This window comes from Coturnix japonica, chromosome 6 (genome assembly GCF_054131305.1).
Source record: "Coturnix japonica strain WE chromosome 6, WE-NBRP24, whole genome shotgun sequence".
Classification (NCBI taxonomy): domain Eukaryota; kingdom Metazoa; phylum Chordata; class Aves; order Galliformes; family Phasianidae; genus Coturnix; species Coturnix japonica.
The window spans coordinates 26,754,251-26,898,429 of NC_140668.1; the positions used below are offsets into that span (position 1 = coordinate 26,754,251).

Below are 144,179 nucleotides of genomic sequence, written 5' to 3' on the forward strand. Positions count from 1 at the left end.
CAGACAATGAAGAGCAAAATGGGGAATAGTTTTTTAAAAAAATCATCTAACACTTTATCCTTTGGAATCAATATTCTATCTGTATAATGAACAGAGCGCAACAAAATGCAAACGTGTAATAGCTGCTAGCTTATAGGACTATTTTTTTCCCCCAATATTTCATCAATAAGATAGATTGCTTATGTTCACAGAATTTTACTGGGTGAGATATCCATTTGCAAATATTTCTTTTCAGAAGCTAAGAAAATGCATACTGGAAAATGAGTCTGCAATTTAAAGTTTATCTCCATTGATATTTTGCTTAGTGAAAATATTTTTAATTGCATTTGCCTTCTGAATAGGCAGTTCTTATCATATCAAATTATCATGTAATCTTCCAGGGTCTGTAACACAACATATGTGTTTAATAGCTTGTGATATCTGATGTGGCAGTTTTAACTTTACATGGAGTTCATCAGCTACCTTTAGGATCTGCATAGATGATGGATTTGAGAACTGATGTTCCTCTCCCTTTTGTTTTTAAATGCACACAGACGTCCTCAGCAGTGTTCACACTTCAGTGCAGGGTTTTTTTTGTAACTCTAAATCAAATTAAATGTCAAATTACATATTGTAATCACATGGTGTACATTTTATACCACAGCAAGTTTTAATGATAGGTTTTTCTTCTTAAGGAAGTACCTTTGATGCAGTCTCATCAAACAAAAGAGTCTGCCTTAAAAAAAAAAAGAAAAGAAAAAAAAAAAAGAAAAGAAAAAGGGAAAAAAAAAAAAAAAGCTGTTTCATTTTATATTGGAAAAATACAATGTGACATCTGGAGAATAAATTGTTCAGTCAGCCAGAAATACGCCTTGTAAAAATTGCTTAGGTTTCTGTAACAAGATTATTTACTGCGACTGTTCACCTATAATACAGCACACTTCTGAAATGGACCTTTTATGAAACACATCAAGCACTGTGGAAATGTATTCAGTGCATTAATCTACAACACTATACACTTTACAATACTTTTAGAACAGATTTCGAAACTCACACCATCTAATGAGACAAATCTTTTTCTTTATATTCATTCTAGCCACATTTTATGCTAAACCTTCACGTTGTTTAACATAATGCAGTAGGGTTTGGTTTTGTTTGTTTGCTTTTATAAAATGCAAACAAACACAAGGTATTACTCTTCAGTTGACTACTGAGCACAGGCTGTTCTCTGCTTGTTTCCATTGCCTTTACATAAGACAAAAGCCATGTGTACCTTCTGCTCTAGAGCTTTATAAACATTGAGGCCCTTCAAAATGTGTCAGTTTCTAATAATAGATGTGTAATTAGTGGCAAGAACCAATTATGACTATTTAAAGCCAAAGTAGGCCTAATTTGGAGAGAGTAGAATTGCTAAGAGTCTAGGTGTCTCAAGTGAAGAATCAGGAAAAAACTGAAGCACTGAAAGGGATATGTTTTTGCCTTGTTCTTAGCACTGGATCTGCAAAGAGCTAAATGTTTTCTGTAACAAAATGGTTTCTGGGTCTGAGTGAAACCACAACTACAGACAGGATGAAAGCTGACTCAGGAATTATGCAGTTCTAATATGTGTGAATACTTAATGTCTAAATCCTAAGCAAGGCAGCCTTATTTTTTTCTTGTAATGTGTCATAATGAAGTAGCAAGGGTGATTCGTAGTATGGGATTCATAATCACTGCATTCAAACTGTTAGATGGTCAGTGAGTTAGGCTGCTAATGCAACAGAAAAGGTGATTGTCACAAAAGAGGTGTATTTTACAATTTCTAAACACAGAAGGCAGTCTTTAATTGCTTTCTTGATTGAAAATAGAAAGAATATTCACGACAGGCAATAAAATTGCATGAATCACATGTTGGAATGCTTGATTCAGATATTGGGTCTGGCATATTTTGGCAAGTCAGAGTGTCCCAAAACAACATATTTTCTCAAGAAGTCCATTACAAAAATGAGAATCAAGGTCATAAAATTCCTGAACTGTCAATTGTCATTAGGGGTGTAGGTTGTAAGAGAAACCAGATGGAACATAGGAATGCAGCACACAAGTGAAAAATATATAAAAATGCACTTATTTCTCAGTTTAGCTTTCCCCTTGTTTCAGCAGTGTGGTTTATAAGAGGATCTCAGCACAGGTAAGTTAAGGTCTACCTCCAGCCTTTCGTGTATGCATTCAAACCTGCCCAGATCTCCTGCTTATTTAAATTTTATCTTTATGGATAGTAATCCAAATTGCTTGTGAGTTTATGGCATGGGATCTCAACCTCAAGGCTGGAAACTGTGGGTGATGATTAAGTTAAAAGAAAATATCATTTTGCTGTTATTTTAAGATGATATGAGGGCAGTGAGGCGCTGGAGCATGTTGCCCAGAGAAGCTATGGATGCCTCCATCCCTGGAAGTGCTCAAGACCATGCTGGATGGGCTCTGGGAAATGTGGTGTAGTGGAGTGAGATGCCATGGGTTGAAATTACTGTGTAGTCATAAGAGAAACAGCATTATATTTATTGATAAGAAGTAGTGATTTAACAAATAGTTTCAAATGGCTGGATACTTTTGTTTATTGACTGCATAGTGGATAGGGTTAAACACGCATGTCCAATAGACCCTCCTATTCAGTCCCTAGGTTCAGAGTGGACACCCTTGCTTTCTGAATTCCTTGAATCACAGAGGGAAGGTGCCTAGGTGCAGCTGAATCCACTTCTAGTCCCAGGCTTGGTTAACAGTTTATGTCTAAGGGACTGTATGAAAAAGGCAATCTAAGATATAATCTTAGTGAAGCAAACAAAGCTTAAAGATACTGCTAGTCACTGAGGATCTCTATCAGCGAGGCATCTTGATGTCAAGATGTGAGGGACCTTTGCATAGAGGTAACCTTGAGAGATGTCCCTATTCAAGAGGTGATGTTGTCAGTACACTGCCATGAAGGGGCTCTTGGGCTGTTCACTATTTAAGAGATGAGAGAAGTTTATTGTTTTTTCTTTGATGCATGCTGAACTGCCCCTTGGTTATTGTACCAGGTGTCTGCTGTTAGTTCTTTCAGCATTCAGTCTGTGACAGATCTTTAGTTGTTATCCATCTGCAAGACAACCCAAACCATTCTATGATGTTACCATATGGAGAAAGCTAAAATTCATCAACTGGAGGAAACAGACTATCATTTCTTGAACTTTTAGCTTCTATTACTGACTCTGCGATTGGGAACTCTCCCCTGTCAGTGACTGGTAACTCCCATATCGTCTTGCTAATCTAATACTTGTCTTTCTTATTTGTAGATTAAATTGTGTTTTGAATATCAACTATTATTAAATGGGTTTTATTTTATTTATATTTTAAAGAACCTTTATTAGGAAACAGGAGTAATTTTTGGCAGCCTATGTTAATAGATGACATTTTCAGCCAGAAATTGTCACCTGTCTTTTTTCTCTCAAAGATCTTGCTAATATTTCTTCTGTGTCTTCCCACTTAAAATTAAATCATCCAAAGATTGTGAAGTATTTTTCTTCAGATGCCTTCTGATGTTGTCATTTTTGTCAGTCTTCAGATGTTCAGTTCTTGCTGGGCTCCTGATTTCCTGCAGATTTTATTCTTTTTTCCCCAGAATGATTCATGTTGTTTTCTACAAGCATTGTCTACTGTATGTTTACTTCTTTTGTCATGAGAATACCCATGCCATTGGAAGTAATACTGCTTCCGCTAATAACCTCTTGTTTCTCATGCACTTAAAGATGTGACAATTTATCTCAACTATTGTTACGATATTCCTTTTATTCTCCATCTTTATTTGTGTGATTGCTTTTGTTCTGCACCCTATTTCATAGTATTGGTGCTGTATCTGTCTCATATGCTTTATTTTGGTTATGATTTTGTTTGATATCCTTGATTGCCCATATACACAGTAACTTAGCTTGTTAGCCAAGAAAATTAAGCACATGCTATCATATGCTGTATGTAATTTTAAGTGGAAATAAGCAATGTTATACTTCATACAATTCTTAAAAAATAATTGGAATTAAATGTGGAATAAAGCAATTACTTCACTCAATATGTACTTTTATTATTTATATAGCAAATAGAGCACTAAATCAAATCTACCTTTAGCTATTACTGATGTTTCCTTAAAAACTGAATTAAAACTAAAACAACTTGCTGCGTATGTGTATATGTGACAATCAGAAATAAGAATCAAAAGGAAGTTGAGCTAACTTCTCACACCACTGAAATTATCAAGGATTTTTGTATGTAAGAGCCACTGAAAGAACATTTTCCCTATACACATTCTGCAGACAAAGTGTAGCAAGATGAGTTTGCTTGTAGCTTCATGGCTATAGTGTCTGACAGCCCTTAAAACTTCCAGAGATTTTTCCTGTTCTATTTCTATCCTGCATTGAACTTATAATATTCTTCTCTGTGCTCAGTAAGCCTTGGTCAGCTACTTTGACTTACAAGGCCATTTTTATTTTTTAAACTAAATTCCTGTATTAGAATAAAAATTCCCAATAAAAGGACAAGAAATAAACAAGCTTCTTCTCTGTAGAGCTTTGTGTAAAACACAGTAAGGTAGTGCCTGTGATAGTAACTGCAACATAATCCTTACAGTAAATCAGTCACTATGCAGCAAAATGAACAGACTGCAAAAATGGAAAAAAGCTACGTGTAACACTTGAAATAGGAAAATATGTACATTCTGGAATTAGAATCCAAACTGCATGTAATCACCATTCCTCAAGACAGCACAACTGTTCTCCATGGCTCTTCCAGGAAGCCAGTCCTCAGTTCTGGAGTAATTTGCTCTTAAGTTCCAGTAAAAGCTGTCAGATGTTTAAATGCTTTGTAGCCACTGTGACCATTTTTTGTATCCCCTTCAATAGATTTGCCAAATAATTGTAGTTGCAAGTTGTCAAGAAAGGATGAAGATGATGCTAATCTTGTGTTCCCACGCTTTAACACTGCTATCTAACACAGTCCTTTGGTCCCTTTCTCTTGACAAGGCATGAGTCATCTCTTCCTGCCTCATACAGTATTTGCAAAGGGAGAAGATATGCTGCTGTGCAATAACTACGTTGTGTGTTTTCCCTGTTACAGACTTGAGCTGACACCTTTACTTCACTGTATGGGTGGACACAGAAGAATCATGCAGTATTGCCTTCAGCCTTCTCTCAAAGACATTCTCTCTTGGATTGGTGAGTGGAGACCTTTGTTTGTGGGGAAGGGGTTTAGGGAGGGGCTGGGACAACAGGAAGAAGTGTCCTTACTTAACCCAAATCACTGTGGTGTGGCTTCATGGGTTGAGTGGCAGATCCATGAAGCATCTTGTGGAAGCTCTGAACCAACTCAGACTGTGTGCTGGTGTAAATCATTCTAGGATGCCAATAAGGGAGAGATAACCCAACTGTTTGTTCCATTAAAGAATGTAGCTGGAGATATCACCCTTACACTAACAAAAGAAGGAAAAATACATAATATTTCTTTAAAACCTCATTCTAAGCATTAAGTATCAGTTCAGCCATACAGAAATGCATCTAGGTCATTATGAAGAAGCAAATTTTGGTACCAAATTCAAAACCTAAAGGGCTTAGGGAAACTCTACTGGCTGAAAAACTTAAACATAAATGCCTATAATTGTCTCTGCTAAAACTTCCATCTCCTTAAAATTTTGCAGTAAATGTACTGAAAAGGATTTCCCCCTATAAAGTGATCTTAACAATGATTTTTAGAATCGTCTCTGGATATTCCAGCACATACAAATATTTTTGCTCTTATAGAAGAAATGCTCATTAAATTTTCTCAGCTAGAAAGGAAGCTAAAAACTTGGGTAGGCGTTATCCATTTCCCTGATAAATATGGGGCAGATGTTCTAGTTTTTACAGCTTGGAGCACAACGTTTGACTGTGTAAGGCTTATTTGCCTGATCTGAATTAGATTACTTATTTTTGTTGAAACAACTGCAAATAATATAGGAAAAACAGGAAAAATTCAAGAATTAGTACTACAGCTTGCTTTGCACTCCTACATGAGGAGGTCCAGGCAGGAATTCTGCCTATGTCTACATTAAAATATATATATATATATAGTGAAATGGACTAAATGTATTTCGTATAATTGTGAAACAAATTAAATTGTTTCTGTACTCATACCAAGGTCTGCTGGCAGGAGTAAAAGTTGGAGAGGGATCTGGAAATCTGCAAATACTTCCAATTTTTGAAGTTAATTCCCATTGAAGTCATTATGAAAATCTTATTTCAGAATTCCATGAGATCTGTCTTTCAGCAGTGTAGCCCTTGCAGATATGTATCATTGACATACTTAGCAAGCTGGTATAAAATCATAAGTCACTTTCTCCTAACCTGCTCTCCTCCTCTTTGAGACAGTTGAAGTGAATTGAGTTGTTCTGTTTTTGTACGTATCATCTGTAGCATAATTTGCAGCATTATGTTACAGTTTAATATTCACTTCAAATAAAAAACACGACTCCAATCATCTATTGATTGACTAGTACTGCAATAGTATAGATCTCTGGCACAATGTAAATTACAGTTTTATATATGATGCCACATTTCAAAGTATTAGCATTCAGATTAAAAACAAATGCACTCTGCCAAGAAAAGCTAGATTTAGGGCCAAAGCAATTGCATTTCGAAATACATTTATGCTTATTTTTTAAAGCATTTCAATTTGGGGAAGATGAAATTGAGGGTAAGCTTTTTGCCTAGTATGGTATACGTCAGGGGCTTACCCAAGGGGATAGAAAACAAGCCATGAAGTTAATTTAGCTTCAGAACTAGACAAAAACCTCTTGACTCATATAGGCAGTGCTCAAGGTTGAGAACAGCTGCAGATCTCTTAAAATCATGCTTTTTCTGCAAAATCAGCTTTTATATTTCTGTATGTGCCATCTATTTATAAACATTTCTATGGCTATGTAGAATCCTCTTTATAAATGGGTTATTTTAGAAACTATTTGATCCACTCAGAATTTATTCTTTATTTCTTTGTTTTGTTTCAAGGTCAGAATTAAATTTAAAGGGAAAAATGCCTCTTGTAAGATTTTTCTTACACAATATCTGAAAAGGTGACTTATTTATTTATTTTTTTCATAGAAAAGCCTGTCTCTTCGTGTTTAAATAACTGTCTACATAACTCACTGTACTGAAAATACTTTTTCTTAAATAGTTTGAATTTTGATCTGAAACCACAGCTCACCATGCTGATTTCTCATTTGTTTTTTGAGGAAAAGCATCAGCCTTGACTGAAGCAGTTGCTTCAGGATGCATTTTTTGAGCCCTACCCAGCCAAATCACTTCTTATAGTAGGTTTTATATACTTAAATACTTCTTATATAGGATTATAACAGTATTTTTATAAACAGAAAAATAATACAGAGAAAAAAAGTTGCAAGCTCCCTCATCTACTTTTTCTTCTACTAAAAGAGACTAAAACTGATGTTCCTTTTCTATAAAAGAAGTTTTGCATAATGATTCTTCCTGATTAGAAATCTGAAACTTCTTTAAAATAGCACTATTATTATTTGAAAATGATCTCATGTATTGACTTTTCCAGGTAGATACAATTTAACAACTGGTGTTTATTTGTGCGTGCTGTACTGTTTGACTCATTAGTAGTTTTTGTAGTCCTTAAGAAAATGTCATCTGGTACATACACAGTGTCATGCAGGTGCTCGGGTTCTTTGTGCTGCTGAGTACAGGTCTCCTCTATGCACTACACAGATTCCTCAGGTACACTTGGAGGGAAAAAAAAGCAATTTATTTTAAGAGTATTTTTGTTAGCAGATCTTGGGTTGATAAATATCCAATGTGGTATGAGCATTCATGACTCCAGAATTATTGTATATTAAATTCTCTTCAGCTGGTAGTTAATAACCAACTTTTGATAAAATTTTTAACTAATCAAATAGAAATTTATTAGTGGAAATGTTTCACAAGACATGTTTTGCTCTAAATGCCAAATGTAAGACGCCATATTTTTCCACCCTAGTGCTTTCCATTGTCAAGGCTTAATTTTCTGAGCACTTCTCAGACTCGCTGTTTCACATTCAAAAGCCGCATTCTTTGAGAGCCTGAGTTACCAATTTTGTCCACATATTACAATGTGTATTTTAATTAAATGGTGTTTCAAGTGACAGAACTTGGGCCAAGCACATTAACTTTGTCCTGTTGTCCAGAAATCCCTTTGTGTTACATAACTACAATGAAAAGCTGGCTTGCAGTGTTAATATCAGCCATGACATGCCTGTCTGTGAACATGCATCTGCTCCTGCTTAAAAAAAATAAAAATAAAAAAATAAAAAAATAAAAATCTTGCATTATTTATAGATTCTACCATTCGCTGATGTTGGGTTTTGACAGTCTTCCCTGCGAACACCGTGAAGATAAAGGATTATATAGGTCAGAAATCTGGAGCCCCAGCACGTCCATGATCTGCTATAGTTAACCAGAATCACCAGCAGGTTATTGAAGGGACACGTTCAATCCAACACAAAGGGCACAGTTACGCTGACATTTTCCTGAGATCATTAGGGAGGTTTTGTGACCTACTGTTAATTAATTCAACGTTGTATTGAAAAATAACACATATGTTTTTTTAAGCTGAGTGATCTTATAATGATCCACAGTGTTTTGAGGTCAGAGAAACAGATAACGTTATTAAAAGCACTAAAAATACGTATAGAGCTTCCTTTCAGAAAAATCATAGTTTTACTTCAGAATTCCCATTTTGCAATAGAAGCTGTATGGCAGATAATCTTGGAATACTACAAGGAAGGTTTTGAAAGTATCCTAATAATGCTGAGGCAATGAGTGTGGAAAAGATATTTTCCAAACTCTGCCCATTTTTTAAAATTCCACAAAGAGCATCACTGTTAGAATGGAAAATGAGTATTTACCTTGGAAAATTGCTTGCTTTTTTGAATAAGTCGTTGCTCAAGCTGGAGTGGAATAACACACATCATAAATTAATGCTGTTAAAATGAATACTTGATATGAACCCTGGGAAATATTCTTTGCCATCAGAGTTTGAAAAAAGTAGGAGCTGTGCAGAAGCCAAACCAATTTGCATTGCTTGAAATCACGTAGGTTTCCCGCCACTGATGAATTAGCAAATGCTTTGGATCAGCTCCATCTTGTAGTGTTGTTAGTGTTTACCTAAAAAGCAATAGTGCAAGAAGGTACAGTATGTGATTTGGAAGTAAATCAATACTGAAGTTCAATAAGGAATTGTAAGTTAGAAGAGCAACAAGAAATGCAGTTCTGTTGACCTGAGCAGCTGATATCCATCTGATCACAGTGCATAGGCCAAAAAGGCCTGTCTGACACTCTGCTTCTGCGCACCTGTGAAGAGGTATTTATTCTTTTGTGTAAAACTTATGAAACCTCACAGGCCAAACTGTCAAAGCCTGGATCTCCTCTCAAGTTCTGGCTCTGTTTTTGCAATTGTTAACCTTTTCATTCTCCTGGTTCCAGTATACTTGTTTCTTGAGCTGTGCTAAGTCTGCTGCTCCCAGAAATGGATGACTTCTTCTCTGTTCCTCAAATATTGTGATCTAAACATTTGTGTTTGTGATACATTCATCAGCTGGCTGCCTTCTGTCTTTTCTGCACCAATTATTTTTATTTTTCTACTCAGGAAAGAGATGGTCTTAAGGTTAACCAATGTAAATCCTGCATATTGTTGGGTTAGGGTAGTCAAACACCATTCCTGATGCTCTACTGAAACACTTCATGGTCAGCACTAAAAAAAATCGATCTGATGGCAGTAAGTTCAGCTGGTAAAGATGGAAGCAAACTCTGCACGCATCTTCCACATGGAATCTCTCCTCAGCTATGGTGTCTGTGACCAGGAACCTCATACAAGAGCCATCCTCTGCCACTCAGTTCCCTGACCTGAGACTTGGTTTTAACCCTGGCTGGTACTGTAAAGCTGCTTCTCTATAGCCAAGAAGAGTAATGTTTGAGACTTAAGTATCTGGGCATTACTCTACTGAGGCTTAGTCCAGCATTCTGACTAATTGGGGTCATCTATGAAGCACTCGTTAAGTTGGTCTTAATATCTGAAACATTAAGATTTAAATCACTTGAAGTAATTCTTTGTCAACATTAAGTAAATTTCCTAGTTTCAACCACTGTATATCTCAAGAATTTATCTGCAAGGAATCTAATTCCTCTGTGAATCTTGTTAAATTTATGGCCTTAGCAAAATGCCATGACAAGGAGTTCCAAAATCTAATTATATGTTGTGTGAGAAAAATTATTTTCCTTTAATCAGTTCCTAATTTGCCCCATTTCAATTTAATAACTACCTCATTTTATTGTGTTATGGAAGAGGAGAAGAAAAGCTCCCAGTTGACCTTCTTTATAGCTTTCATTACTTCTTAATACACTTTTTGTCATGCCTGTTCCTATTTGTCTTGTTTTCAAGAAAATAAACAAAACATGAATTTAAAAAGCAATTTATCCTTATCTAAGAGCTATTCTTTGCTTTCATCATATTTATCTGCTTCTGTGAACCTTGTTTCTTCAATACCCCCTTTGAGATGCAGAAAATCTATAGTATTTTTATTCGCATTACTTCATTATTTTCCTTCTATATTAAAGTGCTTTTTTTTTTTTTTTTTCTTTTTTCTTTTTATGAGTGCTCATTCCCACTATAGGCCATCCTTCAGGTCTCTCCACAACACTGGTTAGGTGCCTTTTCTGTAATATATCAGCTTAGAACTTGCTATGATGAAGGACTAATTTCCATTATCTCCATAATGTACATTCGTTTTCATTTATCAATATTGAATTTTTTCTATGTTGGCTTCGACCTAGGTTGTTAAGCTGTTTGATAGATCCTTATTGTTATCTCAGGACTAAAGAAACCTTAATAACTTTAATTCTCTGTAAATTTAAGTATCTTATTTAATTGGAATTTATTAAACATATCAAGCATGAGATTTTGTCATCTTTGGACATCAGCACTGTTTTGTTAGACTAAAAAATCCAAACAAATTTGAAGATTTTAGAGTAGAATTATAAGAAAAATCTCAGTTCTTTCTTTTCTGTTTTACCAAAGTACAGAGTAAAATCTGCTGTGGCATTTGGATGAGCGCATTTGGGCACTGAGTGAATGGTCTTTTGCTGGCATTATACTTATGAGATCCTAAGATGGACTTTCCAGTCTGGTTCAGCTAATTTAGAGTGGTCTCATCAGCAGTCATCCACTGCCATGATTTTTCACCCCTGAACTGTAAGTAACATAAATGAGTCATGATAACAGAGATTTATTCCATGTTGTCTTGTATCTTTTTTTCCCAGACTGACTGAAAATTATTATTCAGAAACCCTAGGAAGCAGATCTGGACATTTTTTTTGTTGAGCTTTGAGTGGGTGCTGATTAAGGGCTCAGCCTGATCCCCACATTCTTTGCAGTTGCTTTTGAAATGCCAGGAAAAGGATGCCAGGGTGTCTTTGTCATCATGATAGTAGAAATTTGCTGTAGCTCAGCAAGAAAGTACTAAACTGCATCCAAAGAGTCCAAGAGAGCCTTTTCCTTGCTCATATTTCATGTGACACATAGACTATTGTCCTGACTTCTTATATTTCCTAACTCTAATGCTGCACTATTTGTCTGATGTGCATTTTAGTCAAGATTCAGCATAATTCTTATGAATTGATTTAACAATTTTTGTTCTCTGTTTATTGGTCTTCCAGGGATCTAAATCTGTCTGTCATTGAGCTATACTGTTACTTATCATTTAGTGCTACTTTGTCTTCACCTTACTCATCACTCTAGTGTGGCTGGTGCATTTTTGGCACTAAATCTGGCCCTGCTGCTCCCTCGACAGCCTCATTAACTTTTTCCTGAGGTGTGGAATTTTGTCAGTAGCCTTTTCTGAACCCAATCTTGTCAGTGGATCAATTGCAATTGTGCTCTGAAATGGTTTTGTTGCAATTATTAAAGCTAGTGTATTTATCCATTTGGTTTTTGAGACTTGGGTGCAAGTGGTACTTGTTCCTTCTGCTTTACAACCCCCCTGACATGAGCAGTTATTTTTAGGTTGCACAGCTTTGATTGTGAACCTCTGATGTACAAGAAAAGCTTACAGAGCAGTCATCTGTCATTGCAGAGTGTGTACCCACAATGTTTCTGTGTTCCCACAAATTCCTCATTTCATTCCTCACTGACACTCCACCTCCTTGGCTTCAAGGGCGTTTTGGAGGCTCAGTGGGGATGGGATCTAGAAGGCAGCTTGCTGCTGACAACTCTGGCATAAGCATTTTTTGTAACATATGTAATTTGGATACCAGGCTGAATTTTCGACAGTAATTAACAGGTTGAGTAACCTCAGCAGTTGCTTATAAAATACCTGCAGAAGTTGTTCTCTACAGGGTGGGAGTTTAAGTATCAAGCAATTTATACTCTGGCAGGCGTTCTGTAATCTGTGTTTTACCCAGAACCTAATTCACATTAAGTTAAACTAGAATTTGATCTTGGAATAAAACAGGAAATCTATGAAATAACTTTTTCTATTTCACACATGTACTTTTCTGGGAGAAAATACTGGTAAAAGTATTTTGAATTTCTTTTTCTTGTGTTGTTTTTTTCTTTCTTTTTTTTTTCTTTCTTTTTTTTTTTTTTTTTTTTTTTTAATTAATTTAGAATGCTTTTATATCTCAGCCAAAAGTCTATTGCAAAAAACATGTAAATAATGTTCTGAATACTTACATTTCAGTGTAAGTGCCATCAGTGTTTTCAGGCCGGAGTCTTAAATACAGTCCTAGTCAGTTTGTAAGTTCTACCTTTAGATGAAATGCTTGGTGTTCAGAGTCACCTCCTAACAAAGAGACCCAGGACTCACAAAATGTATGTGGTAGGCCCCAGCCTCCAAAATACTGTATTCAAAGAAGGTAAATAGGTGTGAGAACTGTAAGACCTGGCTCCTTCCTTGGGCTTGGAGGGGAACTCCATGCACCTTGGAGTAATTTAATGCAACTTAATTGTAATTTCCTCTCTGCCTCATGTAACTGTTTGAAAGATTGTGATCAGTAGCAGTGTCTTGCTGAAATAAAAAAGCAGAAACAAAACATAACAGTGACTGCATGCATTCCTGTTGGCACCTATCTCTGGCCTCTGTGGATAGTTTGCTTCAAATTAGAAGCTATAAGAGCTAAGCCAGCTGGTCAATACTGACAAGAGAGAAGCCAGCTATATACAACTGTATTTTGAAATGATAATAGCAACCTTTAATAAATTTCAGCTAAAAAATGGTATAATTTAGATACAGGACTGCTGCGGAGGTAACACCTGACCGAATCAGGCTCTGTGATGTGTTTCAAAGCATTTCCATCAAGACATCTATGTTCAAGCAGATATCACTATTGATTATCATTTATTCTACTGTGAGTACTAAAGGAGATAGCAAAATGCTCCAATACATACCAAAAAGGATCAAAGATTTTTCTCTTTCAGGTTTTTGTGAGTAGGAATAAAATGAGCTTCAATGTATTTGTGTGGGAACATGCATAAAAGAAAGGAAACGGATCAGGCTGGATTCTATTGTCAAGGGAAAAAAGCTGGGGAGGTGAAGCTTGATGATGTCTTTTAAGATATGTTGAGGTATAATAAAAGGGGGTTGAAAAAAGTCAGAGGCATTAAAACAAAGAGTTTTTGTATGCCTATGTTCAGCAGCACAAACTCAGTAAAGAGAGTATGCTGTGAGTCTTTAAATCCAATGCCATTACTGAAGGAAACACTACATTAGATTAAAACCTCAAAGTTTACATTTTCAATTTGATTTATTGTGTTGCTGTATCCTACAATGATGCTCTATTGACAAAGCAACATCCTTTCTGTAAAGATAAGTAATTATCACTGTGTTAAATATTTGTGCTGCGTGAGGTTGTTGAAGTTTTACTGACATAAAGTAGAAGCATGCAGACTTAAGGAGCAGTTTTCTGTTTCTTATGCTTGGGAATAAAGGAGATCATTGCTGTGTCCTTCCTTAGCTGTCTGGGGATACACCTGTTGAAAGCATTAGAATCTCCCATTAGGTATGGAAACAGATTATGATCGCATCCTTGCCTATGGCTGCTAATAAGGTTAAAAAAAAAGGCTCTGGTTAAGAGAGTATATAGCAATTGGTATATGTAAGGATACTTCTGTGCAGTTTTGTTGGTGTGTAGTGGACTGACAGGAGTGAAGGTGCTCTGTCTTCTGCTGAGATATATACTTTCTCAGGACTTATGTAACTCCTATTTCCCCGATTCTGTATTATTTTATATTTTGCTACTACTTTTATGGGCTTCATGGAGTATGTGTGCCACTGGGGACTAAAGAATGCGGTTTCATACTGAAGTACAACACAGCATTAATTGATGTGATTTGTTTTCTCCTGTGATTCAAGCCCAGTTAAAGATGATGTGCAATATTGCCAAGTCTGAATTGACTGAAATCACTCATGAATATTTATCATGCCAGTGATTCAGCTTCCTGCATTATATTCCATGTAACGTTGCACCTGACCAGACTAGCTATGGCTGTGATGGTGTTGGGAGGACAGATATACTAGGACCGAATTCTAGCTGAGAGGAGATTTCAGACCAAACTGTAAAAGTGTCAGCTGCTTTCTCACTTCTTGGGAAAGCTGCAAAAAGGGAGTATTTCTAACAACATAGGAACTGTGCTGTTATGCAGTGGCACTGATTAAGTGACACATTGAACAGAAATCAAGAGAAGTGCTCGCTCATTTGATGCTGAATAATTCACTCGCAGGACTCATTAATATGAGATATTGTGGAGGTCAAAAGTGCAGATGGAGTCACAATGATGTAACACAAATGTATAGATTTAAATTGAGCTGTTATTAAATTTGATGCTCTGTGTGGAAACACCAACTCAGAACAACACTGTCACTGAGTACGTGTGTCCTGGAGAGGCCCCTTAGTGCAACTCCTGATTCCTGCTCATCTGTTACCCCCACCTGGTCTGCCACGAGCAAGAATTTTGGTCTGATTCAGTGTAGCATTTCTAATCTTCCTACAGTATGATATACAGTAAACAGTGTCTCAGCTCGCAGATATGAAGATACTGACTTTGGGTTTCACATAACCCTTTTCCTTACACAGAGTTCTGCAGTCCTCCTGCAGTCACTGAATTGCTGTGCTTGCAGGTCCCTTCCTCTTCCTTCAGTGTGTTACCGATGCACCTGTTATGAAGGTACAGTGTGTACGTTATCTCCCTTAAACATAGGTGCAGGAGCTTATAAAGTGCCACTGTGATGTTCCTGACTGGGAAACTTGCCCTCCAATACACACATTTGGTACTCATACATTATCTTTTGGCTTCCTCTCCACATGCCCATCTGTTCTGATGGCATTGTGCCTGCTCACAAGATGGTGTGCCAGCTTCACTAGACAATGATGCCAATCAAATAAGAGTTGCTGCAAGTGCTTTCTGTTCTGAAAGTAGCCTCTGTCAAGCGAAAGCAGTGCTGTAATGGTGCTACTTGTCTCCTTTTTCTTGTTTACACCTGCTGACACTTATCCTGCAAGATAGTGTTGGGATAGTAAGGGAGAGCAGGAGATGCAACATGGGGTGGCTGGGTTGGCAGAAAATAAAGGCACAATCACAAGATCAACTTGTTTTAACCGTGAGGTGTGCAGGCAGTGTTGGTCAGGATGCAGATCCAAAAGAAGGCAGAAAAGGGTGTCTAACTGGGAAGAAATGTTTGAGAATAAGGGTATTACTGGCAAAAAATGTTTTGTATATGCATTACTTATATATTATGCAAATGCATTTGTACAGCATTGGAAAGGTAACCTTTAAAGCTGGAAGGTCTTGTGTGCAGGTGAGTCTCTCTGTTCCATTGCCTGCCAGTGAAAGGGTACCTGATCAACTTAGGAGAAATTGAGACCTGTATTGAGAGCAAAATGCAACACATAAGTCAAATGGTTTGACAGTTTGTTGGAAGATGTATAATCAGTTGAGATTGGAAAGAACCTGTGTTTTTCATTTTCATTTGTTATATAAGCAAGAACACAAGTTCAGTATTTCATATCTGAATGTTTTGTGCCACTTTCCATGTTTTCTGCTTTCTTTTGAAAGGAAACCAGCACTGTGAGCATAAGCTTAGACAGAATGCAGAGCGTTTCTGTTTAGTCTGCAAAGCTCTCGAAGAAGTTACTATCCAGAAATTCATCTAAGAACAAAGAAGTAACAAAACAAGGGCTGAGATTAGAAATCTCGTGCGCATTTTCGCACACTTAAGAATGTTTATGGGCTACAGGAACATAGGCTTTAAGGTAATTCTGATAACTGATCAAAGCAAGACCCTCTCAAGAATGTCACCTAATTGTTTCCTTCAGAAGGTTTGCTCACCTTGGTATTTTTCCCATCCATCAGTGCAGTTAGTAGTATCTTATTTTCGAATTCTGAAGTCAAGAGCTAATTATTGAATTTGTGTAGCATATGGTAAGAAGCCATGAAGCAATTCCTGAGGTGCACAAACCTTGCATTATTAATCCATGGAATTACTGGAGAAAAAAATTAATCTTACAGAGGAATAAAGAATGGCTCTCGGTTCTTACTTATGATGATCATCTTGCTACTTGAAAGCCCCTTAATAGCCCATTAGCAACCCATTACAGTGATCTTTCTGCTAAGGTGACCATCTCCTGTAACAGATGTGATTAAAGAAGAATACAGCTTCATAGCTTTCAGATTGGTTAGCTTTCATTACAAGATGTAGGTATTCAAATGGCAGAAGGAGAAGAAATTTGGAATTTCATTTCTTAGAATGAGCTGGAGAAAAAGAAAATAAAAGCTGACTAGTGGAGAACTAGCTTTTCACTTTTGGCATATAGTACAGTACACAGGAAAGTTGCATAAGTATAATACTACAATGGAACGATTGTCATTACCAGTAAGCAACAACTGAACATACCAGGCTTCTATAGAGTTCCTGTAACTTTTTGGATGAACTTTATTGCTAATTCTTTTCTACTGATGCAAAACAAAGCGAGAGAGATACCAAAGCAGAAAAAGTGTTTCAAATCTTAGAGTCAACAGTAGGAAAGTTGGAAGATAAATGGTCACGGAAAGTGAAGTAAACTGCCTCAAGTGACCAGCAAATGCAACATCAGATCTAGAAATATGATCTGGCTTCTGACTTCCAGTCTTGTGCCCAATCTGGGCCAAACCATTACCTCTCAGGGTGAGTTGGTCTGATGATATCTAATTAGCTAATATTTTGAAATAATAGGACATGGGTAATAAGTAGAATTGCCTACCGCCTATAAAGAGATTTTTAATAAGCCCCAAAAAGTAATAGTCCATGAGCTCTCACTTGCTCTGCAAGGAGAAATGCAAAGTTTTACCTTTGTATATGACACTGATCTAAGGGAGAATCTGACATTATATAAATACACAGTCTGTTCATGACTAAATTTATTTCACGATGTGAGAGTACTTTTTAGTCATAAAAAATGCATAAAATCTTTCTTATGTGAAAAAACGGGAAGCCAACTTTTAAATTTCTCTCTACAGAGAGAATAAAAGTCGATCATTGACCTAGAAAAGCTCAAATAAAGATTTACGTATAATTTATATCCAGCATTTTCTGAAGAAGGGAGATGTGAATGACTCGTTGAAGACTGTAATCTAGAATAACCCTTGACCTTCTGCTCTCTCATTCAGGCTGCTGCTACCATAGCTGTTCATTTAATGCACAAGCAGCTCCATTCTTCTAAGGCTTGAATCCATTGCTTACTGACATTATTTGGGACATGGGATTAGCACACTGTAAACAAGATTTATCTTATCGCAACTCGTAGCAAGAGACTGCTATGTAGAACCATAAATTGTCACAGAGCTGTCTCCTTAATCCTTTCTGCATTCATTTTTATTAGATTTCTTACTGCTTCCTTCAATCATGTTTGCTGATTATTAAAAAGCAAGAGTTTGGGAAAGTGCAGTCTTTTCAGCTGTCAGCTCTGACGCTGCTGCACAGACAGAATACATATAAGTAAAAAACCCTCCTAATATTTGCATTCCTATTTTCTGGTGTGGATTCATGTGTAATTGTACTGTTAGCTGCAAGTCTCCAAGTGAGTCTAGAAGTGATTTTGTTTCCCTTATAATACTAAAGCTTACTAAAGGATCACTCATTTATTAGAATGACAGAGTAGGAAAACAACTAAGCTGATACAGAACTAATTTGAATTCTCTAAATTCATATCTTCATTTCCATGTATACACTCTGAACTTAAAGAGTTTATCAGCCATAAAGCATCTTACGGTCCTAAACATAAATAAATATAAAGAATAAGGGAATTATGTTCAAGGTGAGAGAGGAACAAGAGGTTTGGTCAATCCATGCAGAGTAAGTAATAGAGGCAGGGGGTACTGAGGTGTGAGCAGGTTTTGTAACTTTAAAGAAGCTCTGGAAAATGGGGAAGTGGACCAGATGCTGCCTGGGCACAGCTGTACAGGATTCCCACTCCTGATTCACAGCTGACCTGCCTGCCCCAGGGCAAAGGCTGCCCATAGAAGTACCCCTCCTGCCTGACTATGCCTCTGTCACAGGGTGGGATTGCTCTAAGCCCCATCAAAAGGTTTGTATAAACCTCGTTATACTGTTATGTCAGTAGTTAGCATATCACTTATAGTAAGCCTTCAGGAATTGTACACTGCTGCTTCAAAACAATCTAATTAATCACAGACATGAGTACATGTGAGTAATTAAATGGAGATAAAAAGTATAATTCACACAAATGCATAATTATTGTGAGATTATTACAGTTTTTCAAATTGTCTTACGTATTGAAGTTGTTTTTGAAGGTGGGAATGCAGCTTCAATGTCGCTTTGATAGTCTGGGGAATGTTATATACCAGTTCTTGTTGTTTTTTTTTTTTATTTGAATCTATTTTATACAGTCACATTTTTTTTAAATGATAAAATCTGCTTCATGCTCCATGAGTTTTACCATAGTTAAAGGAGCAATGACGAAGGACCTAAAAAGAACAGTCTGAGGGGTTCAGGGATTTGTGGAACATAATTGCATAAAGCTCAGGAAAGCTACATTCACATTAAAAAAAAAAAAATTAAAAAAAATGGAGATAAATTGTGACTCTATTGATATACTAAAAATCCCAGAGAAACAAACAGAATTGATGTTTCAAGGCACTGTGTACTTCTGCTTAATAAAATTGACATGAACCAGTGCTGGAAAAAGGTCAGTGTGAAAGAGATATGGACTAATTTATTTATTTATAGTGCAAAAAAGAACAGAGGAATCTGACAATGCCAAAAGATGGACAGTACATGGAAGAGAACTTGGGAACACATGTAGGAGAAGAGATGCTGTGAGACATGGCTGTTTGACTGGGAAAAAGCTGAAGCCACTCTGGGTAAGGTGTTCTTGTTTCTTACAGTTTTATTTCTGACTCTGCAGTCCTCCAGGATGATTTGTGTTAGCATATTTCCCATACTTCAATGCTTTCCAAACTAGGCTGAAAGCTTTGAGTATAAAGTATTAGAGGCCAATCATATTTTAGCGTTATCCAGATCTGTCCCAGTTTCCTGGTAGACATATCTTCTGTTCTTTCATGTACACCAAGGAACAAGAAAAACTACTGGGCAGTTTTTCCTAATCCTTCACATAGTTCCTGCATACCTAAAGTGGTAACACAATGCTGTATGTTTACCTCTCTTACATTTATGTAGTTGTTATCTTGGCTTTCAGTAGAAGTGTATGTGAGTGCATATTGTGAAAATGAAGCCCATGTTTTCTGGTCACTCCCTTTTGCAATGTACACTTGCCCTTCTAGTGGACAATATATTTGTATTTTCCTTTCTGCAATTTGGAAGGAAGTCAAAACAGCATCTATTCATTCAAGTATTTTCTATAAAGTATTTGCTCACAGTTGGTCTTTTCTTAGTTTTTCTTAAGTGTAGCAATAGAACACTGACAAGAAAACCTGCCAAAAAATACCAACTATGATACAGTAATACTAACTTCATTTTCCATCCTTTGCCTGTATGAAAGAGTAGAGCTTCAATAGTTGTTTTTTCTTAATAACTGAAAGTGTTTTTTTGAAAAGAAAATTTTTGAACCTGCTTGTTTAAATCACTGATGCTGTTGTTGTGGTGAGGGCTTTGCTTCCAAAAAGCCTTTGTTCTCACTATGAGAGAAATTGTTGATAGCATTTTAAATGTGAACTGCAAACTAACAGTTTTTCCTTAGCAACTGCCGTCTCTGCCAGTGCAAGTGCTGTGTTCTGAGATTTGAATATGCAAAAGATGGGGTCAAACTGTCTTGAGGATATAAAAAAAAAATATATTGGATGAAGTAAAATTTTGTCTGAAATTGAATTTGGGGAAAATCAAATATCTGTTGGTTACTTCTCGGCAGATGTTGAAAGGGTTTTTCCTGGATTCCATCCTTATTGATAGTGTGTCTTTTGATCTGAAGCCAAATAAGAAATCTGGATTTGGAAATTTTCTTTGACTAAACATATTAGTTAAGTATGTAAATCTGCTTATCATTGCTTAAGGAACCCTGCCAGAGTAAGAAACATCTGGAGCTCAGTATCAGCTAAGTTATTAATGAACATTTTTACTATGTTTCATCTGGAATGTTGTAGAGTTGTTATCTTAATTGCTTAAGTCAGCTTTATCTAAAAGACAACTAGCTGTAAGTTCTGTTGTTTACATTTGGACTCCTATGAAATCCACAGAGTGCAGTTTTGTAGGCCCAGCTACTTAGTTTTCCAGACTTGTTCAGAAGTGGGCTAATATGTGTTGTAGCACAAGCAAGTCAGGTGGAATAATCACGGTTTTGAAACGGCAGCGCTTTCTTTCACAGGAGGCACATTCTGAAAATTAGTTGTTTCCATTTAGGATTATGAATTACATGGTCTGGTTTATTTATTTGAATTAATCACTGTGTAATTCCAAGAAAGGATTATTTGACTTGTCCTTGATAAGGATGTTAAGTACAGATATTGATATAGCTTTTGGCCATAAAGCCAGTCAGCTTATCTCCTTAGGGTTAGAAAGAGTTCTCAGTCTAGTTCAGCTTTTAAATGTACAGCAAACTGTTGTATAAGATGGGATTTTCAAAGCTGATAGATGCTGAATGTACTATGGGGTACTTTGCTAAAGCAAGTAATTGGTTTTATCAGCTGATGACAAGTATCCTGCTAACTGTTGAAGTGAGAACAGCTAATAGCTGAGCCTCTATACATGAAAAGCTTAGTAAAGTAAGGGAACATGTTGTTGAAGGAAATGTTATTTATCTGTAACAAAAATTTGAGTAGTCCTCTGCACAAAAAGAAACAATGCTGAAACTTGGTAAAGATATGTGTAACCCAGTACCTCTATTTTGAATAAATCAATTACACGTGATGTATTTGGAGGAAGGATTGCTTAGCCACTATTGGTACGAGTCTCTGTGTGAGTACTGATTCAGTGCTTGGTTTTCTTGGTGGATGCTGCCATAAAATATAAGCTCAATATCAATATTTATACTAATTTGAAAATATATGTCAGTTAGATGGTTGTTTTACTTTCTACAGATGGTTTTCTGTCTTGTTCTCATTGCTGTTCTCAACATGGAACATTACAGTAGGGGAAAAAGTTAACCAGTTTTCAGTGCGTAAGAAAGAAAATCTGAAATATGGTGAATATATGAAAGAATTCTAATATTAGCTTAGAAAATAAAGCTCATGGGAGAGCGTTTCTGCTATTGTATTAATGGTAATTATCATTCTGTCTTTAAATAAGTGCAAGTTGCTCCACAATGCACCTACTGCATGAGCTAAGCTGTTCCAGATCTTCCTGACTCAAATCAATTAGGAATGTGGTGTCAGTGATTATCATTGTTTGTACACTTATAAATGCAGTTGCAGTCTCCCTCTAGAGAGTGTCTACATTCAAAGAGAAATTTGCTCATGAGAATGGGAAAAATAGAACCAGAGGTCTGGAAAGTGCTAGCACAGAGTCGAAAAATTGTTTCCCACAGTAAACACAAAAAGTAATCCAGTAATTATATATTACATTACTGAGAATGGCATGTACCTTCTTGTTTTATTTTTTTTCTAATGGATTGTGCTTCTGTAATAATGGACAATAATTTTCTACCAGTCAAGCTGAAAAAGAGGGAGTGTGATAATATTTTAAAACAAATGTAATTTTTATTCATACGGAAACATAATCATTCATTTTTCAAAGGATTCTCGGTGTTGGAGTAAAAGAAGCCTATCTCATGTTGCTTTAAACCCTTGCACATGCATCTCAACGTGAGAGAGACCAGTGGGGTCAAAACAATCTTCATACTGGCTTACTTAAGTACAGACACAATATATTTAACAGGGGGCACTACTGCTGTTTTCTGTCATGATTTCCTTTCATTAGTGCTATCTCATCTGTGTGCAGATGACATTAGTTGGGTTCATAGTAGGTGTCAATTATTGTGAGTCCATTAACTTCAGGTGAGATAAAGCAGTATGCATGAGTGGAAAGCTGTTCTTTAATCCAAGTACATCCATGCATAAAATAATTTGTACTTACCTTAGTTTGGTCCCTCTCCTCTTTTACCTATTTTCTTTTTCCTAAAAAACAAAGATACCCTAATTCTGTATAAATAAACTTGGCTAGAAAGAAATCTGTGACATAGTTAATAGTTTTTCATCCATGCTGCGTGAAACACAAACTGGCTTTTCTTCTGGAAGGGGCATGATAGGAGAACGTGAGTCTTTACTGTTATAGGAAAAAAGCAGCTCAGCAGTGTGCTCTCTTTTAGAATCAGACTTACTGAAAAATGTACTGCTAGCAAAATACCATCACACAGGCAATGAAAGATCTGAGAATACTTTTCCAGCCCCTAAATGATCAATTGTGTGTGTGTTTAATTGGTCAGCGAGGTAGAGCTTTTAGCTTGAAAAGTTTTGACAGAGGTGTTCTAACAACTTCCATGGAGCACTGTAAAGATGAACATTCTTTCTAATGCCTTTGTGGGCTGCAGATTGCTACTTGCTGAATGAAAATGAAAACATTTTCACTCGCACAGAACAGAGAATTTCATCACATTCATATATCTTGAATAAGCTGCTGAAAAGGAAGTTATTTACTGGAATTCAGAAAGAAATTTCTCAAGTTCTTACGGCAATAATAGGCCCTCTCTCTTTGATGCATCACTCAGCAGGTGTCAGGGCGGTAAATGAGGGCCTAAAATTTTGTCATGGAGGTCTTACTGCTAAATTATTGTTTTTTTTAAGAGTTGTAACTAGTCATTTGTGTTGAATCAGAGAAAGAAATTTGTTGAGAGTGTAGAATGTGATTCTATAGAGGAAAAAAGTGAAGCAGTAAATAGCCAATACATCATACTTCCCAAACAAAAAGCAGCATATAAAAAAGATCAAGGTTTATTATGCCTCACTTACTATCAAAGAAAAATGTACTGGCAGATGTGGTGTTAGCAAATTCATGGTGCACTGTTCACTGTTCCACAGCAGATGAATGACTGTCATTGACAGACTGGTCAGATGAACTAGAACAGTATAGCATTTATCTTTTGCAGATCAAGGATTCACCTGCTTGTGTTTCCAAGACAAATTTGAATGCTGGAATAAAGTTTTACGGGAAATGGCACACCTTTATTGTCAATAGCAGGCAAATGAGGAGTGGAGCGGCAGAAGGCAAGCTGAAGTATTATCATACTTAATATTTTAGAGAAAAAACGCATGGAATTTTTATGAGTCACTCATACTTTTAAGAGCAAGATTGAGCAATTCTCATTGTTCTCTACCGAGCGATGAGGCCAAATGATTTTTCAAAACTTATTTAATGGAACAAAATCATTTCACTGCTCAGTGTATCCTGGGGTGTGTTCCATGGACTCAGCAATAGGACTGGAAAATTACCACAAATTCCTTCTTTACCATTTTTTCCATTTTCTTGCTGGATTAGTATGAGATATTTTTCTTTATAGTACAGCTCTGTATGTGCCTTTGGAGGACTTTTCTCAGTTTGAGAATGTTTTTGAAACCCACTGCTTGTTTTTGTACATTAGAGAAGAACCTACCCACACTGTTAGAAAGTATGTTGTGTTTTGGTTTTTTTTTCCCTTCTTGGATGAAACTGCACATTTTTAGTAGAGAAGGAATACCACAGCAAAGCATGAATGCAGCGGTGAGGCTTGTGTTTCATTTGCAAATCATTAAATTACTGATAATCCTGTTCAAATACTGATTCTAATTTGTACTTATCAGATATAGAAGGCCATGTCTTTTTAATATATGTTGTCATGTCTCTGATAAAATGGAGTTAAGAATAATGACAGAACCAGAAACATCTGGGGAATGGAAGCAAAAAAGCTAGGTGTCAGATAGCAATCAGTGGCTCACTTATGGCAATTATACTTCGGAAACGCAAGTAGTTCCTGTGATATAATTTGCAGATGATCAGGCTGGTGATGGGAGTCTGCTGCTTCCCTTAGGCAGCAGGGAGATGTCTGTGCAGATGTATGTCCCAGAAATGCAACACTTCCAGGAGAAGCTGTCAGATCCCTGAGGTCCCACCCACTTGGGATGAGATAGAGGAGGGCACATGCCCCGTGGCAATGCCATCCATTATTACGGTCCATGCTGCAGAGAAATGAGCAAGCTGGGACAGGATGCAGCAGGAACTGTGCATCATGGAGAAGTTCTCCTTCCAGTCAGTGTGAGTTTCCTGGCTCAGTCTTCAACACCTCTCCTATGATTTACTCTGTTTTGCCAGCTCTGTCCTTTCTCATTTGTACAAATTTACTTTTTTTGTCATTTCAACTTAGCCCATTTTCTTTCTATATGTTTTCTGGTATTGTCAATTTAGTGATTTTTGCTCTTCTTCCTTCCAGATCATGTCAGCTAATTACATTCCTGTATTTCTTCTGCCTCCATTGAGCTAACACTGCTTCTGTGCAGCAATTCATCTTTACCCATCCCCCTCCTCTCCATCCCTCCATTATTATTTATTAATGGATTGCACAAGTCTTCACCAAGAACCCTGACTTATCTTAAAGGCATTCAATAATTAAGCCTTGCAATGAGCCTATGATGGATTCAATTATATTGTCTATTTACCAGATGGCTAACCAAGAACAGACAGAAGTTAGGTAAATTGCCCTGGGTTAAAAGTTGGGGAAAGGCAGCACTGGGAATAGAACCCAGAGTTGATTGAGTTTTGTTGCCAAAAGCTTGTAGTACTACAAAGTACATCCACCAGCTGCTGGCAAATAATCGTGCTGGCCCAGAATTGTCCTGTTCTAGCTTAGAGTTTAAGATCTATTATTGAATAGGTTTTCAAACTCTGGCCTTGCCCTTTTCTTTCCTAAAGGGACCTTAAAGACTACTGAACTTTTAAAGACAAAATAAAAATCTGCCTGTACTTTCAGGTTAATTCCTGTGCTAGTGCTCTAGATTAATAAGGTCACTCCATACCTGGGTGTTTTATTCTAATGTGCATATTAAGAGGAGCACCATGTCAAGAAGAGAGGGTCCTTGTCTGTCTGTCTGTCAGCCTATCAATCTATCTACCTATCTCAGTGTGAGCCAGACAGCCTGTCCATTGCATCAAAAAGCCAGGCTAGATTTGTTAGCTGTGCTACCATCTGGACTACATACTGAATTCTCTGTCACCATTAAACAGATGAATCACACTTTGTAAATAGTGACTTTAGGGTTTTATGCTAGAGCTACTTGCTTTGTGAGGCTGGCACGCTCCTGAGAAGTCCTTGTAAGACTAGGGGTCTCCATGTCTGTGTACATCTCCTTATCACATCTGAACCAGTTCAGTATACAGAATATTGAAGAGAATATCATCCTTAGAATATTACAGATTATAGGTTGCCAGCAGGTTTATGGGAGCACTGGCACAGCTCCTTAACTATTTTTGTGAAACATTTTAGGGTTGTCTTTAGCCTTGTATGAGTGATGGTTGCACTGTAGACTCATGAACTTTTCATGATCAATTAATGCACTGTGATCTTTAAATCTCATTTTACTGTAGAAATTATTTGTACATTAATTCACAGCATCATTGCTAAGAATAATTCTGATGATGGACAAAAGTACTTGCCTTTCTGCTGCCAGAGCTGCAGGCCAAGGCGTGTTGTCCTCTACAAGGATGGTCCCATCTCCAGCCATCACATTCCCGCTCTTGTTCTAAGCTGAACCATGCCTGGGAGGGAGAGCTGGTGTGCAAACTTCTTTTATAGTTTAGTTATATTTAGTATTATAGTTATAATAATGGAGAAATGCTCTTTGGTTGTTGTGCCTTCTTATTTCATGTGCCTGCCCTGGAATGTCTGTGAGTTGTTTTCAGGTATGAACACTGAGAGCAGTAGTCAGCAGGTGTCTGGCAACCTTAGCATGTTTCCAAATACTCAGGAATTACTGCTTTCTGGCCCTCTTGCAGTGGCAATGGCTGTAGCATTTTGCATAAATTCAGTGGAGCTGTAGAAGACCTTTTGGGGCCATTTGAGGTTTTGGCTTGAGCAAGATAGAATGCTGTAATGTAGATTTCTATTTCGCGGAGAAAAAGAAAAGCCCATCCATGTGAAATTGTGCTCATTACAGAGGAAGATAAATTCCTGTCTGTCAAGCAAATGGCCAGCCTTTAGAACTGTTCAGGCTTCCACATCAATTAGCAGAGAAAAACAACACCTGTGTACACTAATTATTTCTTTAATTGAAGGTTTTCAGATACAGAGTCTACTTTTATCAATAGAACACCAGAAAAATTCCATTGTCATCAGTGGAATAAATCCTGATTTACACTGGTGTGTGATAGAGTAAATTAGGTGAACAGTGTGTTATGGAGCAAAGCAGCAGTGTTGTGACAGCTCTAACTTGTAAATATATACTTTATATACTTACATGATCAATGCCCCTTTAAACAGTGTTTGATTTAAATTGAGTGGTTTTGTTTCATGTCTTTGTCTCATGTTTGTTGACTTTTTACTATCCTTACATCTGTCAAAAGCATTTTGATGCTATAAATAAGAGCAGGGATTAAATACATTCTTTGTGACAAGCAATGTGCAGTGTATTCACTTCTTTCTTCTCAAAGATATATTATTCTTTTCATTATTTTGAATCTGCACTGTTCCATTATTCTGAAGATCAGTAGGAGTACATCTGAAAGTTATGAAAAAAATGGTCTGTCTGTGAATACACACACACACACATATATTCTACTTGTGACATATATGATTGGATCTAAAAATATCTACAGCCATACAGGCCGCAACTTCAAGGAAGCTGCAGACTGGTGTGTGTTTTTTTGAGCTTTTATTGTTATTTACTTGGTGGTCTCCATATAGAGCTGTGATAAAAAGCACTCTGTTATGATTGAACTGCATGTGTTTAATAGGATGACTCAGTCAGACTTGAAGCATTCCTTCTGGCAGAAGTGCTAGGTATCGGATGGTCACCATGCATTGGTTGTACCTCCTGTGCCCAAACACTTGAGGGGTTGTGTCCTAATTCCCAATGCAGCTACGCATTCTGCAGCAGGTCTGATGTTCTGGCAGGGTGTGCTTTGAGTTATGCAGATAATGGCTAAACCTTGCAGGTATGAGGTAACTTCAGTGAAACTGTGTCTGTTTGCATTAAAGAAAAGCTTCACCCATGATGTGCATTACACCCATCGATGCTTTCTGAAAATCTGACCTTGTCACTCAGTGGTGCACAGTACAGTAGGAATTCACTTTAAATCAAGTCAGGATTACACACAGGAGGAAAAATCACAGACAGTTAGGTATACATTTTAGTTGCATATAGCAGACATTATTATCTATTTTAAAGTTGTGTATTTTCATGGGGTACCATGTTAGCCCAGTGATTTGCAGGCAGGAGAATGTAGAAGATTCCTTCCCTGCTGCTTTGTGGCTTGTAGAAGCCCAGTGGCTGTGAGGTCTAGTCCAGCCTCAGCCAATTTTATTTTGCATTTGTCTTCATTACTGAGCATGCTTCACGTTCTCTTCTTCAGCTCAGCTTCATTTTTTTTCACTTTCTGTATCAGGAAACTGGACTAAGTCAGCTCAGCTGGCAGCGGGATTCAGACTTTTATTAAGCCAGAAATCATCTCACTCAGTAATCTGAAAAGATAGTGAGAATTTGTGCGTTTGGCAGGATAGTAGTTTTTAATTACTGTGGATTTCTCATCTTCTGTATTTCCCCACAGTTCAGTATCTGGTTGTGAACTTGCAACACGAGTGTCAAACTCCCCTCTAGTGGTTGCTCTACAAAGAGGACAGACATTAATTTAGCTTGATGACAAGTACTTAACTCCGGACTGAATAAGATGACAATTTGTGTGAGATTCTGATGATTGTACGTGGCAGATTTTTTATTTTTCCTTTTGCTTTCTCCCTCTTTTTAATGATTTAGTTGCTTCACATGTTGAAATGCTGTAATTAAAACATGAATCATTGTAAAAGCAAACAAATAAACAAAAACAAACAAGCAAAAAGAACTGTAGCACTTACGCTCTGCAAAATGCAAATGTGCCACCTATTGGCGATGGCTTTGCACTTCTTGATGCTCTTCCCAACAGGTCAGAGGCAATGTCACAACGAGCAATGCCATTTGTACTGCCCAACAGAGGGGCTCTGTATGTGGCTCTGCGCAGAGCTGTGTTAATGCAGTACGAGTGCTGTGATAATATAAAAGCAAGAACTGAGCAATAAGTGTGAAATACAGAACTGAGTGTTAAAAATGTGCAAAGAATAGAGTGATTCATTAAGTGTCATTAAGATTAAAGAGTTCCATTTCTTGTTAACAGAGTTCTCAGCAGCAGATTGTGAAACCAGAAATATACTCTGCAAGGCAGAAGTTTTTTGCTATGTGTGAAGAAGAAAGATATGGTGAACTTGTATGTTTCTCAGCCATCTGAGCTGCAAATTTGCACCTTTACAATCCTCTCTGAGAATCTGTTAATAACTTTTTGGAAGCTATTCTGCTGGAGTCTTATAAGACAGAAAGATTGGACCCTGCCTGCACTGGGTCTGCAGACGAAAGGAAAAAGCCTCGGGACGTTTGACTTTGCAAACTCCTTGTGAGGGTTTTATTTCCCAGCTCCCAGAAGGAGCCTCCATCCAGTCTTTGTGTGTGTTCAGAGCAGTATTTCTGGTTGTTGTTTTGCACAGGTACCTCTGGTCATCTCCAAGTTACATTTGTGCATGCAGAAGTGAAGGCTATATTTTAAAACTGTCATTCTTCTAATATAATTTTCTTATGTTTTATTGAGCACTTAATTTTGCCTGTTTGCCAGGATAATGTTAGGTCACTGCCTGTGGTACAGTATCGCATATACTTTTCTTATTTAGCCGAGAACATTTTAATGACAGTGTTGCTAATTTCCTCACTCTTTAAAAAAAAGAAAAGGCTATTTGGTAACGATTTTTGCAGCACGCTTTTGCTCATAATCTTGCTGTTTCCCCTGCGCTTAGCTTTGGTTGGTGTTTTATTGTTTGTTTTTCTTTTGCATGGCTCAGCTTAGTGAAAGGATGGAGTCAACCTTGCCTGGCTGCAATAAGCTAAGCACTGGTGTGTGACATTAAATGTACACACCAGAATGTAAGATGCCAATGAAAACAAACCCAGTTTTGTACAGATGAGGTAATGATGATAGCTAGCATACAGCAGGCGTGGTTAAAATACACCATCATCCAATACTCAGCTAATAAGACTAAAAATACTGTTTTTCTTCAAACTTGAAATTTGTCAGAATAACAAAACTGAGCAACTTAGATAGAACTTGGAAGGAAAAACTAGGAAAGGACATTTGAAAATATGAGGTGTGTTGTTAAAGCCATAGATTGTAAAGAGATAGCTGTGTCAGATCCTTTTAAAAATAATATGCCTTCATCTTATGTCTTAATGTAAGGCTGACTTTTGTAGCAGATGTTCTGGGAGCGCTCCCTCCCTTACGCAATGACAGAAGCCATACCAGTGCTCCTAGAGAGGTTTACCTTTCAGAATTGACAAGTGTTAAAAGAAAAGAGGGGTGAGAACAGGTTTATAATCTACATCGCAGATATGTGGGAAAGGGTTTTAAAATACACTGTGTAAGGGAGAGGAGAAAAATCAGACACATTAAATAAAATCTGTATAAATAGTAACAGTGAAGTCATACAATGATCTTCAGCAAAATAAACCCTACCAAAGCAGGCCGTAAGCACTGAGAGCCTATTTCTTATGGGATGCAGTGATAAAGAAATTACATACTTATTTGAGAGGAACATAAATAAAGATTAATAGGTTAATGAGTTATTTTCCTTTCATTACTATACTATTGTACTTTATTATAATTGCTTTGCACTCATTTAATTAAATTTGAACTAGGGCCAACACAAGATAATTTGTTTTCCCTGTACTAAACAATGAGTATGCAGATTGGAAGTACTGAAGCAGTAATCAGCCCTCTGTTTGCAACACTTTTCTACTCTGAGTAGACATTATAATTGATAATTTGATTGTTGCAGCACTCCGTGCAATATATTTTAAAGCAACATTAACATAATGGAAATTATGTTGTGTGCCTAATCCGAGCTTTTTACTGTGTAAGTATACGAATCCCATTCTGTAATGAATTAGGGCACTATCCACTAAACGTTGATACAACCTTTATGTGCATCGTTTTGGAATAGAGTTATCTGCTTCTAGTCTCCATTCAGTGCCTTCCCTATCAAGTTATATGGCTTAAATTATACACAAAAAGAGGAAGTCACAAGCTAAAACAGCTAAGCATTTCAGTAAAACTAGATTTATTTTGACATATTTCTTTCATTACAGTAAAACAGTCTTTGTGTAGTCCCTCTGTAATTCTTGCATTATTTTAAGGAAAGGTTTTTGTCCAGCTCATTAGAATTTCTTTCCATTCTCCCTTTTCAGCTGCTGAAACTTGGTAGCAATTGATATCAAAATAGTGAGAAGCGATGTGACTCAGCTATCAAGGCAGGACTTTTCAGTGCCCGTTATACAAACAAAATTTCTGCAGGCTCTTAGGTTTTCTTTATTGATATTTTAAAATACATTGGAGTCATTTAAGAAACAGCGACTATAATCTGTGCATGTTCCACGTGGAAAAAAAAGGGAAGGCTGGGATTTAGTTTGGCCTTCCCTTTATCCTAAGAACATGCCTAAGAGGCACCATGCACCATTTCCTGTTCCCACCAGCACTTGTAGTGGAGTTAGCTTCCACGTGTCATAGCCAAAGGAAATCCTGGGAGCTCAGGGACAGTCCTGAGCAGTTGTGTGTGCCCTTGGCAGTCACCAAGGTTACACTGCCCTTCAAGTTTTGGGCTGTGAAAAAAAGAAGTGGAAAAACAAAGTGAAGTGAGATGGCTTATAAAACTCTGTAAACAGTGAACTTTTGTTTTCTGACAGAATAAGAGTGGTTTTTGCTTGTGGAAATGTTTGAGTCACCTCACTTAATATTTGCCTATTTACTTTTATGGACTGAAGTGTCCTGTACTAAAAAGGTGAGCTGTGGTTTTGCAAAATAAATTCTGCTTGTTTGAAAAAAGCATTGTAGAGGAGAGCATTTTACTATCCTTTAGGACTGAGCTTGCGAAGCCTGCTCTGATCTTTCTTTGGAGAGGAATTTTACTGTAAAAGTATCACCATTAGTATTTGGGAGAAGTTGTACTGAGGTTAAAGGTGTGCCTTGGTTTGATTGGAGAACGCTTCCAGAGACCAAGGCTGCCTGCATGGGCAGGGAATATGGCTGACAGGCTTGGCTTTTCACATTTGTGTTTTGGTTCTAGTGTGGCACTCTTTTTCATTTTGCTGATGATTATTTAACATTATTAGAAAGCCCGTTGGGTGAGGAGAGATGCCAGTGGTCTCCTTGAGCAGAGAGGAAATTAGAAGCAGGGCAGAAGTCACCTGTGAGTTTCTCAGAGATGGAGAAAGGAGGCTGTGGGGTAGCTGGAAGATGGGTCATCCATCATTCAGTCTGCAGCCTGGGGAGTGGCAGGCTGTTCCCCACCACAGAAGAATTTGCTGCCATGGGTTATGCCTTCAGAAAAACTAGTTTCTATATCTTGAGTAGAAAGTGGTTCATAAGTGCTCTTTTTTTTAATCTAAAGCCACTGCTATCAGCCCACAAGGAAAATCTAGGGAGTTTTCTGTTTTCCATTTATCGTACTTTTCAATTGATTGGTCAGTGGTGTGTATCTTTTTTGTAGTTTCTTTATTCCCTCTCTTTCAGACTTGGAATATCACTGTCTGAAATCCCGAGGGTAACATTATAGATTTCTTTTTCTTTCACACAGAGACCTTTAAACACACAGTGTACCTGAATTGTCATTCCATCTAGCTTTAATTCAGTCTGGGTGTGTAGCCTAAATCACAGACTGAATACTGCAATATTGCTTCTTTACCCAATTTAAAAGAATAGACTAAAAGGAACAATCCTCTTCATAGGTGTGCATAAGAAACATAGTATGACTGGAGATGTAAGAACAGAAGAGTATCTTGATATGAAGTGTTATAACTGAGTTAGATTTATACTTACATCAAAAATTGCATGAAGAAAGAAAAGTACAAGGATCATGGAAGGGTATATATGGAAAAATTGAATTGGAGGTATTCAAAGCTGAAGTTTTGTAGCTGGAGAATTACACCTGCCATCCAGCAAAGATACTTATTTGGGAGAAATAAAAGAGCAGTTGAGACTGTTGAAGTCCATGTGTCAATCATCTCTAAGATAAAACTGGTGGGGAAGATTGAAAGATTAGAGAACAAAGTGAAGAGTGTAAGCAAAAGGTACAAAATAAGTTTGTGTAAAGGGCTAAGATAAAAGACTTTCTGAATACAAAAGAAATGAGGTTTCCGGATAAAGCAGTAGAGTTTTAGACATAGCAAAGGTAACCTACTCACAGAAATATATTTTTCAAGTGTTAAACATTCTGACTCAGTTTTCACAATGAAGATAAGGATAATACAAATAAAGGAGACACAGGAACAGAAAAAAGAATAAGGAATTAATATAGTTTCTGTATACTGACAAAATCCAGGACTTTAAAGATCAACAGAGATTTCTGGGAGAAGTTATAACACGTAGGGGGAAACAGAGATGCTGAACAGGTCATGGGAAACTGTGGCTGGCTGGAAAAGCCTGATGATTTGAAGTATGGTCAAAGACTTTTAATTCCTGGCTGATTTTAAGTCATGGCAGATGTTTCAGATAGTCTGTAGTTACAACGGAATAGTTACACCTCCTCAGTTTTGCACATAGCAGTTTCCATTGCCCTCATGTACTATGTGCTTTTTCCTTCTTTGCTGTGGAGGGAGAAGGGCACCACGTGGCAGCTGGGTTGAGGTAGGTGCAGAGGGGTACTGATGGAGAGGGCACACTCATTCCATAGCAGTGGAAATAGCTAATGGTAAGTTTAACACGTAGAGAAAAGAAGTAACCTGTCAAAGCAAGACCTTCCAGTGATATGCATTCCATCCCAAATTCTTCTATTGTAAATACAGAAAAATAGATCAGACATAGAGTTTCTGTACAGGAAATTTTTGGACTGTATGAACTGCTAACTAAGATTCATCATCATACTGTCCCATGGAGTCTTCTGCATAGTAGGTATGTGTAAATCCTCCTTAGAAGGAGAGAACACAAAGATATACAGTGATGTTTTTTTAGATGAGTGATTTTCAGAAGCTGACTTCAAAATCTGAAAAAAACACATAGAACAGCACTTAGAACAACAGAAACAACCATAAGCTCACAATCAACTAAAGAAAGTGTCAAATATGTTCTCGGAGACCATACAAAGTAATGGGCAGAAGGCTGAAGGGTTCTCAACTGCAGTGAAAACAAGGAGTGAAGAATCAGGGCAAATTGTGAAATGCAGATATAGAGGCTTCATAGAGGTCAGTGTCAGTGGGAGATGACAGTGCTGCAGTAATGCTCAAGAGACCAGTCTGTAGTTTTAAAGAGAAAAAGAAGCAAAGTTTTGTATGAACAGACAAGGTTCCAAGCGGAAACTAGTATGGTAAAAGGTCAGAGAGACCTTAGTTACTTGTTAATGTTAGAGGAAGCGGGTCTGTAGAAGAGAGAGATGAAAGGTCGTCTGGTAGAGTCAGAGATAATCCTGAAATGCTACTGGGCTAGTTAAACTCTTCTGAGATGCAAGAACAAGGGAGCATGAGCTAAGAAAGCCAGCTGTTATCTTTGGAAATAATTATGAACTTTTTTTTTTCTTAATTTATTTTGCTGCAGAGCCATATTTTAAGAATTAAAAAGAGAAAAGAAGAGGGAAAAACCTTGAAATAGAGATTTTAATTCAAAGGCATTCATAATTCTGGACATTGTCACTGGATGTTTCTGCATCAAATTCCCCAGTGTTGTGTGGTAAGAGAATATAACAATTGTTTAACTGAATATATTTGTGTGTCTACCGTTTACCCTGTTTGAAAACATTTGTAGTAGAAGGGATTATGTGACGTCTGGGTCATCAGAGTATTTATGTGTCCTTTTAAAATTATATTTTAAGTTACACATCTGTGCAGACAAATGCACAAATGCACGTGCCCACTAAAACACAGTGTAGGAATTTGTGCCTTTTGTGGCCCTGATGAAAAATTGTGAGAGTGCTTCAGAGCTGGGTGCTGCTCCCTGAGAGCTCCCTGCTGAAACAGCAGTTCCTCTTCCCTGCAGCCCTTGTTCTGTTTGGCAGCACAGCCCTTGGTGGAAAAGTGCTAACTGAGATGGGAAGCAGAAAGGGAGAAATGTTAATTTTATAAGAGGGAGGCAGACTGCAGTTAAAATGGTAAAATGGAGGATTCTATCTGTAGGTGCCACAGGCTGATGTACTTGAATGACTGAAGCTCAAGTATCATGCAAGACCACTTCTGCTCACCCAAAGATGACTGTCTGCATTGAAGCTGTCAGCAGAGGTCCCTGTGGTCTACCAAAACCTGGATCTTCCATTTTTCTTATCTTTGAGGATATGAAGACAGGCAAAACTGTAAGTTGATACCAAATGATTACACGCACTGAAAAGTGGAGAGTAGCATGTCATTGTAAGGGTGACTGACTGTTGAATTGCTTTACTGTGATCCAGCAGTTCTTGGAGCAAAGAACTGAAGCATTGGAAGTTCCATATGAACATGAGGGAGAACTTCTTTACTTTGAGGGTGACAGCACTAGAACACTCTGCCCAGGGAAGTTGTGGAGTCTCCTCTGGAGATATCCAAAACCTGCCTGGATGCTTTCCTGTGTAACCTGCTGCAGGGATCTGCTGCTTTAGCAAAAGGGTTGGGCTGGATGATCTCCAGAGGTCCCTTCCAACCCCTCCAGTTCTGTGATTTTGTGAATCCAGCCTGATGAACTAAATAACCTTGAAAGGATGCACTGCTTGCAGCGCTAACCCAGGGATGTGGCTTTTAGAGGCACATCCAGGACCACTTTAAATTGGGTTGCTCAGCCAGCGATGCAGCCACTGTAGCACAGAGCCAGCACAGGGCAAGCTGTTTACCCAGTTTTTCAGCCATGGAACAACATTCACATCAGTGAATGCAGTGAAGACATACTCAGAATAAGAATGTGATTTATTCTTTCAATGTGAGAAGCAGCTATATGTTCAACAAAGGCTTTCCTTAGACTAATGGCCAAAGTAGGCCCCAGTGCAGCTCCTCTATAGAATGAGAAGAAAGGATTGTTTGTTGAGGTCCAACTGTCCCCCAAAATAGACTGCTTAGTGGATTCTGTCATGTATGTGTTCTCTGCTCACTTCATTGTCAGGGGTGTTTCCGCAAGCCTGCCATGCACAGCAGAACTGGGGAATTTACTACAGCTGATAGAGCAAATAATTCAAAGTCCTGTCACATCTTGAAAAGAACAGATGAGAACTATAAACCGGTTTAATATATATAAGATATTGTTTACCAGTGGAATACTTGACACTGTGATTTTCTATAAAACCTCTCATTCTCAGGGAGTGGCAGAACATTTAGTGAAGGAGCGTAAGAGCTGTAGGTGCTCAGGTTAGAGCACTGCATTTCAGTGCAGAGTCCGTATATGCTTGTAGTGTTTCATGAAGCTGTGGCCAGCGTGGGCTGTCTCACTGAGCCAGGGGACAATGTCTCTGACACCTTTTTGTCTTTTTGAACCATATGTGTTCTTGTTTACCCTCTCCTTGGTTGAGAACCAAAGGAAGAAAGAAGGAAACTGCTAATTCTTAGCTTTTCCCTAATGCAAGTGATGGTAAGTTTGACACCCTCAAAATGCAAGGCCAGCAACTGGTTGAGCCTCAGTTAGTGCAGGAACTTTGTTCTCCAGAAACGTTTTCTCTGGCAGTGTGTGTCTGCTGTGTGCTTGTATACGAAATGTATGCTCTGCTGTTCCAATGCAGGATACTGCCTTCCTGAGAGCTAAAGAAACCAAGTATTAAAGTACACAATTTATTCTCCTGCGATACCTGACTTTGGGTGAATTTGAAAGGCATTGATGCATCTAATTTGTATAAATAATGCTCCTGAAAATTGCTTCTTTTTAAACTAAGTCTGTAATATCACTCATTTTGGACAATAATCATCTCCAAGCATTTGGAATACTTTTTTTGTTCGCACATCTCTGAGTGTGTGCTGATGACTAGCATTGGTTCTTGGATGTAACATCACTGTGTCTTTCACCTGCCTTAGTATCGTGGTTAGGTTACTGTTACAGAAAGGCCAGGCCACTTTGGTGCATCCCACCAATGCAGTGCAAGAGCATTCAAACGAGTGGGGCTAAAGGTTGAGCTTGCACAACCAGCTTGCACGTCTAAACTGCACATTTAACGTGGTTGTGATGTCTGCACAATTTGCAGTAAGCTTGTCAGAGGGCTTAAAATGTCAGTGATTGCTCTGAATTCAGATGATCAGCTGAAGGAGGCAGCATGAGTCTGGGAAGCTTGAAAGATAGGAAAAATGCCTGTATTCAGCTGTCTCAGGTGAAGCTTGGCTCTAAAGCACATGCTGGAGCACAGCCCAGTCCAGAAGGGGCCAGAATTGCTGAGCCAGATCACGTTGCTCATTTGTGGCATGGAAGAGGATTCTGCTCTTTTCTACTATCTGCCATTTCTAAAGAGGCTGTGCAAGTTTTCCTTTAGATGCAGAAATTTATTTAGGCAGGACCAATATTGTTATTCTTCTATCTGTAAATAATATCAAGATGGGACCAAAGTTATTGGATTTAACTTTAGGAGATCTACTTGGCATGATGAAAATAGCTTCTTATAGCTGCTGTGGTCTTGGAGAATTATTAATTAGCACAGTATCAGTTTTCTGGTAATTGCTTAAATGCAAATTAAATCAAAGTGGAATTGACACCTTTCCTTCTCTGTTGGTTTTATTCGGTTGTTTTTCTAATTTTTCTACTCATTGATTGTTCACGCAGCTCTCAGCTATCAGGGAGATCTTTCTTGAATAAATACATAACAATGTAGTACTTACAATATTATTTTTTTCTCATTTTAAGCCATCATATATTGAAAATGAAATAAAGAAAATGTGGGGGAGCTAACAGACCTTTCCTGTGAGCCCTGAGTTTGTTCTGCCCAGAATAAAATGCTTTTTAGGCTGAATTTCCCCATTTGCTTCAATGAGTAAATTTCGGAACAGATATTAAACACGTACATTTTTAGTTCCTTGCTAGAGAATGTTCATCCAGAGTTTATTCTGAATGGATATACATGAGATTTTATAAGAGATGATCAATTGTTTCTATTTATCCCTCACAAAGGTGACTGCTGATGTCATTAGAAACCAACAAAAAAACTCAGTTTTTCTCAATAGATACTCAAATAAATGCAACTTATAGCCAGCATGGCCTCCTACTATGGGGACTCCATGCCACAGAATTGGAATTTACTGGCTGGGTTCAGCTCAGCAGGCAGGCGTTCTGAGGGGCCTCATGGAGTGCAGTTCAGAAATGTGGGTGGTTTCAGTCTGTGTGGGAAGCTCCAGGTTTGCTGAGAAGACAGTATTCCTAGGGGTCCTACCAGAGGGCAGAGGGCATGGAACAGCTCCTGGGGCAGTGGGCACAGCCCTATGCTGCTGGAGCTCAGGCAGCATTGGGATGGTGCTCTCAGATGTTGGGGTGGGGTTTGGGTGCTCCCAATAAAGATTATGGAGGGTCCCTTCTCACTTGGAATGTTACGGAATGAAGTTGCTCCATGGTATGTAGACCCCCTGCTTTGTTACTCGCGGGAACAATGAGAGGGATGGGAGGAGATGAGATGCTCCTCACCCTGTGGGTGCTGCAGGAGGAGCTGCCCTGCTCAACTCCTGCCCCATCCAAAAGGACAGCCTGCAGAGCTGAGGGCTCTGAATGGCACCAAGGGCCTTGCAGCCTGCTGGTTGGGTGTCCTGGAAAGTGAGAGAAGAAAAAAAAAAAAAGAAGGAAAACAAGTTTTGGAAATATCCCTGTCAAACAATACCTGTCGTGGGCTTTGCTTTCAGTGAGATGCAAATGTGTTATCCTTTCATTTCTGCAGCAGTTCTGAGTTGCATCATTAATAACAGACTTGTTTTAGAGAGTGACAGGATGGGAACCAGCACTGTAATTACACACAGTTCTTTTTGCCACAAAAACAACTGTATGTTCTCATTACCTCCACAGACAAGCAGCGAAACAAATTTCTAACACCTTGCCCTCCATTACAGCTGGACACTGTTGTACAATGACATGAATCATTCAGAAGTGAAAATGTGCCCCTTAGAAACGTTATTCAGTAGACTTTGTACAAAAGGAGATATTTCTGCTTGCCTAATCAAAGGATAATGAAAAAAAAATTGTGGCTTTTTTTTTTTTTGGTAGTAGCTATGGAAGTGCATTGCTTTTTTCTTACAGATCAGACCATCATCGCACAAAGAATTTATGAAAGAAAAATGTTTCCTTGTCTTGGAGTTGGGTAATTAAAACTTTCTTCCTGATCAGTTCACTGAATACCAAAGCAGACATTTACCATCTCTCTTTAGTACCCGGAATTCCAATTTTTTTTCTAATGGAAAAGAAAAAAAACCTGTGTTTTAGGGAACTAACACACTCATGACTTACCTGTGCTCTTTGAAAAAAGCAGTGATAATCTTTAGCATTGCTCTCTTGACTTTGTTTCATCGTGCTTTTTAATGCAAATTTCCTAATCTAACTTGTAAAACATTTAATATTTAGAATATACTCCTTTAAGATCCATCAAAAGAAGCAAAGCTGCATAACAATGCCTGGTGCTGGCGCATTGTGAGCCTGCTACAAAGGAATGAGGTGATTCTTTCTTTCAGGTCACAAGGTCAGGCTTCACTGCATTAATTTTGCTGAGTCTCTTTGTTATTTATAACAAACAAGGTCATTTATTTTCATTTCCTTGTTTCTAATTGCATGCATCTCCTTTGGAGTATGAACTCAGTAAACAGGTGGCTGAAATGCTGGGGAAAATGCTTGAAGCTGTTCCAGAAAAAAGGGCATGTCCCACACTGGTAAAGCAATTTGATGAGTTAGAGATTTAGTCATAGCAGGATGTGCACCTGCTTGAAAGCAAACACGCTTCTCTTTGGCACACACAGATACATGCAAATTAAAAGAGATTATTTCACTCTGAATGGTGGGCTGATATTTGATCAAATTTAACATTTTCTATTTTAAATAAAGCCTTGGTGTATATTAGTGAAACACAATCTCTTTTCAGCTGCTTTTGATTTTTTTTTCCCCCACTTCTCTTTGATGAGTATTACAAATGGATGATATTTCTTCACTAGCTGAGCCTACAAAAAGAGTGTGTCTCCAGAGGAGAACTTTATCAGAGAATCTTTATGATGAGAACCAACTCCATGCTCTGAAAAATGGAATAATGAAAGCTGGGATGTCTGACTGACAAGGAATGAACCGGATCTTAAATTTTTGTTTCTAAAATGAATTCCCACAAATTAAAGATCATTCTGCTGGTGTCTTTTTAACCTAGGAACACCCATGTTTCCATGCAGCCCAGACAGAAACCCTAAATACATACATGGGCAGCTTTTGCATAGGTAGTTTTTGAATTTACATTAGAAAATACAGGCATGGTAAATTTATGGCTGCTTTGTCCTGAAAGATGAGCTATATTATGGCCTACCTTGATTTCAGTGGCAGCTGAGAATATAGCAGGAAGCAGTAATTGTCTGGCATGACTGAGCTTTTGTTGTTGGTAGTTGAAAATGGAACTGGAGCTGAATCCGCAAGGGAAACAGGGAGAGCTTTTTAAGCAAGATCTATTTCCCCAAAGACAGGGGGAGGAGGGGACACCATGCCAGTGTCCATAGGCTCTGCAGAGAGCTCTAGGGTTTATGAAACCCTCTGAGCAAGGAGAGAATGTAGGAGGAAAGCTGGAGAGGTGGACGTGCCATTCCACGGGACAATTGTTTTGTCCATTTTGCAGTACTGGGCATATGGGTGTGTTTGGAGGAGGCTGTGCAGGGTCACGAATCCCCCTGCTCTCCCTGTCATTTGTCTGCAGATTATTTCCGAAGAGTGGGGCAGGGAAGGCAAATTGGTTGTAAGGATTATGCTACAGCTTTCATTGTTTAGGATGCATACTGTAGCCTTTCTATGAGAAGATTACTGTCCTAGGCTTCTCTTTCCATGCATATGAAAATGCACTTTGTAATTTCAGGAAGAAAATACCTTTAGCTGGTGTGTTGGAGGAAGAAAAAAATATTCTATATAGCTAAAAGAAGATAAAAATCCAAAACCTCTCTTTGAGTAAAATATTTGTTTTTTGAATGTAATTATAAATGTCATTGTACATTCCTCCCGACTTCGATACTTATCTCGAAGAGTTCAGTGAAAATAAATTGTTTTCATGAAAGCAGAGAAGCCATTTGATAAACACACTGTCTCAGAAAATTGTTCCTGAAGGAGAGGTCGTTCTCTCACTTTAAAAGAAAGAGAATATGTTTTAGAAAACGAGCGAGGCAGCAGAAATAAACATTTTTGGTTTCAGTCAATTCATTTTAAAAAGCAATGTGTAAATCGCATGGAAAATTCCGCATTGATTATTCTGACTGCTGTAGAACCCTGAAATAAATGGAGTTGAAATGGACTTATATCAAAACATACTGTATTTAGCAGCAACTTGGAGTGTAATTTTACTGCTGCTTTTTAGATTTGGTTTTGTGATCAGATGTTTTATTAAATATTAGCTGTTTGTGGAAACGAGGGCTGATTCTACAAGAATAAGCATGGTATGGTACTATTTGTAAGCTTGGGGAAATAGTCCAGAGAATTGGATTAAATCTATCTTTAGCTTTTCAATGCTGAAAACCCACTGCATTGAAGCATCAGAAGAAAAGCTCAACTCTGTAAACTGAGCTTAAGTCTCCTGAATGAGAGCACAGCAGTTCTGTTTGGAGAAGTCGCAGTCCCTAGATCATACTTCTAGAAATCTGTCTGTTAATTTTTAATGTGATGAATTTATGTATGTGTGTATTACTAAATCCTCAAGTCTTTTGTACCAGTACTTACCAAAAAATGGCTTGTTTTCTGTTACTCAGGTAGAATCTTCCTGTTGTTAATACTGGATTTAATAATAGGCTTGCAGAGGACTGCATTAATTAGACACAAGGAATAACTAACAAGTCCTTTGAAAGATCATTTATTTTCAGTTATTGCACGGATCTGATCTATCCCAGTAAAGTTGTATGTTTACAGCCCTATCAAAGGTGGATAGATAATTTTTTGTTTATCTTCACATGTTCTCTAGCACTAATCACCTTATGGAATCATTAAGACTGGAAAAGACCTCCAAGATCATTTAGTTCAATTACCCACCTACCTGCAAAGTTTCCCCACTAAACCATATCCTGTACCTGTGCTGGTAGAGGGCGACGTTTGTACCATATTGGGGCACTGCCTCATTAGCAAGGAACATGAGAACAGCAGCTTTACATGTGTTGCTTCTTCCCATAGCACAGCAGCGGGGTGGGAAGTGGTAATTGGGAGAGGAAGATGAGAGCAGATGGCCATCCCTGCTAACAAAAGTCAGGGAGATATCCTACACAGGTCAGCTCTTTCTTTCCCAGCAGTGTTGGGGCCCAGCATCTCATTGCACCTCATTTTCACAAGGATGGCAGCCCCTCTATAGTATGTTACTGTATTTTTCAACTAATTGCCTGATAGAACATTGGGTGAAATGAAAACTGAAAAACATGTCTGAGTGAATCTGGTGCAGTGATGAGGATTAAATGTAACCTTTCTCATCAGGAAATACTGTGCACTGCATCTCACTAAGACCTTTCAGATAAGTTTCATTTAAATAATTCTTTAAGTAATTAGGTTTGATTCTACTGCAAGACAAAAGTTTCTTCCTGACAAGTTCCTTAAGACTAATGCAGAGATGTAGAGAAGAATTTGGGTTGCTTTTGATAAGCATTTTTCTTCTGAAAGGTTGCAGGCATTTTTTAAACAGTAGATGCCCCTCTTTTAATAAATCTCTTTGTTTAATATCTGTAAGTATATGAATGTGAAGAGGGCCAGAGGGGAAAATAAACCAAACCAACCATCCAAAAGAACATCCAAAACCACAGTGATGGTGTTATATCAACAGGTAACATAAAACATATCTATAGTCATCTCTAACCAGGCTGTTCCATCTTGCTTTAAAATGGCAGCCGCAGAAGAAAGGTATACCTTGCAATGTTCTCTTAGTTTCAGCCATAGCATTTATTCTGTGATGCTTCTTCTAGAAATGACAGCCTTCTAGTCATTGTTCTCTTAAAGAATTTAATTTTTATAGTACCAGACAGTTCCATTTCTGCTCTCAGTACTGCAGTCAGTTTGTTTTTCAACACGGTCTTTATCTCACAATAGCTGTATACTACTGTGTCAGGATACTGTAGCACTGCAGTCAATAGCAACAGGATATTCATGCTGTCAAAAAGTAATCCTATATTATCCATTACACACAGGTTATTTCGGAGTGTGGTGGAAGACTTTCTTTAAAGCGACAAAGACCCTTTTGCATTAAGACGGAAATAATGCTTCAACTTCGTGGCTGTCTGTGCTTTGTAAACAGCCAATAAATCTAAATGCTTTTTTTGAGGTTGTGAAACACTTAAGGTAAAATGAGATTTCAGTAATGCATAGAAGCGTCGAATCAGGTGCATGTAAATGTCTGAAAAGCTTCAGCATTTTGTTTTTCCGGTTGTCATAAAATCCTGCATTTCTCAACTTCAGCCCAGAAGAAACAGAATTTTAACAAGCCATTAACTTTCATTTTTGTTTATTCTCCCCCGCCCCCAAATCACTCTGTGTTTGTATATTTAAATAATGTCCTTTATTTTTAAGGAATGATTACAAAAATAATTTTTAATATATAATTTGATTTGTAGTTTTCCACACAAAGCAATGGAGACAGAGGAGGCAAAGGACCAGCTGACAGACAGGCAACAAACTCCAGGTCTCCAGGTGACATGGCTGCTCCCATCTCTCCTTTACTACAGGAAACATGGTTAGTGACTAAAAAGTATTTAGCAATCTCTGCCTGAGATACTTGCTGAGAAACAGAGGTATCAATGAATATTTGAGCTTAATTAACGCAAACAAAAGAGGTTTTTTGCTCTTTTGCCTTGTTTATGTAGAGTTCTCCTGCCTATAATATCAGTTGTGAATGCCAGCTGACCCTACACCCTGAGGAGAATGGAATGAATTAATATGCTGTTGTGCTTTTTCTCAGCCAAAAGTTACCACTGCACTTGTTGCTTTGAGAAACAAGTCAAAATATCATTGATTCTCTGCATCTGTACTTGATAAGTAGAATATAGGTCTAATTCACAACCTATTGCAATCACTTAAAGGGATTTCCTGTTGATTCTAAGAGAGATTCTAAGAGAGCTTTCTAAACCAAACCTGGTTGGTGCTATATCTTCTCTCCACCTGTTTTCCTTTCATTTTGTTTTATGTCCCTTCATTCTCTATAGCTGCTCTGATGGGAAGGGCCAGGTGCTGCTCCTTAGCATGTGACATGAGGATGCTGTGGTGTTCCCCCTCCTTTTGCTCCACCTAGTCCATGCAGGAGCTACCAGATGTGGACCAGTTACTTTTGACCTTGAAAGAAAGAGCCTGAACCTATAGCATGGGGTTTACATTACAGACTGGGAGCCTAATGCAGGGCTAATGATAATGCAGTTTGGGAGGTCCATAAAGGTAGCAGTGAGGATTGCTGGATAAAGCAAATAAGCTATAACCTCTGAATGTGTTGTGCTGTCTTGCTGTGTGCTTCTACAGAAAAAAGGGGCATACCAGGCTGGTGTGGAAATCAGTGGCACCTGGAACATTGGTATTTACCAGTGTAAGCAGGTGAGTGCTGCACTGGGCAGCAGTGAGAATTGGTACATATGTACTTTTAACTCTACACATAACTGATTCACTCAAGTCCAATTTCTGCTCTTGCATCAGAAAAGCAGTCTGAGTATCCTTAATGGCTTTTAAAATGGAGTTGTTGATGATGACTCAGAAGAAAGTATAGCTGAAGATGGAACAAAGTCACAGTTTGTGTGTGACTGCCTGAATCATCGTTGCTGGCATTAGGAGGCATACGGTCCACTTTTATTCAAGTTCACTCCAGCTCTATTTGAGTTCTCAGAAAGTCACTATGAAAGTGAGGCTGCCCAGTAACAGAGGAACTACTGGAGTGCCCTGCTTAGAGCAGGTAGATGCTTACTGTCATTCAATCAGCAGGAAACAAGGGCAATGCTTCAAGTTGCAAATACTTGATACTTCCAACTGCTCTGAAAGAAAATGTCGAATTCTAGAACTGGAGTTTCATTGAGGAATCTCAAATTGAATGATTTGAGAGAATTTGCTGGACTCCTTTCAAGTGATATGCACAGAAAGATAAACGTTCTCTGGCTCCTATTCTATCTTTAATGTACTCTAGAGATAAATGCTTCATTCCTAACAACCAGCTCCGACTTCATGTGTATGGATTTAAAGCCTAGCAGAGATTACTCAAGTTTTCTTATTTAATAAACTACATTGAAGAGGTGTCAAGCAAGGAAAACACACACTTGTTAATGTTTTAGATTGTAAAATTCCCTCTGGTGCATTATCACATAAAACATAATATTTTGTTTAAAGAGGAGAAACAAATTAGCACATCTATCCCAGTTTCTCTTCTGTTCTTCAAATCACCCATTAATTTTGCTGCAGTCTTACCAGTTCTGCAAAATGCTGAGTTTTGGCATTGGCAGAGATCCCAGTTTATCGTGGTCAGGAACTGGATTTCTTTTTTCTTCCAAAAATCACCGTATTTCTGTGTCTTAGTTTCCTAAGTGTAAGAACATGCAATATTTCAATGCCTTTCTCTAAGCAATATTTTTGGGGATAAGCATCTTACCTTGCTGGAATTAAAGACAAACTAAGATCTGACTGTTTTTTCCATTTCAATTTCATACTGACTCCCTTCCACATTGAGGAGGACCAGGTGGAGTATGCTGGGATTTTCCAATTTTACTTGTTCTTTTCAGAAGAAACAGGGTTGGAAGCAGCGTGCTTCATTGCAACACTGTCCCATCACTTGCTTCCAAGGCAGCAGCTGCTCTGTATCCTGCCCTGCAGGCCCTGCCCTGTGCTTGGAGCCAGGCTACCCTGGGTTGGGCATGTATATAGCAGGGCACCTCCGCCCTTGCTACCTGGGAGTTGCTTATTCCAGCATGTCCACTTGTTTTGCAGAAACATTTGCCACCTAATGAATAAAGCAAAGCAGAGATTGCTTTGTTAGCCCAAGCTCAACGCTGAAAAGAGTTTGTTGTGCCTATGTGTGACCACTTTTCTGCTGCTGGAGCAATGCTCCAATGCAGTGGTGCATTCTGAAACAGATTCAATACTTGGCTGTCTTTATTTCTAAACAATTGCTTTCTCTAAGGAGCATAAATAATTTTTGCCACAGGTATGGGGTCTGCCTGAGAGAACACTAAGATGTGTGTTCCTCAACCATTCCCCTTGTAGCAACAGCGCAGATTTTTTGCAGTTTTTTCCCTTTGGTTAGGAATGGTTGATGCTGAATGAATATGCAATTGGATTAAGTATTTGGCTGCATGTGCCTGCTTTCTTTTTTGCTTAGGCATTTACCAGTTCACGCACATTTTTCTATAAAGCTAGATTATAAATACTCCATGTAAATACAGAGATATGCCCATGCTATGTTTAATTTTGCTCTGAGAGCAAAACATCACTTTAGAGATCTTTCTTGACTCCAGATTATGACACTTCTGAATCCACACCCCAAAATAAGCATCCCCGATTCTCTGACCTGGTGCTCCCGACGCTAGCAGGAGCCTGCCACAATGTTGTGCTGCAATAAATCTTGCAAGCAACATTTATCTGATTTGAATCAGGAGGATGTTCCCTTACCCATGTTGCCCTTGTTGCCTGCTTTGCCATTTGTTCCCATTTATCTGCACAATGTAGACCTGGTTGTGGTCAGCATTGGGACAGCAGTGCTGCCCTGGACAGCCATCGTCTGCTGGAGCTGCAGCAGTGCAACTGTGCAGTCTTTAGGGGAGATGTTGGGTTGCTGTGCTGAACTTTGCACGGTGGTGGTGGCACATGGCAGATTTGGAGTAAACTGGACACAGCTGTGGGTACATTTTCAGCTGGGTTATAACTGCATGGGACCTGCCCTGGAGCCAAAGGGCCATTCTTTCCCCATCACTGAACTTTTGAAGCCTTGAGTGCAGGGCACGTTTCCATCCTTTTCCTCCTTGCACCAGGCTTGCAGGGCACAAGCTATGCTGCCTTTCTTACTGCTTCCACATTTCTTTCAAGAGTTCTGGAGCAAGATGTACCACACATTGCAGTGGGTACTGCTGCAGTGTGCACGAACAAACGTGGATTATTAGGGGATGTTTTTGGATAGACCTCCCCTGACTCTGGGAGGTCAGGAAGGTTTTTGCAGGGCAGCAGCGTTGAAGTCCCGCTCCCGGCAGCGCGTTAAGGAAAGCCTCCCCCTGCGACCGCCCCCTCCTCGCGAGGCAGCGGTACCGATCGATAAAGTGCAGGGCACGGAGACCAAACGAGGGCAGCGAGTCGGGCCGCGGGGAAAGTTCTTCACCTGCGCCCTCCGAGGAGCGGGGGCAGCCATGGGCCGCCCGAGCCCGGCGAGCAGCGGCGCGGCCCCACACCGGCCGCCGGGGGCGGCAGCGGGCGGGCGGCGGGAGGGGCGGCGGCGGGGAGGGGCGCGGGCCCGGCCGCTCCTCCCGGGGAGCGCTGCCAGCGCGGCGCCGGCTCCTTCGGCACTTCTCGCCCGGCCCGCTCAGCCCTGTTGCACCCACCGCCGCCCCCTCCCGCCCGGCGGGACCGCTGCCGCCCCGCGCCGTGTGCCCCCGCCCCGCACCCGCCCGGGAGGCTGCGGCGCTCCGTCGGTCCGTCCGCGCCGGGCGCGTGGCTCCTTTGTGTACAGCAGCTGCTCCTGAATGCGGAGGCGAAGCCCGTGGCTTGGCACCGAGCTTTTAAAAACCGGCAGCCCTCCTCCCGTCCTGCCTCCCCTCCTGCCGCCGGGCGGACGGTTCCCACCTGGGCTCCGCCGCTCCCCCCCTCCCGTGTACCTGCGCCCGTCGCATCCCCGCGCTGCCCCGACCCCGGGGAAGGCACCTGAAGGTGGATCTATCACAGCTCCCGGCCGGCTCTCCAAGTGCACTTCTGGGACCAAAGCACCGGCATGGATGTAAGATTTTACCCGTCCGCGGCGGGCGGCTCGCTTCCCGGAGACCCTTCCAACCTGGACTTTGCGCAGTGCTTGGGCTACTATAACTACAACAAGGTGATTACCCCCCGAGTTCGGTCGTTCCTCGGGCTGGGGCGGGGGTTGGGGGGGGAAGGTGCAAAGAGGGGCGGTTCGGGGCTCCGTGGAAGCTCCGGAGCTGCGCTCTCTGCTCCCCGGCGGGCGCAACGCCCGGCCCGGCGTGGAACAATGGGCGCTCGGCTGCGCCGCTCCGAAACACGCTCAACTTTTCACGCTGTGGCTCCGCGGGTCGGGGAGAGCCCCACGGGGCTGGAAGGGATGGGGTCGGCGCTGCTCCTCCGCGCGATGCCGGCTCCGTGCCTTTGGGATGGGAGAGAACGGGCATTAGCTGAAAGTACATCAGCGCTGAAGGTAACGGACGCCTGAATGTGACGGGGTTGTCAAAGAAGTTGCGGTACCACTTCTATTTATTCACACCTTCTTTGCGGCGCGTGTAGTTTGTTACGGTCGGAAGCAGCAGTGGTTCCCCAGCGGCTTACCTTCCTTGAGAAATACGCTTTAATAATACGGAGATGATTTGTTTCACAAATTACCCACATGTGGGAAAGGCGAAGTTAAGAACGGCGCTGTGACTCACGCTATTTTGCCAAAGACTTCGCTGTTTGCACTGCGATGTGTCAATAGCGCATTGAGCTATTAGCAGCGGGCCCTCACACATGCACATAAAGATCCCTTTCACGCCGTGTTTTCCTGGTGCTGTGTTTGTCCAACCTCTGGGGCCTTTTGTGAGGCGCCGGGCGAGATGCTGAGCGAAAGGGTGCCGCGCTGAGTCTGAACTCGCACGAAAAGCCGCTCGCTGCTTTAGAGCCCTCTCGCAATAGCTAGGCGAACTTTGGAGGAGCGCAAAGAGCGCTTTCAGAGGGAGAAATAACGCGGGTTCAAGTGGAGAGGATTCGCAGCTGAATAAAACTTTCTAGAGGAATTCCTTCTAACTAGATGTCGCGAGTGCCTTTCCCTGTTGCTCTTTATGACCCCGCTCTCGGCTGCTGCCCCGTTGGAACCCATTCGGTGCCGCTCACGGGCTGCTCCCCCCCCCCCCGAGGTGCGCGCACGTTCGGTGCGGGGATGCAGAGCGGCGTTCGCGCAGCAGCACTGCGCATGCACAGCGCCGGCCCCATTAGCATGCTGCTTTGTTAGTAGTTAATACAGAGAGACACGGGAGCATGAATTAAAGATGAAACGTCAACCTTAACCTCGAACGCTGCTAAGGACTTCAAGAGCTCTAAAAACACGGTGTAAATAGTCACTGTTGTCAGAGATACCGACTAATTTTGGGAACTTACAGTGCTTTCTGATGGATAGCTTTGCTTACTGTAAATCTGACTTGTTCAGGAGCTTGGTTGTTACACACGGTGTGTGCTTATCTCAGGAGCTGTTACAGTTTGCTGCGATGGTCCTTCCATTGTGACTTTTTTTAACGTCCAAAATGTTGAATGCTTTCAAAACCAGAAGTTTATTGTGCCTGTTAACTTGCAGCAAATGCAGAAGTATTTATAACCATTCTGCTGTGTTTCCCTTCCTCGTACAATGAGAACAGAGCACACATTCAGGATAAGTCAGAAGTAACCAACTTTTGACCTATCCGGTTTGGTTTCTGTACTCTTGAATAAAATCTTGGCACATCTCCTGCAGGCCAGGCTTCCAGTCCGTGGCAAAACGTATCTCAGTGAGCGGAGCACAGCTCCTATTGCCTATGTCCTGTGATGGTTATCTTGGCACAAGGCAGGACACACGGAGCAGGGCTGTGTTGCTGTGCTCTGGGTGCAGCTGCTCTGAGGACAGGCGAGGAATCTGAGTGAGTTCCTAGAAAGGAGGGCCTTAGCTGCGCTGAGCTAATCTCATCCACTCTGTTCTTTATAATCTGTACTCGGAGCAGATATGGTAAGGTTGGTTTGTTTGTTTTTTAAACAAGCAAATAAAAGGAGAGCGTTTGTTTGGCAGCTTTCCCCCCCTGCTTTGCTTTCCATCCATTCTTCCCTTTCTTTTCCCTGCTTTTCAAAGGAAAATAAATGATTCCTCTGGCTGGCACCGAGGTGATCAGAAAGCACAGGAGAGAGCTGGGATGCGTACTCCACTGAAGCAAATAGGAGAACTGTTATTGATTTCATTGGGGACGGTATTTCACCTAAAATCTTTCTGGAACTCACCTGAGCATCCTGCCTGCTTGTCTGTGCTGCCTGTGACAAGCACCGGACAGCAGGCAGCATGCAGGCAGAGGTGAGCATGTTGTGTGATTGGGTGTATCTGCTAAAGCCCAACTCTATTGCGAAAGCACACCCAGGATCACCAAGACACAGTGCTGATGGTGTATGGTGTACCTATGGCAAACTGTACCTTGTAGCATTGTCTGCGAACGTTGAGTGTGAGGCCTCTTACTGTAACCATGATGCAGGAGCAGGGCTGCTGCACAGGCAGCTGTCCCTTGGGCTGCACCTTGTTCCTCAGTGGGGGCAGCAGTGTGATAGCCAGGTACTACACCAGGCCTGGCCTCTGAGCTGCAGCGTGAGGGGTCCAGGCCTTGTGCCGGTACCATGGGGCTGGGTCCTGCCCCACAGCTCCCTTTTAAGCTCAGTGTTGTGCTTTTGAAACCTGCCGTCCGTACTGGATGGGCATTCTGAAGGCTAGGTGTTGTTGTATTGCTTTTTTGGGGTGAGCATTACTTTTAAGCACAAGATAGACCCTTTCTGAGTGCCTGAACAAAGCGTGGTAGGGACCACAAGTTGTGGTGCAGCTTTTACAAGTGTCCTGGTGGGGTTTGTTTTTGTCTGGATAGTGGGCAAGGTGGTAAACATGCAGAAGGGGTGAAAGAGGAAACAGGGAGATGGAAAGACAGCAATTTCTCCAAGGTTACACCATCGGTCACTGACATAATCAGGGCCACAACCAAGGTATTCTGAGACTCAGCCCAGTGGTTTATGCTGAATCTCATTTACTCTAATAGGATTACTTACATGTTTAAAGTAAAGCATGTGCTTAAGTGCTTTGCTGGATCAGGGCCATATTTGATAAGTTTTCAGTGCTGGTGTGAGAGTCCATAACTTGACCCTGCGTGTGTCTGGCTGCTGGTGGTTTGGGATAGCAGCGATGCACCTCTGTGCCGTGGAGTTGCCTGAGCACGGTCTGTTTCTAGAAGGCTCCTGCTGCTTTGTGTACAAAAAAATCACTGAAAAGTAGCTATAAAAAACTACAGAAAGTTGAAGGATGCCAGCTGTTGTAAAACATGCTGCTTCTGTTTTGAGCCCTTTTATGGCTCTGCTGATGGAGAGTAATTCTGGACATTCACTGTAGTTTTGTATTTCTTTTTTTTCTAAACAAACTTTTGCACTTATTGAGTAAATAACTTGTCTTGTACTAGAAATATTTCCTGGGCTACCATTCATCACCGCAAATATATATGTATGTATATTTTAGAGGAACCATAATTCTCATGATGCAATTTGAAAAGGAAAAAAGAAAACTCCAAACCTTAAACGCATACTGCTCAGCCCATGAGTTCTCATTGTATGAAATTCCAGAATCCTTACTTCATTATTTAGCTGTCTACATTTTATAATGTTTATCTCTCCTGTACAGATTGTCCTCAAAGGATACAAATTTCAAACACCCGTACCTTCATTTAGGCACCGGCATACATGCATGAATGGCAGAGCTTGATTTTTTTGGCTGAAATATTTTGCATTTTACAAAAGAAGCTCAGGAAGGTTATCTTGTTCTTCCAGAGGTAAAGCACAGATAGCAGTAGGTTAGTAGCATGCTCAGCTGGCCTATAAGCCATTCCTATTAGCACGCGTTGGTAGCAAAAATGGATTACAGTTATGCAAACGATTTGAAAATTACTCTTCTTGCAGATTTAGTGTGCCTATACACCCATAGGTTTTTCTTTCATACAGCAGATGGTGAGAGACAATGAGTGCATGTACGCTGTTGAGACAGAAAGCTCAGTGCTCACTCATCATCTGCTCTGCGTGTATGCTGGTTCACATCTGGGCTGTGCTGCGGTGCGGACGCGGCAGTTCCTTTCCTAGTGAGAGTGGTCTGTGAGCTGCCGTGTTCTGTGGGCATGTGTGTAGCCTTACTCTGCCCATGCTTAGGCTGGCCCTGGTAGGTACATACCCAGCTTTGGCTCGGGGCTTGAGAACTTTCTGTTGTTTTTGACTAGGAGCTCCGTAAATGCTGTTTTATCTTCGACATTTCCCATTGATCTTCCAGCACATGTGGCAAGTGTGCTGAATGGGTTCTTTCCCAGAACAGCTTTCCCCTGCCTCTCGTATCTCTAAACCTCAGGACTATGCAGGTAAATACTGCTGGGAAAGAAAAAAGATCCTGAAATATTTGGCTGCCCATGATGGATGTGTGATTCCTCGTGCTTGTAAGAAGTGTGAGGATCCTATGAGTATGTCCACAAGGACACAAACTGCCCTTTGTAACACCACCCCCACTTGCACTGCACTGTCCTATGGGTGCAGTCACCTCCAGATTTGGTGATGTGATTCTCTCAAAGAGCTTTGCAAGGAAACCCATGGATGCCAAGGGCAACAGCTGTGCCAGACCCTGCGTTGCTTGGAATGAGTTAATACAACGGGGGCACTAACTGGATTGGGCACTGCAACTTTTCTGCTCTAATGCTGCAGATCCTGTACTGAATGCACTCTCAGTTATCAAGTCATGAGGAGGAGCTGCTTGTATACAAAGTTTACTTAGGAGAGACGGTTTCTTCCTGATGATTAAAAAAAAAAACCAACACCTGCTGGTTGTTTTCATTACAGTGGATTGCAATTGTATCAATAAGACCCTTGTAATAATGCACAGCAATATACCAAGTGCTTGAGTAATCAGGAGTACTTTCACTGTGTGCAGAAAGGATAAGCAGGTGTGTTTTTAAAGTACTCATAGCTTAAAGTAGCAATAGCAGCTCTGCTGTATGTGTCAGGGACCCACTCACACCTATGCTTCTATGGTGAGGGACCACCGAGCAAAGTGAGGTCTACCACACTGTGTGCTGTGGGCTTCTATGACATGTCCACTTAACTCATACCTATGTATTTGTTGAGTTCTGACACCCCCGAAAAACCCAACTAATGCTACTGAGTGATGATAATCTAATTTAGGAGGAAATGAATTTGCGCAGCGCTAATCCTACCTTTTTATCTGTAATCACATTTCTTCTGCTGTAAAACTGCACCGTTACACAGACCTAATGGCAGGGCTGCATTTTCAGATGCTTCAAACTCTTATCTGATAGCTGTCTCCGTACTGTTACTTGTCTGTATGATGTGTTTATAGAGTGCCAGTCACTATAGTGTCTTTGCGATGATTGCTACCAAAATTGAGAACTCTGAGGTGAAAATCTAATCAAGACTTCAGATAACAATGTCACACAAGAGCCTTCTGGTCTTTGCCTCTGTGCTGCGCTCAGATGAAGGCTTTGATGAGATCAAGCTTGCTGCTGCCTTATTCATTGTTTGTTTCTGTAACAAGGTTACCATTTCATATCTTCTCCACTGTGTGTTAGCACCTGTCAGACCATTCCAAATTGTGTTTTGCATGTATTCCCAGTTTCAGTATATTGGAAGATGTGTTTGTGGCACTGCTAAACTGGCAAAAACCAAAGAGGAGGCTGCTGCTGCCCAATGGCTTCTGCAGCACACACCTTGGGGATCTGAACACAGATCTGCACCAACTTTCTCAGATGTGTGGTGGTAATGGGCAGGCAGGCTGAGAATACAGACTGCTTTCAGCACATTGAAAACACTGAGTTTTCCAGCAGGGTGCTGCAGATCCATCTGACCAGGACTGCAGACTCTATTCCATCTGTTAAGATGTGCAACTGAAGGTAGCATGGTTTAGTTTGTTATTGAAAATGAAGAGTGTTTTAAACAAACAGTTCTTGTTTTTTGGTTTGTTTACCTAGCTGACGTGCCAGCTGCTGGTGTCAATGTTCTGCATGTCTTCCTGCCCAGCAACCTGCATTTTGTTGAGAATCCCTATGTAAATATCAAGAGGGGAAAGAAAAAAATCTTTAGGAAGATGAAGAATCCTCCAAATTCTAATCTATACTTGAGGATATGCTGTCAAAACTAAATGTGTTTTCTGAAGCACTCTGTTCTAAAAAACCAGGCACTTGATCCTTTAAATATCCCTTTAAGCTTGATTAAAAAAATAAAATCTTTTCTATTTTCTTTTTTTTCTCCTTCATTTTCTTTCTTTTTTCTTTATCTATTTTTGTTTCTTTTCCTTTCTGGTAATTGTTTCTCAGTTTTGTTTATGCAATTTGTAGACTGACTCAATGTAGACATCTTTGATTTACTCACATGGACATGAGATCAGACCTGCCCTTGGCATTTCTTGGGAGAAACGTTTGCAATTCAATGCTTTATTTTTTCCTATTGCAAAGTTGCCATCTTTCTCACTGTCTGGGTCACTATGGCCATACATCATCACTCCTGGCCACAGGCTTGTACAAGCTGAGATTAAATCTCATGCAGATGAGTGGGTTGTGACATAGTGAAGGTAAAAATGAAGGGGAAGTTTGGTTGAAAGGTCAGCATTGGGACTGGCAATCTTTGAAATAAGGCATCTATTTGCCTTCTGTTTGTACTTTACATTTCTACTTCTTTGGGCATGACTTTATTTGCTACTGCTGGAGGTGGCAGCTGCAGAGGCATGGATATCTCTTCATTTGTCTCTTCCATTTCATGAAAGATTTCATCGGTGATGATGTAAAATCGTTATGCTAAACAGAATATTGCTTTTACATGCACATTTGGAACAGAATTTTCTCTTCTGTAGATTTAGTATTCTAAGAGTTTGGATCATCTGGGCAATTGAATAAGAGATTGCGAATATGCAGAATTACCAGTAGGTAGGACGTGTGCAAGAGGAAGTTCTGCATTCAGACTGTTTTGGTCACTGGAAGCTATTTGCTTTCATCTATATGTAAAAGACCAACCCCTCAATTTTTGGAATGACTACCTTCTAATTTTTCAAGAGTCCTCTGGCACTGAACCTTACTGGGGTTATTACAGTTCTTCAGTAGATTTGAGTTCCACAAACGCTATAGCAATCAAAGCAGGGTTCAGTTTTCAGTCTGAAAAAATCTTTTCCTTCGCTTCATTATGACACTGCCTTTTGAGAACTGATACAAAAATGACACGTCCCCATTTGGCTTTCTAAAGAAAACTTGTCAAGAGAAACTTTTCTGTGTTTAGCAGTGAAAATGACATATAATCTGCACTAGAATTATGTAAACAGAAAATTCGAGAGAAATTAGGGATTACAAATATTTAATAGTTTCTTAGATATTTAAATTAATGTAGTACTGAACTATTTTCATCTCGCCAGGAACCCACGCATGGAAACAACTTGAACTGTGAGAACCACCCTTACTGTCCCAATGGGGAAGCTCCTATATTTAAAGTGAATTACTTAAAGGTTTGCAGGTTCAGGGTGTATTTAAACACCTCAATATCGATTAGCTGTCTAATTTTGATATGAAAAAATGTGTTAAAAACATGCAAAAATCAATTGCTGCCTAGTGGAGTAGCTTATTTTTGGAGCAGGTCATATTTATTTCCTGTTCTGCTTTTTATATTACTCTCTTTAAAGTCAAAAGGCTTATACAAATAGTTGAATGGTTTAGGGGACTGTATTTCTGTATTACTGTGCTATTCATAAAAGTGTGTTTTTTTTAAACTACTTTTCTCAGTAAAGGGTTTTACTGATAGAGGGTTAGAAGACCTTTGCTTTTTAAAGGATTTGTTTCATTAAATAAATATGAATTGTATTAGGCACGGGAAAATAGCTATTGTGTTTGCTTTAGTGTAGGGTACTGCAGTTACTTTTGTGGTTCTTAGTAAACATGTGGATGAAATGATGATGATTATGGGTGCTCATGTAAATGTGAGGATATCATACTGTTGATTTGTTCCTGTGAAAAACTTGGTAGCTACAGTGTCTTACCATAGTTCATCCTGGCTCTTTTTTTCCCCTGTTTTTTGCTTATTATAGTTAGAAATACATTGACCTTACAGTTAAAAAAAAAAAAAAAAAAAAAAAAAGCTGTTTCCTGCTCTATACACGAAGCAAAAGAAATAAAATTTTACAATGAATTTTCTGCATGTTTTCCATGGCAGAACTGTAGGTAAAAAGAGACTGATTTCAAGGCTGTGCATGGGGCATACCACAAAGCTTAACATTCGAGGAGGTGCAGTTTTGAATGAGAGTTCAATTTAGATGCATGAGTGAAAGTGTTTGCTCTACAGAGTAATGACTTGAACTAAATAATGTGTTTATGTGTATGTGACTCCCTGTTTTTGGTTTTCTAATAGTGCACAATGACAAGTCGGTAGAATCTCCTTCATTTTATATTGTTTGACCAAGTATTTGGTCAAACATATTTTTATGGAAATGGATTTAATGGGTGCTTCTGTTCTGTCCTTCTAGCATCTTAAAAGCCTTCATTCCTTCTAACAATTTAAAAGCTCACCTGAAGTTGTCTTTGTGCTCACCTGGTGGTGCGACTGAGCCCATGGAGCACACATGGGAACTAAGTCAGGTGTTATATAATGCCAGGCAGTCTGGCTTTATAGGTGGTGACTTGCACCATTGCTTTCTTGGTACCTACTGGTTGTTTTGAAAGCAGCAGTAGTGCTGGTAAGGAAAAGCCTCCTTTTTTTTTCCTTCTCATACCTTTGTGCATTAGGGTCTAGTACCTGATACACCTTCTTTACTGAGTATTGTGCTGAGCTCTAAGTTGATGCCTGTAAGGTGCCTATGTGTAGTACAGCTGGTTGAAAATGCATTGTTGTATCTAGGATTTGATGAGCCATATGGACATATATCATCTGTGCTCTGCTTTTGTGATGTATTTATTTATTTATCTATTTTAACCTTGGTCTTTTTAAAATAATGTTTGACACAGTTGTGTGCATCAGTGGCTTCAGGGAAATACGCTACTTTGTACTTTCCCAGTAGTTGCACCTTGAGATGGGGATTTGCTGCTGAGATTTTGCCTTTGTGGAGTCAGCTTGGTGGGTGCCATTTCTGTGAGAGCATCCCTGGAGTTTGCTCTGAGACAGCAGGTTGCTGGAGCTGCTCTGGTGTCCCCTCAGCTCTGCTTTGGCTTGGGCTGGCTGGTGTCTCTGGGGGGCACAGCTGCTGGGACAGGCACTTGGTTGACATACAGCTCTGGCTTAGGAAGGCAAAAGGCAGATAGTGTGATCTAGGGCTAAGCACAACCTAGAAAGATATCACAAAATGCAAACATAAGTTATACTCATTGAGTAGGCAAAGTGATAGGTCTTCAGAATTCTGCATATAGGGACTTGTGGTATGTCCAGCATAGTGTTCAGCAACAGATCTTGCTCTTTTATCTGTAATACTGCTAAAATACTAAAGAAAGTATGGAATTGCATTCTAAGATTCTGTGTTTATTTACTGCAGCTACAGTTTATGCAGTTTAAGTAGAAAATTGTTTTTCTAAGTATAGTCAGCAAACAACTTGTGGTAGATTAGCATCCTTTCCTGTCTTCTCTGTTAGAAAGTACTTGAGAAAGGATGGCAAAGATTAGCTTAACTTCTGTCAGCACAAATGTATTACTGGTGATAACACGCTATGTTAGCTGTAGCAATGTTCCACTGCTGGGAAAGGTGGGGAGAGGCTATTTGTTGTCGTACAGGTTGCATACATTAGGATATGTGTATCTTTTGAGATCACAGGTCTCCTTATCATTGCTTGCACTCCCGCTAATTAACTGAATTTCACTGTGGCTATCTCTGCATGTTCCATGTTGTTTAACTGTGTGTTTATGCAAAACTGTCTCTAAATGGAAATTCTTAGTCTTAGTTGTCTCATTGTGAAAAGTGAGTGACAGTGATCAAGAGCTTGATTTGTATTATGGCAAGCTGCAGGTGAACGTTACACAGTTCTTCCTAACTCTGTTTCTATGTCTCTGAAAAGGATAACAAACTCCATTAAAATGTCATGACATCAGTAGTGAATATTTAAAATGCATAAGGAAGGATAAAGTCTTGGAATCACAAGACTTTAGAAGCTTTCTATATGATTTTAGACTCCATATTTACAGATCTTCTGAGTTTCATTTATTCTCAGCATGGGTAAGAACTGATACCAAGCATGCAGCTTGTCCTCCTCCCCACCTGGATGTAACCTTTTTCTTTCAAAATAAATGTGAATGTAAAAAAAAAAAGAAAGAAAAAAAAAAAAGAAAGGAACGATTTCCATGGAGGGAAATCAATCAATCAATCTTGTTCCTTCAGAATCATGAGCTCAGGCTGATATGTCGCAGCTGCGGTGAGTACAAGCAATGCACAGCACGGTCCTGGCACAGAGTTTCAACTGTGAGAAATCTCCTATCTTCTTTTCTAACTATCGTTCTTTAGTTTCTTCTTATTTTGTTGAATATTAGTGCTTTTACTTGGTTTTTCGCTCTGCTGTGGTAGGAAGCAGTCTTTGTATTCTCTGGTGCCCTAGGAAATGGCCATTTGTTAATTGAGAAAAAGAATGGGAAAGGGGCTGTGAAAACACCTTAATGAGAAAGAGGCAGTAGCATATAGAGAACACTGTTAAGCATTTAAAATTTGGGGATTCATTGTTTTCAGTCTGCTTGAGTTCTTGACTTTCTGTGGTTTTGATGCTGTCTGTTAGTTTGTTTGGAGAGAGGGAGGTGGGGAAGAAGGAAGAAATGCATTCTCTTTGCATTTTGAGATTTACATTAACTTTGGGGAAAGAGGGAGGTTTGTGAGTTCATCTTTTACTTTATTCCATGGACAACGTGTTATCCACGCAAAGGAGCTCCTGTCTTCAGCCTTCTCCTGTATCTCCTTTTTGCCTGGGATCTTTGCATACAGAAATAAGAAATAACAAGATTTCAGATGATGAATCTCAGTGTGAATGCTAGGAAAAGGGCAGTTGTTTTATTGATCCCAGCTGCTGAAGTTTTCCCTGTGAAGACGACTTATGTTTATAAAAAACATAATAAATCAATGAGACAAACAAACAAACTGAACTTCTGATAAGAACTGATTTGAAACACGTTCAACTTTTCCTTTCTCATCTTTACTTTTCAAATTCTTCTGAAGATGTGAGTACAGTCCTGCTCTTGTACATCGGAGTATTCTTTCTTTGAAGAAGAGAGATGTTTCTGCTTCTTAGTTGAGCCTCATAAACTTGCTGGAAAAAAATTCAGCTTGGCGGATGTGTTTTGAAGTGGTCGTTTCTTGGGCACTGAACCGTTCATTTTGTAAAAGCATAAAGCCACTTCTTCGTACCTGCTGACAAAACAAAAGAAGCAGTTCTAATCATACGTTATGTGTGGACAGGCTGTGATGTTGGTAAGCATTGCTCTGACTTCTAAAAAGCACCAGCTCTATCCAGCATCTCATCCACACATTTGCCTCTGTAGAAAGCATGAAGAAGATCCTGAGGTGGTTTTGTCTGTGTTTTTACTAAACAAGTGAATCATTCCGATGTTTTCTCCATCTTAGATACCAAACTAAAATGAAGCTACACTCAGCTGCTTTGAGTTGGGAAGGTGTAGGTTATCTTCATTTCTGAAGTGTGAAAGAACTGACACATAAAATTGCAGGTCTGGCAGCAAAGATTTTTCTTTTTCTTTTTTAAATAAGTACCTCGTAGTTGGAGAATTGATTTTTCTTAAGAAAAGATGACATAAGAAACCTGAAGTATCAATGCTTCAGCAGGAATATGAGAAATGTGGCAAGGCGAGGGAGGAGGCAGTGTTGATACAGACATGGCTGCACAAATGCTGGCTCTGGGCTTCTGCTGGGAATAAGAAACCTGTGTTCACACTTGATATTGGTGGATTTCCTTTTGACCATGAGTACAGTGTATGTCATTGTGTCTGTGGAAGAAGTTCCATCTGCCAGCACTGTTGTAAATGTTCCAGCCCTGCAAGAGCTGCTTACTGAACCAAGCAATTCTTTGTAACTTCCTTCTATCCCACCCTAAAAATTTGGACACTCAATTTCTTGCAGCCAGACCTCACTGTTGTGTACAACAAGGGCTGGGAAAACTCAGATTCCCTAATCTAGGCACTGTTTTTTACCATTGTACAATATAGCTTCTTTGGCTTTTAAATTTAAGCAAAACTGTTGACAGTACAGATGTTGCTATAGATATGATAAAAGCGGAATTACATACAGTAGAGTAAATTAAGGATTAGAGCTGAACTATGGATTACTGGTTAATATCCAAAGTACAGAGGAGCAGCTTAATTCCATTCTTTCAATCTTTCCTTGAACAGTCCAGTTCATAATCCTGTTTAGATAGGAAATCGGTGCATTTTGCATCACTCTTTTTATATCATTGTGTAGAGTATTTGTGATTGCAACCATAGTGAAGCAAATATATATATATATATTTATTTATTAATTTCTTTATATTTATAGAGAGAGAGAGAGTTTTTTAGAGAGTGGCATTCCCAGGAAATACACTTTATTTCATGATGTTCATTTGTACCTGTCTTTAGGCCACTGTACAAAAATAACAAGATATCTTTTTAGTTACCCATATAGGGAAATCCCTGCTGTTCTCTGTGATTATTTGTATGTCTTTCTAATAGCTATTATATAACTAATTATTATTATTTTTTTTAGGTACGTTTCTATTTCGTGGCTTACCAAAAAATAGGAAAATGTAGGTGGTGTGTTTGTTCATTTTAAACAAATGTCTGCCAGTTGAAGAGAACCAGTGGGTAGCAGTAGATAGTTGGCTAAATTGACTCTGGAGCAAGTTTGTAGAGGGACAGCACAACGGTGGGCCCCATACAGGGGAGAAACAGAGCTCTTGATTCACATTCAGGATAGCTATCTTGAATCTATTAAAATAACAGTTCAAAAGAAAGAACTGAAGGATGTGCTTGTGTTGTTGACAGCAAGTTGATGATTGTGACGTGGCTAAAGCATGTGGATTTAATGCAGCCTCCCGGAGACCTCTGTCTTTGTAGTTACATGTTAACTTATGGAATCCTAAAAGCAGTGATTTTTTGTTTAGCTCCATGTAATCTTGCAGTGAGGGACTGATATTTAGAGCCCATCAGTCTGAGCTGGCAGATGTAACAGGGTAGGAAATGACGCTACATGAAGCCTGAATCTGTCAGAAACTCTGGTCTGCAGAGTGTGCCTCTGGTACTGGCTAACTGTACATCTGATAGTTGCTTCTGTAATTAAGGGTTAGAGTTCCTTCTTTCTTCTTTGCATCATGTTTTAATTCAGTTTTTATTCTCTTTAAAAAAAAATAATTCAGAGGAATATAGTTCAAGCACCAGAATTTTCTGTAAGCCCCGTTACTGCTGACGCACTAAAATAGACATCACGTTGGTTGAACACAGATTTGGAGATGCAAAGTAGCTTTCCTTGAAAATACAACTGTTTGTAGTGCATGGTTGTGGAAGAAAATCTGTAAATCTGTTTAAGGAAGCTGAAAACTTAGGTGGACACTAATTACTGCAATCTTCAGTTCCCCTTCCTCTCTAGTTTGGTGTCTGCTCAAGTTGCACTGAGGCTCAGGTGTCAATGGGAGTGAAGAGTGGGGAATGTGGTGACCTTTGAAATTGACTAAATCGTTGTGGTGCACTATTGAGGTGTGGTACCCAAGGAGTTTACATGTGGTAGAGTATTTTGGAGTATGTGTTCATGACAGTGGACACTAATTTTTCAGAGGATGAATACTACATTTATAAAGGTAAAACACTAAAAAGTCACACTGTCCATGTCCAGCCCCCTACCCACAGTTACCTCCTGTATGTTAAGAAATTAAGCATTGACTACTTAGTGCAACCTGTGAAAAGGAGGTGGAAGTGGTTCTCATAGCTTACCATGAGGTCTGCTCTGAAAGCAGTGCCTCCTGTTTTATTCTGTTGGCCCACAACATTAAAGGTGAATGTTGGTGGTGTGGCAGTAGAGGTTGAACCTTCCCACCAGTATCCTGTTAAATTTTGTTGCTGTGCAACAGATGGCAGCAGAGTTTGACAGGACCTGTTGAACTAATACAAGGCTGAAGGAGACAAGTTTCCCAGATTGTGTCATTAACAGTGACTGGTTGTAGTGTCATCACTGCAAGCTGGAATAAAACTGCAGTTCATGGAGGGGTCACATGTGAATTCCCCATTGAAGAAAAGGTTAAAGATGTAGCCCTCAGTAGTTAAAGTGATGTGCACTGTTTTTGTTGGTTTTTTTGGTGGGGTGGGGAATAGGAAATGGGTGATTCTTCTGGATTTCCTGGATTCTGGACAAACCATTGACTTTGATGGCTACTTTGAGTCACTGACTAAGCTGAAGTCTTGAATGTCCAGAATAAGGCTAGAGGCAAAGACAACCATTGTATAGTCTAAATTTGGCACCTTCTGACTTCTGTCTGTCTGAGCTGATAAAAGATGGATTGTGTGGGCAAAATCTTCCTAGCAATTATGCCACCATAGCAGCTGTGAAACAGTGACCACCTCCACTGGTGCAAACTGTTGCAAGTGTGTCACGCAGGCTCTTGTTCATCACTGGCAACTAATGGTGGTGACTGTTGGAAAGTGGCATTTTGTATCTGAGAATTTATGCTATCAAATAGTGTTATTGTGGCCTTTGTATCAGTTACAGTTGTCATGGGAAAAAAGTAGGAGGCATTGCTTTGGGAGCAGCGAACATAGTCGCTTTGTTTGGGCAAACCTGAATGCTACAGTTGAAAAGAAATTGTGATTTGTCTTTCAATACCAAAGATTTAACTGTCATTGAAATCTGCTTTTAATGTTTAAATGAATAGTAGGCTCCACAGTAACTATTATCACTTCTACTTGTTAGTACATTTCAAAGCAGCTTCTTTCTTCTTCTTAAAGTATTTTACAGTCACATCCATTTATTAACGAGAAGTAGTGATCATTTCCAGACTTGCAGACTTTAGTTGCAGAGGTCTGAGAGAGTGTGTGCCAGGATTTCTTACATCTGGCAGAAACATGCCACTGCCTTGCTGGAAACTGAGCGTTCCTTATACTCTTTTGTATTAGTTAATAGAAACCCTCATTGAAAAAGGGTACCCATCAAAGAATGCTTTATGAAACAGAAAAGCAGTACTCGTAAACCCCATTGGATTCCTAGAGTTATTACATTTTACATCATATACAGTTTATTTTTCCAGATGCCACGGTTCAAAATAATGAATTTTTAATACTACTTGCAGAATTCTACAGATTCTATAATAGCATATGACATGTTAATATCCACTGTGACATCCTACTGGTCATATCCAACTGTGATAAACACTTGTATACGCTATAAAAATGACATCTATTATAAAAATAAAGATAATGCAGAAGGATACAAACAATCCTTTAAATTTAAAAAGACTGTTACAAATCTTGAATGTTAATTTGAAGGAAAAAAGTGCATACTAATGCTAAGTTTATGCCTTCAGTTAATAGTCCTTTATTCCTTCAGGAAAAGGAAAAAAAAATCAAGCAGCTATGCTTTAAATGAATTTAATGAACTGCAAAGACTGACATTTTCACTATAAAAGTCACACTTCATTTAATGAAGTAGTTAAATATTGATGTTATATTAAAATACAGGCTGAATAAAAATGGCAATATGGTTTTCAAAATGAGGATTTGAACTGTTTTTTTTTTTCCTTGTTATATTGAAAATTTCATGGACTGAGAAAAAGGAAATACAACAGAATATCTCCATAATAAACAAAGTACTGTTGAAATAACATAAAGCTGAAAGACAAAACCCTATAAAAGTGAAGAAATTAAGGTGCTGTACTCTTACCTCAGTGTTCTTTGTGCTTAAGATCGGAATTTCTGAATGGAACCAACATTATCATTGTTTGATGTGCAGTATTTTCTGAAGTTCTTGAAAGTAAAGACAGATTGTATCCCTGTACTTCAGGTGGCATGTGAAAGAGCTAGCCATGTGTTTACCCAGGGTGATTATTTAAATATGGTATTATTTGATATGAATTCAAGTAATTGTGTTTGAAGTGCTATGATTGCGCTGGCAACATTCTGGCAAGGCTGTATTGGCTCTTTGTGGTGTCCATCCGCTTCCATTGATATCATTTGAATTTTTAACTTCATTTTTATCTGCATTTTTACCATAACAACATAAGTTGCTTCAGATTTTTCTTGACTCCCAGCGCTTATATGATGATGAAGTGAAAAGAAAGCAAGAATCTTATAGATGTGAGTTGGAACAGTGACTGAGTATGACCAGGTTCACTGTCATGGGCTGAATTACTCTGGATTGTATTTGTAATGCTATACTAGTTCTGACATCAGGCCTCTACATACAGTAAAATACTGAAGATGACATCTTTGGCCTGTTGAAGTCAATGGCAAAACTCCCGTTAATTTCAGCAGTCTGTGATTTCATCCTCAGTGTCTGACTTGTAAAACAATGGTAAATTGATTTAGCATGTTTTTTTTTTCCCCTCGAGGAAGATCTCTACTCCACGTAAAATGACTTGTCTTTTAACTTTTATTCTCTTGCTCTGAGAGTGAGAATTTTAATTCAGGATAAATACAGTTGTGTTCCCCCCCCCCCCCTTCTCTCATACCTATCATTTAACCATCAAAGATGATGGCAGAAAATGAATCTGTTTTGAAAGCAGTAGGCTGTATGCACGGTTACATAAACAATTACTAACCGAAACCAACAATAAGGAATGCAGACTTCCTAACGAAGACTGATGAATCACTTCTGTAACTAGCAGCTGTCAGATACAGTCTCTACATGTACAGGTTGAAATGTATTTTCCGTATATGCAAAGAATGTTTATTTGAAACAACAACAGAAGAAAACACTGGTAACTGAAGAAATATATAAGTGCATGCGTATGTATTTAGAAGGCATGCACTGTGTTTATGATCATGGTCCTCATAATTCTTCATAAGATAGGTAGATCACCATCTTTTTGCACAGTCACGACTTTGCCACAGCAAGTCTGAAAATGTTCTCCTTGATAGAACATAAACATTTTGTGGGGTATTTTGGAGACTCACCAGCATTTATCTTGAGTTAATAGAGCATTGAATATTTTCTTCCTTTCCTAGATGACAGAAGAAAATGGATGCCAAATGTCTGTTAGTGTTGTTTGTGGTCCTGAGTGAGTTCTGGTTGTGCAATGGCTCTTAGTTGCTGATCTAGTCTGTGCTTAAGGCAGAGATCCTGCTGAACGTGACAGAACAGGCATAACCCAAGAGGAACCATTTGTAGTGTGCTTAGCAGCTTGTGCCCTTGAGTGAGTGTATCTTTAAACAAAGAATTACAAAATTGAAAAGGTATTTGTATACTGCTGACATTCAGAATGCTTACATTGAAACTGTAGTGCTGCTATCTTCAACAGTAGCATAGGGAAAAAAATGTTTTATTAAAGACTAATTTCACTTGTTATTTAAGAAGTAGCTAGCTTTGCACACATTAATCTCTTTTTCTTTTTAATTCAAGGTTGATGGTCTAGGTCTTACACATTGTATTTATGAATAGGGCACTCAATAACTATGCAAAATATCTATTTCTCCCATGGGAATTTGTGCTTTGATATATTCTGATCCTTATTAAATTTAAACAGGATCAAATTTATACAGCTTTGGCAGAGATTTATTAAAATACACTGAGTGGACAGCTTGTGGGAGTGCAGTGTGCTATAATAACATATGCCTCTTAACAGAGAATAGTAATTATTGAGAATCAAATAAATCTGTAGGAGGTTAAGTATATATGGAAAAGATATCAATTGTAGTTTTCTGCAGTCAGGCAGCAATACTGTCTGAAGATTTGTTGCTGTATAAAGAAATGAGGCACATCCTTTTAAATCCCTAAATATTCAACATGTCCTTTACCAACAAAGCTAATATTCATATGGACTTCAAAAATAAATAAATAAATAAATGACATTTGCTCAGTAGCATTTAATTAATTGTTTAATGCTATTCATCTGCATAAGCACTTATTTGCATTTATACCAAAGATTTATTAAAAGTAGATGAGTTTATTAAATGTAAATGAAAACTGTTTGCTTTAAAATTCTTTAAATTTCTTTTCTCAATCAGAGACATCCTGTCATTGGAAAGTAAAACTCAGATCATGACTATGGGTTAACCAAAACTCTTTTCCATAATTAAAAATAGATTGCATGACAGCCATCATTCATCCAAATTTCAGCAGTGATCTGTTTAAGATTAGACTCTTTTGCCTTTTAGTTGACTGAATGTGATAGTTTCACTAGGAAAAGAAGTGAAAAATGTCTAGGTGAGTCAGTGACAGCCGTGCCTTCTGGAATAGCTGTGGTTTGGATGAAGCCTCTGTGTTTTATGATAAAATTATTTGGAATATGTAAGCTTGGGACATGTAAGAATGGTAATTTTGTCACTGAGTGTAGAAAAAGGTCAAACAACATTGATGAGTGGGTGTGGGGAAGAGCAGCACATATTCTGTCCCTTTCCTTGGCACTCCTGGCAAAACAATTCAGGTACATTTTAAGACAGGAGGACATGGAGGAAAGCATTCAAGTCTGGGAGTCTTGAGGAGGTTGTCCTGTGTCTTTGGAGGACATATCAGACAGCTGAGTGGTTCTGGACCTTTCATGGTCTAGATCTTGCACACGTATTTTCTCTGGAAGGCCAAACAAGAGGTGTCTTCAGACACCATTTCTTTGGTTATGTTTGCATTTCATCACTTTGTTTTATATCTATCTTTATATCTATTACTATTACTATCTTCTGCAAATTCAATCTAGAACAGATTCTTTTTGAAGTCATAGCTGTAAACCCGTAATTTTGATACTGCAATAATCTGTAATAACCCTTTATTATGCTTTTTATGGGCTGGGAATAGTTGAAAGTTAGGACTAACCAAAAAGAGTGCCTGTTATGTATGAGCCCAAAGTAACATGACCTTGGGACTGTGGGCTTTGCAGGGGGCTTCAGAAAGAGGAGGATTTCATTCTGACTATGCAGCATGCGTTTATCCTTGTCTCATGAAAGAAGTTAAATAATTCCAGCAGCTATACATGTCCCTGGGCTTATTGTACTAATTTGATACGTGTGTGTATTTGTTATATATTAAAATATATGTGTATTTAAAGAAAATTCTTTTAGATTATGATTGTAGTGACTTTTAAAGCTAGCATCATCAAAATATTTCTGTGTTTTATTATGAACATCTAATGAAAGTTGCCTATTTTTGGTAAGAAAAGTAAAAGGTATTTATTTGGATGAAAGTTTATTCCTAAGCAGCTGCTTAAAAAAAACAAAAACAAAAAAGCAGAGACCCAAACCCACTGATTAACATTGATGTGGGTGCAATTCAAACCCAGTGTTTATCGATTTCATATTTGTTCTCTGATTAGTAACTTCAACTTTCTTTTAACTTACAGTTCCAAAATAGCTTATTTTGAAAGATCTGTAACTAATGTAACTTGATAACTTTAAGATAGCAAGACTGTCCGCTTAAAATAACAACCAGATGCTCTGTTTCTGTCCTTTATTCTAACAGAAGAAACACTTTGTTAAAATAAAAGTCAGGGTGTTTGGGTTGCAATCCCATTTCAGTTATTGCACTGCTATATGACCTTGGGCAAGGCATTTATTGTGCTTGTCCCTTGTTGACTTCTTCTATGAAAACAGAGATGATAATGTATAGAAACCCCTTGGTAATGCTCTGAAACATAATTCATTGCTGTTTGTGGAGGGCTGTGGGTGGCCTGTCTGAGGCACTACTTCAGACCTCTCTATACATACATGTATGATATGTTGTTAGATATGAAGTATGTACAAATATATAACGTGTATCATCATGTTTAACTACTCTCCTGTATAACTGCAGTTTGTATGAGTGAGTCATGCTGTGACATTACTGGTGATTCATCATTACAGCTGGATATAAATTTAAGAAGTAGGAGCAAATTCTTTCCTTTAAGTTCATGTGTTTTAACTCAGAATGCCTATTTCTGAGTTAATCTCTTTTGAAAATAGGTACGTTGTAATAAAGTACATGGATCTTAATTTATACACAGATGATAAAAACTCAGTAATTTTATGAAAAAGAAGAATGGCAAAGTTGATATTGTTAGAATAGTGGTCTACTTATGGCATGATATTATGTAGAAAGCAAAACAATGAGGTAGGCAGGTGTCCAATTATCCTACATATTTTGGATTCAGCAGAATAAAGTAACTGTGGAATGAAATTTGGAGTACAGTGTGCTGCTGTTCTAAGAAAATCTTCATCTCATCTACTAAATACTTCCAGGTCTTTCCGTTTTCTAAGGCAATTCAAGAAAATTTAGTGTTTCAAAATTGATCCCTATTGCTGCATTTTCTTAGGAATAAATTACTTTCCTTTGGTGTGATATAGATTAAGGAGTCCTTTGCTTATAAACTGGGGTAAAAGCGATTAAGTGCAGTAAGTTTATCATTAAAAAGACAGCCTTATTTGTTGATGGACATGACACACTAAGCTGCTTTGTGCTTACCTTTATTAACTCTGGTGTGTAATAGCAAAATTGGATATCTTTTCAAGAGCATTCCATAAAGACAATAATCTTTTAAAGTTATTTTCTCTTTTAACTTCTCATATCAAGTATTTTGACAAGCTGTTAGGCTGTGATTTTATTCATCCATCACAGCAAGTCAGGTTGGCACAATGGCTTCTAAAAGATCATCATCTATATTGTTATCTTCAGGGTCAAACAATCTCATCACTTCTTACTTTGAAGTGGTGCTACTGGCTATATGCTTTGCTACAGACCCTAATAGAGGAATATTCTTGACTCTTTTGAGACGGTTTTTAAGCATTTAAATATATTGTGTATATTTATTTACTGAAAAAAAATGGATATTTGGTGGAGGGCAACAAAAAAATTGGTTTTAGATGCAAAAGAATGTACATAATAATTGCCAAGTAATTTTTTTGTGCAGGGACGCTGCAAGCTGAAGGTAATAGCCATGTATTATCTGAAGACAGCTAAATAACTGCTCTGAAATGTCAGTGGCTGTGACATTCTGAAAACATTCACTTGTGAATGATGTCTGCTCCCTCTTAGAGCTGCATTGATTAATTAATATGGCTCAGACAGTAAAAGTTTTAATTTGAAGGTAACATATGAGGTACAAGATATTAATTGCACTGAAGATAACATGCTAATTAAAAGGTTCATATGATGTTGTCTAAAGTTAACAGTGTACATTGAAATACTTGGAATAGAAACCTAATTATACTGTAGTATTTGAATGCTGTATTTTTGCAGAGGTAACATCTTTTGTACATCCTAATCCTGTTTTCCCGGGAAGAGATCGTTGTGTGATGTTCCTTTTGTAGTGAAACCAGTTTGATACAAAACCAGACGTTTTAAACCAATGATTTAGAGCAATGTAAGGATTGAGTATTAGTTCAGCAAAGACTGCCTGTTAAAACAAATGTATTACATTTTAGAGGAGAAACAAAATGTAAGCTTCTCACTTCTTTAAAATAAGGAAGTTGTTTTTACTTAACAGATCCTTCATTTTTAGATAGGGGATAGTGCATGGTGCCAGCAAGGTAATTGATAAGAGCCTTAGACAGTAGTGCTTACGGTTTATGTGGCAATCTGGAATTGGTCTCCTGGGCCAAGCTCTATTGCATTCTCTTAGCAAAAATGGAAAGGGGAAAAATGCAGCTCCTGTGACTCTCCCATGATTTATTCTGTTACAGTGCAATTTTCCAGCACAGCAGTTTCTACAATTCCTTCCTCTGTCATCAGCAACCTTTTGGAAGTTTCAGTGTCCCCTTATCTAGTTTGCAGGAGTGAAGCAAAAGCTTCTTACTTTGGAAAGCATTGGCTTGTGTCTACAGGGAGGCTGCGTGTCACTGCTGGCTTCAGTGAGATCTGTCTGCCACTTGTGCCATGTGCAATTTAAACAAATAGCATATGTAATGCAAATGTCATAATTCAAGTTACAAAGTCTGTCTTACATTGAACATTCATGACTTTTTCTGTGTTCTGTACTCAAGGTAATGCAGGAAATTTATACCTTTATGTAATCTTTAGAGAGGAATAAAATCAAAACAGCTGAGGTACCAGAATAAAACCCATCAGTCACATTTTAGGAGTGATTGTTCCATTCTGTGTTTCTGCATTACCAAGAGCTAATTCACCAAGTAATATTTCTGTCCTTTGGAAATCAGAGTAGTTCAGGAGTCTATACCCTAGTGCATAGAACTAAGATCTAGGTAGAAAATATCTAAATTCAGAAGTGCAAGCTTTAGGAATAGCTGCTTTTGTGTTCTTTTACCTCAAGCCCTTATGAACCTGACGTTTTCTCAAAAGTGTTAAATATCTAGAGAAAAAAAACAAAAAACAAGACAAAACCCTTTGATTCTACGGGTAGCCAACAGTGTCAACATTCTGCAGAGAGCATGGAAAAAAGAAAACTGCAGCTTGATAATACCCTTAAGACTGTGAATGTTGGCTTCATTCAGGGCTGTAGTCCCAGTTCTGAAACTTGAATGCCTAAAAGTTATGTGCAGACAAGAATCATGCACAGGCCTTGCTGATCTAGCCCTGTGCCAATAAAAAGGGTCTTGGTATTTTTAATTTAGTACCGTTACACTTAAAGAGCTTACAAATGCCAGTGTCTCCAAAGAAAGACTACTATTTCTTGGCTTAGCCTATTGAGACAGTATGAATACTCTCGCTTTTTCTCCTCCTAAATTTGATACCCAACTGGATGTTAGCATGTGGTGATTAAATTCTGATGCCTGATAAAGCCTTTATCTCTGTAGACTTTACAGCTTTTGGCTTATTCTCTTTGCTTTCAGAGCAACAATCCTTCAATTTTTCTTTTTTCCTTATTAGTGTTACTTAAAAACCTGTGCCCTATGATATAACAAGTATTTTGCTGTCATTAGATACTCAGGACTAAGAGCTACAGAGAGGCTGAGAAGCTTGACCAAGGCCACACAAACTACAGTGCCAGAATTAAGTCCTATACACGTTACCTCTTCATTGTAATTCCATCATTTCTCTCCCAGTGTTTCTTAACATGATGCAGAAACTTATAGATAACTGCCTTGAGGCTGTTCCATGTATGTCAGTGGCTCCCAAGGAGAAACCAAAAAGCTGTATTGGACTGGAATCAGCAGCCCCCCATCTCCTGTCTGGTTTCAGTTCTCTTGTCTTGTGGGATGACATCGTGGCATCAAAACTATTCCCCCCTGCCCTGGCTGGCATAGGCTGAATGGGTTACCCCCATTTGTGTGACTGAGGCCTCTTTGGGGAATTATGCTTAAATAAATAAGAGAATCTGTCTTCTAAGAGTTGTGATTCCAAATCAGCTTTAGCAGATGTGAAGATAACTTCTCGTGCCAGGAAAATTAAACATTCCCAGTAATGCATTCCTGTTGGTTATTGCTCAGGGATGGACAGTTTCAGATTTGATCTTGGCTTAATTGACACATACCATTATTAAAAAAAATAAATAAATAAATGCTCAAAATGAAGATTTTTGCCTCTGCTTTTTATTTTCTTTCTTTTTTCTGCTTTCAAGAACAGACTTTGTCATCCACTAAGATGCAAATCAGTCCTGAACTGCAAGTTATTTACTGAAGTAGTAGGAAACAATCCTTTGAAATTTGATTTTCTGCTTGCATTTTATGTCGATTCCAAAATATATTAAATCCTATTAAAAAAGGTGATGTTTTTGAATGTTTTCCTGCAAAATACTGAGGTGTGTATTCTTTATCATGTTAAATCATTTTCTTAGCATGCCAAATACTGTTTTTTTCAAGGTAGTTTATGTGTAGTGCTGGGATTTTTGGAAGTATCCTTGTTTCATAGCCAGCCATATCTTGTGCCTAACTTGCAGCCTGTGGATGATGGGGTAACAGAAACCTGGGGAGGACCACACTTCACTTCTGCAGCTTTCAGAGTTCTTTGCTGCTCGTGATTTATTTATTTTTTTTTTAACATTTTGTCATTCCTTGTGGGAAAATGCTCTTCTGTAGACAGCACTTACCATCTTCTCTGCAGAAATGTGTTTAATGGTCTTCAAAAGAAAATCCTGAAAGAGCTTATTTGAGCAGAAGAGTCTGAATTGTCCTCTCATGTCTAGCAAGTGTTGGTCAGTATATTGCCTAATGGTGTGACAACATTAAGGCTCAGAAAATGCAGCCTTCAGGGCAGTTTGTGTAACTATGGTAACAGCAGCAGTTAGGATGGTTATCTGAAAGCTCCATCTTCTGATATTTCACAGAAGTTATTATTTTGGTGTCATTACTGTTATTTCAGAGATTATTATTTTGTTATAACAGGTTAAAAAAATAATTATATACATATGAAGAAAGGTGCTTCCGTCAGTGATGGTCATCAGTAGGTGCTTCAGTTCAAAGCTGGTGAGTGTGCAATGTGGACACCAGTCAGGTTCCATATTAAGAGACTATTCAAAAGGCAACAGAAAAAGGGCCATTTGTAGCACCTTTTCATCAGCCACCTCTAAAGAGAGGCATTTTACAAGTACTGCTAACAACGGTATGTCCTGGAAATGATCATCAGCAACTTCTAGGCAGCGAGCTATGTCAGAGGTTGCACAGCCAGTGTAACAGATATTAGGTATAAAAACTGTCTGTCTACCTGAGAACAGGTTAAACAAGCTGTAACAACAACTGAGGCAGATAGAGCCACTATGCTGAGTGGCAAAGAGGTGCTGAGTGAAATTACATCCTGAGTCAGGCACAAATAAATTACTGTTGGAAGATCAGGACTAGTTGCTTTTTCACAGTTGCTCCAAGCAGGCTGAATGTAACTTGGAAAGAATTCTTTCTTCTGCAGCAACTGGAAATGCAGCCCTTTGCTAGGTAGAGCTCTTAGGAGGGCTGTGTGTTTCTAGGCACGGTGCTGTGAAGCATGGACCTTCTGAACCTGTACGCTGAAGTCTTCTCTTCTCATCATACTTTCTTTATTGATGCACATTTTGTAACTGAATGGTTTCAGTATTACAACTCGGAATCACTGTATTTGATAAAAGAATCAGTCTGCAAAAGTCCAATTTTGAACAAGGGAAGGCTGTGGCTTGAAGTCCAAGCCTACATTGTATGAGCAGTCTGTTCTGATAGTGTTATTATTCATGAGGTGATTAGCTGGCATTTTACCTCAAATGTGCTGCTTATTCTTTTTAATGTTGTACTTGCTATTAAATGCACTTCTAATCACTATTTTTGATGCCCTGCTAGTATGACAGCAGTGTATTCAACTTAAAATATAGATATGTTTTATTTAATTTTTTCTGTTATACCAATAGTGTGTATCAGAATAGGGAAAGAAGGAAAGGAAATGCTACTACAATTTAACTATTCTACTATCTTGTGTTATACAATGCTTAAAACTTTAGCAGAAGGGACAAAAAACTTGCAAATCTCCATGAAAACACATTCCTTTGTATTTGTTTGTGTTTGATTTTCTGTTGGAATAGTTGCTGCAGGAGAGGAGAGCAAGGGTCTTAATTTTTAATATTTTTTCCAACAGTAAAAATAAGTATATTTTGTTATTTTGTGAAGTTACTGTAATTACTTCAGACTTTCCATTACATTTCAGACTTTTCCCATTGTTATAATCTCTGCTAATGAAAACGTCCATTAAAGTGCCACAAATATTTAAATACATATTCATGCTGAGTCTGAAATCTTGCACATCATTTTCTAAACTAAGCCATTAGCATCGAGATAGACACTGTTATTTTGCAAGTCCTCACTTCTGTAATTTGTATGTGTCAGATTTAACCACTGCACAATACCTACATAGAGTAATAAAAGCATTAGTGCTTAGAGTTTAGTGCTGTCTACACACACAGCTCTCGCTATCTCTTTTGATGGTTGATAACAATCATGCTGCTAGATGTTTTCCAGTGTATAATGCAGAACACGGGTCGCTCTTGGTAAACCTATTCTAATCATGGCTTCTCAGAACACAAATCCATTAACCTGCGGTGATAACCCCGCTGAAAAGATTTGATGCAGAAAATGCTGCACTATCAGTGATAGAGCTCATGGCTGTACTGCTTTTGAAAGAGCATTCTGAGTAAAGTTAAGTAAGTAGTGGTGAAGTTAGTGAAGTTTAAGGTGAATCATCATCTGCCAGGGCAGAACCGCTCACTGAAGTTTCTGCTCAGAAAAAGACTAATCCATATAGAATCTTGTACTCATGTATGCATAGCCCAATTCAAGCAATGCAGCTGTTTGGGTTGTTGTTGTTGTTTGTTTGTTTCTTTTATTTTTTGAAATTGTTTAGCAAATACTTTTACAGGTTTTTTCAGAGTCACTCAATCTTGAGGAGGTGAAGAGCCACTTTATCATCAAGAGCCACAGAATAGTTTGGGCATGACAGCTGATGGTGGTGGTAAAGCTGACATTATCAGAACAAATCATCATCACTTTTCATGAAACATTCTACAGCAAGCATCAGCTAGCTGAGGTGAAAATCTGTATTTCTTCTTCTTTGACTGTATTTCTTCTTGGAATATCAGTTGTTTGCTTGTTTATTTCCTCTAGCATAGGTTTTCTCCATATATGCATAAAAAATATGGTTTCTTTGGAAGCAGAGGAAATGATTGCTTCTTTCCTTTAATCAGGTCTCCTGAGACCTGAGGGTGCTTTCTTTGACACACTTCCTTGGACTTGTAACATTACATCTCTCACGATGCACAGGATCATTTCTGGAGCTGTGCTGAGATCTGTCACTTTATTTATTTATTTATAGCAAGTTTCTCAAAAACAGCCTCAGGCTTCTCTTTCTCATTGTTTGGCGTTTTGATTTTTCTAGCTTTCAGCATTGGCAAAATTCTGGTTTTCATCTTGTTGGAATCAGGTTTTGTTCAGGAGCCGAATTTGGTACAGTATTTTAAAGTCCTCTTGCAATGGGAGGTGCTCTTTAGAGTAGTTTGTTTCATTGAGAACTTGGATGGTAATTGTATGGAAGAAGTTACCTCAGACAGACAAATGGTAGATGATGGACTTGTGGCTAGTTTTGAGACCTACTGAATCCCAAAGCTGACCTTTCCAAGTCCTTGTTGAGAATTGTCTGTCTCCTGCAACTGTAGACTACCTGCACCCGAAAACCACGTGTGAGATTTTTAATCTTTCTGTCATCACAGAGGCATCCTCTCATTCTTGAGAAGAATCCTTTCATACAAAGAAAATGGGCCAAAGTCTGTGTTGTCATCAGAGAAGAAAACATGACAAAAATTGAGCTTGGAGTCAGTGCGGAGGGCCTGAAATCTTCAGCATCCCAGACAAGCAAATAAGAGAGAACCCATTTTGTTCACTTTAAAAGGCTCAGTATCTATTGGTAAAGTCATTTGCAGTCACAGATACTAAGGCAGATAATACTATTCCAGTTAATACCAGATTGACTCAGGTGAAAACTAATGCCACTAATGGCTTTTTGTGAATTGTTCATTGTCTTGTAAAAACCTGATGAAAATGTTGCCAGGGGTGATTGTGAGATTGCTTTAATGCAGATGTGAGAACATACAGTTATGATTAAAAAGAAGCTTGGGTCAACATCCAGGCTGAAGCTCGTAGACAAGCATTTCTTGTGTTGTGCAGGAAAGCGTGGTGTGTTATCAGTTATTACTTCCTTATTACCTACAACACTTGTGTAGTAAAGAAATTAAGTATGTACCATAAACGCACTTATAACAGATCTTAAGTTTTACATCGTGTTAATAAATTTTCTTGTCCATGCTTTTGGAAATGTACTCAGCATTTCAGTACAGTCTCTGATACTTGTAGAGCTCTGTGAAAAAATGGCAGGAAAGAAGATGCATTTAAAAAGAAAAGCAAAAATGTTGCTGTAATAAATCCAACTTAGAATGACTGAAATCTCCATGCATGAAAGAACTGGTTGGTTTGTGTAGAAGTCACGTCAGGTCATTTTCTGGTGATCACAGTGAAATCCATTTTGCCTCTCTTTATCATAATTTCATATTTTCTTTTTCACTGTGGTCTTTACTTACAGTCAGCAATTTCTTCCTGGGTGACTAAGTCTCTGGTGCGCTTAGCAGCTGTACGGAGCAACTTGTGTAAGACCCAATCAACCCGAGAAAGGGCTGAAGAACTTAAGGCATGAAAGAAATCTATTCTGGGTATATTTTAATTGCTGCATGGCCATGACAGTCTGCACTATTTATGATTCTAAAGACTTCTTTAAAAAAAAGAAAGATAAGAGGCTTGTGCACTGTAGAAAAAACATAGTTAATACTTCAGGTGTTTGCTGGATAAACATTGTAGATACCATAACCAAGGTTTTGCAGTTGCGTGAATGTTTGAGATAGTTTTAGTGTCATAAGCTTAATGCCTCTTGGTGCCTATACCCTTTCTGATTTCCCTAAGTGATCATAAACTCATAAACTGTCTTTCTAGGAGGTCTATAAGAATCCTGTTAGGAGCTTTTTATTATACTGGCAAATTCATATTGAACTGATGTTCCTTTTCAATATTACAGAATAATCAAATCAGTGCTGTTATTACTGTACTGTTGGAGAAGCAAATAATGGTAATGTAATGTAAAACTGCTAATGTAATGAAATACTCTTATTTTGTTTGGTTAAGGATGCTATGGCTGCTCCTTCCGGCTTGCTTCCAACAGTGACTGCGTGATGAAATAGAAGGTGTTCCATTTGTGGCAAGGGGTTATCTTTATTGTCATTTGAATTCGTAATTGTCCTTCAGTGGCCAAAGGGGAGGATTGCTTTTGCCTATTTGTGCTTTGTGCCAGGCTGTGTGTTGATGTTGGACTTGCAAGGACACCTCTGTGCATAGCGTCACATGTGCAGTGCTGTGATTTCCTTTTATAAACATGACTTACATCTGATGGTTCTCTCTACAGAAGAAATGCCTCTTGTGTTCTTTCATGTCCATCTGAGCTTCCCCACCCTCCTACCCCCCTTCTTTTTTTTTTTTTTTTTTTCTCCAAAAGGGAACAGAGTACATTGTTAGAAAGTACAGCCAGCCCCCTGAAGGTTCAAATTTGACAGGGATGTTAGGAGGCAGGTCAAGTGACTGCCTAATGAAGATGAATGGAGAAAATTGCTGGTACAATAATCACGTGGTGGGCGCTTAGCCCAGGTTGCTGAAAGTGTGATGGAATCTCACGGCTTCATTTATCAGTGTCATATTTGGGCTAAAAGTGAGCAGTATTGTTCTCATTTCTTCCAGATGGATAGGTCAACTTTAATATTTATTGCTCTTGTAGAACATTTGTTTGATGTATTTCCATTAGCTAGACAATAATAGAAAAGCAGTGGAGAGAAACATAAAACAGCTCCCTTCCTCTTCAATTGAAATATGGCAATCACCAACGTGTAAATATTTCTAAGACTGTCACAGATTTTTTATATTTTTACTTGATGACTTGATCATATATATTAAAGAGCTTTATAAATACAATGGAAAAAAAACATCATCAATGAAGCATAAAACACTTGAATTTTGATGTGTAATTTTTAATCTCATCAGGAGCTTTTTGTGCCTTTCAGGAGTGGCTTTTGCCTTTGTCAACTTTTTGTGTAATATAATGGGAAAACCATATTTGAATGGTTGTGAGAAGAGAAGCACATTTTAGCAATATCAACGTATCATTCTGGACTGCCTAAATGAAATATAAGGATAGTTGCTGTTTCTGTCATCTTTTTCCTTCAGTTCTGTTTTCACTGATTACTTCGACTGTAACGGGGAAAGGCCACTTAATAATGATGGGTGTTAAAATTTTAAATAAATGAAGAACCTAACCATTACAAAATGGTGGCTTTTAGCTAATAGTGGTAACCCCTGGTTACTGTTTATTAACTGATTTTTTTCTCATTTATGGGAATCAGGTTCAAGGTGTTTGACATGTATTATTTTATAGCCGTGGAAGGAAACGTAGCTGTTTGTGAAGCAGGTGTTGTGTTAAGTGCAGTGCAAACATCCTAGCCATATGTTTCTATAATTTAAATTAATTTGGTACAGTCATACTGTTAATCTTTAGTGACTTGTTGATTGGCATTTTGCAGACATATTTCTGGAAGGCACCCAATACCATTTTCTGTAGCCTTTCTGGCAGTAGCGGAGAGTAACATTTCCACAAATTGGAATCTTGTACAGCTCTGGGAAGTGAGCCAAGATTTAAATTAGACAATAACCTCTGCTCTGTATATAGCTTCTATTCTTCAGCTGTAGGGAAAGTGATTTGTTTAATACAGTCAGCTCTGTAGCATATAATAGACTGATATATGAGTCACTTCTTGGCAATGCGTGTTTCTTAAATTTATATAGATTGAACAACTAGTTGGTAATGTACTTAGTTACAGTTGTGCAAACAATAACTATTAGCAGAGCTGAACAGACAAAGAAAAGCTGCGTTTGGTTGGGGTTTGTTACAAATTCTGCAGTTTTAGAGCAGTTTTTCTTTTTGGGCGCAGAAGAAAATATCATAAATATGAGTATTCTTTGAGCTTTAGCAAATCAATAATAACACTTTCATATCACAGCTTATTATTTTTTACACTTTGCCCATGGGTGTAGATACGCGGTGCTCCTCAAAATTTAACCTTAGCGGCAGTCTGTGTTGTAGCTACATAATTAGGTAGCAGTTCTTTTTGTTTTGCCCTTGTATATTTTTTTCTTTCTTCATGTTAAAATGTGTTGCTGTCAATTGATATCTGTGAATGCGCAGAATTCTTTTCTTTCCAAACAACAAGGATCTTTTCTTAAAAGGAGAGCTCTTTACACCATTTGGTTCATGTTTATTTAAAAGCTTAAAATCATTAGACCAAATCTCACTTATTGTCCAACAGAAAATTGATTTTGCTAGCAAAAATGGAGTGGGCCTGAAAGAGAATATTCAGAAATATGCAAATTAGTAGAGATAGAAATCTGTTTGAGCAGCTGAACAAAGCAATCAAATTTTTCCCATTGAAAGTTTATTTAGCTCCACTGTGAACATTTTCGAACAGAATTATCAACTGCTGTTAGTGAAATACTTCTTTTTATGGGGAAAATGGCATTCGTTTTAAACAGGACTATTTTAATAGTCAACTTTTTTCTTTCTTTCTTTTTTTTTTTTTTTTTGCCAGGTCTTCTATTTACAAAATAAAGCACACTGTAAATATTGAACAAAGCACAGATATATTTCCTAACAGTTTATAGTATGCTGCATATTCTGGATGGGTTCCAAGCAGTAGTTAGTACGTATAAATGAAATGCCAATCAAAATTATTTTTGCAACTATAGCCTGCTATAACACAGTCTCTTATCTGAAGCGTCAACTTGATGGAAGCCAGATCCCTTTTCTTAAGCTTTAACTCTTACATGTATAATTTCCCTTGTCTTGAACTAATCCTGCTCCTGTCCTATAAGCCTCTCAGAAGTGCCTGATAGCAAAGCAAACTTTATCTACTGGTTACATAAAATTTAATCAACATTGCTTTCAGTAGACCGTATACATTTCTTTCCCTAGCAGGAGTCAATTGTGTATAGAATGTCTGATAAATTTTAATGAGTGAATAAGATTTTCAAGTGCCCAGCATCTCCTTTCCAGGCAAGTTTTCTTATAATTCAACTTCTGAGCAAATGCCTACTTTACCAAACAGCTCCCTGTATCCAAACAAGTTGCTACTAAAAGTTTGAGCATTTGTATGCGTGAATAAGTGCATGGTTTCATAATGTGCCCGGTTTGTCTTTGTAGCTAGCTTAAGGAATTCATTCCTCAGCTCCTCATTCATGTCCTATATTAAATTGCATTTGCCCCCAAATCTCAGTGAGTTCAGTGTGTGTCATCTGTGCAGTGTAACCTCAACAAAAATTGTGAGGGCATAAGCAAAGGATAGTGAATTATAGAGTGAATACCAAATGCACAAGTGGATGAATGTTTGAAGCATGATGCAACGTAAATGCTTCTTAGAACCTGATGTTACTTCACAACACTGCTGCAGGTGCCAGTGCTGATGCTGTGGCCTGTAGTCGCTGGAATGTCCTTTACTTTGGTCCCCACTGCTGTTGGTAGCTGCCATTGGACCCTGCATATAACTGTTTTATGGAAGCTGGAGATAGGTTGTAAATCTCTTTCATAGTTGTTGATATTGATGACTGTTTAGATGACTTAGGAACTTCTGCTGGTGTGAAAGGACTGTGTGAAATTGTTACTTTTCAGATCCTGATAATAAAGCATACCCATGTATGAGGTTGAAGTGCTATGAGATTAACAAGCTAAATGCCATTCTGTATCTCTGAAGGAGCCAGAGGTTCTGGAACCAGCAGCATGGATCACACTTGAGAGAGGATCGAGCGGAAAGAAAGGGACCTGTCTTCCCCAAATCTGTATTTATGGAACAGAACATAGGAAGACTGAGCACAAAAGAAAGACAATGAACATTTGAAAATGTTGGGAGGTTTATGTAGGGAATGTCAGACTTGCCTTATTACAGAGAATGAGTATTTTTTCAGTTTAGCCTTCGATACATAAAGCAATTAGGGATAGATCTCTATAAGGAATGTAATCGATAGATGCACCCTCATTCCTCTCCCTTTCACAAATGCGTGGTTAAATATTGCAATGTGGCAGAAATTTTTCCTTTTCCCAGAAGATGGCATATGTTAACATGGAAATTTATTTTTTTTTTTTTAATTAGCTTGTTAGCTATAGAGGATATTACTGGAATATAGTGGACAGCCACCACCACCAGATGAATTTAATGGTAACTCCTGATTCATATCAGCAAATAACCCTAGACCAATTTCCTGCCTGGTAAATACTGATGCAGATTTCTTGTTTTCTGATTGTTCCTTGTTTTCCTGGATGGCCCCCAAATGATTTTTGTTTGCATTTTTATTTTTCATTTTTTAAGGACATCACCATAATGTTCCACAGCAGATTTGCTGAGGATATTTGTATTAAATGGAGGCCTCTCCCTGTCCTTCTCATATAACGCAGGGGTTTGCAGCATAGAAGTGGAAGTGTTTCTTATAACCAGTCATTTGTATCTATGGTTGGATGAAGGTACAACACTGAATGACACTCTTGACTCCCTTGTCTTTTGTCTGGCCAGGTTTCAGTGGTAGTAAGGAAGGGTTGGAAGAGAGGGATGTGTGAAGTATCATCATGGGTATGTTAACCTGAATTTCCCCAGGATGTTCTTGAACAGCTGTCCCATGGTTTTGGAAAGGTGAAAATATAAGACAGTATGGGAGACAAAAGAAAAAAACACCTTTCTCCAGAAGTTCTTGTAATCTGGAATTAGCAAATTAGTTCAGGCTTCATATTTACTGTTACAAGTGGTACATTTCTTTCCAAATATGAAAAAAAATACCAGAAATCTTAAGGAGTACAACATGAATTTAAGCTAGGGACATCTCCCACTTGACATCCATTTATTAGCCTGTTTTTAAAAGGTATTCCTAGAAGTAGTTTGGATAGTTTCTGAGCATTCAGACAGGGAAGGTTCATTTAAATCTGGACAGATTACAACTCACTTCACAGGTACAGTTAGAATTTAATCTAAATCGGATGCTCTTAAATTCAACTATGAAATATCCAGCTTCTTTCACATCTTTAGTGTGAGTAGCATAAGACACAGAAATGTCTCAGTCTGCTAAACTAGGAGAATATTTTCGGAGCATGAGTTGTGAGCTGTGGAAGAACTCAGCAGAAGAATTGCCACTTTGTTCTGGCATCTCTTACACTTAAAGAAAAGAAACTCAAGAATTGCATGTATCAAAATTCAGGCTTGCTTATATCAAGATACAACAGATAGCCTTTAAATATTCAGAAATGCTTTCATTACAATTTTTAGTTTTATGTTAAACTTTTTTTTCTCTGGCATCTGAAAACTATGAGGAGAAATACAGATGCCTGGTGTGATTTTTTTAATATGTGCTAAAATTCTCATGCTAATTAGTGGTTAGCACATCGAAGTACTGGTGCTGAACATCACCTGAATCATGGTGAGGCCTAATTTGTGGGGTGCAGGTGTGAAGAAATTGGGCTGGCTGAAGCTGGGGTTTTCATAACTGCCAGTAGCCTACTTACTATATGTTCCTAATATTTCAACATTGGGATTTTCATGTTTGTGTTTTTCAATTTGTCTGTTTCTATTATTTTCTGGAGTGGAGGCTTTCAGTAAACCTTCCATCATTTTGCTCCTCGTGAATGGAGTTTGCAGCACTTTCTATGTCCTCATATCTGCAGAACCTTGGGGGCTGCAATCAATATCCAAAGTAATTTCTGTGCCCACTTGAAAGAAGAAATACAGTGACCCAATTAAAAGAGGAGAATGCTAGACTTCAGTAATGGATGAAAATGCAATTAAAGTAGGTTACTCACCTACAAAATAAGTTTCTGCTGCCCAAAACATTGCCTTTAGGATGGAACGATGCAATGGGCTGCTAAAAATAGATAAATTAAGCCTGATTAGTCTCAGTAGCATAAATAGGAATACAAGCTAGCATGAGGGATTATTCCACTCTTAAATTTAATTCTCCTCTACTGCTATTGCAGAATATTGCATCCAATTCAATCTTGCCTGTTTAAATAAAGTTAGTTGTTGCTGAAGACTCTCCAGGGGCCTTTCTGCTGTGGGGTTTGTAATTCAACCCCAGCTGAAAACAGCAGAGAAATACACCAGGTTTAGGGTTGATGGAAGATAAAGAAATAGGAGAAAGCAATACTATGTTCCTGTTTCAAACAACTGTTTACTTCTGTATTACATTGACATATGTTCAAAACTGGAAAACCAATTCACCTGAGCAGAATTCCTAAACCTTTTGCCTGTCACTCAGCTTCTCATACAACCACTTTGTGCCTGCTCTTATGGGATTATCATAGGAAATCCCTGGGCCTCATCTGTGCTTTCCTGTTCTTTCCACATCTAAGGGCACTGCTTTCTGCATTGCTGCAGCTCAGAGCAGTGACAGCCCCACCACCTTTAGGTCTACTGAACAGGAGTCATCACTTTTTTGGTGTTTGGGAAATGTCTGCTGTGTAAAAAACACTTTGGAAATCAGCATTAAGGAATCAAGTGAGAAACTTCCCATAAAAAGCATATGAGGGGACAAAGAAACCAAGTGTATAATGCCTGTGCTGCCCAAGAACCCATCTTGATTGGGAGTGACAGTCACTGACTCCAGCTCTGGAGCTGGTGTGTTTCTGGGTGGCTTTTCTCCAGTTCTTATTCAGACGTGTGTAATCAGAGCAGAGTCTTTGAACTAGATCGTATTGCTTTGTACAGATTTCCATATAATGAAGCAGAATTAATTCAGTCTTTTAAAAATGTCATTTTTTAATTTGATTACGGTTATATTTTCTAAAGTGGAGAGTGTTTAATCTCAGAAAAAATCACTTGAACCACTGGTGTCAACATGGCTGCAAGCTGAGGTATTTAAGAATTCATGCATGCATTGACTTTAGCCTGAAAGTGTCTCAACTAATCCTCCATTATGATTATAATAAAATGTCTACATCTGCTTCACCCTTTCTCTATCAATTTTATATTTAAAACCTGATATAATTTGCTAGTGTAGTAGAGCTGAATCACAGTCTAGAATGGAATTTATGATTTTCGCTAGAGTGAGAGAAATTTGATATAAGATTCTAAGAAAAGCTACTTATGGCCCAATTGCAGTATAATCACATCTCTTTAAATTCATGTGAGAAAATGTTACAGTAATCTTGAATATAGTGATATAAAACTATTTCTTGGGATTCTAAGAATAAAATGCTGTCATTATGTTAAGAAATGCTCAAATTCAATGCTTAGACAGCTTATATGAAATAAATATGGGGGTAGATGTGATTAACACCTTGGCTGCATGAACTTATTATCAGAAAGGGAAAGGTGAAACAGAAATGTGTTTTGACAAAAAATAGTTCTGTTTTTGTGCATTTTCTCCCGTCTCTAAGTACAGAAATATCCCCTACAGCAGTTAAAAACAAGCTGTTGGGTGCAAAAGGAGACTCAAATGGCATAGTGTTGCCTCTCCCTTTCTGGGAGGACTCAGAGAACCTCTGATTCTGACCCTGGTGTATGGAACCATGGTGGAGTTTAGGCCCATGTGTGCTGTTGGGCTGCTGTTACTGAGCAGGACATAAGATAGACTGTAGGGGCAGTCCCGAACTCATGTCCACAGATTTAGTCCTAGCAAGCTTGTTTTATCCATGTGTACATGTTGACGCCGTTTTGAGAGGCTGTTGATCTCCTTCTGTTTGGTAAATGTCATGGAGAATAGAGATATTTCCAGGCTTTCACAGGGCCATGGAAAGGGATCAATTGCACGTTATCCTTCCAGTGGTTCTTTAAAGCAGTTGTGCAAAAAACGTAATTCAACTGCCTTCTGTCCTCTGAAGCTATCAGAAATAAGATTGTATGTACAATGTGAGCTGTTTAGATAATGATTATGACTCATAAAATACATGTATTAAATAGATGCTATGAAACTGCTTATTTGATGTTATTATTTGCCTTTTTTTGTGTAGAATCCAAATTGCTGCAAAGTTGCTTAAAAAAACAAAACAGATCAATAAGCAAGAGCCAAATCCCTATGAGAAGTTCTTTCTGCATTTTAGCAATTACAATTGTAAAGTTCTCTCCTTGGCTTTCTAATTGTACTTATCTTAACATTTGATATCTCATATTTTTAACCTTCAGATAGCAAGAAAGCATGGAAGTAGAGATTGCTCATCAGAATTCCTTTAAGTAACATCTGTAGATCTCGTGGATCTCTGTAGATCTTGTGGTCTGGATTTAATAATTTTATTCACCTTCTATGGGGGAAAAATAGTCTTAGTATATATGGAGGTGGATGCAGAGAGATGCCCAGAGTACATGCTTGATTCTCAGTTTTAGTACCTTTGAAGCCAAGGAAGTGGAATGGAAAACACATCCTTGGCTACAATTTGCTAACATGCAAGACCATGAAACTCTTTGTACATGTGGCAGCAAAGTACATTTGGTAAGTTGGTCTTGGAGAGAAATGTCATGATTCATACTAATTTTAAAACACCTTATTCTTGCATGAATATTAGGAGCAGTACTGCAGTTTAGACCACCTTTTAATATTTATACATTTAAATACAGAATAAGAAGCATTAGGAATCTGGCATACACAGAATTGCTTTGACTGTCAATCAGCAGAATAATAATACTGTGCATATTCATATAAAGTTACTTCTTGCATATAAAAACATTTATAGCCTGTATCTTTCTTAAGAGATCTGAAAATGTCTAGCATGAGACCATTAAATATTCCTTTCATTACTGTTCCTTAGATTGCTCAGTGTCACACTTGGCAAAATATCATTCAGTTACTGCTTTTGGCCATGGAATTCACTGAAGGAGTTCATATTAAAGAGTTTAGCTGGAATTGGAGAGATTAAGACAGTGCTTTTTACTGTTATTGTTGAAGTTTTTATTTGTTGGCTGAAAGCTTTTAAAGTAATTTCAAATATTTTTCCTTCTAATTGCTTTCTGAGAACTTTTAAATCTGTGCTATTTGCAAACAATGTGTCTGAGGGAGATTTGAGGATATATGAATAAAATATCCACGTCTGTTTTCTTTAGGATCTTACTCAAGTATTTTATTCGCTGAGATTCTTTTTTTTCTTTGGCTATAAGCAATCAGTAAAAGCGTGTGTATACATGCATATGTATATACAGACACACATCTATATGAAAATTAGTGTGGCAGATGTTTAACACTCTGCAATAGGAATCTGAATGGTTGCCTGAATTTAAAGGCATTAAAGACTTTAAATATCAGAAGACTGCCAATATATGACTGTACAATAATTCATGAACTGCTAATTATTCCTATTAATTTGCCTTAAATGAACAAATACTTTGCTTAAAATTCAGCATTGGAGATGTGATTGCAAAACTGGATATTGAAATACACTTATTTTAATATTTTATGCTTGCTGGCCAGTTACTCAACAGCGATGTGTTTTTAAGTGAATAAATCTGGAGCCACTGTAGGAACTCCTTGTTTTCAGTGGGGCCTGTGTTTCCTCCTCATTATGGAACCTTGATCAAAGGTGAGGATCATGATAGAGTGTTGTAGAGAATCCTTAGAATGATTTTATAAATCCTGGAAGAAAATGATAAAAATAACCACGGTGCAGTAAGTTGTGGTGAGTGAAGCCAGTAAAACTAACACATCCCAAGCAGTTTTTTGCACATGTACCGGGAGATTTCCTAGAAAATTAATAGTAGAACCTAGCAAAAAATGAATCTACTTCGAGAAGATATCTTCCCTGAAAACATGCAGAACGTTGTAATCTGCCTCAGGAAGCTGGTTTTTATTGTGCTATCCTATAACAATGACTAATCATAAATTTGTTCTAGGAATTGGACTGGAAAGGCTCAAATACGAATATTGCATATTAAGCAATAAGCACAACATGAAATTCATCAAAAAATTGTATATTTTGATGACAAAATGTGTTGTGTCTGTGCTTGTATAAATACTCTACACATACATAAGTACAGTGGTTTGAACTTTAATGGAGGTGGATTCCAATATCTGTTTGATGTTTGGACAAAAGCCATTCCAAATGGAGAGCCCTTTGGCTGCATCTGGTCAAATTGTCCATCTCTTCTGAGCTCGAGGAATCAATGCTTGAGCTCCAAAAGCCACTTGTTGCTGCTGGTAAACAATACTTTTTGCAATTGGCAAAGAGTGGTGTTTCTTCAAAACTGTTAGAACCATTCCAGGGAAGCACAAATACTTCTGAGGGTAGCTCTGTAGCATCAAAATTGAGGACATCATTTTGCATTCCTTTTGAGATAAAATTTGTCCTTCATCTGTTTACAAGGTTTACATTTTGAGTTTTGAAATATGCTTTTATGAGTATAAATCCCTAAGAAATGTAGTGATATGACATCTGTGAACCAGCTACTAAAACCTGCTTCCTGGTTTCTAGTAGCAAAAATAAAATAGATACTTGTATTTTATAAAATAATATGAATGCCACCTACTGCTTCTCAAGTATTGAAACTGTCAAGAAGTAGTTGCTCTTCCAGAGAAGAACACTCTGCTCCTGCTATGAACACATCTTGCTTAAAAGTAAAGCCTCTATAGAGATAAGCTGGTTATCCATCTGGAATAGAAATGTAATTTTTACTTTCACTAAGAAAATAGATTGTGTTTCCTGATGAGAAGAAACAATATTTAATGTAATACATACGATGATACACTGGTGTTTCTAGATACAATAACAACCCTCTCCCAAACCTATTCCCACCCCATCTACTTCTGTTACCAGAGTAATTTTAGTCTGTATTGTTTTGTTTGGAGTAATCAGGCTGAAGTAGCATTAGTCCAGCTTCTCATCTTTTAATTACAGACAGTTTATTGTCTATGCTGTCCCACTTTCTGCATGGTTCCCCACCAGCCAGCTAGACTTAGAAATCTCCATTAATTTAATTTGGCATTTCATTCAATCAGGCAGGCTATGAACATGATTTTTTTTTTTCTTTTTTCTTTTTTTTTTCTTTTTTTAAATAACACAATGCTTATTCTTAATTGATGTCCTTATCAGGCATTGTATTTGCCAGAGCTGTAATTATTGGTCGGGCAGCAAAATCAAATCTGCCCAAATGCAGTGAAGATGTTCTCCAGTGAAATTATTAAGATACAGTACTTAGACCTGCAAAGTAATTTAGTTTTGGTCTGTAATTACATCTTTTGGGATCGTTATCTTTCTTTTTACTCATAAGGGTAGTGCGACCTCAGAGGAATCATTTTGCCAGATCTGAAGATAGAACTGAGATCTTTGCCATAATGTATGTTTGTGCAAGTGGATATTATTCTATGTAAAACATATGAGTATGTTCACACTATAGAAGAATGATTTTATTATGTCCTTATTTAACAAAAGATATGGTTTCTAATCTTGTTGCTGAACCACTGGAACTGTGATGCTGTTTTCCATAAGCAGTAAATTGACCTTAGAAATGATAGAAATGATAGAATTTGGTGGGTATGCAACTACCTAAAACTCACTTGTAGTGCTCTGACATGACTAACTTAGCTCTAGTTTGCAGGCAGGAGTTCAGCATCAAGCCAGTCAGAATTTTTGTCTGAAGATACTATTGAGTATCTGAGCTGAGAAACTTAAAATACGTGTGCTAATGAAACATTAACCAGTAATTGTGAAAGTACTCATAGAGTCATGAGGAGGGAGAGGAGAATTCTGTGGTCATTTCCCAGTAAATCTTTTATTTATTCTCAGATTAACAACATGTAATCTTTGAGTACAGAATTGCAATCATTCTGTTTAAGCAAAATATATAATCAATTTCTTGGTATGTTCTGAGAAGATGACGAAACGTGTTTCATTTTGGTATATATGTTTTGATTGATTTTTTTTTCATTTGGAACATTTATTCACATTTCATGGTTTTATTCTCTGCTGGGAAAATAACCTATCCAATCTATCCAATGCTTTTTTTTTTTTTTTTTTTTTTCCCCTTGCATTGTTAAATTAACCAGCATTATTATTGAAGGACTTATTTTTAAAACCTGATGAATCTAATTTTACTCTTTAGCATAAAATGCCAGTTTTATAAAAAATCTTGTTTGCTCCATTGAGGTGCTCAGAGAAAAATCTGGGTAGCTGTAGGCCTGATTTTGTGTTCCTTAAATATGTCTCCAGGTACCCTTGGTCTGCCAGTGAACAGTGGATATGAGCTCTACTGCTTTTCAGTTTAGAGTTGCATCATGATTAGGTTGGTTTAAAGATAGAAATATGCAGAGTTCTAATAAAATACTTCAATTAAAATCACTAGCAAAGTTCTCATTAAAGTTATAGGTTCAAAATTATATTGTGTCTAGAATAACTTCATAAGTAATAAAATTCATTTCAGTCTTTATACTTCTTCTGCATATTATGTTTTCATTGTGTAAACTTTTATTCTGCTTATTTCTTGCTGTGGCTTTTGACTCTTCAGAGTTGCAAAAGAACTCAAGGAGTGGCCTATGTTTAACCTTTTGGGATTTTTCTGAAGTTTGTGCATTGTTTTTTTGTTGTTGCTGTTGTTTTAGGAATTTAGACACCATGGCTATTTAGTGACTGTTGTATCCCCAGCTGTCAAGATTTATGTAATGAAGCCAGTCATATCACACTTCTTTCTTAAAACATCAGTTCTTCAATTCATGTGAATTTGTTTGTTTTGGTGCTTTCAGAATCCAACAATTTTTAAGCTCTGGTTGCTACACAGGGTGGCTTGGAAACCCAGGCAGCATCATGTTTTGATTACAGGTGGCTAATCCTTTGATTCACAGTTACTGTAATGTCTGGCCTAGGTTTGGTCTTTGAAAATATGTTGTTTGTAGAATTGGTGCAATGATACGGTTTATAAAGACTAGGCAGGAGCTCGTTTGGTTCTCCTTAGGGTATGCACGGGGGAAAGATAGAGGGTATGAATTATCTTGGCATTACACATATACACCCTTCCTACAGAAGAGTGTTAAGCCTACGTGTTGGGCTTTGGGTTGACTAGTCATGGCTAAGAGAAGAGCATCAATGAACTATTTTAGAAACAATCAGTTTCCTTGACATTCTTTATACAAGGTGTTAGTAAGCAAACACCCAGCCTCCTGACAGTATTCTTCTCAGTGCTTGTGGAGTTCAGCAGGGCCGCTTCAAGGGCCCTTGTAGCAGAAGAGTAGAGAACTGAACTGTCATACTTTCCATGCAGTAATTTGCATGAGGAATGAAAGCTGTGTTTCACAGCAAGTTCAGAAGAGGTTTTGTTTGTTTGCAGTCCGTTCTGTAAAATCAGCATATGTGTGTGGATGGTTTCCATTGATTTGCTATGGCAATAAGATATGACACTCGGGCTTAATGTTTCTTTAAACTGAAGATGGAGTTTTCTGAGTTCCTAGAATCAAGGGAAACAAGTAGTAGTATGCTTTGCCTCAGCTTTGATTGACACTACAGATGCTGCTTGAAAGGCCAAATCTATTTTTGTTAAAAAACAAACAAACATGAACACCACTGGCATATACAAGGGAAGCTGGAAAGTTCCTATTCTTTTATAGTTACTGAACTGAGTGCTCTGAGATATTTAAATGCTAAAAGTTTATGCAAAACCTTGCTGGTAGCTATGGCTAACTCATTTGCTAAGCATCACAAAGCCAGCATGAAACAAAAAGATGAACTGGGTGCTGCATCTCAGTCTTGCTCTGACCCAGGTAAATAAAGGAGGTGGAGGTGGAACCCCACAGGGCTGTACCTGGGCAGGCACAATTGCCAGATCTGACCCTTTAATTTGAATGCCTGCTGTCGAGTGGAGGAATGCTCTGTCATGTTTATGAGGGGTCTGGGCATGTGATCCTTTGGAAACTAAAGGAAAAAAGCAATGTTGTAACAAGAGTCATTTTACAGAACACATCTTTCCCAAATTATTTTACTAAAATTGACAAGAACCCCTTGTTCTATTTAGAATGATTTATAACTGTTCCCCACTGATCACAAAGCATTTCTAAATTAAAAGCCATTAATTATAGCCTTATATAGATACAAAGATATGCAAGAAGTGCTTTGTAATTCCAGCTCTGCACTTCAGGTGAGAGCTTTTTAAATTACTTGGACCATTGGAGCCACCTGCTTGACTAAACGCTGAGGGCCCTGTGTTTCAGTACTCATCAGTGCATTGCAGTGTTAACATTGTTACTGATTTTTCTCATTTCTCCAGGGCAAATACTAATTAATGGATACAATTCACAGCTGATTAGCTGTAGTTTCTTCAGTAATTACATTCGCAGACTAACTGTTCAGAAGAGGATTTCTAACCCAGTTCTTATTTCACTCTAAGCTTAATTTGTTTTTTGAATTGTTTAGGTCCTTAAGATAATAACCATTTTATTTTCTTTTGTTGTTATAGGTACCGTTAGATAATAAGGAATGTTAATCTTAGAAATACTCACTGATAATTGCTGTGTGCCTTAAATGGATTTCTAATTCAGAGAGAGAAAGAAAAAAAAATGATTTTCAGTGTTGTTTTATCTATATTAACAAAAGCCTAAATGTGTCAGGTTCTGACATCAGTGCCTAAGCCATATACCACAGAGTCCTAAATACTGTATCCTCATAAGAGCCACAGGGCCATGTAGCTGCAACTTCTAGCCTTGACAGTCCTCATTATATGATTTACTTTCTTGGTCTTATTAAATGGAATAGTGTGCTTTTACTTCTCCTCTGCATTATTTTTATAAAACAGAAAGGAAAAATAATACTTGGCATTCAAACCAGCAGTAGCTGTGATGTGAGGAATGAATATTGATCAAAATAATGTAGAATTGTGCTCTTCAAGGTAAAATTCAGCTGCATTCTCATTTGAGCCCTAGGACTGTAAGCTAAGGAAATAGATTGGGTTTGTTTCCATTTATTTATTCAATGTTGCAGCTATAGAAGTCTCTTTTACCTTTGCATTTAGGTACAGTTTGAAAAACTGATGTAATAATAATAATAATTATTATTTTGCTGTTGAAACAACAGCTCTATTGGGACCATTTGAGGCTGTTTTTATTTCCATGTAAAACCTTCTTTGTCTTTAACTGATATGAAAAAAACCTGTCTGTCTTGTTGATCTTGGTGTTGAGCTGCAGTATTATGTCTTGGTGCCCCAAATCCATGCACACATCTTTCAGTATCAAAACAGTAACTTGAATGTGCAATTTAATTTGAGATGTTGTTTTTTTAAATTCCCTTCCAAATGACATCTGAGACTTAAAAGTGGATGACATTATTTGAATACCTGTGTAGCTGAGGAAAGAAGAGTTTAAATAGCTATGGAGCAGCTTACATAACATGTAAACACGTCTGTTTCTTAAGATGATACAAGTTGTAAGATTTGTGATTTTAGGCAATGTGAAGTAAGGAATATCTTATTTCTCAGTCTGTTTTGTTGACCAGAACTCAATAGTTTCAGCAGGCTTATGAGGCTCCAGTTCTTTGTCTCCATTTTTCTTTTTCTGGTCACCTTTTTCATTCTCTGTCCTTAGAGTTTCCTCATCTTCTACGTGTTTGTTTGTTTTGTTTTTTAATTATTTTTTAAATTTTTTGTTCATTTTACTTTTGGTTTTGTTTTGAGAAACAAATTTTGGATTTTTCTGGGAAAGAAATGCTCTTCAAAGTGTCACTCTATGATCCCCCTCTGCTCCTGGATGCTGCAGGAGCTGCAGGGAGTCAGAGTGTGAAGGATTTCCCCACTAAAAATTGCAGTAGTGAATTGAGCTGGAGCAAAGCTGATTTCCTTTCAGGACAGGTACTTCTTCTCTGGGAGCACAATGGGGCTTGTTGCTTGGAAGGAAGAACTCTGCTGGTTGGCAGCTATTCTCCTGTAGGGCTTGTGCTGGTGGCATTGGCTGGAATGGATTGTTGTTGTTTGGTTTTGGTTGGGGTGAGAAGTGATTTTCACTTTGCTTTGTTTTCTCTGGCAAGGTCTGACAAAAGCCTGGTGGGAAATGTTGCTTTGAAGAATTCACAAACAGGAGTGTAAGGAGGTGCTGTGTGCGGACCCAGGGGCAGCACAGCGGGGCTGGGCATCGTGGTGGTGATGCTTTGCTTTCATTGAGACCTCTGGAATGTGTGCGTTGCCCAAGAATAGAAACTTGAACATATGAAAGCGTATGATTTAGTGGTTTACATGGTAGCTGTGTGGTGTGCGTGTTGTCTGTTCCTCAAAGCAAGTACTCCAAACACCTGCCCGCCTTTTGGAAATGCTGATAGTCTCTTCCTTTCTACACTCAGTCTACAGAAGGAAAAGTACTTAAGTTTAGCCACAAATGTTGGTAGTTCAACATTGGGTTGAAATGCCTTGATGGCATCTGTTGGGTACTTCCTGCTCACCACCATTGGAGCTGCACTGCATGAGCGAGGCACTCAACACCTCTGCCTTGGGCACTTGTTAGGGTCTCAGCATAATGCAGTTCTTCTGATGACTGAAGTCTTCTGGCATTCAAGGTTCTCTGGGAGTGGGAGCTCAACTGGAATGACCGATGAACAAAGGGGAATTGTTTGGCTTTTTAATTTTGTAGAAAGAATGGGGTTTTAAAAGCAATGTTGCAGATGCTCTTTCTTCCCCTTCTTACCTTCATTTCTTTTAATACAACATTATCATTATTTTTTTCTGGGGAATAGTCCACTAGTAATGGGCACTTGATTTCCAAAGGCATTTGTTGGTCTGTGGTGTGGCTTTGATACACAGAAAGTTGAAGAAATACGATTGGAGATCTTTTGTGTACCCGTCTGGGGATGCAGAGAATGTAATAATTGCAACATTGTTACATGGAATCTGATTCTGACTTCGAAGGACATCAACAAAATTACATCTTGTCTGTTTGTCTCGTGATTTTGTATTTTTTAAATTTTTCCATGCTGGAAAATGAAAGTTTATGTTGGCACTCATTAAAATCCAAATATTTATTTTTCTTTCAGTTTGGAAACAATAACAACTACATGAACATGGCAGAAGCAAATAATGCATTTCTTGCTGCAAATGAGGTAGCTGTTTTTCTTTTCTTTGTTTTATCTATGCTTATATTCTACTGTGCTTAGATAATTTAACAGACTGTGAATGGGTGAAGAGTGAAGGGCTGAATTGCAGTGTGTTTTATGGAGCACAAAATAAAGACTTTAATGAGAAAGAAAATAACCTGACAGCTCTCTGTTACTAGTCAATTTAGCTGTCCATAAGGCTGTTACTTACATAGCATGTCAATAGAAACAAATCTGCTTTATGTACGAAAAAAAATAATAAACAAAAGGAAACAAATAAACATGCTTAGTAACAGGCAACCCAAGCTAATGTGCTACTTTCTGCTACAGATAGAAATATTTTAATTTGGGTTCTTAACAATCAGCTAAGTTAGAAGAACAAACCTAACTTTGTTCCTGAGGGCTGCATGCTGCACGAGGGAACAGGGCTGGGAACAAACCTGGGCTCGGGGGGTGCCTGGGCTGGGAGCTGAGAGGTGTGCTCAGTGGTTTTGGATGGGAGATGGGAGGAAGGCATGGCAGCTGTGGCCTGCGTGCATTTGTTGTTACAGGGGGCCCCTTCCAGCCAGCTCATAGACCATCAACATGCTAATGTTGACCCCAGCTCCAGACAGAAGCACCTTTTTCTCATTACTAAAAATCAACATATTTTAGACCAAAGAGACTGAAGGGATGAAAGTGCAGGAGGCACTGACTTGTAGTCCGTGTGACAGTGTAAAGAACCCCGTGTTTATATAGCATGTATCCCATAAATGACCGTACAGACATAAGAAAAGGTAAAAACCTGGGCAGCAGTGACTTCGTATGTTGTAAGTCACAACATTCAGTTGCAGGTATTGTCAGAATATTAAAAAAGAAAAGTGATCTTGGAGAAAATAAGTAGAAGAGTGTAACAATAAATATGAAGGCTGGAATTAAGAGTTTTATTTTATGAATCACTTATACAATGGTCACCATCTCTCTTTACCCAGCAAGACTGCTTAGATAAGGGAATATTGTTTGGCACTAGCTCCAGTGTTATTTGTGATAATGAACACAAACCCCATCTGTAATGACAACATGATGTTTCTTTCTGTAGAATTTCTTTCCTACATTTGAATCAAACATTGATGAAAGCTCTGCTGCCAGCAGCTGTTCAGAGACAATTTAATTCCAGCTGTGATAATTCACCGTGTCAGACATTGGCTGTTATATGTTGATACAACAGTTCTCCAGATTTGCATTTTTATCAAAAGGAACAAATGTTTTGAACATTTCAGTACAGATGGCATTTAACCGTGCACACAGTTTTTGTGTCTGTGTGTGTTTTTATAAAGTGTGTAAGACGTAAATAGTTGAAAAGTTAATAACTTAAAAAAACAACAACAACAAAAAGTGATCGGTATGATGAATCTCACAAACGTTAGGCCGCCTTTTGGGCATAACAGCACCTTTCTGAAATCCTGGATTGCGTGCTAAGCAGAGCCCTTCTGTGGTCTGAATGGCCCAGTGATTTGAATTTAAGACTTCTTCACTAAGGGGCTTTTTTCCTTCTTAGATTACATCTTTTTCATCTTTGTTCTTAGGTCCTTGGTATGAAATGTTTTTAGAAGGATATACACGCACTTGGAAAAGTTACACTGTGAGAATTATATTTATGTTTAAAAATTTGTTATGGCTTTCGTTGATTCACCTTCCCATTTCTAGTAAGCTATGACTATTAGGATCAATGTTGTTTCTCTAAGTAAAATAGAATATAATTGACTATCTGTGTTTTATGTTTACACAGATGTCCTAGATTTATTCTGCTAGATGAGGAAAGAAGATCCAATTCTTGTAACTACTACTATCTCATAAATACAAGTATATAAATACAAGGTTCAAATGCACTATAATACTAATTTCACTGAGCCCTTTTGCTTGAACAAGGAATAAAAATATCATTAAGTGTTAGCACTTGCATTAAAGCATGAGCCTAACTTTGCAATTACTGTATTACAATGGATTTAATTATAGTGTTTTTATATTAACACGACTGTAGATTTCTCGCTAGCATTTTGGGCATGAGTACTGTTAAGCTAGAAGCCCATTTTATTCCTGTAAATAATGCCTTAAGAGTGTAATCCTAGAGCACATTCAGGCTAAGAAGCTTCACATTTGCTTTATGTTTTCTGTCTCTATGTCATGATTACCACGACCCATTTTAAAGCACCTTAAATATTTATTGAAATAATATTTCAAGTGTTAATTACAGTGGTAATGAAAACAGCCAAATGCCACATATCAAGAATGAGTGTTTATCCGTATTGTTAATGTGATATGTTAGATTTCATTAAGCAGTAATGGGGTAGCAAATGAGTCACAAATTACAGTTGCATCTGTTACTAGACCACATTAGTGCCAAAATAACTGCAAATGCAGCCATAGGGTTATGTTCATTAGCCAACCACTTCTTGTGGCCAATCCATCCTTTGTGTTTGTGGACTGAGGGATCTACAGGGAGAAAAAAATCACACCTTTTGTGATAAGGCAGAATCAAACATCCAGGCCCAGCTTTTGCGTCCAGAATTAAGTTGCAGCCTTGCGCTCGCATCTCAGCAGGCTGACGATACTGCAGACCGCAGCAGTCTGGGACCTCATCATTTCTGGTGCGAGACCAATAATGACAGCTGACAGGTTCTATATGCAAGCAAAGGTTTTTCTTGTGTTTCGGTTTCCATCTTCTCTCAGGCGGTTATTAATTTATATCATCATTAACAGTTTGAAGGATGACAATTTGCGGCAGTTAATGAGATCTTTCACTGAACATATCATTTTTAAATTAACTGGCATTAAGTCACTCTTTCAAACAATGTAAATAATACATAGAACAATTTCCCCCCTCTCATCTAGAATCCTGAACTAATACAAACAAACAAATCCCAGAGCAGCGTTGCATGTCCAGAACAAGACAGAGTGCCTATTTTAGGATTGCCAACTGCCCAGTTTGATCAAGACATTCCTGATTTGGGTCCATTTAAAATGGCCTAATTTCAAGCACTGGATTTCTATTATTAAGTAGCAGTGGACCTGAAATAATTTATGAAAGTTCATTTAACTCGCAAGAAATTTGAATAAGCATAGCTCATTTGTTTCCCACATAAAAGTCAGCAGTGTTGAAGGCAGATACAGGCTCTGCTTGAATAAAGATCGTCTACGACGCACACACGTGCACGTGTACGAACATGCACAGACACTGAAGATAACTGGCAGTAAATGTTTTGCTAAAGGCATCTTAACAGGTGTTTGGTTTGCAACAAACCGACTGTTTAAAAAAAGCTGGCTGGCTTTACAAAGCTGCAGTAATCACCCGCGCTGTTCAGTACATTGCTCTCTTCCAAATTACAAAACTGGTGCATAGGATACATTGCACTTATGGGATGGAGAATAAATAAGGACCAGAATTGTTATATTTCATGTTTATGAAGAAGGTAAAAAGGTGACAAAAGATGTGGCATGGTCGGTTCTGAGTTAATGTTGTGTGTGTGCTACAAAATTGTGGGTATTTTATGAAGCATGAGAACAATATAAGCTGTTTGTGCTATTTCACTAACATATCAATAAAGTGGCAATTTGTTATACAGCCAAATCCAGTGTAGCTGATACTCAGACTAACAACAAAGACAGATGTTGCTAATTAAGCACACATTAAAAAACTGTTAATACTGATACTCTATTAAAGCCATACGATAATTAGACTTAAATCCTTAATCAGAATGATCCACAAACCCCTTTAGTATATGAAACTTTTTTTTTTTTTTTTTTTAAATTATTGAATAGAATTTGCATTTGAGTGCAAAACAAGACTTGGAATGACTGGTCAAATATGGCTGCTGAGAACAGAGTGCTCTAATGTGGTTTGCCTTGTCCTGTCCTTTTCTAGCAGACGTTCCACACGCCGAGCCTGGGGGATGAGGAGTTTGAAATCCCACCTATCACACCCCCGCCCGAGTCAGACCCTGCACTGGGGATGGCAGACATCCTGCTGCCCTTTCAGGGCCTTGGTGACCAGCTGCCAGCCCAAGGAAATGAATTTACACCCCAGTTTCCCCCTCAGAGCTTGGATCTCCCCTCCATTACTATATCCCGAAATCTCATGGAGCAAGATGGCGTCATCCACAGCAATGGATTGCACATGGTAGGTTCAGTTCTGCATTTCAATTGCAAAACCTTGTCTGTCAAAGCATAATATATTAGTATTAGTTTTAATTGACCTTTCCGAAGATATGTGTGATTTCTTTCTTTTGTGGTCCATCCAAGCGTTTGCGGATGTTCTGCATTCTGTGCAGGCAGATTCTGTATGAATGATGACACATGTTGTCAGTGTTGCACAGCAAACAATGATATGCTATTATTCAGTTCCCTAAGGCAGTTGGCAAATGTTTAAAGGTTCACTATTGGTGGATTCAAGAAGATGAACATGGTTGTTAATGTACAGCACAATGCTATACCATGTGTAAACAGATCTCTTGTAAAAAAGCACTCAGGCTTTATCAACATAGAATTTTAATTTTGGGAACAGACTTGGAAGCCCATATCCATTGACATTGTGAAGCTCTTTGCTGTTAGTTTTCAAGAATTTTTTATACAGTTGATAATTAGCATAATGTGTTGAAAGACCATTGTGTTGGCCAGAATGTACTACAGTATGAGAAGGAATTACTTCTCTACATTTCAGGTGTAGGATCCTTACTTGACAGCCTGCAGGATATTCTGAAAGCACACCGTTGAGAGTAGCTTAGAAAGAGAGCCAGACACAGTATGCCACCAGTAATATCTATGTATATTTCCCTATTTTCTGTATACTCCACGGGCTAGGTAGTTATAAATGGAAACTTATTTTTTTACAACTCCTGTAGGGATGCATTACCTGAATCACACTCAGAAATACAGAGCTATGAATAGACTTTCTTCTTCCCAGTGCTCCTGTTGATCAGAGACTATGTGCAGGCTGAGCTGGTTTCTGTGTTCCTAGACTGTTCTGGAGCCCTCCAGAAAGGGGCAGAATGGTCTTGCCTAGGGTATGGATAAGAGATGAGTCTGCTTGGCTGATTTGAGTGATCAGTTCTGGTCATTAGAACAATAAAAAGTAAAAATGTATCAAGTCTTCTCCAGAATCTATCCATACTCTATGGTTGTGACCATAGAGGAAGGTTCCATTGGTACATTCCCCTTTTGGCTTTTGATGGTCTCCCTGCATGGGTTTCTTAAGCTTTGAGCAGTAACACTCTTACTCCCTGGGATGAGACAGAGCTATGAGTCAGTTTATCATATTTAGCATTTTAAACTCAGTGTTTAGAGTTCAAATATGTTTCTGTGTTGCATATTAATGCCAGGGTGAATGATTAGCTTGAACAGATATTTTACATCAACTGTAGTTATTCTGATCAGTTGTTTCATAGACCTTTTCCTAAACCTGGTGAAGTGAAAATACAGATTTGCTGCTGGACCATAATAAAGGTCATTGTGTTGTCATGTTATAATTTCTTGTAAATCTTTCTTTCTTTGTATTATTCTGGTGACTGACAATTAGTCAAAGCATTAAAAATTATCACACAGCAAATTTATCAGGAATTCTTCAGGCTTCTAACTTCAGTGATGATTTTAATGTTTCCTTTGAGGTAATGAAGAGTAGCTAGCACTAATACAGAAAGAAGCTCAAGCTGCTCACTATTTAGGAAACAAAGAATCAAGTACAGTAAGTCTGCAGACACAAAGCAGGGACTGGCTGAAACAGGTCATGAAGGAATTGATACTTTTCAGATCTCTTTATGCATGAACATGGACCTGCTGGGTGATTTGTTGAGTGCCAAAAACAAAACAAATAAATAAATAAAAGCTTAGAGTCAAGCATGTTATGCCTGGAAAGTGAGGCAATGGAGTGTGTGTAGACTGGATCCAAAGAAATTTGCTTGGGAATATGTAATAAATGCCATAAGGTAGATCAGTCTTGTGTTACGTGCACATGTCCCTTCAGTGTTATCAAGTGGTGGTTTGCAACCTGACCTAGAGTGGCCTTGTTGCTTTGCGTGCTTCCACTGAATGCCATTCTTCCATGAGTAAAGGTTTACATTGCTTCCAATGGTAAGGATTTGTTCCCACACTGGTCAAAGAGAAGACCTAGGGGAGCTCCTGCTGCTGTGTACCATAATCTGGTGATATTTTCTAGGGTGACTGCCATTTTGAAGCTGTGTTCTGGGACTTGTCTGTAGTTTTGTCACATAGAGCTGATGAAGAACTGTGGGATTTGATACAGAGGAGCAATGTGGGTAGGGTCGTGTGTCAGGCACTTCCTGACAATTGCTTGATTTGTGTGATACCATGAGATGGAGTGACCCCCACCACTGCATTGTAGTCAGTAATCTTTTTTCTCCTCTGCCCGTAAATGCTGGGTAAAATCAGGAAATATAAAAATACCGGCTGAGTCCTTGTGTAGTTTTCCTCTGAACTCCTGTAATGCTTCTCAGTACTTAGATTTTCCAGCCATTGATCTATATTTCAAAAATAGAAAATGAAAACTGTGTATCATATTTAATGTGAAAAATGTGCACTTTATTAAACTGGTAAATATTTATTAATAATATTAGAATTCATCTTTAAATTAGACATTTCATGAATTACCTTGCCTTGGAGCTATAAAAACTTTATTACAGCAATAAAAAAAAAATGTAAAGGAGGCATTCTGACTATGAAATTTCATTTCATGGTCAATTGAATTTACTATATCTGAAAGAACTAAGGATGGGGCTGTAAAATAATTATGATGTTCGTATACACTTGCAGAACAATGTTCTTATCCAGCGATACTAGGATAGTCTTATTTAAAGGCTGTATTAATAATGTATTGCTAATCACTAAAGCTTCTTTAGCTGAATGCAAACTTGAATTATTTTAATGCAACTGCGCTGAGTTTATTGGTTATCTTGCAAAGCATTAGAGAGCTTTACTGTAAGCAATATTTAATTTAGATAAATGTAGTTATACCCTGTTGAGAAGTCCAGTAGAAGAATTTCACCTTCAAGAAATGTCATGAGATTTTAAATCACAAATGTTGAAAAACTAAAATGCGCTCGGACAGAATTATGATTAATACTGTGTGTCTTTGGCTTTTTGCTATGTACTACCTGACATGTTCACCTATAAACTTGAATGCAGAATCACCAGAGGCATGGTTAAAAATAGGTTATGTCAAGGTTTTCCTATGTCTCCCTTAGGGTATGGAGTTGGCTAGCTACTTCATAATACTTCTGCAAGTATCTCACATATTTCCCATAGGAAAGCAGACAAAAGGAAAAAAAAAAAAAACATAAAGAAATAATTCTCTTTATCATATTTTTGTGCAGTATTATATTGAAAAATTCATTCAGGGTGCAAGGCAGATATTTGTTCACAGAAAAAAAAAATGTGGCTTAGCAGTTATTAAAAGCTTGTATTGATGCGTTAGCAATTGCTCATACTGTTAAGAGCAAGGAAGTTCTGATACACAGGAGCTGATTTATAGTAAGGAAAGAGTGACATTTTGTCATAATGCTGATTAACTTCATTATTATTGGCAGCAAACACAAAACATTTATCTCACTTAGTGGCATTTTCCTACATTTAGAAAGAGGAAAAAAAGCAACAAAAAAGGAAGGTAAAATGAAGGCAGTGGGGATTAAATTTCGTATTTTAAAAGCATACAAATAAAATCCCTGTACTCCAAAATGAGTCACTGAAAAACAAAGCGCTGAAGTACATCTGACTCCAAAGAACACATGGATTTTTGTGATGCAAATATTATCCCTATAAATACTTGAATAGAGAGTAGAAATAAAAAGCAATATCCTCATCAAAAATCAACCCCCAGTATTTTATATTAATGTTCTGTTTTCTCTTGAGCTGACCATGAAAAAAAATAAATAAAATACTTTAATCTGCAAACTGTGGCAATTCTATAAAACTACAACTTGTACTCCTGAGGGTTCCTTTTTTTAACACCTCTCTATAATCTGCCCAGCCTGCTGAGTAGCATTGACATCAGTAGTACATCAATTTCAGAAAGTGGATTATTTTTACTAGACAGCTATTGTGACATATTGGGTCAGTCATAAATGAAAGATATTCATGCAAGCATGCAATACTTGTAATGAAGTCTCACTCTGACCTTCTGTATGATTGATTCTGTAATTTAGTTTTCTCAGGCAGTGCCTGAAATGAAATGAAATCATGTTGAACAAGTTTTGAATACCCACAGTGCACCAGGAGAAGAAAAATCTGCAGCCCCAGAGGCTTGAGAGAGAGCAGCTGAACGATTTATCTCCATGCTATTATAGCCTTTGCCAGCATTCAACATTTCTTTTTTTTTTTTTTTCTTTTTTCTTTCTTTTTTTTTTTTTTTTTTTTTTTTTCTTATTTGGCTTAAGTACTTAATTCTGCAGGTAGCTGTAAATGGGAAAATAAAATGCTGTTCAGATTTAAAATGACAGGACAGGAGTATGTGCAGGGGACTGATAAAATATCTTGAATAGAACTGACCTTTCATGTAGCTGAAAGTTACTGGGGGATTCATCCTCATAATTACCATATAGATTATTTTTATTTCTTTCCTGCAATGAAACATTTCAGAGAGCAGTAGTGCTGATTGAATGAAAATTGAACTTGTTAACATTCTTTTCAGCTTAGCCTGTTGTACATAACAGAAGGTTAGCTTTGATGAATTTCAAAATTCTCTTTCTGATATCTAAGAAACAGACAGTAAAATAATTGTCTCTTTTCAGTCTGATTTTTCTCTTTTATTCATAAAAGTACAGATGTTACAAAAACAGACCGATAACTTTACGTATTTTACTCCCTCCATTATTTATGCTGCCAGATAAAATGTTCCTATTTGATGAAGATTTGAGCCTGTTTATATTTTATAATTCTTGCAATGCTTTAAGAGCATTCAGGATTCTGCACAGATGAAAGTAATTCATGGTGGAATAAGCTCATCGTTAATTACATTCCAACTCAGAAGTGGCACTGAGGACGTGATGGTGGCTATTGTTTTTATTTTAAATAGTCTTTTTAAATAAACAGCTCCATGATGTGGCTGTAAAGCTCACTGTTGCAAGTGTTAGCTCAATGAGAACTGCATACAGCAGAAATACTATCAGTGTTTCAAAATACTGATGCCTTTTATGTCAAGGTCCAAATCTGAATTTATTCCCTAATTACTAATTTAACTTTTCAATGAACAGTTTAACAGAATATGGTGAGAATAAAAGCTAAAGGAGATACTTTAGAATTGGCACAAAACAGCTATTTCTCTACCCACCTGCCTACCTCTAATTTATGTTTAATTTCCCTTTACGGAGAAAGTACTTTGTAAATCTCTCTTTTTGTATTCCATCTATAATCCCATATTTAAAGAGTATTGAGTAGGTTTTCAATTAATAATACAGTGTTATAACAACATTGTTTAATGTGTTGCTGATAAAGGAATTGTTTCATGGGTCATTAGTGTGTTTAACTCCTGGAACAGACTATTAAACAAGCCCTTGTTATTGTTATGAACATGTTTATTGTCATCTTTAATACAAAACATACAACTAATTTTGAAAGGTTAAAAATCATTTATAGGAATAGCAGCTATTCTTACTAGAAAGAGGGATTATCTTCTGAGTATTATCTGTATTTTTCCTTTGAAAAAGGGTGGACTACTAGACTCAGGTTTCATATCAGCAGTGATAATCTAGTTTGTATTGGACGTTCCCATCATAAATGGCAGCTGTTACCATCACTGTTGTTAATAATTTGCAGTAACAGGAAAAAAATAATCTCAAAACTAAGAAAACACAACTGAAGTAATGTTCTTACGGTTCTAACTGGTGATGTTTGGTCAAATACAGAACCTTTCAAGTGGTGCCTGATGCTTTGTGAAATTGGACATTTAGAACTCACTTGGGATTTTGCAGCTTGGTCCCTGTTGTCAGGCAGACTCTGGGATAGGCTTGTTTCTACTTCAGACCTGAGCTTTCAAGTCTATTTATTTATTTACTTTTTTATTTGTTTTGTGCATGGTTAAATGTTTTATATCTAATAATGTAGCTGTACGTTTTTAGTTTCAAAGAGTTGTGTGTGTGTGTGTCCACTTCATATGGCCCCAGGGGAGGATGGGCAGTGGGCTGGCAGCCCTACAGCCTACAGGCAGCATTGGCGTGGCTTCTGTACAGAAACTACTACTTCAATGTGGTATGAAGGCAGCGTAGCCTGATGGTATACTGAATAATAGAGTTTTTAATAGTGTGTAGATTCTTATGTCCTCAATGACATTGTAATGCTCAGAGCGGATAATATAGTCACTGCTCTGTGAGACGTGCTCTTCTCTCCTTTCTCATTGATGGTTAGACAATAGGCCATCTGTTAGTGAACTGTTATGGTTGGAGAAGGAAACGTATTCTGGCGCTCTTTTCAGAAGTTGGTAATTCAGAGCAGAACAGAATCTTTAACTGAATATTTATTCATAGTCTATTGGTCAACGTGAACTATTTTCATGTCCTGTTAGCCACAAGAGAGGACCTGGCCATAGGAGACAGTGGCAGCTATGTGAATAGCATGCATTGCTGGTGCTTGGAGAAAACAGTTTTCTTGCAAATAGGTTATTATCTACACAGATATGTGAAGGACTTCCACATGGAGAAAGAATAAATACAGGACTACAGGGAAAGAAAGACTGTGACTGTCATATATTAATAATGCCTACATCAAGATCCATCAACTGCAGAAGATATTGGGAGGTACCTTATGAGTATATGGAAGATGCTGTGCTCCCCAGGATGCTGTCAGGAACTGGAGCAGAAGCTGAGCCTGTGAAAACTGTTGAAAGTGGACTCAGAAGTCCCGTGGATACAAATGATTGTGGACATCATCTGAAGGTTAAGCCTAGGCATGGCTTTGGTCTATTCTGCCTCCTGCATTTAAAATCCAGTGTGAGTAAGCAGTTATCTCTGCTTTGTCATGTCAACTGGATGAGGCAGATACTGAAGCTGGCAGAAGCTTTGTTTCTCATGCTTGGGTCAGCTGAAAACTGCCTTTGAAATTCCTCCTGTTCTCAGTCCTTAGCACCCTTGGGCAGCTGAACCAATGCTCAGCTTCCACCTCAAATTCTCAAGCTATAGAGAAATACAAAGTATCTGTAGAGTTTTAAATTATTCTGTGTTGCCAGGTAGCTGAAAGAAGTTTGATTCTGGTAATATGAAAGATAATGAGACCTACTTCTATGATTTGCTTTAAAAGAAAAAACCAAAAAATAAATCCAAAATAAACAGAAATCAACATAATTTGCAGAGACAAAAGCAAAACACCCCGGTACATAGCTACCACTGCTTGCAGCAATTGTTTGACAAACAAATGCCATGTTACACCTAAGTCTGTTCCCCCCCCTGCCAAGTTACACAATTTGTGTTACCTCTGGTAATGTCTGTTGGTTGTCATGCTTTCTTGCAGTCTCTCTCCATGTTGCATGCTGCATAATAAGGACCTTTGAAGTCTGCCTTTGATTTGGGAGCTGAAGCACCTGGAGTTGCAGAGGTTGTAACAAAACTGCTAACAGCACTTATCTGACACTGTGCAGCTTCATTTGAACTAACTGGTGTTTGTTTGCAATGTGCCTTCTCTGTTTGCAAACAGAGCAGATCTAAGCTTGTACTGCTAATTTGGATAGAAGCTTCTCGTGCCAACATACTGATCAGATCAGAGCTCAGATCTATGATCTGAGTTGCATGTATTGAGAGCATGCTGTTGGATCCCTTGTCCAAAAGAAGTGTTTCAGTACAGTTTAAAGCATGGTAGTTTTTTGAGAGAAAATGAATGGCTTATCTCTTTTTAAAAGCATCTGCAAGACAGTGTAAAACTTAAATGGTAAACAAGTTGTGAATTAGAAGATGCTGAAGCATCAGTAGTGGTTGTAGTGGCTGGTTCTGGGCTACAGGAAGCCCATGATGGTGTCCATCAGCATGAGCAGAGGAGGTTACAGAGCAGAAAACTCGGTGTTTAGCTGAGGCCAGCAAGAGGTCTGGCACCTTCACCCATCTTGAGGATGACAAGAGAAATGTGCTGGGCTTTTCAGACAGGTGCAGTTTGACAGGAAAGTAAATGATTAAGAACAAGGTTCCCATGCCTTCGAGGCTCCAGGCTAGGCTGGTTGGATGACATGCAGGAGCATTTCAGAGAAAACTCTTCTTTCTCTTGGTCTGGTTGTTGGTGCCTGCAGAGGTCCAGAGGCAAGGTTAGCGTGGTGGATCCCTGGACACCCACCACATCCCTGTAGTGCTGCCCAAAGTGTGCTCCTACTGCTGCTCCCCAGATGTTGTCCATAGAAGGAATGAATCAAGCTCGTGACTCTGTTCTCTCATAGTTGGAGCAAACTGTGGCCGTGAGATGGGTCTCTGCAAACCTGATCACAGGTCAGACCTGAAAGAGAAGCTTGGGAGTGGTGCAGAATTAGGGGGTGGTAGATCAGAATGATTCAGAGAGCACATGATAAATTAATTTGGAGGTGGTAGCTGATTCTGTCCTATAGCGAGAGGTGAATTTCCAGAAAGATGAATTTCTACAGATATCTGAGGCGGACAAAAGAAAAGGAGATAGTTGCTCAGTTTTGAGGAATAAATCAGTGGACCTCTGTGTTATTCCTTTTTCTTTCTTCATAACCCTTCTCTTGGCTTTGTGCTTTTTCTGTGTGAACGGAAAACAGAAATTTCTGATGTATTGGGACTAGGGAAGCACAGAGGCTGGGAGATTGCTTACTCTTTCTTCATGTCTTTCAGGCAGCAGAATGTGCATAATCCTTCTGTCACCAACCAATCTTTTAGATCCATCTGCTGACATTTTTTTTCTGAACTGACATGTACTGATTGTTGTTGTGGCCTTTATTTGGGAATTAAATTAGGTAAGGTTTACTTTACTAGAGAGGCATGGAGGAAAACATGGAAGTTTTCTCAATGCTAGAGAAAAGAATCTGCTGCTTGTAGAGGATCTCCTGATAACTGTGGTTTGACAGATCATTACCGATTGCAGCAGCTGAGAGGAGAGGTAGGATGTTTCTTCAGCGGTGGCAGTACCAAGTGCAGCTATTTTATATTCTATTAAGTAAGGATTTAATCTCTGACAGAGAAAAGCATTCTGTTAGTTTGATTTGTTTTGATTGGCAGTGAATTCCAATCTTCTAAAAATTTAGATTAATGGATTCTTTTATCTCTATTTTACTTGCGGAGGAAAAGAGTATTGAGGATTTCTTCTAGAGATATGCTGACTTGCCCATAAGTAACAGGAGTAATTTACAGACAGGGACAACTGAGGATTCCACTCTTCATATTGCAGTGCATTTGCTTCAACTTGAATTTATCCTTTAAAATATTACATCAGCTTATGTTACACTGACAGTGACAAATTCCTGAGGCAAAAGAATACATAATGTTTTAAGTTAACTTCCAAAACCAGGGCACAGTGAGCATAAACATGTTAGCTTTTGCATAGTTCTTTTTGTCGGCAGATTTACTGCAGTCTTAACCACATCCCTTAACAAAATGGTTCAAACATTTGTATAGGGTCAGATCCTAGGCTTGTGTCTTCTTGTAGGTACTTCCATGGGCTTAGTCCTGATGCAGCTAGAAAAAAATCTTAGTGGAGGTGTGGCTTGTTTACATGATTGAATATTATAGGCTTTGATTTTAATCTTCAGTATTACTCAAAATGTTCTAATATTGTCTGCAATTGATACTCAAATTGCCAGGTGGAAGTTAGGATATCTCTAGGGGTCATGGCTGGCTACTATTTGTTTATCAAAATAAGCACTAGCTGTATTACCTACTGAGCGCCTAATGACTTTATATCAGAAGAATGATCTTTTATTGCCATAATTTACCCTAGTACTCAATGGTATGTATCTCTTTGGCTGGATTGTTGCAAAACACCTGTAATAGTGTACACAGTATAAATTAAAATGTTGGAGTTGGTACATTATTTTTTAAATCTCATTATTCTATTTGCTTTCCATTGGCTGCTGGGCAACTGATTTCTATCAAACTTTGAACACTTAGTACTTCTATCAATCAAAATAAAATAGGCTATGTACTTGGCATATGCCATGTGACCTATCCGTGGGTATGACTTCTAAAAATGACTAAATAGGACTTCTTTTGGAATGACTATCTAAATAAATGGGAGTGGTTTTGAGTAGGGTAGATGGATATCCTCATGCCTTTGGTAATGTTTTCTACACATTAAATGCTGCAAGTCTTCACTATGGCTGCTGTTGGATCTATGTAGGTGTGATAGAAAAGGCTGATATACCTAGGTACACTCTCACTCATAGAATGACAGCAGAGATCTGAAATTGTCATTGGAGTCTCAAAAGTAATTTCTCTTCTGTGTTCCTTTTCAACAATTATGTCCTTGTTTTGTTGTTAAGCTGACTAAACTAGGGGCTGAGTATTGCCTGGCTTTGTGTGAAAACCACCAAGTTTTGCCTAACTTCAGTTCAAAACAGCAAAACAGATCAAGCTCACTCAACACTTAACTCTGTTCACTCTAGAAGCTCATGAATTTTTTTTTAAGCACTGATCTGTCATTTCTGCATTATGCTATGAAAATCTTAAATGCATATAATACTTACATATCCCTTCTAGTTAAGCTTATGTAAGAAATGAGCATGTGGTATTCTCTAAAATGTTCACAACATTCTTGGTGGATTATTTTGAATGCACAAGCTTTGCCTTTTCAGTTTTCAATTTTCACGTGGTAATGTAATTAGGGTGTCTCGCAGATGCTTTAGTGCAATTGTACTCCCACTCGTACCCCGGTATGTTTTTCGTGTTAAACGTTTCTTTGCTAAACATTTCATGAATAATGAAATGCTGATCCTTTTGCTTCAATACTGGCTGTTGTAATAGAAGAGGAAAATAAGGGTTGAGAAAATTGATGGAAAACTTGTTTACTTGATTATATATTCCTCTTTTGATAGATTTTGCTGACTCAGAGTTTCTAGAAAAATACTATGATCCTCAGTGTTACTATTGACTATCTACCCTGGCTTATTGCTATGCACCAAACCTCTGTACTAACACAAATGACTTGTTCTTTCTTGTCTGAAAGCTCTTTTGTAGGTTTCGGGGGACTAGAGAGGCCCACAGCCCCAAACCACAGAATAAAAATGAAATTCCTATTCTTTTCATTGTGATTAAATATACATATATACAATTAACCAAAGAACTTTAATTCAAAATGCAGAAAACAGATTGATAATATTTATAGTATGCACGCAGATGTAAATGAGAAGAGATTGGAAATGATATTATTATTTTTTAATGTATATATAACAGGTTTTACCTGTGTGGTGCTAGGTAGTAATCTACAAAATATTGTTGTTTCTATTTCTAGCCTTTAGTGAAGTTTTTAAGGATAAGAGAAGTAGCTTACAAATTAGGAAAAGAGATAGAAAGGAAAATCAGGAATCAAACAAAAACAAACACAGAAGCCTCAAATTGTCTCAGAAGGGGCAGTTAAGAATTCATGGGCTTGTGTATAAAATTAGATTCTGGGTCAGTACAAGTCAAGAGAATTTAGTTTCAATAAAATCATAGATGCAACCAAAATGACAAGACTTGGAGTAAATCGCTTGTAACCCATCGTCATATTTTGTTGCTTTGGTGTAAAGGCCAAAAAGGCCAGTTTTGTGTAACAGTAGGGAGCAAAGGCCTTTAAGGCAGTGAACAGCACTATGAAAGAGCTGCATGCAAAATTCTGAAGTTGATTTTTATGAGAGAAAGTAATTGTGATGATCTTGACCTTTGCTTTAACAACACTTTTTTCTTAATGCAATAAAGCAATGTCTGTAAACTAGAAAGGAATGGGCTAATATGCAGAAAGTGATATCCTTTTAAAAAGACTTTGAATGACTTCCAGATGCCGCTGCCAATATAATTTTGAATCAAAATGACCCTCTAGTTAACTGTAGTAAATTTTCACAGAAAGGTGCCCTGAAGCAAGTGGGTATTTCAGCCAGTAAGTCTGATGTTTTGATCTTTCTGTATCAGTGCTCCATTTTTGGCACAGGCATTCATCTCTGAGGAAATATGCTCCTTTGCTGAAAATATTAAAAGCCTCTAAAGTAGGAATAGTGATGTGGTGTGGATGATGAGCTGTTCTGGCAACATCTTGGCAGGCAGGGGAAAATGAGGATGAGACCCAGTATAGCACCTGGATCATGAACATATACAGTTAACTTCATCTGTACGGGACTCAGGGATGACAATAAGTGGGTGAGGCAGGGCATGCACCTTCACTTATAAGTGCATTGCATCTCTGTGCTGCTACATTGGGCTAGTCTAGGATGTGTTCAGGAGCACTGAGCCCACTGCCTCTACTGGGGCAGGAGCAAGAAGAAAGTCACTCTGGACAAACTCAATGGTGGTGAAGGTTTTTGAATGCTCCAAATAAGTTCTGAATGCACTGGTTAAGTCACAATGCCTTGTGGAGGTCAGGGGGACCCTATTCTGGACTTCCTATTCTGCAGTATTTCACATTGTACCTGATGCGGATTGCTGTGTGGGTTATTAATAACAAAAGTTTTCAAAATCTATTGCATTTCCCATGGTTCTGACTGTTTGAACAACGGGTATAGATTGGCCAAGCTGCTCAATCAATTTGTGGGCTAATTATTCTCCCCACTTACTGGCTGGTTTAAAAATCTTCTTTTCTGCTTAAATGTGTCTATTGATCTGTGTGTGGTTAAAAATAACAAAACTGAGCTGTTTGTAGTCAGATTCCAGTTGACTTCTACCTTTGGGGTCTGACATTGTTTTGTTTACAACTGTGATAAGTGTTGTGTAGATGGAGGAGATGGCTTAGTTTTAGCCCTCAAGAAACAGTAGAGACAAAAACATGCAAGCACTTGAGTTACTGAGGCATGAAGTACAAGAAAATAAAGTGAGTGATCAGTGCATAGCGTGCTACTTCCACATGTGTTTGATTGTTGGATTAAAGATAAAAATGTATACTTTTGTGTGGTGCTGGCAAAAACGGGTTTTTAGGAGTGATTAGGATTACTTGAACAGTTCTGCAGAGTGCTGCTGTGTCTGCACTTGAGATGTGGCAGGGCAACGTTCTTTGTCTGAAGGGGATTTAGAAGTTATTTTAAAGAGAGTTGTTTTATACCTACTACTGTTACTGGTAACAGCTATGAATAATTGAATGTCAGAGGAAGATGCTTTTTCTCTCTCCGCTCCCTCCCCATTTTGTTTGCTTTCTGCATTTGACAGCAGTTTGTCTCTACTCTGTTGCAATGTTTTCCCTGTGTCATCAGTCAGCCAGTTGTTTATGTGGGTATTTGCACAGCATCAAGAGGAAAAAAAAATACTTAAATATAGGGAAATAAAAATTTTTATTACCCAAGAAAATCCAGCAAAGGGAGAAGCAAAGTCCTGAGGTAAGTAATGTAACTGTTGCTGCATTTGGTTTATTGATCTGTTGAAAAGAAAGCAAACAAAATGGAAGTTGACAGTGTCAGTTCTGTGAGTCAGTGAAAATGATTTGCTAGTGCTGTATGGCCACTGCTAATGACCACCTAATGTTTCACTCTCTTTTAGGATCAGAGTCACACCCAAGTTTCACAGTACCGCCAAGACCACTCTTTGATTATGAGATCTATTGTCCACATGACGGATGCTGCTCACTCGGGAATTATGACTCCCTCTCAGCTCACCACCATTAACCAGTCCCAGCTAAGTGCACAGCTGGGGCTAAATCTGGGAGGCACCAACTTGCCACACACTTCTCCCTCCCCTCCTGCCAGTAAATCAGCCACTCCTTCCCCCTCCAGCTCAATAAATGAAGAAGATGCAGACGAATCAAATAGAGTAAGTTATTCCGTGCATTACAGTGAGTAAGATTTACATGGCTATATAATGTATTTTCATTAATGTTGCAATATTGTCTCAGCTGCCAAGTGATCATACAAAATATGTAAACTTTAATATACAGTGAGCTATGTCATTTATTTACTGTTTACCTTCTGACTTAGGAAGCTTTTGTGATACATCCATCATGATAGATGTTGAAATATACATATAAAATATACATAACGGTCCATGTATTTTCAGTTGAATACATTCACAGTTCATTTTACATTTTATAGGCCTGGTGAATCTCTTTTCAACTTTGGGATATTATTATTTTTTTTTTTTTTTCATTTTGATATTCTCTGGAGTTATTTAAAATATAGATGCATTTAGACAGAAATAAACTAAACTTGCTTCTGTCTGAACGCTTACTTAATTTACAGTTTGCTTTAAATTAACCTGTTAGGAAAGGAAAATGTTATAGCACTACATATACAGGGCTAATTCAGATTGCTCGATGAAAGATTTTCTCATTAGCTTAATGGAAATTGTGTATATGGAAAGAAGGTTCCATTCAGGATTCTTAGAATATCAAGGATAAACAGTGAGAATAGAGATGTAGTTAGTGGTGTACTTTTTGAGGTCAGGCTTCTAGGAATGATTCTGAGCCATGCTTAAAGCGGTGATAATAATTTTGGTATTTAGTTCCAGTGGTTCTGATGAGAATGACAAGAATAAGTGCTATTTGGTGGGAGAAAGATCCATGCAACACGACTGTCCAAAATGCTGCCTACACAGGAATTTTTATCCATTTATTAGTAATCTGGACTGACGATAATTATTCAGAATTTCTTTGACTTCCATTTCACGTGTATGTGGACTGTTCCTGTTACTACTGTTTCTTAGGCTACTGGAGAAAAAAGAGCTGCCCCAGATTCTGGCAAGAAGCCGAAAACTCCGAAGAAGAAGAAAAAGAAAGATCCCAACGAGCCACAAAAGCCAGTGTCAGCATATGCCCTTTTCTTCAGGGATACACAAGCTGCAATTAAAGGGCAGAACCCCAATGCTACGTTTGGAGAGGTTTCAAAAATAGTGGCATCTATGTGGGACAGTTTAGGAGAAGAACAAAAACAGGTAAAAAATGGATGGAGGGATGTCTCACAAGAAGTAAAATAGTTACTGCTTGTAAAAAATCCTCCTATCTCGGAGCTGAGCACACTGCTTGCTGATGTAGACCTCTCACTCTGCAGAGCTGCATTGATTTTTGAAAAAAATCATATTCAGTGACTGTATTTGTCTTTAAATTTTAAAGGGCAGTTTGTAAAAAGCTGAAGTGATACTGTCCTGGAGTCTTGTTTAAGGCCACCTTTTGATGATTCCCATTTCAAAGCTCTTATTTCCTATTAATCGGAAGTTAGAATAGAAAAGGGGAAGGTACAGCACATTTACCATTTCCTTTGATCTGCCTTATGAATTTGTTACAAAGCATGTTGATTTCAAACCTTTGAAGCCAATCCTCTGTGCCTCATTACAATGTTGTGTGTGAAATGTTATCTCCAACTCAAAATTGGTACAGAATGATGAGTTTTGTTCTTCCTTGAGGGTTATTCTTTTTTCTATACACATGTAACTCCTACGCATAGATTGGAAAAAAATCCTTTGGGGCTCTTTGCCTGTTGATACTCTGTGCAGCTCCCAGTCATACTTAGCAGTCTGACAGATGATGATATCTAGCAGACAATGATCATGATTTAAGGATGAACTTTAAATGTAGTGCTGATTGGAAATGCAGATTGATTCACTTTTTGTTTAACTGTTCTACTGAAGCTCTGTGGGATTCTCTAATACTGACACTGGGGAAAGTGATTTGTCAAAACTCTGTGAGCCACGTTTTCCTTGGGTTCTGGGTTATTTTTGTTTGTTTGTTTTGGATGCTTTATACTACTTCAGATACTTTTCAGCACCTGAAATACTCAGTGTCAGTAAAATATCATTTCCTAGGAAGATGAAGTGTGTATAACTGGTCTTGTCAAACAGTTGGCTGCTCTAGCAGGTTTTTTTTTTCTATATGACAAATGGACTTATGTTGTGGTGACATTCCAGCAAGTGGACCTGAAAGTCTGTGGCCACCTGCAGGAATATTTAAAACTTCAGGAAAGAAAAAGCCCTCATGAAATAAAAGAAATAAAAAGTGTTTTTAACTTGACAATAATTGAAGTTGGTGAAATTTTGGTCTCTTTTAATAGGTATATAAAAGAAAAACAGAAGCTGCCAAAAAAGAGTACCTAAAGGCACTTGCAGCCTATAGAGCAAGCCTTGTTTCCAAGGTAAGCCTGATAATTCTTTCTACATAATGCATGTTAGTTTTTGGCAGTGTTTTTTCATAAATATGTGGGTAGGAGTGTGGTGTAATGCAACACAAAAGTAGAATCCTAAGATTTCTGTAATACAATTCTAGAAGATGTGCTGCTGCTTGAACCCTGTGTGGCCTCTGCAAAGAAATTTCATCTTTTTAATGGCACTGTAATGATTACCAAACAAAAACTTTGTAAACGTGCATCTTCCATTATCTTGGGAAGCAAAATAATGCACTTCACTATAGAAGAAAAATTCAGTCATGAAAAACATGCCGACCTTTTGACATTAACATTTACAAGCTATTTGCAGAATTGTTTTTTGTTTTTGCTGTTGGTTGTTTTGTTTTTTTCCTTTTCCTTGAGTGCTTCTTCCCAAAAGACAGACTTGTTTTGCATGGGTTTGAAGAGCTGTTATTGTGTGGCAAAGCTTAAGTATTTCTTGCAGGTGAGGGGGAAAAAAATGCATGTGGTGGCTCTGAATTTGGAGAGTACTTACAAATGGACTAGCTGGCAGTGAGCCATGCTGAGTATTAGAGCGGATCCCTACTTAGTATGAAACTCACGTGAGGAAAACAAAGCTCTGCTCTCAGATTTGAGAATTTACCTTTTTAACTGGTAGCACGAGGCTGGTTTTATATCTGCTGCCTCTGGACACTACAAATGGAAACGTGCTTACGTCCTTCTAATACACGTGCAGAAATCAAGGCAGTCATTTCTCTAATAATATTTCATAAAGACCAACTACAAAAATGCCCCTGATCACAGGAAAGCAACAGACAAAACTGATTATATTTACTTCCTGAGAATGTTTATTTGAATGTACAACTACAGAGCATTAGGACATAGCACAGAAAGTTGCTGCATATTTTAATTGATGCTTAGAAGTACAACAACAGAAATTAGACACATGCATTTTTGAAAGCTGGAAGATATCCTTGTGTTGCGAAGCTGTGTTTTTCTGTTGGTCTCTAGGACTTAGATAATGTGAGATCATTATCTTTAATATCATGATGCTAAGTTCAATGGCAGCAGCAATTCTAAATTGCTGCTTTGAGGGAATGTGTCTTGTCAGGCCTAAATTCCCTTTTCAAAAACAACAGAGATCATATTTTCTGCTCTCATCTGTGGGACTTGTGTTGCTGAGTGACTTTTGAGAAGACTGTGAGTAAAAATCTCCCCTACCTTAAGATATCCTTGCTGCAGCTTTTTTGTTGAAGGTTGTTGAGAATAGATTCAGAATAAGCACTTCTGGGGCAAGATTTGATGCATTCTAAGGTCAATGTCTAAAACATGTCAATTTATTGTACTGGATGAGAATTTTTCTCCCCATCACCTTAACAGAATTCTAGGCAACTATATTACGTGTCTTATACAATGCAGATGTGTAAAACTATGCAAGATGATGCCCTAGAAGTGAAGAACTACAATGAGCTCATTTAAAAAGTTGTTTGATAAGTTGTGGTGCTTGTATAATACTTTTATGCCATCAGGACCAATGTAGTAGGATATGCTTCTCCTCAGAACAAGTGGTGTTTCTGATGTTGAACCAGGGCACAAGTTAGTTTGTTGTCCAAGAACTGGAATCTAAGTGAGAGCTGGAGGTGCCTTGTACAGAGACAGCCAAAGGTGTAATGTAATGGACCAGTGACCTTTTTCAGACTGCTGATTGATGTTTCCCCATGGAAAACAGAAGATGAAGCAGTCTCTCTGAGTAGCTGTGACTTTTCTTTCCATATAAACAGTAACAAAGCTTTCTTTATTAAGAACACAAAGTAACTTCAATTGATCAGGTCAGACTGAGACAGGGTCCATAACCTTTCTAAATGTATATCAAGCAGCTAGATTTAGGTACTGAAAGAGGATAAATAAGAACAGAGATAGTAAAAGTTTGTATTGGATGAAGAAAATAGGCAACTCAAATGAGATTTTGAACTACGTTTCCTAAATAGACCATTATAATAACTGGACCAATTCCTGGGGCAGGCTTTCCACTGAGCAGCTCATGAGATGTGAGGGGGAAGGAACGGATTTGATGATTTTTTAAGCTCAATATAGGATTATATCTACTTTTACCAATACCTGTTCTTGAATTTCTTTTCCATACACAGGCTGCTGCAGAGTCTGCTGAGGCCCAGACAATTCGTTCTGTGCAGCAAACACTGGCATCTACAAATTTGTCTTCCTCCCTTATTCTGAATACTTCTCTCTCTCAACATGCCACAGTATCAGCATCTCCTCAAACTCTTCAACAGTCCCTCCCGAGAGCAATTGCTCCCAAACCTCTGACCATGAGACTGCCAATGAATCAGATTGTAGCTTCTGTTACCATTGCATCAAACATGCCGACAAACATTGCAGCTCCATTGATAAGCTCTATGGGAACAAACATGGTGGCAACGGCGTCTTCGTCTCAAGTAAGTCCCTCCATGCAAAGCCAGCAGCACCAGATACAGCAGCTCCAGCAGCAACAGATGCAGCAGATGCAACAACAGCAGCTACATCAGCATCAAATGCATCAGCAGATACAACAACAAATGCAACAACAGCATTTTCAGCACCACATGCAACAACATTTGCAGCAGCAGCAGCAGCATCTTCAACAGCAAATTAATCAACAGCAAATGCAACAGCAGCTTCAGCACATACAGCTTCAGCAGATGCAGCAGCAGCAGATGCAGCATATGCAACACCAGTCACAGCCTTCTCCTCAGCAGCACTCGCCAGTAGCCTCTCAGATCACTTCTCCCATCCCTGCCATTGGGAGCCCTCAGCCAGCACCTCAGCAGCACCAGTCACAAATACAATCTCAGACACAGACTCAAGTATTATCACAGGTCAGTATTTTCTGAAGATAAATGATCTCACAGCATCGCTTTGCGTTGATGAAGGGGGTAGGGGTAAACCATATTTGGCTGAAAACTGTAAATTGTTGATGGTAGTTATGCAGGGATGCATAACAGATCAAACGATCCTCTAAAGTGTCTATTAGATAGGCAATAAAGAACTACAATGTAGCTGTGTATCATCTTTTAGCTGACTATAAATCATTTTGTTTAAAAAAGAAAAGGAAAAAAAAATTAAAAAAAAAAAAAGAAGCTGTGCTCTCATTCATGTGATGCCTTTTTAATTTATTTAAGCTTTACCTACAATATGTGAATCAAATGGCCTAATAAATACCTGGACCTTATGACTGCAGCATGGCCTTTCAGAGTTACAGATTTCTCCAGAAGTGAATAATGCACTTCAAGGCAGTATGAACTCATGAAGCCCTTAAAGCACAGTTGTAACTACCTGTAAAATGATGATTGGATTTCATACAGTCATACTTGTATGACATGAGTTCGTTGATGGCATTTTTTGTCATGAAATAAAATAGAGTAAGTCACAGATTTTTGCCAAAGCTCTTAAATATCTGTCCTGAATATCTTCAGAAAAGTAAATGCGAATAACTGAACTTCAGTGTTTGATCCATCCTTTCACTCCATTTCTCCCAAGAAACCTACCGTAGTTTCTAACAAAATATATATTGACAGTTACCCTATTACGTTAATTCCAATTACAGAACAAATGTGAATATTATATTCTGTGTGGAAGTGATGAGTTTCAGATTTAATACACTGTATTTTTAAAAGGGAAATGCACTTAACTGAGGCTGTTATTACAAAAAGCTAAGATGAAAAATGCAAGAGTTTTTAATACGCTGTAAAACCAGTAGAATATTTAAAGGAAACTCCACGACTGAATAATCAATGTAAATATTTTCTTTAAAAGTTGTAAGTTTTCATATCATGTGTTGTAAAGTTTTCATAAATGAGGCTTTAATGTAAACACTGGTAACATGAATTATTAATTGCTACATTGCTTATTGTGTTTTTATGCTGTTTTATACTTTTTTATGAGTTACGATAGCAGCAATTAAGTTGTTTGTATTTTGCTTATCTAAAATAAATGCTTTTATCTTGCTATAGAATAAACACATTTCAGTAATACCGATGGGCCACAAGTCATTGATAGGAAAAAAAAAACACAGAAATGTTTCCTTGCAGAACCACTTTCTCTACCACTTTATTCCACTCTCTGGATTTGATTCTATCAGCCATGCTGTGTAAATAGGTACTGGTCTGTGCAGTCAGATCTGGTGTCCGTAAGTGCATGCAACTCCGCAGAGCAGACCATGGCTTTGAGGTGAGAGAGCAAGTGTTGGAGCGATGATGGCACAGAGCTTTCGTCCCACCCTGTGTTGTGTGTGTCGGTGGGAATAGGGTAAGGAACCTGTCTCAGCCACTCAGGGATAAAAATAAGCACAGATTGGGATTTTCCTCATGTCCTTGTGTTTTTGCTGTAAGTCCAACCACTTCTCCAGGACTGCGAGACTGTGAGCCTCTGGCTTGTCCCGGGCTCTGGCTGGTGCTGAATGATGCAGGCAGGGAGCAGTGGGTGGAGAGGGAGCTGTTTTACTGGAAATATATGGAAACATTTACATCCAATGTGTTGGCAAGATATTAGTGCTCTTTCTACATTTCTACTCTTGATGGAGGACAAAAACCCTTCCTTTCTTCTTTCCCATCCCTTCCTGCTATTGCTGTGTGCTGGGTGCAGCCTGACCACTATCCCCAGTTGTCTTGCATGATTAATTACAGCATCTGTCCTGTCAGGAGCTATAATGAAGAGGTCTTGATAAAAATTGCAAATTACCACTGGCAACAATCTTAAACTGCTTATGATAAAATGAAAATTAAAAACAGCAAGTGTCAAACACGAACAGAATCCTAATCCTGTTTCAGGCCGTGTCCATGGCTACCGACCAGACCCCAACCAAAATAATGGGATATAGATCCCCCAAAAGTTGCAGCCAGACTTGAGGGAAAAGGTACTGTGCTGTGCAAGTTTATTAATAATGAATTCAGCTTTCAATATTTCACAGTCCTCAGGTACTCTGCTTATTATCTACAAATATTGAACAGCAAGAGATTCCAATTAGAAATTTATAGATTTCTTGGAGCAGAAAAAATCATGTATAAATTGAAGCTTTTTGTAATAGGTGTTATTTGATGGCTACCCATGCTCGTAATAGCCTTCGTATGATATCTAATCGTGTCTGGGAGGGAGGGGGCTTATTTCAGGCACAAGGAAGCCTGTGTGCATTGGAAATGGCACAGCAGAGGCTGGTTGTGAAAGATGGTTTTGTGTCAGTTTTAACCAATGTTACATAACAAAGAGGACCATTTTATAGTCTTTTTGAAACCTTTAGACAACTGCCTTCAGAAATAATTGCTAAACTGCATGTGACAGTAATTGTGTATTAGTTCTGTAATTGTCATTTTGAAGACCTATGAAGTATCGTTGGGAAAAATGTCACTAGTGATAAGAGTTAATTACAACTGAAGTCTGTTTTCAACTATTTGTGGTAAGAAGCAGGTGTTATTATACTCATTAAATGATTTCATAAATCCTGGGTTTTATCACATTTGATTAAGAGCTGCTGAACTGCTGATGGTCAATTCCAGGAAAAAAAAAAAAAAGAAAAAAAAACACACACAAAAAAAGAAGTTTTAATTGCCACAGCTAAAAAAAAATTCATCATCAAGCAGGACTGAACAGTTTAAATATCAGAATTTCAATCATGGAAAACTGGAGCATCCCCCTGCTTGCTACAGAATTATATTTCCCATTACCCACAATAGCATATTGTAGAACATCTTGTGTTTCAAACTGTGCAAGTTGGAGTTCGTATTCTCTACATCTAAGTGAATAACTTTGCTATCATAGGTCGCAAATAAAACTGTTAACTTAAATCACTTACTATGAAATTTATACAGGAAAAAAATGCCATATCCATGATTTCAGTGTCATACATGTTTTAAAGACTGTTTTCTTCGTATTGTTTACAAGTACTTAACTGCTCCCTTCTTTTCCCAAGGTTTCAGATGCTTTATCACCCCGGTTAACCACATTCTACTTTCACATTAACCCAGGTTGACACATGATGAAAGAACATAAGGAGGTTTAATTTTTAGCTGACACAGGGTCATTGGTTTCTAACTTGAAGAACAAAGGCTTTAAATACCTCTATGCAACATAATCTCAATTTTATATTATCACCTGACCATTGTGGTTTGCAGGACAGATGGATTAAATATCTCGAGTTTAACCAGTAGTCTTGCACTGTCTCTTTTCAATGGGGATTGGACATTTGAATGGCTCCTTTTCCATTTCTCACTTCATGGAGTATTTTTTAGCACTGGACTTCATTCTAACCTTTCCCTCCCCCCTTTGTTTGGCTTTTGTTTTGCAACAGCTGTTATTATCGTTTTTGGTCAGCTGTGATTGCTGGAGGCAAAATAGGACCAGATGGTGTTTTGCTATGCATGAATGGAGAGTTAGAGGAGTTTAGATTGAATAGGCCAAGTTTGAATGGTGTCTATGCACCACCTGCCCTCTTCAGCCGCAGCACACACATCATAGGAGCATGATCTGTCTCAGACCTACTAGAATTGGATGGGAATGGAGAGAGCCTTGTTGGATTTTCTCCATATTTATTGATCTTCCATGCACTAACAGCATAATGCAGTACACAGTCAATTTGAGTTAATTGGATATGACACAGCATGTACATGTAATCTATCACTGTAGTCTCTTGGTACGCTTTAGGTTTTGCTGCCACAGAACATGCAGTATTAGCCTGCATTAGTAGGCTAAGTGGATGGAAGTAAAGCAGGATCGTCGTGCAGCTTGATTTAACAAAACGGACTGGAGTTCTAAAGCAATGCCCTTAAAACTGCCAGAAATAGAGTGAAATACAAATGTTTCTGATTTGATAGAGCAGACTGAGTATTTTGGCACAGAAAAACAAACAACAAACAAAACACCTAATTTACATACTTTTCTCAGAGGTTTGCCAATGAAATTTAAGTGAGCAGTTCCCTAAGAAGTTGGTAGCAGCCTTGTTAGAGATGACTCAGTGCAGCTCTGAAAGGGCTGTGTGTGTGTGCAGGAATCTATTCCAGAGCAGGAGGGATATTAGATTAAGCAAATTCTGATTACCAGCCCTTAAAACACAGACATTAAAATGAGGTATTCCAATTGCTTTTGGAGCAGCAAAGGGCTTCTTCAGTGCCCAAATTGGCCATCAAAGTGCAGCTTAAATGCCACAGAAATTTAGGGTGTGTTTTATCCTCCATGAAGGCTGTCTGAGAGGCGTCCAGTGTGTGAGAGCTGTAGCTGAATGCTAGGGAATAAAATACATATGTGCTTGTACAAATAACTCTCTGGAACTGTCACAGCCATTGGGTGTTTCAGGCCGACCTCTGCCCACGTTGGCAGGAGCTGCTCACGCGCTGCCTTTGTCTGCAGTGTCAGGTAGCCAAGTGAGTTACTTTATTATGAAAATTGCATTCAGCTGAAAAAATGCTAAATGTTTTCAAGTGCCTGTGGGAAAAGCTAGGTTTGTATTAAAGGATTTGGTTCTTAAAGTCACCGAGAAGCTAATGCTTCTCAGGTGCATCTGAGGGAGAGTATTTTGATTATAATACTAAAATCTTTCAGAAGAGAATGTGTGGCTTTGAATGAGCTGTTCTGACACCTCAATAGGCTACACTGGAGATTTATAATGTACTGTTTACCTCTGCTAAAAAGTAGAAGTGGTATTTGAAATCTCATTTTTGTCCAAGTTCTCAGCGTTAACATCTTCCACTCCTACTCAAACTGAAGTAGTGCAGAGTTTTGTTGTGAGGTTTGAAATGAAATTCATTTTAATCTTTTAGGTAAAAAAAGAAATTTAAAAAAAAAATAAATGTTGAACTGGAAAGAGTATTTGATGTAGTGTGGTACTTAAATGGGCAGTTCCTACAGATACTTTGTATTTTGTTTCCCTTCTCTAATATCTGCACTGATACAGATATCTTTGGTCTGTTATTTTTTCCAAAGTGGAGTCGTTACATTAATTTAACTCTGCTGCTCTAATTGAAAAAGAAAGGCTTTGATCCAGCAAATCACTTAAAATGAGTGGATAATTCAAGTATATAGGTAGTAATTTCATTAAAGTGACTGCTCAGATGCTTACAGTCGTATAGTTGCTCAAGTGCTTTCATAGATCGGGAGTCTAATTGCAAAAATATTGCATTTGATTTCCAAACAATTCCAAGTAGCAATAATTAGAACCTAAAAGTAAATAGCTGGGCTTACTTTTTTCACATTTTGTTTTATTAAATTATTTGGAACAAGTTACAGGGATGATTTTCAAGTACAGGTATCTAACCTTTCTGCTGGTTCTGCAACTGTACATCATTATAGATGTGTAAGGAATTAACCACCTGACTGGGAATTTGCATACTCAGTCATTTAGAGGTGTTTTTACTGTGCACAGGTCTAAAAATCTACACCTGGATCAGCAGTCACAGTTCTTAAGTGGATACCTTGACTAAATGTTTGCATTTACAAAACAGAAATAAATGCAGACAAACAGAGTATCATTGAATTTACTGGCAATATTTGTGAAACTTAAAGGCTGTTGTTACTTCAGACTGCTTCATTTTTAATGCTAGGTCCTGCAGTGTACTAATGACAAACATACACATTGCATTAACACTAAGTAAAGAAATAATAAATCCCTTGTGTTGTACTTCTCTTGCTGCTGCTTATAGATGTTTAATTCTGGAATTGCTCTTCTATGAATCACGAGACTCGACCACACGGCATGGATGTTTAAAAATTGATAAGTAGTTGTTTCATTGCTTAATTTCTTTCTTGCTCCTCCTGAATATTCAATGTCTGAAAATCAAAGGTTACTTCTGAAAATTCTGCCTTGCCAGCTGTTCATCGGGGGATTCTGTGCTGCACCATTGAACGAATGTGTGCATATACGTGTAAATTGACCATAACGAGCAGCTCATGAATGTGTTCCAGACTCAGTTTTACTACTGTGGGGTATTTTCAAACATTCTCAGAGCACTCTCCCCTGTTGGCCCTTCCTCATCACTCTGCTCTTCCAATGTCAGGAGCAGCCTGTGCTTGCTGCCCACACCAGCTCCTGTCCCTGCTCCCACCTCTCACCAGCCATGTACGGCACCTCCTGAGGAGCTGCTCCTCTTTTTCAGCCTTTCTCCTCCCTCCTATTCCTCAAAGTCATAGGAAAAGGAATAAAAAATAGGCAACCCAAACATGTGATAGGTGTATAAATTAAGAGATGTCCAGATGTGTATGCATAATTTTATATGGATAATGTATATGTGTAAAAATGAGGTATGGATTTTGGAACTAATATTCCAAGTGCTTGGTAGCAAGGGCTGTCAGGTTTGGTGACTGCTTTCCATGCTGTGGCACTGACAACATAGATGATGCTAATAATAAATATCATCATTTTCGAAACAGACTTTATCCCTTACAACTTTGCGTCAGATAAATCTAAAAGTGCTTAGGCCATTTACCACAGATAGTGTATTGAGGACCATAGGACCCTGGTGGAATATGTATAATTCTGAGTATAAACTTGCTATTTCTATAAGGAATCAGCAGCTGGGATTTGTTTTGCTTTGTTTTGTTTTGTTTTATCCTAATGCAAATAGAATCTTTATTCCCTTCAGGAAAATAGCCAAAACTTTCTAGCAGGCTTGGAGAAATTAAACACCTTTGAACTAAAATAGTAATGAAAACATAGTGTTTTCATGTTCAGTTCTGTTAAAGTCTGCTGGAGCTGTCCTTGGCTTCAAACCCATGCTGAATTGGTTCTGATAATGTCTTTCCATCTTCAAAGCTGCTGATCAGCAAAACTCAGCGGATCGCTGCCCATCCAGCTGTGCCTGCTGATAGTGTCAGGTGCCCAGAGCAGTGCTGGTGCCATGCCATCAGCATGGGCTCTTCTCTGCTCACCTCCTTCAAGTGTTAAAAATCCACCCAAGACAGCTGTGATGATTGTGAGGGAGGTGAGATCAGCCTGCATCGTACTGCTGCATCTCTTTGGCCCCATCACTCTTGGCCACTTCAACTGGGCAGGACTCACTCCTCTGCCATTAGGCCAAATTATCTGCACAAGAAACTCCATTGAGCACTGGGCCTACAAAAAATTAAAACCAGCTTTGTACCATATAGAGGGCTGAATAAGAGGTCATGTAGTCAGAAGAAATAATCCCAGTGATTTGAGGGGACATTGGGTCACAGCTGAGCTGAAGACGAGCACAGAAATGCAGCCATTGGAAACAGGCTTATCATTTCCTCCAGTGATGCTGGAATGAGTCCTGTACAAAAAGAGCTAATTCTAAGGAGAGGGAGGGACTGCAATTTTCCTTCTGAATTGAGAAAATGAAAACTGTTGGGTATGTGTTGCTATCACAGCAAAGTGTTTCTGTCCAGGCTCAGAGCTGCAGCATGCAAACAGTTTCCCCTAAATCTGCAGCGCGGCTGTGCTGAGCATCTGGGGAAACAGTCATGATTTAAATGCATTAAGCAAAATGATAATGTTATTTGACTTTGGTTAATCAATAACAGAGGAGAAATGTAACACTTTAGTTTGATTAACCTTCTGCCATACTACACAAAGTCAGAGAAACCAGAGATACTTTTTTTAAATTTGCATAAATCATAGTGGGATTTAATTGCTGGGAGGGTCTGTATATTTTTTTCTGTGTTATGTGTGTGTTTTATCTAAGGTTTGTTTGTTGCTTTAGAGCAACGCATTCGTCCATTGTAGACAAAATATGCACTTTGTTCAATGCCTTACTCGAGGTCAAATTCTCTTGAGGAGAACAAGTGTGGGTTGTGTAGCTGTCAAAAGAGGTTTTAGTGCTTGACCCTAAGAAGCATTCAAAGCCCAGATCTCTCTTTTTTATTGCTTTTCATTTTCATTGTTTGTACTTTATACTTAAGAAGGGGCCTCTGCAGAGGGAAAAGCCCCTGCTTTGGTATTCACTGCCAGCAGCCTTCTGCTGGATCACCTCAAAAGCTTTTCATTGTGAGACTTTGGAAACCTCTGCTCAGTCCTGAGCTGGGGTGTAAGATCCCAACAGGGGGCAGAGCCAATAGGATCAGGTTTGGGGGGGGGTCAGGGACATGGGATGCGTGCATGGGGTTGTGGGTAAACTGGGGGCTGAGGTGGATGCAGCAAAGCACATCTGCCAATACAGAAGGGTCAGGTTTAGCTAAAAAGAGTTTGGAGGAAGATGTAGCCTGTAACTTAAACTGGATGCTCACAGTTCTGTGTATCTGTGTGCACATAACAGCTGTGCCTTGTATTTTCTGCAGATGATGTTTATATAGTGCACAAAAACTCAGTGTTAGAAATAGCCACAAATAGCCTGAGATTTTTCTTAATTATTCACAATTGCTGTCATGTAATTGGAAAATGTGGGCACTATATTTTATTTTATAGGACTACAGTGCATTTATCCTTGGTAACTATAGGAGGTGAGTGCTGTGCAACAGTGTAATATGATTTGGCAAACCAGACATGTTTTACGTGGTAGTGTCTTTATTGAGAGCATAGGCAAGTAAAAACTGAATGAGACAAGAAAGAGTATAAAGAAGAAATAGCTTTCAGGTTCTTTGGAAGTAACAGGGAAAAAAGAAAAAAAAAAAGAGAGAAGAAGAAGGAAAAAAAAAAATCTTTTATTTCCTCTCAAAATTATGGACTGGAGGAACCTTTATATGCAGCAAAAACTCCACCAGAATTGTATTTGTTGCTCATAAAATTCAACTCAGAATGAACACAACAGCCTTGTGAAGTCCCTGCAGGGTGCAACGTGCATGCAGGAGCCATTCAGGCAATGTTCTTTGGGATAGATGTTACTTTCTGGTTATTCCCATTGGTTCATCGCTCTCATTTTCATCTGGACTTGAGGCCAGACCATCATTTTTCAGTGCCTGTTCTCAGATAGTCCCACCAGGCAGTGTCAATGATAAAGTGTCTTGCAAACCTAGCCCAGGAGGTCCCTGAGACAAGAGCATCTCCTTATTCGGAACTAATTTAGAGGTTTCTCCAGTTGTGAGCTCAGCCCAAAACTGCAGAGCACTGAAAGCTGTGAGCAATGTATCCATGGGTAAGCAGAAGGAACCAGGTGGTAATGATGTTTTGCCTCTCAGCTGAAGATCCAGATCTCCAGCCAATATGATTTTATTGAAAAGGACCAGTTTAGTGCATGTGCAAAAACGCTATGTGTTCTCTGTAGGTTTAAAAGCTGTGGGAGGAGAAGGGATGTCAGGAGAGAGCTGTACTCCTACACTCTTGAAAATTTGGGTTATTTGATGTTTTTTCTCTGTTGCAGAGCATTAGCTGTTTAAATTGGTATGTCTGAGGGTCAAGGACAGCCTGTTTGAGGGTGCTGGATGCTGTGATGTGGCACTGCTCTGCCCTCTGTATGCTACTGAGAATGAAGAGGCAGAAAAGAAATGTAGGAAAAAGTAGGTACTGAGTGTAATTGATTGGAAATGCCCAGAAAAAGGCAGAAGCTCCAGGTGGATCTCTACCACCCTGCCCACCTGCAGGCACCTGTGGCCTTGGTGCCTTTTCAGCCTGGGGAGGAGCAAATGATTTTTGTGGCCACCCAGAGCAGTATTCTGACCCTGCCTTCCTCTTCCTGGCTTCAATGACTTTCAAGCGCATGCTTAAAGGTAAGATCCTCTTGAAGTACGTTCCTGAATGGGAAAAATAATTAAGATCTAGGAACAGTGGAGAATCCTGTGATAGATTGTGAGCAGTTACATCTTCCTTCAGGACTTGGAAAGAGAAATAATGAAAATTCCCAAAGGATTTATGTCTTATTTAGGTTTTTGATTCTGTAGAGATTTCACTCTATGAAAGTGAAGTGAGAAGGCAAATTTTTTAAGGAGGATTTTGTTAAAATGAGCAGCAGGATAAATAAGTGACTTTGTGGACAGCTGAACAGGATAATTATTGTTCTTGGTAATTAAAATCCAGGATTTTCAAATGAAATGGGGATGTGGTTGGTGTTGAAAGAGCTGGTGCCTTAACATTTCCCCTTGGAGCACAGATGGAACACACTTCCCTAACAGCTATCGGAGTTACTATCCCTGGAGATTTTCAAGAAACATGTAAATGTGGCACTTAGAGACATGTTTTAGTGGTCATGGTGGTGATGGTTTGGAGTTGGACTTTATTGTTGATCTATTCTGATCTTAATGATTCTATGGATTCACATTCTGTTCATGCTGCATGTCACTTTCTGAGGCAGTTAGGTAGCTCCTTGCTACAAAAAGAACTACCTTTTTTCTGCTTTGGCATTTGGTCGCAAAGCTAATCTGACCATACTGGCTTTTGCACAGTGGATCCCAGTCCCTTCCTCCTAGTGATTCCACCCTGTGCACACAGTGCTGTCAGACTCTCCCTACACCTCTGTGCATCGCCGGGGGGTTCACATCTGCCCAACTCCTCACCCCACTTTTAGTACATACACAGCTCTCAAAAGCAGTACAGACTTGCTTAAAAAACAACAACACACAAAAAACACCCAAAAAACCACAATAGAAAACCCACCAGCAGCAGCATAGAACAAAAACAAGTGTGTTCGCTGAGGTGTTTTGTACATCATAGCTGCTACTTACCATTTTTATTCATTTTGCACTTATAGAAAAAGCCTGTCGTGATATCTTGAAGGCACTTTTAATGAGTACACATCGTGAATTTCCCAACTGCTTTTGGGTTGAAAATTATTTCCCTTCTATTCATCACAGAATCCTGTTATTTTACATTTTAAAAGGTTCTTGCACACATCCCCAGCACCTGGATTGTAGATGATTATTGGCCATTGTCATTTGGAGATGGAAGCTGGCAGAATTTACCTCAAGCCTGTTCAACTAGATAAAAAGGTGAACTTCTACTTAAAAAGCAAAGAAAGAACAAAATCACCAAATAGCTGCTGTACTCTCAGCTAAAGACATGCTTTGATTTGCTTATAACGAAGATCAGATCCTGCGCTGCTGGTCTGTAGAGCCCCTTTGCCTGCCATCCCAGTGCCTTTGGTGTCTACACACAGTGCTGGGCTCCTGTTCCATTCTTTCTTTTCTTTCTTTTTCTTTTTCTTTTTCTTTTTCTTTTTCTTTTTCTTTTTCTTTTTCTTTTTCTTTTTCTTTTCTTCTTTTAAACCTGTAAATAAATTGGAATTAATTTCTGATTTTATTAAAAATATACCTGGAGTAATAAAAAAATAGGAGTGTGACTGCTGGCTGATCACCTCACCTCAAATGGCTTTAGAGCCCTTCACAATTCAGTGTACAACCATTTGGTCATAACCTTGTAAATCTCACTTTGTATTTTAAAATATTTGAAGTGAAGAAGGGGAATAATTAACTTGCTTCTGCTATCCACATTAAATAGATAATTAAGTATATGAATATTAAGGAGCCCTGTTTAATGTGCTACTGATTGATTTGCTGCAAGTTACTGTGAATAAGCTCTGTAAGGAGCAAAACAAGATTACAATTTAAGCATTGTAATTAAATAGGTCAGAATTTGTACTGTTTCCCATTCCTGTTACACCAGCAGGAATAAAGGAGTTGTGTCACACATCTCATAACAGTTCCTGGGGTAAAGGAGGTCTGTCTTCTCACTTGATGGTATTTTGACAACCACATAGACAGTGCCAGAGAGAAACCAAAACATCTTTTTTTCAATGCAGGTTGAAGGCAGGATTTATTCTTTGGATGAACATAGCATGGAGTGGTAAGAGCCACATCCCATGGATAGTATGACATTAAAACCTTGTTGAAATTATGTAACAAAATGCTGAATGCTTCCCACTGCAGCCTTGGAGAAGACGATGCCAGTGGCATGGCAGGGCTGTCAAAATCAATGGCTCCTGCATTTCTGTGGTATGGTTCCCCACACCTGGAGCACTCAAGTGTTCTCACTCTGAACCCACTCAGGTGGGTTTGTAGTTGGACCACTAATTGCAGTCTTTAAAAGGGTTCCTTGAAGCTGGGAGCTTAGCAAGCTGCTGGCTGCTCTTCCCTGTTTAGCAATGCAAGCCTGATGCCCAGTCTGCTCTCTGTTCAGATTTAAGGACAAATATGCAGACAGGTAGCATGGAAATGGCCTGTTTTTTAGCTAGCTATCACATATGGTTGTTCAGTTTTTATGTAAAGTCTTTGCACAGAGATCTAAGTTTTGTTTTCCAGAACTCATGAGCTGAGGATAAGATGGCAGCTCTTATTAGGAAACAAACACAGCTCTATTTGTGAGGAGAAGCTGTCTCTTCATTAATGGTCTTATGTAGGTAATAGCTAACTATAGTGATGGTAATTTCTTGCTTGGAACGTATTTACTCAACACACTTGTATTTATTTTCAGAGAAGATGACATATACTGACTTGTTCAATACAGATATAAAGAAATCTCTGTTGTGTTTTACAGAACAACTGTCTTTATTCTCTCTTTTCCTTTGTCCCTGGAGCTGTAGAGTATGACTATTTAATTAAAGATTGAATGAGAGACCAAGTTTAATTTTTTCTAAACAATAAACTCCAACATATTCAACAATGTCTCATGCCTTCCTGGCATTTTGACGTACGCCTGCAGCAGAGAGTCTATTGAATTTGGTATGTGACTAAAATCTAACAAAGAACACTGTCTACTGAACTCTAAATCTGCTTGGTTAAATCATTCAATGTGCTGTACAACTTGTACAGCTGAAGCTGAAAATAAGCAGAGCCTTTACAAAACACAGCCAAGATGAAGTTTGGCTAAAATTGTCTAGACACAAGTTAGAAGCTTTGGGGTAGCTTTGACAGTATAGAAACAAACCGAAATTGTTACTTGATATGAGTTCGTCTTCTTTCTTTTCCTTGTTACTTTCTACTACTTAAATTAAAACTGAGAGAATTGAGTTTTCTGGATTCTTGCAACCAATTGTCACAACAGTTGTAATCTTGGTAAGTACATTACTGAAGTAAGAACTCTGTCTGAGTGGAATGTGGAATTGGCTCAGTATTGACATCTCTACAGTTACACAATAAATTCTTGTTGTGTATGATGTTAATAAAGAAAGAAAGGAAGATAGAAATATAAATCCCTTTTCTGAAAAAGAAAAGTCTTCTTTTACACCTTCAGTACATCTGTCTGTCAGATAGTACTCCCCAGGGGAGACACTTCCCTGCAGTGCTGCAGTGTAGAAAATACATAACACTGAAAATACGACGGAGTAGTATCACATTTAAATAATAAATAAAGAAAATAGAAGGAAATATCCACTGAACTTTGAGAGAACTGTAAAAATTACATTTCATGCTAGACAGGGCCTAGAGGAATTGGAAGCAATGAAACAAATACAAAAGCAGATGAGAACACTCTCAGTAATCTGGTGAAACACTGTTATATATTCTGGGCTAAGGATTCATCTTTGGTCAAACTCTGTTGAAAGCAGTCATTGGAAATAAAAGGTGAGGACATTTATGAGCTGTTTAATACAATAATCTGAAGCCATGTTAAACCTAAATGACCTGTTCCACATGAAGATTACACCCTAGATTATTTCAGAGCTGTTATAATGAAAATAGCAGGTGTCCTATTGCTTTCTGGTCAATTACCATAGTTAATGAATGAAGCAATTTTTTAATTACATTTAATTACAAAAGATTGCTCAACTCACTTTCAGCATCTGTTTTTCTGCATGGGTCTACTTTTGAACCCAGTTTTTTGCATGTAGGTCATCTAGAGTTTGATCCAGCACAGAGTCTGAGCTTGCATCCTCAGAAGGATGGGACATGGGCCCTGAGGTCAGTGACAATATCTTCTCATGTTTCAGGCTCGAACAATTACACCCCCCTCAGAGCTGTAGTCATGACCATGATGGGTCATGGAATTAATAGAAGGATGGTCTCTGGTTTCTGACTGTGACTTCCACACATGTAAAGTCAGTAGCCTTGACAAGAACAGAAAGAGGTCTTCTTAACAGCTGTTTCCCTATTTGACAGACCTCACTGCTCTCTCTGTGGCTGTACCCCAACAAAAATGCTAAAGCTGAGCTTTGAACCTGTGGGCTCCCAGCCCAAGCGTAAGGAACCCAGCCCTTAAAACAGGAGACTTGAACAACACAGGAACTTCCTGGCATCTGACACCCTCAATGTATTTATTGTGAAGCATTCATCTGGCTTACTGTGCAGTAAATACCCCTAGTACTGAGATGCACTCCTGCTACCAGAAGGCATCAACTTGATAAATGAATTATTGAGTAAAACTCTATGGTCAGACTAGATAATCACAGTGATCCCTTCTGGCCTTAAAATCTATTATCTTAATTCTTGTTTGCCCTAAGGCCATTTTACCCCCCTCCAGCTATATAAATGGACCTTAAAGTTTGAATATTTATATCCCCTTAGAGGTATTTTCACATTGCCAGAGTGATTCCTTAGTAACCTTTGTGTGAATGAGAGCAAGGAGCTCCAATTGCCTGGAATGCCCTGTTGGAAGCTGGCTCAAGGGTTGGGATTTTGCTCATTTCTGTGGTTTTCCTCACCTGATCAATAGGTGTAGAGTGTTTGGGAGGCCTAGTTTTAATATTTTATTAGCACTGAATCTCTTTGCTTATGCCTTTTGTGCTGGGGATTTTAACTAGTGACATAACCTGATCCACCTGCCTTTGGCATAGTGTTAAACCAAGGTGTAAGCATTTCCCAGATGTTATATGAAATAATATCAGCCTGAGGAAAAATGAAAAGAAGCCAAACAGTAAATCTAAAATGGTCTGTGCTATAAGCTTGGAAATGAGTCCTAATGGTCCACAGCTGGACTTCAGCCATGATCAGATGAAATGTGCTGTTTCCTATTGGGAATTTTTGTTTCCAGTGCTTATAAAAATCTGTTTAGTCTAATAAAAGCTGTGGTACTTAGTGAGGCTCATATGATGGTAGCACTTGACAGTGACTATGGTGACATAGATGACCAAGTAGTGTTGGAGACTCTCAGATGGTGCACCAGGAGCTTACTATGAAGGTAGAACATCTTGACCCAGTGACCACCTATTAATGTCATTGTGGCTGTGCCTTCAGTGTTGGGCTTTCTTTATTAAACCCTGCAGCAGGATGGCTCTGATGAAGAGCACACACGTGCACACTCCAGTCACAGCCTCATTATTCTCATGATGTAAACAAGGTCTAATAATAAGCAAAAATTCATGGTGGATGCTTGGGTTAGAAGAACATCTGCTCACTAATCTCTTTTTAAACTGCACAGTGGCTCTTCCCCTGAAGCTTTTCACTTGGATGAAAAGATAGTAAAGGGGAAAAAAAAGAAAAAGAGAACTTCAAATGTTCCAGATTCCTACTGGATAAACACTGGCATTCATCACTTCCTACAGGGCAGCACACCACTCCCTGCATGGAGCCTTCACAGTTTAAGTCAGCCCTAATGCCTCCTACAGAGAAGGGCTCTTTCTGTTTCCTTGGGGGTACCAAATGCAGCATTACAAGCCATGACTTATGTCAAGAGAAAATCAGGCACCCGAGGACAAATTCCTCTGTTGCATAATTCCAAGGCTGAGAAATGTGCCAGGGTATGCAGAATTATGATCAAGACTTTTCCAGCTTTCCCTTTTGTTGTCTTCATGGTCCAGTAGAAAATCGTGACAGCTGGAAGTAAGGAAAAAAACTGAGTTCTATTGCTTTTCAGGCAAGTCAGATGGCCTTCTGCAATTGTTATAAGAAAAGAGAAGTGTTGCTCTTATTGGCTCTGTCTCAAATCTGTGGACTTGTTCTGCCTATTCATTGTGATTATCCTCCTAGTTGCAGAGTGCTCCCAGGGCTCTCTGAATGGCAGATGCCTCCAGCATCTTCCCACTTTCAAATCAACAGCTCCTTTCTGCAAACATTTAGGCCACCACTATGCTTTGTCAGTGCAAGTGAAAATAAATGGGATGAGCTAAACCTTAAACTACACATCTGGTAGAGTGCCATCCTTTTTCAAGCCAAGAGGTAGAAGTTCAAAGTAAAGAAAAGGAAATTATTTTGTTGCTTTAATTTGTGTCATTTCTTTTTTAAAAATACTAATATTAATATTATTTTGAAATACAGAATCTGCCCACCGTGCTCACATGGGTTCCTCTGCCCATCTGAAGTACTGCATCTAGTTCTGGGGCTCCTAACTAAGGAAAGATGTGGACTTTTTGAGAGAGCCCAGAAGAGGACCATAAAGATGATCAGTGGTCTGGAGCACCTCTCCTATGAAGACAGGCTGGACGACCTGGGCTTGTTCAGTCTGAAGAAGGTTGCAGGGAGACCTCATTGGGACCTTCCAGTATTTAGAAGGAGATAATAAGCAGGAGGAAAATCAACCTTTTACATGGGAAAATAGTGATAGGACAAGGGAAGACATTTATAAATTAAAAGAAAGGAGATTCAGATTAGATGTCAGGGAGAAGTTTTTCACTGAGAGAGTGGTGAGACACTAACAGAAGTTTCTCAGAGAGTTTGTGGGTGCCCTGTCCCTGGAAGTATTCAAGGCCAGGTTTAATGGAGCTTTGGACAGCCTGATCAGGTGGATGGCAACCTTGCCCATGACAGGGGTATGCAACTGTATGATCTTTGAGGTCCCTTGCAACCCAAACCATTCTGTGATTCTATGATGACTTCCAGGCAGGTGATTGTGGTGCATTCTGAAGATCCAGCTTTGGAGAGTGGAGCCGAGCCCCATGCCAGCCCTGCCTGAAGCAGACTGGGAGCGTCAATCATGGCAACACCTAGCCCTGCTGTACAAGAGCCTTAAAGAGGTGGCGGGCTCCTTAGAGCCTGTTGCTTTGGATTACACTGTGTCGCCTTCTGTTATGCTGCATGGAGCCCTAAGCCGGCCTGACATGGTATAACTCAGAGGACCCTGATGTGGAATGACATCGTGTGATGCAGTGTGTGAGAAAATCAGGCTCGGTCTCTCCTGGCATCGGCTGCTTGCTGTACTGCAGCAGGCCAGCTGTTGAGCCCCTGTGTAGAGCTTAGGAGAATAAGGGAATCTTCATTCAGCAAAATCTCATTGGCAAATTCTCATGAAGCTATAACACAGGGCAATAGTAGTCTTATTAATCCAATAAGTCGCTCTCACAACAGATAAAAACAACGATAAATGTTCTTAATTTTGTGCAGACCAGCAACATATGCACTGGCATTTCCTCAGTGGCACAATACAAAATTTCAGTCTCCCAGTATCAGTTTAAAGCTCATGCTATATATACATCCAATCAAAGCATGCATTACATCCTTCCAGGAATAGGTACTGGTATGGAGAAAGAATAATGAATGCCCAACAAATGTAATTAGGTACTCTTTCATCAATTAGCAGAAAATGATCAATAGGGTGGGGCCTTAATCAATTAAGAACATTACTTGAATTTCCTATCCCACAGCCATCTAGGTGGTTTTTGTTTGCAAAAAGGAGTTGGAAGTGATGTTGGTGGTTAGCTGTGTGCCATGTAAGAAATGCTACTCATGTGAGGATGTGTTCCACAGTATTGTCAAGAGATGTAGATAAATTCCTTCTAGAAGTAATCAGTTTCCTTAGTTTTCTACTGCATGAAGAACTTCCAACTTTAAAGATTCTTTTTGTGAATGGAAAAATAGGAAATCAATCCCATTTATCTGAATGACTCTTTCAGCGAGCTCAGGATTTAATGTGGGGGTACTGTAGGCAAAATGTAAAAGATGCAGTAGCAGAAAAATGATTAAAACATTTAGAGTGAGGTTACAGAGATAAAAAATGAGATGGAAGGAGCTGGAAAAGTGAAAGCAAAAAGTCTGTTTGATACGAAAGGTTTTTGTCTGTTTCCTATATTTACTTCTTCTGTGTTCATAATTTCTTCTCCATCATCAATCACTGTCAATTTGAAAAAGTACTATACTTAGGGTCATTTATCCAGGGCTATTGGAGGCTAAAATTATGCAGTTTCAGTCAAATATACATGAATAAAGACTGTCATTTCTGATTAATGACATGTGACTTCAGTGTCTTACAGAATCATCTTGCCATCCAAGCTTTACAAAAAGGTTATTATGTAAAGGCCTTTCCCATAATATTTCTCCTTCTCCTCTAAGAACATTGCAAAAGCCATTTTGTTCACATTAAAATTAGTGCTGATATCCCTTATTCTTCTGGAAGTAATTGTTCCTCTGACTTTGAGATTTAGGCCAGTGTGAGTGCATTTCTGTGGGACTTAGAATTGCACTACTGAGCATGGTCACTGAGCTTGTGTTTTTGTGCTGCCGCAGTTTGCTCTTTGTTTCAGTTGTAAGAAAGATCCTGGTGCTTGTTTGAAAACAATGATCTTTATAAAACACTGACCTCATGCAATGTATTGGAAAAAAACAATGGCAACAAAAGAGTTGCAGGTGTTATTTTAGCACTAATTGCCGTTTCTCATGCTTCACCTTTTCCCTTTTCTTCTCCTGTACTCTGCAGCTCTGGAACACCTTCATCCAAGGTATATGTTCAGTTTAATTTTTTGGAAACTCTTTAAAACAAATGTAAGTATATTTTTCCCTATAAGCGTTAGAAACTAGTATGACACTGGTGATGGTGAGATCCCTCATAACAGCTTGCCCTCTGCTACATGGCAAAAGAAACAGTGGAGGAAGCAAGTTGCTATGCCGTAGGATGAATCTGAAGCCCAAAGCTTCTACAGGTGGCTCTGATTGCTAATCCCCACCTGCTCTTTGGCTCTTCTGTTTCTAGAAGCTTCTCCTGCAAAACATTACAGAGGCAAGGCAACAGAAATGTTTGAGGGACTGATCTTTGTAGCTTTCCCCCCCTTTTCCTCAGCTGAAAGTTCAAAATTCTCCAAATGGTCAAACAGATTACATTTTAAAGAAACTTCCATTTGTTTGAAGTCAAAAGTTATTTTCTTCCCTTACTTCTTGTAGCAGAAGTGCTAAGTCATGGCTTGAAGCAGTGATGAAGCAGCTGGTGGGAAGGCAGGGCCAACCTGGGGGAGCACAGGTGCGTGCAATGTACCCGAGGGACTAGAAGGGGTGGAGCCAGGATGAACCCCTTCTCAGACCTTGTTTAAGAAGTGTTGACTCCTAACAAGACCTTGCTGGGAGTGGAGGTGAGAGTATCTTGCTGGAGATCCTTGCTTATGTGAGGTCTTCTGAAAGTGAGTAGTTTATTTTTTCCTTTGTTTCTGAGCCTGTAACTGTTGTGCTTGAACACATCCTCTCTTGCTGTAGCCTTGCTGCACTGCTGTTCTTGCTGCACTTTCTGTTGCGTTACACTTCTATGTTTTGTTTTAATGGTGTTCTTTACTGAAAAAGAGCTGTCTGTTTGGCTGAGATAATTTGTGTAATGGTTGGTGTTCATGAGCTAATTTGGTGATCTGAGTGAGATGCTATAGGAGTGTGTCCATCCCATGCTAGTACCTTGTCACCCTTACTGTTAAAAACTACTTTCTTATATCCAAGAACATAGAGTTCTTAGTTGGAGATAACCTGAAGTAGGTGATGATGAAAACAAGAGATCATTAGAACAGATCTTAAGCCAAGAGAAAAGATCTTGGTGATCAATAGTCAGTAACAGCAGTAGGAGTAAAGAATGCACAAAATCTCCTATTTGCATTGCATAGTGTGACATTGTCCTATTTTATGCTATTTTTTCTCTGCAAATCAAATGGCATTCAGAATCATGTCATGATATAGTTGAAGCAGCTCTCATCCGTTATGTTTAAAGACCTCAACACAGGGCATCTGTAATATCAGACTGTACGTATTTCATGTGGTTCTGATACTATTAAAGCTACTTAAGTGTCATGATGTGTTTATTTATGATATCATCAGAGCCACTTAATAACTTTTTCTTGGTTACTTGTTTATATTTGTGTAATACAGTGCCAGATTGTGCAGCCCACAGCCACATCAATGAGCAGTTAGTCATGCAACTTGTGCCATTGTCATAGGGGTTTCACAATCTGGCCTGTAATGTATCAAAATACATGAAGCCAAGATCTTATCACTTACAATCATGTAAATCTGGTTTTAATCCATTTAAGCTCAGAGTTAGGTACCTAGACATAAATCAGTGAAATTCCATTGGCTTCAGTATTTGATTCAGTAGAGCTATTCTGATTTACCCTGAGAGGATCAGGCCCATTAGATTTGCAATTTAGAAAAGCATTTGCTTCACTGCGTGCATAAATGTTAGGATAGCTGAAATTAACATCACCACAAAAAAGATTATTTTCAACACTGTCTGTTTAAAATATCTCTTTGCACAATATAAACAAAGAGAATTGTGCTTGAGTCAGAAGCAGGAAGGTTTAAGTGTCATATATGTCTTAACCTTTACATTGGCTATGAGTACATCAGTTCCTACAAGATGAACTGCATTATAAAGTAAATAGATCTGCTTTAAAGAAAGGTCAGGACACATGTTCTGCTAAAATCTAATTTCAGTCTATTGCCCTATAACCTGCTGCTCTCCTGAATACAACAGATATAATAGTAAAGAGACTGCATTTAATTATCTGTGATATAAAGCCTCCTTGTTCCCCTGAGAATGTTCACAAGAATAATGGAAGGTATTCTCAAAATACTGTATTTACTTCCGTATAATGATTGCTTTCTGTTTTGTCTCTCCTGCTTTCTAGCAATATTATTCTAGCACTTCTTGTGTCCTTAATCCAACATTATATTACATTTATGCCTTGAAAGAGTGGTTTGTTTTACAGAGCCAAACAAACACGTTGCATGCTGTTAGCTGCTGGTTCCTGGGAGCTTAAGAGCAAGCATTGCTCATCATCCCTATGCATTAACTGTTTGCTGCTGCCTCTGTTTAGCATCAGTTATATTAGCATTCAGCATCTCAATAATATATATATATATTTTTTTTTTACCTGATACAATCGAGAATAATTTTTAAGTGAAGTGCACTTGCCACAATCTCAATGTTAGACTGGGACTGGCAGAGAAACACCTAATGATAATGTGTAGACTTAAATAAAAGAATAATTAAGACAGGCTCAGTCATGTTATAACAGTTGTGCACACAGTACTAAATCAACATGTCACTTAGAAAGGAGGTAGATGGTAAATTAGCTTTTAATGGCAGTCATTCAAACACCTGCCAGAAATATTTATACAGTTTTGGGGACACGAAAGAGACAAACACCTGTGTGGGGTTCACATCCATATGTGCAAATTTATCTCAATTCTGAAAGTGTCTATCATTGCAAACAGATGTGCGTAATCTATATTTGAAACTTACATCAACTGGCATGATTATTGGAGAAATCAGTGCAACTTGACCAAACACAACACCAGGCCATCAGGCCTAAACAGGCCATAGCAATCCTCACCTGTGCTCCAGGCAGGGCTGTCCTGGGGGGTGCACACAAAGTAAACTTGACCTAGCAATTAAGGTGTTAGCAGATTAAAGAACTTGTAACTTGTTCTTCTTACATAAAGAAGGATTGATTTTTTTGGATTTGGATCCTGAAACTGACTGAGATGATTGTGCTCATAATGCGGACTTTTGCCTTATGTCCTTCATCTGTTACTGACTCCTTTATCTTGAGATGATTTTTCTATGTCAAGATGAAATAAAACTTTATATACAGACATGGAATTTTGTCTTTTGAAGACAGCCTATTTAAGGTAGCGTTCTGTTGCCATTTGAAATTCATCCTCATTAAAGCCTAGGGTGTTTTGTGAAAAGAAAGAAACAATGGGAAAGGAAGAGTAAAAAAGGAGTGGGGAAAAACAAAACAAAACAAAACAGGATGGCTCCTAAAGCTGTTCCAGGTAAATGAATAGTCTGAATTTGTACATCTGTAGGCAACTTGGGAATAGGAATGGAGACGTCTACAAAATTGTTGCGCAATGAGATGTGAAATTCTCTTTTCCTGTGAAGTTGTTGTATGGCTGGAACATGCTGTTTTGTTTTAGGTCATGGAAGAAGATGGGAGTACTGCAGCTTGGCTGCCATTATGCAGACAGCTGATGTCATATCCACCAGAGTCCTCCTTGCCAGCAGCTGGGGCACATGGAAAGTCTTGAAAGAGCTGAAATGATTACATTGTATCTGTCAGGCAGTAGATGGTGATGTGCTTAATAGCTCTCTTGGAATCTTTCAAGGGAAAAGAAAAAACCCAAGAATCTACAAAACGGTAGATGCTTAGATGCTTACCTTGTCAGCTTTTAATATCTGACTGATGTTCTGATCACATATCTAGGACTCTACACTTAGAGAAAAGCTATGCTGCATAGTGTGTTATTGGACCTCTAGTAGGATTTCTCTCTCTCTCTCTCTCTCTCTCTCTTTCTCTCTCCTTTTTTTTTTTTTTTTAAGTTCTGTCAGAGATCACCACAGGGTGCCCTACCAGCCTGATGTGGCCCTAGCACAGCTACTTTGTGGAGCCAAAGGGCTGAGACTACCCAGAGGTGTCTGAGGGACATCTCTCGTGTGCTTTCTCTTTTGTTTGTTATGTCCATAAAGCTGTAGAAATCTGATGCATTTTAGACATAAAATCTGTGAAGTCATAGGACTGTACTGGTGAAGACAGTTTAATCTAACCCAAAGGAGTACAGACGGTTCCACCTAGAAGTGAGGAAATCTCTTCTAATTCTTCTTTAGGGAGCATCTCTATAACTAACTTTGCTATCTCAGCACAAGGAGATCCAGCCATCTCTGCAGAGACTCTTGGTTTCACTGTTCTGAGGTTTTTAGAAACCTCAGTGCTTCTACTCAAGAGAATTCCTTCTGGGGCATGGAAATACAGATCCCTAGGACCCATCTTCCATTTCTTGCAAAATTAATGGTAATTACCAGGAATGATTAGCAGGTTCATTGCTTATTAGTCTTACTTTTTAAAACTCTGAAGCATTTGGTTTTTTCTTCCACTGTAAGAGATCATTTTAATTTCACTTCTTTGTCTGTAATAAAAATTGACGTTAAAGGATGCCTGAGGCAACGTAATGAGAAAATGAAATTAGTTTTTCAGTTGGCTGGTCAAAAGCATTTTATACATGATAATAAACAGTTTATTTTACTCTTTTGCTTATGACATAATAAATGATAAAAACATTTTCCTGAAATAGATATTGCTCACTTTGCTATAGAGAGCTCAAGCCAGGATCTCTTCCATTTGTAGATCAGACAACTTTGAGGAATGCTTGTTCTCTTCATCTGCTTTTTGTAACATTTTTTTGGGGGGGGGGTGGTATGCAACAGTGGGGTTCCATTCTAAACCAAAATTTAGTTTTGGGTTTTTTTTCTTCCTTCTTTAAAACCTTTACTGGAAATGCAGAACCAGCCTGTGTAAACTATGAATGAATCTGTATCAAGATACTTCTGAAGAGGTGCTCAGAACCTTATTTTGTATCTTTAAAGCCAAACCAAAGCCTGCAATTACATCAAATTATTTTGCTTCAGACTGTTCAGCAAGGGTGTGAGCTGGTAAATTAGCTCTCAGCCAAGAAATCTCACTGTCCTGGTGGAGCCTGTTAATTCCCTCTGTTTTAAAATTTGGGGACTGTTAATACTTTGTGGAGTTTTATTATTTTCAAACCACCCACTGAATTCTAGGGCCATATTGGAAATTCCTTGGATGAGGGGAATAAGGGTGGCTCTGGTGGTTATTCCAGAGAGTCATTCAGGGTACAGGGAAGGTCTATAACCACTTAAGAGACTGGCCTGGTTTCATCTACCTGTCCTCGCATTCATGTTTTGTGGAATTTTAAAAACAATTTCTTCACAGAAACTCCCTCTGAAGAGAACATATGAGATTCTCTGAATTGTTTAGATTGGCTTACATTATAGAGGCTTCTTCAAGGGAGGAAATCGGAATAGGCTTGTGGTGAGATGAACACATAACATATTGATAAATGTAGTTGCATATATGATCTGGGTAAGAAAGAGAGAATAGCGGAGATTCTTACATATGATTCTTACAGTTCTTGACAGCTTGAACTCCCACATGCTTGACTAGTTCAATACTGGATTAGTGTGATGCCTGATTGGCGGATCCTGTGGGGCATAGGCTCGGCAAGAAACACATCATTCAGGATTTTGGGGACAGCTTGTAAACTATCCAGCATCACTGGCAATCTCATTCCAATCAAAGTCAAGCTTGAAAATGGAATTGGGGGGGGAAAAAGAAGCTCTTGTATTTATGCTCCTATAATTTATGTTTTAAATTGAGACTTCTCTTTCTGTAGAATAGCACCCCTGAAAAATTGTTTTGTAAGATAAAATGAACTCTACCGAGGAAGCTATACAATGCTTAATTATGAAAGTAAGAAGGAAAATCTGAATGGATGAGAAAAGACTGCACTGAAATTATGATTATTTTTATTGGTAGAACAGCAGCTGTCATTAATAAAGCCATGGTGTTAGCTATTAGCATCAGGGCCAGTTTTTTTTCTGTGCTTAAGGAAAAGGAATGTTCCCACTGAAGCACATGAACAACTTGTTTGCAAATTGCAGGCTATTGCATTGAATTAGTGGAATGATCACTCAAGTGGTCATCTGGACTACTTCCTGAGGGCAGGCCTGCATGGCCAAGGGTGTATGGTTTTGTTTTTCTGTTTGTTTTACAGATGTTTTTGAGTCTGACCATAAAACCTTTGCAGTGAGAACAACTGCATTTCCTTCCCCTCCAGAGGCTCTTTTTTTTTTTTTTTTCTTTGTGGAGTGGAATTCATACCCAGCTGAGGTGCCACTTCTCAGCAGTATATAATAAAGATAATTAAAGAGCAGAAATGATTAGCAAGGTACAGTAATCTGCCTGTTCTTTGATGTCTTAAAAGCATGGTGTATCTCCAGGTGTAGGTACAAACTGTGTTTTACTGAGTGGGATTTGGTGGCCTCCACTCTATTCACAATTGCAGGACCAGTTTGGAAACACTATCTAGAGCTGTATCACAGCTTTTAAGAAGAAGTTTTTGTGCTATCAAGATAAGTGTCACTCTTCATATCTATGTATGTGAGAGAGCCCCAGGGACATGAAGCAATGCAATCCTTATGCCCAAGGTCCCTTTCCATGTTGCTAATGGATATTCTGTTTTTCAGTGCATCTGTGCTGTGATAGGGCTGTGCATTGTGACTGGGGTGTAACTCTTCTGCTTTAAATCCAGACCTCAACATGACTTCCTCTTCTTAGCCCCAGAACAGATCCAGAGAGGCTGGAAGAAGTTAGAAATTGAAATAACAAATCAAACTAGTGCAGTGAAGAAGACAGATTACTGAACTTATACCTTTAAATTTACCCTGTTAAGATAGAGATTAATTATCTTTTGTCATTCAGATGTATTTCCTGAGAACCATCTAATTTTAATGGCTGGTATTTCTTCTTCTTAAATTCCTTGTAGCATAGATTACATAATTATCCAGGGTTTTCCTTCATACACACTAACAAACCACTCCACAGTGTTTGAGCAAGCATAGATATTGTGGCAACAATAGCAATCTTGAACCCATACAGAGCTATAATTTAAATAGGAACTGTTCCAAACATACTCCAGTTCTCTTTTTTTTTTCCTCCAATGATGAGAAATTGAGTAGATTTCAGTTGAAAATATAATTCAGTCTGTGTCTGTTTTACTTCTGTAAGATCTCAAACTCCAAATTGCTGAAGTGGCCAAGAAATTACTCATGTTCTTAAAAATGAGCAAATGAGCATCGTTGGTAAAATAACATCTACCTCTCTTTAGCATTTGATTATAAAAATTTCATTACAGATGTATTACCCCTGAATTATGTTTGTTGTAAGGGTTAGTTGAAAAACTGAGTAAAGAATTGCACCTGGCTGCCCCTTCATAGGATGTCTGAAAGAGGTCACTTATCTCCAACTTCAGCAATTTGTCAGGTTGCCTAAGGATGAGCAGAATGACCTCCCTTTCACTTTAAAACTCAGTTATAAGAAATAGAAAACTGGGAGGAAAAAAATCAAACCTTTTTCAGAAAGGGTGCAGTAACTTTTAGGCTCTGTCTCTGACCCCCATTTGTGTGCCGTGTCCATATGGATGAGTTTTTATGGATACATATGCTCTTCTAACATATCAAAATATTTACCTTGTGCGTTGCAGTACAACATCATTAATTTTCCTAACCTTCTATTCTCAGTAAGTGCCAGCTGTCTTTGGGTTTCCAAGGCGCTCAGATCTGATAAGCGAGCTCTTGTGTTAGTACTGTGACGGTCAAAGGTCCATGTCAGGTCAGGACCTCTGCTCTGTGGGAGTGATAAACTGATTTAAAACTACCAGAGGAAACAGCTAAAGGGAAAAATGGAATTTATAAAGCTTATGAAATGTCATGAGACACGATGCAGCCTTTCGGACAAGTCAACCTGGAGGAAAAAGGGGGAGATCAAAAGACTCTTACTAGAATAAGACCTGGTGCTAGAGGCATAATGAGATCTTTTTCAGCCAGATCATCAATGATGTTTCAATTTCCTTCTCAGAGACTGGAAATGTATAATTAAAGAGGTTCTTTTTTTTCTCTTCAAATTCAGCGTGTGAGGTTTATTTAGCACAATAAAAAATCCAAAGAAATAAAAGCATCTTACTTAATTGGACTGTTCTTAAAAGGATGTTAATGTGTCATCTTTTGGTTAAGTGGATAAACCACACAACTATTAAAATATGCAAGATATAAACCACAGCCAATTAGATGATAGCTAAAGTAGTGTGGCTGACCAGATTAAATCAGTGTTATTGAGATGATATATACAACACCTGTGGAACAATATCTGCTATGTAAGAGAATGGGGAGTTTGTTGGGGTTTCAGCTGCCCAGGTGTGGGTCCTGAGCCCTGAATAGGGATTCTACATTCACAGACAGGTCTGAAAGAGGCCTGGTAAGTTTTCCCCCCTAGCAGTAAAGGCAATCAACCTCTTCTTGTATTTATTTGTACCAGCTGCCACCAAAGGAAAGGGCAGGAGAACCGAGTGGAGGCAGATTAGGTGCAATTATTCCCCTCTCCTCATCAAAAGCAACCAGCTGTGCCTCTAAGGAAACACTGAACTCAGGGAAAAGGCAGCAACCTTTCAAAAACTCACTGCTTGTTCTATTTCAGAGCAGGATTTAGCCCTGTGTACTCAGGGACTCACAAGTACCACTTGCACTTCTCTATTTTCTGTTTTCCCAAATCAGATGGTCTCACTACTGAAGTTCAAAAGTAACTTTATAAATCCTTATTCAGGTTCTCTACTTGAGATGTATTGGAGAGACTCGTGCTGGAAATAATGGATTTTTATTTTTCCAAACTGTCAAATCTGGAGCAATATTAAATGTGTCACAGCAGGATTAGTATCATCTCGGATTCTTTTCCTGAGGCTCTTTTGATGTGAACAAATGAAGTAAAAGTGAACTAGTGAAGAAAATATCACTAGATTATGGTTTTACCTAAATCAGAAATAAATCTGTTTTTAGACATTGCAATAATAAATATGTACCACCTGGTTTCAGTCTTGCATTTGGAGATTTCTGTTAGCAGTGGCAGAAAGTTATAATTCAGTGCAATAAATTGTTCTTGTGGGGTTTCTATCTGCTTATAAAAAAAAAGGTTAAAGTGATATTCTTCTTTCTTGTCTTTTTTCCAATGAAATTTTGCATATTTGGAGTAGTAGGAGTCCAATTCAGCAAAACCCAAGTTAATCAACTTGAAAGAGAGGTTTTGTTAGAAATT

General features: G+C 38.5%; 1 protein-coding gene across 14 annotated transcripts; it reads left to right on the forward strand.

Moving 5' to 3' along the window:
• The first annotated feature begins 802 nt into the window (after positions 1–802).
• Positions 803–117,569, forward strand: TOX3 (TOX high mobility group box family member 3). 14 transcript variants are annotated; one of them, XM_085551809.1, is made up of 11 exons: positions 807–5,192; positions 19,280–19,413; positions 34,280–34,411; positions 34,855–35,027; positions 43,405–43,523; positions 93,288–93,353; positions 97,249–97,503; positions 110,972–111,241; positions 112,130–112,357; positions 113,470–113,550; positions 115,689–117,569. In XM_085551809.1, exons 5-11 carry the CDS (start codon positions 43,521–43,523, stop codon positions 116,427–116,429), a joined length of 1,644 nt encoding a protein of 547 aa, XP_085407935.1. In that variant the 5' UTR covers positions 807–5,192; positions 19,280–19,413; positions 34,280–34,411; positions 34,855–35,027; positions 43,405–43,520; the 3' UTR covers positions 116,430–117,569. The 14 variants fall into 14 exon arrangements, with proteins under 14 accessions (XP_085407927.1, XP_085407928.1, XP_085407929.1 ...); XM_085551811.1 differs by having other exon boundaries at positions 97,252–97,503; XM_085551803.1 differs by lacking the exon at positions 43,405–43,523 and having other exon boundaries at positions 805–5,192.
• Positions 117,570–144,179: the final 26,610 nt, after the last annotated feature.

Bases quoted from the DNA above. Each gene is read 5' to 3' on its own strand.
- TOX3 (XM_085551801.1), top strand. From the start codon at position 5,003: ATGAGTCATCTCTTCCTGCCTCATACAGTATTTGCAAAGGGAGAAGAT. The intron at 19,414-93,287 runs GTAAGGTGTTCT...TTTTTCTTTCAG, and splicing joins AAAAGCTGAAGCCACTCTGG to TTTGGAAACAATAACAACTA. The intron at 111,242-112,129 runs GTAAGTTATTCC...ACTGTTTCTTAG, and splicing joins ATGCAGACGAATCAAATAGA to GCTACTGGAGAAAAAAGAGC.